The sequence below is a fragment of the Coturnix japonica genome, chromosome 4 (genome assembly GCF_001577835.2).
Source record: "Coturnix japonica isolate 7356 chromosome 4, Coturnix japonica 2.1, whole genome shotgun sequence".
Taxonomy (NCBI): domain Eukaryota; kingdom Metazoa; phylum Chordata; class Aves; order Galliformes; family Phasianidae; genus Coturnix; species Coturnix japonica.
Genome location: NC_029519.1, coordinates 9423632 through 9537079, shown reverse-complemented (window position 1 = coordinate 9537079; position 113448 = coordinate 9423632). Strand labels below are relative to the sequence as shown.

General features: G+C 37.2%; 1 protein-coding gene and 1 long non-coding RNA gene across 8 annotated transcripts; one reads left to right on the top strand and one right to left on the bottom strand.

Moving 5' to 3' along the window:
* Positions 1-300: 300 nt before the first annotated feature.
* Positions 301-9810, bottom strand: SLITRK4 (SLIT and NTRK like family member 4). 7 transcript variants are annotated; one of them, XM_015860689.2, is made up of 2 exons: positions 9591-9810; positions 301-6911 (listed from the first exon to the last, which is right to left on the bottom strand). In XM_015860689.2, the coding sequence occupies exon 2, from the start codon at positions 6859-6861 to the stop codon at positions 4348-4350; it is 2514 nt and encodes an 837-aa protein (XP_015716175.1). In that variant the 5' UTR covers positions 6862-6911; positions 9591-9810; the 3' UTR covers positions 301-4347. The 7 variants fall into 7 exon arrangements, with proteins under 7 accessions (XP_015716175.1, XP_015716173.1, XP_015716174.1 ...); XM_015860687.2 differs by lacking the exon at positions 9591-9810 and adding an exon at positions 9500-9589; XM_015860688.2 differs by lacking the exon at positions 9591-9810 and adding an exon at positions 9114-9472.
* A 45-nt stretch (positions 9811-9855) lies between these two features.
* On the top strand, positions 9856-89925 carry LOC116653361. Its single transcript, XR_004307003.1, has 5 exons — positions 9856-10297; positions 15524-15610; positions 16515-16576; positions 63736-63819; positions 85627-89925. It is a non-coding gene; the product is annotated as an uncharacterized LOC116653361 (long non-coding RNA).
* Positions 89926-113448: the final 23523 nt, after the last annotated feature.

Sequence of the window (113448 nt, the reverse complement as noted above, 5' to 3'; positions counted from 1 at the left end):
TGTGCTCCAGGAAGGGGTGGAGCTCGACTCCACCTCCTCTGACACCTCATTTAAGGGCTGACCCTCACTGAGGCAGCATCTCTTGGACATCGCTCTGCAGTGAAGACCGCCCCAGCTTCCTCAGCGAAGGCATCACCACTGGTGAGTTTCTCTCTCGCTTAGAACCTCTGTACATTTATTACCATCTTTGTTAACATCTGTTTATTTACCACTTATGCACATGTTGGACTAGACTTAGTAAGTTTTATATTATCAGCTAATCAAGGATAATAATGATTGAAGCAGGATAAAACCAATATATTTTGTTTTCTTTATTTTATTTAAAAATAGAGTGATTATAAATACATTCTTTTGATATTTCCTACCCAACTCTTTGGATGCAACCAGTAAAGAAATCAACCCACAAAACAAGCAAACAAAAATACTCAACAACAATGAAAACAAAAACAAAAAAAAAACCAAAACCCTCACTGTGTTCATTTCATACAATATCAATATACAAATCATGCAAAAGATATAATAGACATTATACTACCATCAAGTTCTGGATGGGTTTTGTTGATTCTGACACATCTGTTAACATTTTTTTTTTCATGAGGCCATGCCTTTTATCATTTATAATGTCATTATGGCTTTTTTCAAATAAAAATCACTTTTAAAGAGATGTTACTATGCTAGATTTCTATATCGCTGTCGATCTTGAACACTAAATGCAAAATGTAACTCACAAAATGGCCTCACATTCTTGTACCATAGCAGATGCTTCCTGATAAAATTGCACCTTTTTTTTCAAGGAAATGATTACACTTTATTGATTTTTGTTTAAAAATGTAAACTTCTTTATAATACAATGAACACAACAGGTTATGTTAACACCACCACTGATTGAGTTTATGTATATGGGTCTTAACAGCCATTTTACAATCATGGCCACTCAAACCGATAAAACAAACATCTGTTCAGCCACTTCCGAAGAGCCACTTTCTCAGAACAACTCACTGTAGATTTGAATGGATGTTACACTAAAACTGCTGTACAGATGCATACACTGTTTTGAAACATGGAGGAAATAAAACTGATATTAAGGTTCAAAGTAACAGTGCCACGGAAATATAGTGCTTTGCCAACTTCTGCATTCTTTACTCACAGTATTATGCCTACGTATTGCACCACAAATGTAAAACATCCAGAGACAGTTTCTACAGGAAGGTCCAGATTGTGCAATCTTTATGCTGGTGAATCCACATTCAGCTGCATAATCCCAGAATGGTCAACGAACAACTTGAGGACACAGAGCAACCACCAGCTTGTAGTTAGAGAGGATCTATGCATTATACGCAACACTGCTGTGCCTGCTCTCTTGGAAGTCAACAACACAATACCACCTAAGACCCACTTAAGGGCAGGAACTATGTTATTATCTCAAGAATAACAACTCCATACACAATTTCAGTTTAAAGGCTTTATGAGACTGGGACCTCAAAGGGTAGGAAAATCTGACCCAATGTAATGGTACAGCATAATGGCTCAGTTCTTCCTGTCTTAGGGAACAGAAGATCATAGGTAGGGAGGAAAAAAAAAAAGAAAAAGAGATTAAGTTTAGGAATTTAAGTGTTCTAACTCAGGGCCATGCTCATTGTAAGTGTATCGGGTTTACATCATTTTGTAGTAGTAGCAAATTTGCTTCTACATTCATACATGACTTCAACAGACTGGTATGGGACACCACTGCCTCTGACAATACACTGAAGCATGTCAGAAGCCTCATGCTTTGGAAAATCCCTTGGCAAATCCCTGTGAACACTGACACATCCTTCGAGGCATGCAGTGCTGCGCAGGGCAGCCCCAGGATCCATTATCCTCAGCCAGACGGTGGAGCCATTAATGGTCTCTCATGGCAATGTGTCCTTACCAACTCCTTAATCCACACACTCTCAACGCAACGAGCTCAAATGTTCTCATTTGAGTGTTGGCCATGTATTGTGTTACTGGGCAACTAAGAGCTTTTTATGCCAGAAATGCATACGTCCATCTCCTGAAAATCCCTGTGACAGCTTGAAGGAAGTAAATTATTGTGCATGGACAGCAGCAGCTTTTTGAAAGAAATCCAGCCATTCATTAATCTGTTATCATTTTATTATCTGCAGTCGTTTATATACTTCATACCATGGATAAAAGAATAAAATAACCCTCTTTCTAAGTTACAAGAGCAGAAACGAATGCCTGCAAGTAGAAGAATGTCTTTTTGTTTTGCCTTCCCTGGAATAAAGAAGCAGTGTGAGTATTCTTTTTTTTTCCTTTTTTTTTTTTTTTTTTTTTTTTTTGGAATCTTTGTCAAAATATACTGCAGGCTGTTTGCCAAGTATCATTCCGGAATAAAAATTTTACAGCAGTGCCATAAAGCCCTGAAATTAGTGGTTTCTAAAGGAAAGAGCTGACATAGCCTTTTCCACAGTGGTACTGTTGGGTCTTGCTGTAACAGTTGCTCGTTTCACATTCATGACAAATGTTAGTATTTACATTCTCGTAATCTTGATTGATTTATGTGTTGATTATAAAATGTGGATGAGGATTTAGAAAAGAAAAAAACCAAAAACAACACAGTTCTGGAAGCAAAGGAGATAGAGGGTCTAATCCAAAGCTCTTTGAAATGAATGGAAAAATTCCTGTTCATGTCAAGGAACTTTTGTTAATCTCACAGTGCAGATTTTCTGTATGATGCTTCAGCAATATATCTCAACCCTTATCTCAAGGTACCATCTACTAAGTGAGATAAGTGGGGATTTTCCATTCTCCTGAATACTGTTTCTTCCTAGCTATTCACATTCAGCTTTCACAAATGCAAGTTTCACTCTCTAGATACGAGATACACAATACTCTGAGCTGAGACCACTATATTTATTTTACACCGTGTTTTTAAATAGAAGTGACTTGCTATATTGTTTACTCTTCTGATCTTTTTCTTAATTTTTTTTTTTCTGACTGACGGAAGCCAGACAGGTAAGAACAGAAACTGTATGCATATACAATGAAAATATTACCTTTATCGTGAATTCCTGTAAATACACATAGTGAAAACTACTCAGATTAAGCTGTAAAACCCTGAAAAGCAAGACGACTGGTGGCAAAATAATTGCCTGAGACACAATACTAAAAAACTAATGAATCTATTTCAAAATGCACCATTGGTACCAAATCTGAAATAAGATAGTATGCTAATTTCACAAGAATAGTACAGAACAATTTTATTATTATGATACCTGATCACTTAACTCCGGATTACTCTATACATTACATCCCCCGGTTTCAGTTTGGTATATTGTTCTGCTTTTATTTATATCGAATGATTAATGCATTGCGATCAGGAAAACAAGTCAGGCATATTAAATACATATTAAGGAGTACATATTTTCCTATTTAGTATACAAAGTATTTCATAAATATGAATTATATTACAAAAATAATTTCTGCTACGCTCACACGGTAAGCACTTCGACAATTTTGGACAACCTGTTAGGTTGCAAGTTTTTTTCACATAACTGAGAAGGAACTTTAGGTTTAATTGGAGATGAGTCTTACAACGGTTTCTGCATAAACAGCAAATATTTTCTTCAGATGCCACAAATACCGCAGAAGTCAAGTTGATCTGTTTTCTTTTCCTTTTTTTTTTTCCTTTTTTTTTTGTTAATGTTATGTATAGACATGTATGCTTCAAGTGGTCGAATTTATTTCGCAGGTATGTAATTCATGGTATATTTTTAAACAAATATTTGCACAATTTAACATTATAATTCCAGTGGTTTCAAGATGCAGGCCATAAATGTAACCAATTTACACATACTATCGAATGTTCTCTCTTTGCATGCTTGTTACTTTTCAGATAATCTTTAAACAGTGCCATTACAACACCACAAAAGGATTACTCCAGTTCCACCAACTTAAATCCACGTGCAGGATGAAGGACCCAGCTGAGGTATGAACACCAGTACCAAGTTTCTTGTGTTTGCTTTAACAAATCACAAGGAGACGATGGTTTTGCATTTAAGGTACAAAACATATATGCCTCTTGAGGTTAAATTCAGTGTAACGTGTATAAAGCATCCCTTTGGCAATAGAGTTTGCAGTATCCCTACAGGATTCCACGGGGCATGAGCTTTATGTAGTAAAATCTACTAAGGAAATTCTCCTCTAATTGACAAATCATATGCAGCTACAGTTAATCAGACACCCTCGAATACACCTGCCTCTATGCCTACCAATATAATATAGTATTTGGAAGTTAGAAGTCAACAAAAGGCACTTTCATCATTAAATAAATGTCCACTGTAGGCAATTAGATTGCATGACCTATATTTTATTCAAAGCTGTTTGTTCTTCAAGGACTTGTAGGTAGTCAGGTGAACCTTGAAGTTTAGCTTTTAGTTCAAAATATTCACTTTTCCTTTGTTCTACTACAATTTTACTATGATTACCACCTATTAGAGATTTCTTGTTTTTTTTGTCTTGCTGTTTCTCTGGGTAACGTATTTCAAAGCCACTCACCCCTATGCTGTTGTACTCTTTTTTACTTTCGAGAAAATTTTGAATAAATACATTGGAATCCCTCCCAGGGAATAGCTCATCCAGTTCATCGATTGTGCTAAGTCTTTTTCTGGAATCCACATGCAATAAATCCTTTTCCTTGTCATTCATATTTCTCAGAATGACTTTTTGCCCTGGTGGATCAGCAAACGTGAAGCCCGTTTCAGACTCCTTTAAGCCACACGTATGACTTTTGCTCATCTGCTCAATGGTTTGAGGAATGAAGGCCTCTGCGCCTAATCCGTCTTTTTTGTTTGATTTGTGATCGTGCTTTCTTAGCTGCAGTTGCATAGTACTGCATTCTTGATTTCCAATCCCTTCATGCTTTACAGTTGGTTTCTTGTTGCGCCGAAGCACAAAAACAAGAAGACAAAAAGCAACAAACACTGTTAAAATAAGCACAACTAATATGCTTAAAATTAGGATGGACAGTGGAACTGGGCCACCAGGATGACTCCTAACCGGTCCCAGTGGTGTCGTAAAAGAGACAGCGGGGACAGGACTAGTGAACAGAGCAGATGGCTTGTTTAAAAGTTTAGGACAGAGTATCTCATTTTTCAGAGACTTAAGTTCAATGTTAGCAAACTGTACAGGCGTTTCACACTTTAATTCCTTCACCACAATACCTTCATTTAATTTTTCAAGCCACAGTTTCAAAGCAACTAAATCACAAGTGCAGTCCCATGGATTACCTTCCAAATCAATTTGTGTAAGGGATTTTAGCTGATCAAGAACGCCACTTACAGGTAAATACATGAAATGATTGTTCCTCAGATTCAGCCTGGCAAGTGGTGCCCCGGCAAAAATGTATGCTGGCAAGCTTCGCAGAAGGTTGTTGTTCAGGTACAGCAACTGCAAGTTCGGCATCAAGTCAAAGGTGCCTGCTAAGATTTCTTTAATGACATTGTATTCCAAATACAGATATTGCAGGTTGTGGAGGCCAGCAAACATTTCTGGGCTCAGACGCTCTATCTGATTGCCATTGAGATACAATCTCCGTAAATTTGTAAGGTTGCGGAAAACTTCTCCTCTGATCGCCGAAATCCGATTGCTGCCTAAATGGAGTAAATCCAGCCCCTCAAATTCAACAAAATCCATAGTGTCCACATCCTTAATATAATTGCCATTTACATGCAATTTCTTGGCATTTAACGGTTTTGGTAGGAGTTCAGCCATTGACTCTATATTTCTTTCTTGGCAATTTACACTCAATCCCAAGTCAGAAGGATGTGTTTTGCAAACGCAGGGAACCGGGCAAGGAGTTAAAGGAGGCACCCTGGTCTGATAGGATACAATTTGACTGAGGTTGCGATTAGACAGTGCTTTGCCTGCTACTATCCCCGAGATCTTCGAAGGATTTGTAGTCTTCGGCGGCTTTGTGACTAATCTGTGCACTGACGTTTGAGTGGTGTGACCATTTGGAGTGCTGTAACCGGGCTCCAGCTGTGAGGGAGGGAGAATGCGTACGTCAAAATCACTCCCCGTCCCCATGGAGCACAGCTCTTGCTTATTGGTTTCTTTCAGCAGCCTTCCGTACAAGTCACTGGGTGTTTCACAGATAGCTTCTCCAATATAGATATTATAGGGCATGTTCTCCAGCCATGCTTTCAAAGGCAACAAATCACAAGTACAATTCCAGGGGTTGTCTTCCAGCTGCAATTCGACAATTCGTCCAATGTGTTCCAGAACTCCAATGTATGGAAGCTTCTGTATTCGATTCCCTCGTATATCCAGATGGGTTAGAGAAGCAAATCGAAAAATATTATCAGGAAGGAATGAAATCAGATTGTCATTAAGGATCAAGACTTTCAGCTTGTGAAGCTTATTGAAGGCTCCCCGTTCAATAAACTTGATTAAATTGTAGTCAGCTTGGAGATACTCCAAGTTCTCTATGCCCAGGAAAGTGTCAGCTCGGAGAATCTTTAATTCATTGTTGTTCAAGTGCAACTGTTTTAACGCACTAAGACCCAAAAAGGCCCCTCCCTCAATGTTCTGCAGCTTATTATTACCCAATTGCAGGGACACCGCGTGTGTAAAGTTAAGAAAGGTATTTGGATATAGAATAATTAGCAGGTTGTTTTGAAAGTTGAGGTGGTAAAAATTAGACCACGGCGGCTTAAGCTGATTAGGTCTGTAGACTGCAACCTTCTCACAGTTGACATAGAGTACATTCTCAACCGAAACACAGGAGCAAACATTGCAAATTTCCACAGATATATCAGCATCTGCAGTTGTAGAAGAAACTGGAGATGACAGAACCAGAAAGAGCCACAGAAACATCTTCTTGTGATCAGCAAGCAACCTTAGGCTCCTGAACAAAGACAAAGTATCTAAGGAAGAAAGAAGGAAAGAAAAGAGAAAACGTTTTTCAGTTGTCATTGTTCCAAAAAGTCGTTTGGGCTAAAAATTGTATTCCACCAAGCTACTGTATCTGCCAAGGATTATAGATAAACTACAAGCATTGAATTTAGAACAACGTGAAAGATTTTAACATCAAATACACAAGAGCTAGAATTTCAAACACAGAATGTAAATTGATGTAGATAAATACAAATAACTGTAAGGTCTGTCAAATATTCCTATCTGCTGTACATGACACACATGCATAACTAACAAAGTGAAATAACCAAAGGAGATTCCAATTTTATGCATGTATACTTTCCCCGATACTGCACTGCTCATACACTGCCATGCATTTCAGGGATATTAAACACAAATGCTAATGTTACGCGCGCCCAAATATCTGAGTTGGGAAAGCACAACATAGAAAAGATGAAGATGCCGTCACAGAAAGCAATGCCAGTACTCAGTGTAGGTATCTATAGCATCAAACCATACAGACTATCATCACTACAATAGTGAAATTCACTCAAGGGATGCATAGGCATGCACACACCCTGCTTCTGTTGCTCAGCATACCTCGTTTGAATAGATAAGAAGCAAATTGATCACAGAAATACAATGAACTGTCCAGAAAATGAGAAGATCAGCCGTGGGGGACCAATGGAAGCACACAGGTATGGAAGAAGCATGCACAGGCGTTCAGCCCCATCCCCCAGAATAACAATACCCTGATTCGCAGGGTGTAAGTCGCAGTTCATCAGTCTGACACTACTGAAACCTGAGAAGAACTTTTTCCTTTTTTTCTTTTCTTGCAAAATGTTATGTAATTTGCTCTCATCCTGCACTGATACAGAGGTGGCTTTCAAGAAGCCTTCATGTACAGCCCATCCAGCTGAGCTGCCATTTTTCACACAGAACTGGAGCCAGAGCATTTCAGAAGCTAGTTCTCCCACTCCCTTTAGCAAATCAGTCAATAATCGATGCATTGCTCCCCCCACCTTCCCCACTGCCCCAGTGCCCAACTTGTTGTCCCTCTCACTTCCCGCCGTGGGAAGCCACCGAGTTGAAAGGAGGAAGCTGGGATGGAAGTGGAGAAAGCAGGAGTCAGCAGGAGGAAGGGGAATCGGAGCCACAGGGAGCGAAGGATGCGCTGGGGAACCTGGAGGGGAGGGCAGAGGAGGGACAAGAGAGCAAGGAAGGGAAGACAGAAGGACAAGAGGGAGGGGGAAAACAGAGGCAGCAAGAAAGGGAGAGAGAAAGGGATAGCTGAAGGGGTCAAGGAGGCCCCGGAGAGGGACCACAGAGAGCAGAGAGAGCGGAGCAGCTGCTGTTAACTCCCGCAGGCTCCCGGCCAGGGGGCAGCCCCATGCCCGGAGGCAGCCCCACGTCCGCACCACTCCGCTCCATCCTCCCCTCCGTATCCCTGCCTCGCCCACGCTCGGGTCCCCTCCTCTTCCTCTGCCCCGGGGCCCGGCCGGTGCCGAGCGGGGGCACTGCGCGGCGCTGCCGGCGGGTCGCAAGCCCGGCCAGGAGTGCAGACATACCGCAATGTTTTGCCGCAACACGATGGCCGGAGCCGGCTCGACTGCTGCCGGCTCCCCTCTATCGCGGGCGCCCCGTCGCCCTCTGCCTCCCGGCGGGGGAACACAGGAGGGACGCAGGCGCTCACACACCGCGCACACTCCGGCTTGGATCAGGCACAACGCGGCGATGCAGCCCCTCGTCCCTTCCAGCCCTTCGCAACAAGGTACAGCCGCACTTCCCCCACCCTCTTCCCGCACCTTTGCAAAGTCCATCACGCAGAGAATTCACACTGCACAGATCCCGTCCCCCAGCCCATCCACACCTCCAGCGGTTATCCCGGCCGCAGCCACTCCGCCGGAAGGGAAGGGAAGCGAGCAGGCAGCGCTGTGCGGAGCCGCTAGCCCGGGGCTCCAGGAAGATGCGAACGGAGAAGGTCCGGCAGGAAGCACTGCCACCTCGGCTTTGCCCTCCCCCCCTCTCCCCCCTTAAAATAACAGCAGTAATAAGAAGACCTTCGGAATAATCAGGAGCTATTAAAACGCCGACACAAACGCAGCCCCTCCGCGGCCCCGTCCCCGCCCGCACTCACACGCCCAGCGGGGCTCCCGCCCGCCCCCGGCGATGCTCCCAGCGGCGCTCCGCGGCGAGCTCGGCGCCTTCCCTACCTCGGCAGTCGGGCTCCCCACGGCCCCGCTCTGCTCCGCCGCTCTCCCCACGAGGGACCTCCTCTCCGGCAGCTCCGCGCACGCACCGAGCGCCGGGTGCAGCCGGGAGCCCGCCCGGGTGTGCCCCGTTGGCCGCGTCGGGTGCCGAAGCACGGAACGATGCGAAGCCCGGCGCTGCGGTACCCCGGCGGGCTCCTCCGCATGCAGCAACCGCCCCGCCGAGCCCTGCCCCGACACCGCTGTCCCCCGCACGCACACGGGGAGAGGATCCCACTGCACACGGGCGCCCGCTCCCATCGCACTGCTCTCGCCCACCCCTTGCACGCAGAGTGAGCCCCCTCCCCTTCGCCGCGCACACACACACACACACACACACACGCACGCACCGAGCGCTGCTCGGAGGGGAAGGAGACGCCGCTCCGGGGAAGCGATCCCGCAGCCGCTCCCGCACGCTGGGAGGAGCTGCGCCGCCGTTACCTTTCCCGGAGAGAACCCCGCGGAGATCACGCAGCAGCGGAGCGGCGGGAGGTGCCCTCCGGGGCGGTGTGAGCCGCGGGGCCCCGCTGCCGGGCCGGGCACCGCGGGGCTGCCATGGGGCGGCCGCAGCTACAAGTGCGGTCCCGGGCACAGCCGCGACGGGGCCATCCCGCCCCCGTCCGCACAGAGCCGGGTTGCGCGCCGCGGATGGGAAAAGGAGGGGAAAGAAAGGAAACCCCCTGCCCCCTTCCCCCCGCCCCTCCCCGGCTTTTCTGGAGGCTGCCCCCCCCCTCCTCCCCCGCCTTGAAACAAAAGTAGAGGTGGAAACTGAGTGGGCAGGATGGTTAACATTTACTGCATTTAATGTGAATCGCAATTATGGAACAAAACCGCTGTGAGGAGATGCGAGCGACCCGGTCTTGAGACAACGCAGCTATTCGTGTGCCTCGTTCTTTGTGGCTAGGTGGAATTCCGCTTCTGCTTAGGTAACAGCTGCAGTCTGATGTAAAATTCCTCTAATGCTATGGCACTTGTGCAAAGCAGATTCTGCTGATTAAGAACTCCTATTTATGTTTTCTAATGTGATTTTTAAAACCCCCAAAGAAGGTGACATCTCCTTCCCAGACAGAAGGACCAGTTAACCAAATGACGTCTTGCAAGAGGAGTTCAACTGTTTGTCCTTTACTGTGAATGCGAACGTACTTCAGGTAGATAACTAACTGCTTATGCATTGTCCCCATACTGCTTGTGAGTGGTAGTTCTGGGCAGTAAACATGAGGGGTGGAAAACAGCAACTGCTCTCTTCATTGGCAGGAATGAAATACATAGCTTGCTCTGAAGGCTGGCTGCATCTAATTGAAATAATTGCAGAATGTTACTTTGCATGATGTGGATAGACTGATACCTGAAAACAAATACATCTGAGACATCAATAATTTGCATATCACAACAGAACTGAAAGTGATCTGTGATTAATATTCAGCCAATTAAAAACTGAAGTGTTTAAAATGTAAACTCCCTTAATTATTGAGCTATTAACAAAGTAGTGTTCACATAAAAGGGAATGCGTGCATTACTTACAAGGATTTGCATATAAGTGTTAAGCTAAATTTCTCCAACTCTTTATTTGAATGAACTTACAAAACAGAGAGCAAAGGTTTATCATAAAACTCCCTTTGGAAAACATATGGTCTATAGGTATATTTTCACAGGCATAGAAATGCACGTATAAAGATGAAGGTCCGCTTTCCTTTAACCAGTTATATTAAGCTGGATGTTAAACCACTGTCTTGCTCATTTAGTAGATAGAACTGCATACAAGCAATCTCAGAGGCACATCACTACTCCTACTGCCATTCTAAGTGTAGAAGCTGAATCAAAAACCAAACATAGAGCATAACAGTATGTGGATCACTCCAAAAGTAATGCCTCCTAGTTATTTCCATGGAAACAACAACTTATACAAAGAGCACAATAACTATTTCATAGAGCAAATTCTCAGCTACAAAACACTTTTTTTCAACACAGTCACCACTACCAGCTTTGCATTTTCACCTGCAATGAACAAGAGCCTGCATACCACGCTCATAACAATCTGCACCAGCAGGGATGACCCGCTGTCATTGATGCCACTGCAGAAATACAGCATCCACAGCCTCACTGTGCTCACATCCACTGTTGGTATCCATAAACTTTCATCAAGTGTCATTGAATATCAGTGGGCACCATTTTTTCCACATGGAGGAATTCAGTTCTACCCCTTTGCTTCATACACACTTCCATGTCAGACACCATTTTTCAGATTACCCCTCCGCTGCCATCTGTCACACAGCAACAAAATGTCATGGGATGTTGGTGGGAAGGTTCAAACTCTACTGCCATACCACCAATGTCCACCTCTGACATCATGATCCGATATTACTAAAATAAGAGACATTACTTTTGGAGCAGCCCAAAAGATCCCAATAGATCATATTTCAGCCTAGTAAACCAGGAAATGAGTAAGCATCAAAGAGAACTGAAACTGTGCTACAGCGAAATAGATTTTGATGTCTCTATTATAAGAGGTCATTGGCAATGACATATGTTTATGATGTTGTAGAACTTATCTGAAAATAAAACTTAGTTACACAACTGAATTTAATTGTTCGGATTTTAGTATGTCATATTTTAATATTTACTTCTAATTTGTAGTCTTGAAAAATAACTCCTCCTCCAAATCTTATTTAAGTGACTTTGGCCACTTATCCTAACTTGCATCATGTTAGACTCTCTAAGATTAGGGCTCAAAACAACATCAGGACAACGAACAAAACCAATGTGAGGATAAAGTGTAACATAAGCACAAGTGAAGGCTATGATCCAAGATGATAATGTGCGTAAGGAAAAATTCACTTCAAGGGGTTACACCCTAGAATCACTTGGCTGTATCCCCTTCTTTGAGATCTGGATAAAACTTCAGACACCTGTAAAAGAATAATCGCAATGCAAAGGCCAGTGCAGTTGCTGAATCTAATGCCAAAAGCACAAAACTGGAGAGCATTTTTCTTAAGTTGCTGGACACACATGCATGAAGGACTTCAACTAAAGTCAAGAGAAGTTTTGTGCCATAAATTGCTTTCTTTCATCCATGGTAATTTCCTGAGAAATTAACTGATGGGAAACAGGAGCTAAACATCTTACTTGTTCTTGGGGGGATTTGCCAGTATATTTCAAGATAGATTATGTGAACAGGGGCTGCATGTGTGGGTTGTTTGGTAGAAGGGCTTATGGCCAACCTTTATACTGCCTATGGCTGTAAGGGCATCCTAAATGCTTTTTCTACAGGCACTGAAGGATGTGTCTCTGCTCTCTCTGCTCTCTTTGTCTGTTGTCATCCTGAGAATGAAAACAGAGCTAGACCCCTCCAGTTTGAGCTAACGAGCAATACTGGTTGTCCAAAAACCTGTGGCTCTTGAAATCAGATCATGACAAGAAATTGCAGTCTTCGTGACCAGCCAGGGAGCATGCCTTCCTCATTGGTGTGCTGACTTATGTGCTGGCCAGCTGTGAGCAAGCCTTCTTGGAATAGGAAAATAAAGGTTAATGTGGGATTTGTTTGCTTATGAATTTTCCATAGTTAAACAATCTCTGTTTTACAATCCTACAGCATGGTTCTGCTCTCAGTTAAATCGGTAGCTACCACACTCAGCAAACAACACCCAACACAGTAAAATACAACTCTGACTCTACTAAAGTGTCTTAAAATAGGTATTGAACTGATAAGACATCACCTTTTGAGGAGAGAAAAAAAGAAAGGCAATAACTCTACTCATTGTCCTCTTCTGTGTATTTTGCCAGTCTGTCAGAAGAGGGGGAGGGAGAGCATCCTTCAAAATTGCATGTACTGGAGTGAGTCTCTGCATGTGCATCCTTTTAAAGGTACAGCGTGATAGGAAACAGGGAGAATCTGCAATACACTGAAGACAGAACCACTGTGAAAGAGTACTGTGCTAAATAATGTGGAAGAAATGCTGTCAAATACATGTCTCTGCTTGGCTCCATAATTATTTCCACCTAACTCACTCCAGTTCATCTGGGAGCCCTGTTCAGTGTGCAACAAATAACTGATCACCTGCTCCAGGAAAGCATCACCTGAGAGAACTCTGCCATAAATGCATACTGTCAGCAGGAATTGGTAGGGATTTTCCATTCTCTCTTTTCCCTCTCATTAACAGTGAGTCAGTTCCTTGAAAGTCTGATAAAAGTAGGCACGCTGCTGGTATTGGATCTGCTGTTTTATTCTCTTTGTAAACTCAGCCTGAGGGGATGTCCAGCCCCATAACAACACTCTTGCCAGATTTTGCCATCAGAGCACCGTGCATGGGCATTTATTCACTAAATTGCAAAACGTCAGTGCAATGCCATCAGTACACATTTACTTATTTCCTTTCTCTGTGCTCATTTATGCAGGGATAGTTTAACCTTCAGCTCACTGTTAGAGGCTACCACCAAGCTTGGCCTATCCCTCTGTTCTCTGAGACAATGAAAAGTGTGAAATCAGAAAAAACAAACAAACAAACAAACAAAATCCCCCAATGAATGCAGAACTTATCTGAGATATTGTTCCCTAATAAAAAAACAGAATAATAGATACTAGAAGCAGCTGTGGTCCTGCCCAGCTCAGCTGAAGAAACTGCTCAGTAAACTGATTTCTCAGAAAAAGTACTGTATTTACAATAAGGATTCCATACTAGATAACTCTAATATTATTGAATATACTTAATTGGGAAATAATACTTCATATTCCCCAAATAAACTCAGCAGTACAACTAAGGCTGTGTACTGTTGAGAAATAGCAAGTTATTTGTTTTGGTTTGTTTTGTTTTTTTTAAAAAAAGAAAAATTGACTGTGGTTGGATATGATGTAGGACAGGAAGAAAAAAGGTGCTCTAAGAAGGGAGAAAATGTATTGTGTGACAAGGCTTGTTACTTTGGTTGCTTCTAATAACTCATCTTGTCTACTACAATGGAGCAGGGGCTATCTTTTATGACATGAATGCCATACCTGTTAGGCTTCTGGTCAGGTTTAGATGGGTTAAGGTCACTTGACATTAACAGGATAATTTATTTGGAATACTCTAATTCACACTGCCTCAAGTTTTACTCACATGTGAGAATATCCAGTGTCAACTCCTGGAATTCCACAAGTCTCTCATATGAATGAAGGTGGATCATATAACCCTCATCAATTTACTGCAAGTAGAAAAGTCTCTTACTTTTTGTCTTAGAAAGTTCAAGAACTTTCTCATTCAAGAGCTGTATGACGAATCAGAGTAAAGTAAATTGTCATCTAATCTAGAGTGAAAAAAAACCAACCTTGCTTTTGTTGAAGTTTAAGCTGGTGCTGACACTTGGATGGAGAGCTTCAAGCTGTGACATTATAGAGCAGAGAATGGGTGCAGAGCAACTTGTGTTATAACTGTAGTGTCACTGTTCACTGCAAGGATCACCCCTTCAAGTATTACTGTACCTTTTCTCAGCAGCTAAAAGACAGTAGTGGCAGAATGAATATACATCTACAGAATAAACTAGTGTATCATACTTGTTGCTTGGTTTAGGGAACAAGTTATACTAGGAGAGAAATATCTGAAGCAAATTTAAGATATCGTATGTTTGCTTGTTGCTCTACTTTAATCCCCTTTTGCTTCTGGGGTTTCTTTTGCAGCTGCCCTAATTTCCTCTACTTTAACATTTTGTATTAATTTCCATAATGATCTCCATGAGGCCTGAAGGCTCATAAGCTGACAGACTTTTTATTATTGTTTTTTAAAAAGGGAGGCATATTCTAGCTTTCCTATCACCATCTGATGCAAAGGAAAGTAGATCTGTGGTCTTTCAAGAGAGCAAAAACTGCATCTACTTCATTAACTGTGTGGTGACATTTTCTTAAACCTAATGATTACAGACCAACACTTGCCTGATATAAACAAGCTTCAGGGAACAAATGCTGAACAAGAAACCAGGGATGTTTGCTTTGAACAACATTGTGTTGCCAAATCAAAATGATCAGGGAAGAGACTGTGGTTTATATGGACGTGTCATCTTTGAGAATTCCAGACCATCCTTGACGAGAGAAGTCTCTGCATTAGCTGGCTGCTCCACATACTTGTCTCCAAGGCCTGAGCAACTAATTCAGAATGGCCCAGAATCAAACAAAATGAAACCTCCCTTGTCTTAACAAAGGCTTAAGCACAGAAATATGTAGAGGCAGGTCTGTAGTGCTCTCCACTGCATGGACACAGAAGGAAAAAGAACCTGAACCATTGAAAAGAAGGTGGAAAAACACGAGAATGTCTTTAAAAAATTAAAGGGGCAGTGAAGTCTTTCAAATGATTTTAACTCTCTCTTTTCTCTCTCTCTCTCTCTCTTTTTTGTTTTTTTTTTTCAACAAGTACATCAAAGAAAAGAGAATTCTGATGGTGTGCCACAAAACTTGCAGTCCTGGTGCCGCTGAGGGTGTCGTAGCTTTTAACGACACGGTATGCCTGACATCCACAGATAAAACTAAGATGGGTGCTTAGAAAGCCATGGTGGAAAAACAGGAGTCAGTAAGAAGGGTCAAGCAGTGTTTATGTTTGTACATATGTACTTATGGGGAAGTTTTGTGAAAGAGGGAAGAAATCATGCTCTTGTTCCTCTTCCTCATGTCCCTTCTGGCAGCCAAAGGGACTGGTAATCTTTCTTTGTGCCAGATTTGGCATTTACTAGACCTTCCTTGATCCAGCTCACTAACCTCAAAATAATTGTGTTGGGTTTTTTTTCTTCTCCTGGTTATGTTAGTATTCAGCCAAATAAGGGAACTGAATTGGCTTATACAGAGCTCCAGTATGTGTCATCACTGGTGGGAGTGCCCAGACACATGGTGGGAGACAGATGGGAGGAGGTATGAGGGGAGGATAAACTGGACTGACTACTAGCAACAGCACTTGTGAAATCATTTTGTGTGTCTTTTGTAAAATCAAAGTCATGTAAATCCAGGAGAATTCAATTTTAATAGAAAAGTAAAGGAGAAAAGCAAATTCTAGCATTGCTTCTTTGCTTTGCTAGAAAAAGGTCTGCATTTTCTCACATGTAGGCCCTCCAAGATTTAAAAAGGAATTATATATTTTCTTTCCACACATCCATGAAATCAAATTTTCAGAAGAAATATTTAAGCATATTTACTAAATAGTGAAATAATCAAAGAGAGATCAACATGTAAAGTCTAAATGAATGGCTGAATGTTGAAAATATTGTAGTCTAAGGGAGAATTGTAATCTTATTTAAATCCTCTTATGACAATATGCTTGTAGACATGCTCTCTGTAACCAAAGGAATCAAATGCAGTGTGTCTGCTTAACTACAAGATCTATGACTGGAATGTTATTCTGACATACATTTCAGGTCTTCACTGGGATATGAAGTTATAACCTGTCAGACAAATTGGAAGTCAGCAAGCTCTGAAGGTAAGTGGAAATATATTTAATGAAATAAGTGATAGAATTTGTTAGCATATCAGTACAATAATTTAGAAGCATTGCAATGGGATGAGGGAAAAAAAAATCAACAACCTGACATGCCATAACAGAGAGACCCTAGCAGGGATCACATAAAACAACTGAAGAACAAATGTAAGTGACTGGAGAGATCAGCAGTAGGGAGAGAAGCTTGTACTGAATTTAGGAGTTTGGCTAGGAGTATGAGTAATATTCAGAAAGACCTTTATCCACTAATGGAACTGACAGAAGCTGACAATTACAACAATTGTAATGAACCTATCTTATCTATTTCAAGACACCTTGTATAAAGAATTTTGTGAGATAGAAAAAAAAAAGATTTTTCTTTGGTTGGTTAAAATATCATAACTTCAAGGGATTCCCTTTTTCAGTCTGCATGGAATATACACAAAAGCACCATAATTGCAGAACATTTAAATAGGTCATTTAAAATAGATCCTACAAAGTGAGAGGGAAAAAAAAGTTCACCCTACTTTAAAGTCATTCTTTAACAAAAAAGAAAGAGGATTACTTTTCTATTATCTTCCATGCTTTAGAACACCAAGAAAGCCTGTAGATTTACTTTAGAAAGCCTGTAGATTTACTTTATATGGCTGCTTTGCTTTAAGATTAACCCAAATGTAATGTCTTCTTGGTGTTTACAGATGCCAAGAGATCTAAGACATCTCATTTTCTCCCTTTTCAGTTCGTTCTGAATATATGCGATATTGACTTCATGACTTTTCTTACCCAATACCGTGCTATTTCTTCTATCTCCAAGATCATTGTCCTTAACCGTATTTACTGAAAGAAGCTTTTGTTGAGGTTTCAATGGATATCACTATAACACAGTTTTCCTTATCAGCATTCCCATTTGTAACTGTGGTTTTAATTGAGATCCATAAACAAAGGGCTAAGTCCAAGTGTAACACATCTTCAACTGAAGCCAATGACATCACACACAGTTTTGTTTACAATGAGAATTTCTGATGCTTTTCTATTTTAGCCAAAAGTTCCATAGTGTAATGACTGTTTTGTATATAAATTTCCATTCTCTATGCAAATCAGGATTTGCTCTTACTATAAGTATGTAAAGCAGTAAACTAATAGCATAAAATGCTTTTCAAGTGCTGTTTCCCTCCTAAAGTCATAGCTTGTTAGTTTTGATAGGTACATAATGAAATATAATAGAATCTGAAATGTCTTTATCTGTTTCTTTTTACCCTTTAAAAACTGATGTGCAGTTGGTAAGTCAATATAGATACATTCATGCAATGGTCCAGGTTTCTGCGGAAGTTACTAGTGAGTGGGAGTGAAGCTGTCCTTCAAGGTCCAAGTTGGCATCTAATTTTTGGCGAGTTGCTTACCAGCATTTATAACATTTCTTTACCCACACCAATGTCTATTTGGACATTAAAAAGTGTCATAGAAGTCAACCTACAAAACAAGAAAAGCAAATCAATTCTGAATGCTCAATTCTATTGTTATCCAATTTTTGGAAGTATACTTATCTTTTCTGCATTATTGTTCTGCTTAGCATAGAGCTAACATCTCGCTGACATCTTCTGTTCATGTTTTTGTTCATATATTTGTTTTCTAAATTGTGGAAGAAGACTGTCTCAATTCTAAAGATTTACTGAATAGATGTTAAAATATAGACATTCTTCGAATCTACCAAACCTCGTATAATCATCGTAATTAAGAATCAGTATTCTCAAAATGCATCATAGAGACTAACAGCTGAATTTAGTGGCCTTTGTTCTGTCAACAATCAGCTTTGGATTTCTTTCAGATGATGTGACATCTCTATCAAATGAAAAATCCCTGTGCAACATTTAATCATTTTGTTGTATTTCCCCAGTGGGCTGTTGTTTTGTTTTTTTTTAAATATTTTTAATTAAAAGAGGTATATCTAAAAGAAACATTATTTTCAGCAATACTTAACGCTAAGCAGAGCTGCTATCCCTAAGGTAGAGAAGTCAGATATGAAGTATAAGAGAACAGAGTAGGCAAATCTACTCCAGAACAATTATCCTGCAGCTTTTACACTATGGTGGCATCTCTGGGCAGTTCTTTGATAAATACTGTCACAGATAATGTTCTCAGATCTTTTTCCTAGATGGAAGCAGAACACAGCTAGCATGTATGAATGGAAAACTGAACCTTTTGATGGCTTTGAACATTTTACAAACTTTCTGCATCTGAAAAGAAAGCAAATGAGCAAACATAGATTGGAACAAGCAAGCAAACCAAATCAGAAAACACATGCATATCTTTCACGGAATTCCTCCTGCAATGTTAATATTTGAAATTTATCTAAAACGTGTAGCTGAAATTTAAAATTTCAGTAGCAGAAATTTAAAATTTAGAAAAGATTTTCACTCACTGTGGCTATAAATATTACCAATGGTGCAGTACTCATCTGATAAAGTTAATTATAGCACATTTTATAATTTAAACTCTTGCTGATTTTCAGAAAGAAAAATTGCACAACAGGGCTTGAGCCCATTATTTTTATTAAATGAGGTGCAAGAAACCTCTTGATGTAATGAACTGTGGAACACAGACTGATCTGTGTGTATCTCTAGTCACCTTTTATTCAGGTGTGTAATTTCATTCAAAGTAATGAGAACTAGTTATATTTTTCCTTACCTTAATTTCTTTTTCTTTTGTATCAGTAAACCTTGGGTATGGTTGCATAATCTGATCATGGATTTTAGTTCTCGAATTCCTGACTTTAGTTTAAGCCAGAGTTCCCTTTACAGGGCTGCCTTTATACTGGTCTCTCTGATTAGAAAATCACATCCCTTTTCTTTGAGAACTGCTTTGAAGATTTCAAGTGACAAATAACAGGGACCTTAATCCTCTGTTTTTACGAACAATTTATAAATCAGAACCATACAAACACACTTGCAGTGAGAGAGTGTGGCCTATGGTTTGAAGAACACGATGGTTCACTGCATCTCTCTGAAGTACTTGGAGCTCACATTTCTTAGATTTCAATTCAGCGGCTCTCTGGTGTTCATTCTGGTCTGCTTTTCTGAGGAGCAAGCCAGCAAACAGATGCACAGACCAACACTTGATAAGACCATTTGTTAAGTAACATTCTCATCTCCATTACAATTTTGCAGCTTCCTATCATTATGTCTAGGTTAATCAAAGACAATTATAGAGTCCCAGTGAAGCTGCCAGACGTCTATTAGGATGCACAGAGGAAGCCTGTATTAATATACACAAAGGCTAGTGTTGCATCCTTTGAAATCATTATTTTCACTGCAATGAGGAACAGCAAAATCAAGTATTAAGAAAGAGCAAGCAATGATTTCTTTAGTGAGTTAATGTTTGCATAATGACTCCTTAGATTTTTCACAATGCAGAAAATAGCCTGTCCCTGTATCTATGATATAGCATACCAGCATTCTGGAAAACACCTTGAAGGGCTGCACTTGGGTCCGAAGCACGGTGGGTATCTGCATATCACCACACTGGTGTTGCCCCAAGTCTCTCCCCATGACCTAAATTAGGCAGTGAGCCAACAGAAAATTGATTTGTATGCAGCTGGCATGTGCAAATATGCAGTCCAAGTGCAAAGCACTCAGGTGGGTAGGAGGTGATGGGGAAGAGAAGAACGTTTTGCTCCTCGTATAGACAGAGCTGTTCCAGTTTTGCATCTGCTACCTCATCTCTTAACCTGACAGTTGAACACCATGAAAGAAGAACCAAACCTGCACTCTTAGTTCTGAGAAAACAAAAGCCCTTTCTGTGCTTCCTGATAGCTGGGGTTGCTCCCCTGGGGCATGTAGGCCCAGCCAACACAGATTCATGGCTCCAGTTTGTACCTTACTATGCCTTAAGTTCCTCTTGATGTCAAGAAGTAATTAACGCTGGCAACTCATTTCCCATTCCTCTTCTAGCTCCACTTTAAATCATTATCACCTTCCTGTTTTTTGTTTGTTTCTTTACTTTTAAAGAGTAGAAGAGACAAACTCTATGCACAAGAATAAGTTTGAAATAAAAAAGCTCGCTGATGATATTGGAGTCTGTAATATTGCTGAACACAAGTTCAGCTAATGCAAAGCTGTGCTATTTGTAAACACCTTCCTATCTATGAGAAATGAACCAGAACATTCCAGGCTGCTGAGCACCAAGTGAAGGAGCGTTATTTGCAGGTGCTTTATCCTGTCACCTCTGAGAAATGGAGGAGTTATACTGAAATGAATGCAAATCTTTGTTCTTTCCAGCTGAAGGGCCTCAGAAATGCTCTAAATTTGGTAGCTATTAGGCCAGTGCCACCGTTTCCTGCCTTCCAGAGATACTGGAGCTTGTGGTCTAGAAAATCTCTGGTGGTGAAACTGTGCATGTGGATCACTTAAAAAAATTGGAGTCAATAAGTGAGCATGCTGGTGTCACATTTTGTGTGGTGGAATCTGCCCTCTCCAACCATTCCCATTTGTTTTCTAGGCTTCCGACTCCTCACAACAGCACATACTGCACACTTCCTGCCGGGCCATTCCGCTGACATTGAGGCAGTGCTCAAAGGCAATTGGACTCAAACTCTGAACGAGTCAGAGATCACAGACTGATCATAAAGCCTTGTTAAGAGTCTTAGAACGCACTAAGCTGCCTGTGTAGTTACACAAAGACTAAAGGCATTAACAACCTCTTTGACTCCTCAAAGTATCTCTTTTGAAAATATGCATTCACTACTTTGGAAAATATTACCATTTAATTTGTGCATTAATTCATGTGAATAAATATGCACTGTCTACACTGCAGTCTTTGCTCCTGCTCTCTCATGTAATAGCAATTGGACCGAATCCATAATTTGTTTCCTCAAGGAAAGGGAATCAATTAATTTGGCAAAAAGTGTTTTCTTCTGTTTCACTTGGCTATTTATTTTCATTGTTTCTTCTACCTAACTGAGGAATACTTAAAACATCAATATTTTCTAAAGATGTTTTTTATGTACTGTGTATTACATTTCATCAATTCTGAATCTGGAAGAAGGTAACTGCATTTCAATGTATCCGTCACCTGAGTTACCAAAACAAAAGACTTATCTGCTAGGATAGCTAACATTACCTCTAAGCTCTTCCACAGGGTAAAAAAATCATGAGCTTTTCAAATATAGTTAATTAGGTAGAAACCTGTAGAAGGCAGCAATGAAATTAAAATAAGAGCTTGGCTTAATATATTTGAAAGTCCAAACATTAATATATAATTGGGTGGAGCTTTGAATTATACTGAAAATATGTTCCAGAACTAGCTTCTTATTATTCAGCAAGCAATCAATTTGCAATATTTAACAAATCAGGCGTTTGATGAATAATTGTTGATGGATCTTGTCAGATCTTGTCTGTTTCAGTGCTTTTCATGGAAATGTATCAGAGAAGCAAGACACAGCATATGTCTGGAGGTTCCACAAACTTTCAAATGGTTCAGATCCATGAGAGTTTTGAAATCCACCATGGAACTATTAATATTGTCTGTTATACAGAATTAGTTCATAACAAGTCTGGAGAAACCAGAAATCTGCACAATAACTCCTTGGTGCTGCTGGATGGAACCATTATAAGGGCTATGTGTTTGATTTAAGGGTAGATGTTGGCCCTAATTCTTTCAGTTAATATGTAAATATGCAACTCAAACAATACAACCCACATGATGTAGATGAAATTAGAATCTCCCCCTATTAATAAGAGAGAAAAGCTACTATTTGCAATTCAGTCTATCTGTAATGTTTCATTCATGAACACAATTACTCACAGTGTATTTTTCAAGTGTACAGCCCTCAGATAATATTTACGGCTTGGTAACTTCTTGTGATCCATCTGATAAGAATCTTCTTATCTTCCATTTGCTCAGATCTTGCAGATCATCCTAGTCAAGATTTAGACTCTAGAGAATAACCTGGCCATGTCACTGATTGATGGCTCTGCATCTTATCTTCTTTGAACTGCAGGGACCTTCTGCAAATAAATAGTCCAGGTAGAGCTGGAAACTGTGGAATTAAGGCAGCATGGCTGAGACTCCATGTTGGAAGGTGAGCAGGAAAAGGGAGGAGTACGAAGCCTGTTACAAACAGCTGTGCTGTGGTCTAGCCACGAACAGCTGGGGAAAACAGATTTCAGTGAAGTCGTTTTTAAGCAGTAGTCAGCTGTTTCTAGATACCTAAACCAAGCTTCCTTCAGCCTTGCAGATCTTGCTGTGAGTTATAAACTCATCTGTGAAAGAGCTCTGAAACCTGACATGGGGACTTCGGTTTCTATGGGTTTCTTGAACCCAAACCCTTGTATTTACTATGGAAGAGAAGAACATAAAAATCATTCCACCCTTCCAGTAAGAATATAGAACTCTCAGAGACTAGTGTGGCAAGGCTATTCTTGCCACCAGCTGAGTCAAGAGCTGGCTTGAGTGTGGATGAACACAGATTTTCTTTCTTCAGTAAATTAGCCGAATGTTTTGCCACAAAAAGTCATGTAAAAGGCATAAAACAAAAAGCTGCATGGCACTTCTCCAGCTGTCACTTATCATCTCTTTAAATTAGGAATAATGCATGTGGATCATGTTAGTAAGTCAAACTGCTCTACTGGGTTCACACTGCATTCTGTTTTGCAACCAGATGAATTTGTTGAAAGTTTTATTAAGAAACTGAAAAATTCAGTGAGATAAACTGCAGTGCCCTTATTTCTCACAAGACAGTTTGTTATCCCTCACACAACAACAGTTTAAGTCAAAAGAAGACCAGATGACTTTCTTGTACCTACTTGGCGCATCTCAGAGTGCAGTTAGACAGCAATATTGGGCCTGTAGGCATGTGTGCACAAACACAAAGGTGTGCACATGCATACACACACACTCACAGACAGGCATGCACAGGGCAATTAAAGCTTTTAGCATGGATCCATCACTCTGGTTTACCATATAGGAACACACTGTTGTATTAGCACAACTGGCAGAGGTGCAAAACAACAGAAGTGAGTTATGATAAACTGCAATGCTTAAATGAGTTCCAAGACAATGTGTTTCTGAAATGGAAAAATTAAGATGCTTCTTGGGCCATGGTCTGACAGAGCAGCCTCCCAGCTACAAAAAACAGATCAAAGAAACTGCAGCCACAAGATACAAAGTGCTATTCCCACTCTGCATAGCATTCCCACTTTGCTGGTTCAAGTTGCAATGTAGTTCAATGACGTTTCTGTTAGACTAGACTTCATGCTGACTGCTCAGGCACTTACCTCTTTAGCTTTATGCTCTATCAGATGTTGCCACAGCCAGTAGGAACTCAGAATAAAAATTCAGAGCCATCATAACCCCTTTATCATATGCTGTAATTTATCAAGACTACATAGAACTCTACGTGTACAACTGATTTGCAGTGATTTTGTACTTTGTGGTATAACCACAAAAAAATCTAAGCAGAAGATCAAATTTCAGAAATTCATTGAAAATAGCCTAGAGTTAGAGTGAATGGAGAAATGTGTGTGTGATCTACAGACAGTGTACTGAATGGTATGGTATGGTATGGTATGGTATGGTATGGTATGGTATGGCATGACATGGCATAGCACTGTACAGTATGCTATGGTAAGTCACTTTTTTTCTTTTATTTTTCTAATTTAGGAACAGATTGCAGAGAAACGTGCCTTAAATTTGTTAGTGGCTATTAATAGCCAGACGTTACAATTTTGTCTATTCCAAAATTGGAATAAAACATAAGCTACAGGAATGTTCTTAAACATTTGGACTTTCTAAATATAAGTTGTGACTGATCTTTACTGGCATCCAAAATATTAACCCCATGTTATAAAAATGGTACATTTTCCACTATGGAAAACTATTCTCTATTAAGAAACCATCCAAATTTGTATCTATCACATATTATTCCCAGTAAAGTTTGAAATAATATGCTCCAGCAAAATGCATGCTATGGTTCTCAGGTTAGAGTACCTGCCCTCTGGAACACTTCCAGTATGGTTGCTGCTGTGGATAAGAGTGGAGAAGTATCAAAGTACATTCATCTTGCTATTCTGGGTGAATTTGTATGCTGGTAGTGATTTCACCCAAACCAGTGGAGAAGAGCCAAGTCAGTTTTATTTTAAGCACAGGTTGTCTGTATCCACAAGATGGCACTCTCTTTGCCACTTCTGTGCTAGACAGGACAGGCTACAGACTGGCTACAGATGAAATACAACAGGAAAAAAATGAATCCAGCCATAGAATACTGGGGAAAAAAAGAAAAGAAAAAAAAAGAAAAAGGAAAAAAAAAAGTTTATCTTCATTCTTAATTTATTCAGAGGAAAAGTACCTGCTCATCATTTTTATAGCTGTATATTTAGTCTGTGTCAAGATCACCTTATAAAACACTAAAATGGATTTTTCCCTTCAATGTCAATGTAGATAAATCTACATATCCATGTTTTGCACATAGCTGAGGGCATTGTTCATTGGGAACAATTGCCATATAAAGCCACAAATGTTATGGGCTTCCTTAGAAATCACTGAAATTTCACAAATGTTTCAGCCTAGCTGGCAACTTGCACAGCTTACTAACAATCAGGCAGCTGCATGTCATACTATTTCGGGCAATGATAAAAGCATTTTAGGAGTTGTTCTTTATTTAATATAAGGTATTCAGAAAGCCTTCAAAGGAAGCTCAACAAAAGAAATATCATAAAATGACTAAAAGACCCTTGTGGCATCATGCCCTGGTTGAACTAAACACTGCAAAATTAAAACTTACAAGCACCTCTACAGTATTCATCTCTAAAGCAATAAAACAGTCTCTGATGGATCACGTTAACTGATCATCTATGTATAAACTTAATGTTTGCAACAAGAAAAAAGGACCTAATTAAAAAGTAGAGTTTAGTGACCCTCTATGATTAGTGAACAGGTGCAGTGCAGAAAACAACATCAGAGAGCAACAGTGGTGCCAGACACAGCAGGGGTAGCTCTGCATGCAACATGGAGAGGAGAGGGGTTATGCAACAGATGTTCCCAAGTGATTATACATGGCGAAAGATAATTGTTGCCGGCCAGGGTGAAGTGTCTCATAATGACCTTTGTTGAGGAAGGAATCTGATGTAGAGTCTCTCATGATATAGCCTGCAATCTCTAGGGTAGGAAAAAAGACCAGAGCCCCACCAGCATGACCATAGCAATGCAGGTCAGTCTGATGAGCTCAGCTGGATGTTGTTAGCTTTGTGATGAATGCTTGATGGCTGCTGACACAACACAGGCAGCAGCTGATGGACTGGAAGTGGGAGTTCCAGGGCAGCAGCTTTCAGAGGGACTGTAATGGGGAGACCCAAAAACAACAACTACATTCCTGCATGCCCAAACCCTTCTGTTGCTGACAGTAACATCTACCAAGGCATCTCTCCAGTCTTTGACACTGGAAAGAAGTCTAAGCAAAACATGATATATTTTGCCCTGCCTGTCACTGCTCACAGTTCAAAAAGGGTCTTTCTTTAAACAGAGCCATGGTAGGGTAATATCAATATCTGCAATATGACATGGAGGAGGCAAATGCATTGCAATGCTAAATATCCATGGAAGTTTTCCCAAATTTTCTTTTACTTTAATGTATTTTTGGTGTCTGTTTTTGGAGGTGACACAGGATACATAATGGAAAGGGAAGTAGATGTTAGATGCAGGTACAAAGAAAATGGAGACAAGTATTTTCTGGGAATCAAGATATACATTTCTCCTCAGTAGTTCCTAGACCTCTTTAAGTGAAGATGATTACAGCTAAAGAAGATTATGGGAGCAAGCAGAATAGTAATGTGGAAGGATTGACACAAGCGTGGGATACTGAAGCAAGAGCTGCCAAGCCTCTCATCAGATCACTGCACACAGACATGAGACAGGGACACTAGTGCAATAGTTTTAGGGGTAAGAGTTGTTTTTTGTGTTCTTTTCTTTTTTTTCTGTCATTGGTCTCCTATCAAGAGGTGTCAGAGCCCTGAGCAACTCTTGCTAGATAGTGCTAACATGGCACGATAGATAAGCAGGATGGTTTCTCACAGAGGGATTAAACAGTGGAAACTGGGGAGAAAATCACCGTTTAAGTGCTGCTGGTGTTATCTGAGTTACAGATGAGTTTGAATACACAACAAGCTCTGACAAAGAACCAGCAGTTTTCTCCCCATAGTGGGAGGGAGGCCTGGTCTGCTCACAGTGGTCCCTCTGTGGCAGGAGCAGCTGTGCTCAAGGAAGGCCCTGTGCAACAAATTAATCCAGTAAGTGAAAGCAGCAACATAAACATAAACTAGGTTATACAGCTTGCATACTTTTAATACACATCAACTTTCAGAACTGTTGTGCTGTAGTCTCTTTTTCTTATGATCGCTGCGTAGGAAGGAAGCCCACACATCTAACATCTTCAGTGGTACCTCAACCTTCCTTTGCATTGCTCCCCTCATATACTGAGGAAAAAACCTGACCTGACTAGCTCTGCCAAGGAACAACTATTCTCATGTACAGATTGAGAGCTGGGATCTAAAAGCATTTCAGCTTACATGTCCAGTTAGAAATATTGGAGTCAAAAGCCAAGGTTTCTTTCCAATAATTGTTCTGCTGTATGGTTTAAACTCCTACCAATCAAACATTGCAGTGACTGAAATTAGACACAAATAGCAGTTGTCTTCTATGGAAATTCTAGCCCCTCAAGACCTTTTTTTTCTCCCCGATTCTTGAATTATGACTTCTGGAGTACAGTCTCAAACTGAGCTCTGGTTTTGCTTGTTCCGAATGATATTTTTATCATTTCAGTCTTCTTTTTGTTTTCTCCTTGCTCTACAGAATTACTGCTGCAATTCTAGTGGACTGTCATAGGCATATACGTTGTTTGATATTTTAATTCTAATGAGGGTCTCAAAATTAGAACAAGCCCTTTATAGTGACAGTGAATGATGACTCACTGTATAAAAGAGTCTCCTAGACAGACAATTATTTAGGCATGTATTTCAGGGGATCATCCATTAGGTGTCTCAGAGGAAGAGATTATTTTTTTATCAACAGGGAAGACATGACAGTGAGTTAAATTACCTTGAAGGCAATTCTGACTCACGAGGGGTAATGGGAAGTGACTTGTGAGATACAAATATGCCATGGCTAAAAATGGCTTTTCTTGTTTAGTATGTGGCATTTGAAGCTTACTAATTGTCACGATTTTCTTTGGCATATAGCTATCTGAGAAAACCCACTAGGCTTAGCTTAGGGTTTGCTTCTTAAGCAATGAATTGTCTAAGCAGTGACTGTGTTCTGACACTGTCACCCCAGACCCAGCCTTGCAAAGAATTATGGTTGCAAACTCAGGAGAACTACATAGAACAACATGGTCCAGGCTGCAGACAGTGATGATTTCTATGGTGACTACAAACTCCGCTAGCAAAGCAGCCAAGGTAGCCCCTGGGTTTGTGTATACTCTTTCATTCATCCTGAAAGAAATCATCACAGGCTAGAGGAAATTCATGACACTTTTTAGGTGCTTGAAGATGGACTTCAAACTGTTGGCTTGAAAATTGTCGTCTGAGTGATACGACCATCGTGGTGACCTTATTACATTTAGATGATCTCATTATAATACTACCTGGGGGCTTTTCTCTTTATATGGAGTCAAACTTTATCTTCTATAGTAGCTCTTGTCACCACCCGCTGCAGTGGCACTCAGAGGGGCTTAGCCTGCAGGAATGCAGAAGGCTGCTTAGGGCTGACTATTTCTGGTATCTTGAGCTGGCTGGGTATACGAGACTGGGAAGAGGTACAAATGGACACAGCACAATGATTTCTGATACGAGCCAAACATTATACATCTTTCAAATGCCTTATGAAAGTTTCCTCTTCCCCTATGACAAAGGTGAAGTATTTTTCCAATGAACTTTTCTGAGTACTCCATCCAGCACTTCCCCAGTGACCAGTATTGTGCAATGACTCCTTTAGAAAAACTATAGGTTGCAGCATAAAAAGAAAGGTGTAATTGAGTGTAAAAAAATTGTGAACTTTTTTACTGCTACCCTGTAAAACAAATGTGATCTTTGTGACATGAAAGCAGTGCATGGCCTTCAGGTTATGGTTGTCTGTAACACTCGGGGCAAATTAGAGCTTTATGGTTGAAAAATTGTATATCCTCAAACTACCTCACCTCTGAAACTTAGAAATACTACCTTATTTCAATCTTCATATTAACAAAGTTAAAAACACTCTTCATAGGGAACTAAAAACATAAGATAGGGCTCTTCAATTTGGATAAATGAACGCATCCTTTTAAGAAAAAAGGAAAATAAAGCAGAACTCATTACAAATATGAAAATTAATAGCATTCCCTTATGTAATCATTGATAGAGATTCCGTCTGAGTTAATCGGACTTAATTTTAAGCGCTTGCATGAGCCCATATTTTCATTTTATCTACTGTTCACAGATTTTCTACTCTTTTTTAAAGCCAGGAATCTTGGTTATGTTAAAATAGCTCCATAAAATAGCTCATATTTGAAAATAAAAATGCATTTTGTTCAAAAACAATGCCAATAATTGAAGCAATTATGTAGCAGACAATGTTAGCATGTGAAGGCAGCTATCACAGATCAAATCCAGGAGCTTCACTGCAGAATAATCACTTGCAGTGTGAGAGAGCAGCAAACAATACTAGTGTTAGAAATGGATATGAAGGAGAGAAATGAAGAAAGCCATATGTACTAAATACAGTCACTAAATTAGTACACGTCCAATCTGTGATATTGTGTAGCGTATACACAAAATGCAATCTATATATTAGATCCAAGTTATAGTTAGTATTAAACTGATGAATAAAACATTCTATTAAAATCCAAAACCACTTCTACTGGAGCTCAAGGAGAACTATCCAAGGTCGTCTGAATACAACTCGCATCACTACCTCAACACATTTATTTCATCATCATTGTTGCAATAACCTACAATGAAGTGCTGCTAAAATAATTACCAATAACAAAGATAGCCATTGCCAGACGTGCTGAGCAAATAACTGTTTTCCTGCCTGCTAGCACTTTCTAAGTCATAATGTTCTGTTTCCCTCACAAGAATGGAAAGTTACCTAGCTGCGCACATGCTTCATTAAAACACAACACAGCACAATACAACACAGAACCACAGTGTTCCTCCAGAAATCATTGTCTACAAGTATTTTAAAAGAATAGGTTAGTTTTCTGTTGCTATTTTTATAGTGAAATTTCAATATGCATTTGTATCAGTCCCTTTAATTTGGCTCTGGATATAATTTCTGTAGAAGTAGTTTCCATTTTCTTTCACTTACGCAATCAGTAGTTTTAGTCAATATGTACAACCATGGAACTTCAGTAGCAGTGATTAAAACCAGCTAAGGACATTACCATTTGTCTATCGTTGTATTGGGAAAATAAATGTAAAAAGCCTTTCTCTCCAGGTAGTTAAGCAATCAAAAAAGTCACACAGAATCTCTATTAAGCATGTATCCTGAGTAGAAGTGCCAGCAATAAACAGAACTTTCCCAATGTAATGATTTCCCTGACCCTTTTGCAATACAGGAAAGATATTAAAAACATCTATCTAGCTATCTACCTAATTGCATATAACCACACACACAGACACACACACACACAGCAATAAATAGTTAAAGATATGACTTAAACATAAAAACTTTCTGCTGTATGAAAGTGATGGACTACTAAATGATTTTTAAGATCCCTTCCAACTCAAGTCATTCTATGGATTGGCATTATTTGCTTTGGTTTATGCATAGTAGATTATTTTATGATCTGGAAATAAATTATAAGACACATCACACAAACAAGAAAAACTTGAAAACTGTTAGGTTTTAGAATTAGTGAGCATATTATTGGCTGTGATAAATAATAATTAAACCAAAGGAAGATCACAACTATTTTAAGTTGGCAACAGACTGGATCAAACAGATCCTTTGTACTTGGCAAGAGAATTAAGTGTAATTGATTCTTCCAACTCAGTATTATACCTTCTTTGTGTTGCATATTTACAATGTAGGTTACCATACAGGAAATGTAAAACTGCTGAGAAGTTAGAAAAAGAAGATGAAAATAATTCAGCGTTGTACCAGAGAAAACTCTCAAGTTGTCTGCAGCCTTTTAATTCAGCTGTTTTATAATATTCCAGACAACATTTGCATCTTAATGCTTAACAGAATGACCGCAAAGGCAAACCTGAACAATTCATTAACTTGTATTTTTTTTCATTTAACTTCATTGAAAGTTCACTTATCCTTGCAAAAACATTCGCTTAAACTCTGACAGAAATGGAATAGGAAAATGCTAAAGTAATCAGCCACCAGAAAGGTATTTGAGCACAGTGAGAAAATGTCCTTGAGCTTGAACAGAACATATAAGCACATAAGGAAGTGAATACTGTACTACTTGCCTTTTTAAGATATCTACCCAGAGGGAAAAAGAAAAAGAAAAAAAAATAGTACCAAGAAAGACATATTACACATTCCAAGAAATGTTGACCATTATTTGTGATATATATTATGCCACCAGGTACAACGGAGGCATCTTTTCCAAAATACAAGTGATGAAAATGCCTTGGGAAGCCCATATGTTCTATTAAAATCACAAAATATTTCATAGAAATTCAAAGAAGTGGGAGCAAGGGAAGTTTAAATCTCCCAGTAGTTCTTAAGCATGTAAACTAGTGATCTGTGAGATTCAGTCATCTATTCAAACACACTAAGGCCTTGCTCCTACAACCTGGGGAATCAAAGACATTCAAATCAAGTCCAGGGAAAACAACATGGAGAGCCATCACAAGTACATGGAATTAGATATTGAATTTGATAAACAGCTCCTTGGTGGAAACATCATATGTATATGGTTCTCATGTGTTTACATAGCCTTTAACTTGACATGACATTGGTGAATTATTTTGTAACAGACTGATGATAACTTTAATAGATGGTAATTTGTAAGTTCATAAATGAAAAACAAGTCTTCAGCAATCCCATAAAACTCATAAAAATTCCACTCTAATTTGTTTTGTTGAAAGCCCAGTATATTAACACTTGTTAAAAGGAAATGCACAGATATGGCTCCTAGAAAATAAAAATAAGAGCCACAATAAATTGACACAATGATTATCCTATTTTATCCATGTTCCACGTCTACAGTGATAAAATTCCACATAACAATGCTGATTTTAATAGAGAACTTATTTGTAAAAGGCTGTATCCTAAAATGTGGTGCAGATTTTCTGTAAATTCCCTGATGAGCCCTTATATATACATATGGTAAAACTTGTTTAATAAAATAAAAAATCCTTGCTATCTGGGAAGAATGGATCTTTAGTAATTGATTTAAAAAAAAAATAGCAGGGGAATAATTAGTTGATAACAGCAGCTGAGATACATGAAGAACTAATTATGTCAAACCAATCTTTCACTTCTTGACAGTGTAACCAATATACTAGATAAGAAGGAATAAGTAGATATGATAAATGCATCTTTTCTATCACTAATCTTAATTGAAAAATGATTTCCTGACCCCCCCCACCAAAAAAACCAAAAACCAAACCAAACCAAAACAAACAAAAAAAAACCAACAAAACAACCAAAACCCACCATCCTTCAAGTGTATTAATAATAAAAATAATAATCTTCTTAGAGTAGCAGGTTCATTGTTGAATTGGGAATTCAGGTAGAGGTCCCTAAAGAAGCCTGTCCTTGACTGTACACTGCAAAACTTCATTAATGACTTTGATGATAGAATAAGGAGATATAGTATCTAGAGACTGTAAAGTAATTAATAATTTCTCATCGTTTTCAGCAAAAATGGGTTCTATTTTGTATATACATAAAAACCCTATCCATCAGATGATTAGAAAAGCAGTGAAAGAGGTTACTAAACTGCTTGATCAAATCAATTAAACAACAACCTTTAAAATACATCCTAGACAAATGGCACTTAAGCCCAAGCAGATGGACATGATGACATCTGACAAGATGGCATATGTCAGTACTTCAGTTCTGTGGTCCTGGGAGAGTTCCATACATAAAAAAAAAAAATACAGAACATGGTGTGTTTCTAAAATACAGCTTAATATTTTATATACTAGGGAGATGATGCAATAAAGTTGGAGCACCTCTCCTATGAAGAAAAGCTGAGGGAGCTGAGCTTGTTTAGCTTGGAGGAGAAAAGGCTTGGGATGAGAAAAGGCTTGTGGCCTTCCAGTCTCTAAAGGGAGATTATAAACAGAAGGGAGATGGTCTTTTTACATGTTCAGATAGTGATAGGACAAAGGGGAATGACTTTGAAGTAAAAGAGGGGAGATTTAGGTTAGACATTAGGAATATATTCTTTACTCAGAGGGAAGTGAGGCCCTGGCACTGCTGCCCAGAGAGCTGTGGGTGCCCCATCTCTGGAGGTGCTCAAGGCCAGGTGGGATGGGGCCCTGTGCAGCCTGAGCTGGTGGTGGGCAGCCAGTCCATGGCAGGAGTTGGGGCTGGAAGGTCTCTTTCCAATCCAAGTCATTCAGAGATTACACAAAAATTAATAGGATGATTTTAAAGTACAATGCATATACAAAACTGTGGGACATATTTTAAAATCTACAATCTAGCACAATTTATGGAGTTGGCAGGCCATCAGTTTTTAAAATGGGTCTTCATTTTGAGATTTGAGCTAAATTTACAATAAAAAGAACAATTTACATTAATTTCACTGTTACTTTGCACTCCATAACTACCTTTATCTAGGCAAGATTTGTTTCTTAAGTCAGTTGTTCTAAAACAGGCGAAATAAAACAGATCTCATAATAACATCATAAGGGCATCTCATAAGGACAGATTTTCTTTGTAGAACCTAATGAAAACTGCTAGATCCTGAAGAATTATTTCAACAAACACAAGCAAAAACACCTAATAAAATCCACTGTTTTGACTTGAAATTAATAAATGTTTCTAATCCAGTGCTGAGATTTTCTTTGTATTCTTGAGTCTCAACCTTTAAGTATACACAGGGGATGTAAAATCTTTTCATATAAAACTAAATGAGTTTCAACCCTTTTCAGACAAATATTGCCAAAATACGAGCAGCTGCTTGCATTTGTTTCTCATTCAAGCTCTTTGGGGAGGTATGTTCTCTAGAATGACAAACCATAGTGTGGTTTAACCTAGCAGGTGGCTCAGCACCACATGGTCATTTGCTCACACTTCCCTTCCTGGTGGGATAGGGGAGAGAAATTTTAAAAAAAAGTTAAATTTGTGGGTTGAGATAAAACTATATACTAAGATAGAGAAAACAACAGTAATTATGATGAACATATATATGTATATATGTAACAACTGATGCACAAGCACTTGCTCAGCACCACCAGACTGATGCTCAGCTGGGCCCTGAGCAGTGAAGAGACTGAGATGAACTCCCACCCCTTTCAATACAATTTCTGCTTGCTGTCAGCTGATAGAGAACGTCCCTTTGGCCACTATCAGTCAGCTGTCCTCACTCTGTTCCCTCCCAGCTGCTCAGTCCCTCTGCTGAGAATGGCCTTCTCTCTGTACAACATTGCCCAGCAGTAACTATGAACATCGGTGCATTATCAACATTGTTTTTCTCTTAGAACCAAAACATAGCATCATACCAGATGCTTCAAGAAAAACAACTCCATCCCAGATGAAATTAATATACACAATAACTTTACATCCACATATTGGGAGACAGAATTCTTCTATAGACCATAAAATGTTAGTATGGACTCTATGAATCTAATTCATAGATGTGTTGTTATAAAAATTTTGTTCTTTTATAATGTTTTAATTATTTTCAATAGTTAATTTAGTATTGCAAATATATCCTGTTAGATAGAAATATTAATGATGTACAACTTAATGCAAACTGACACTGATACTTTTGTGGAGATGAATCTTTGTTCCCATTAGCTTCAGCTATTCCTTGCTTTATCCCATTGTATCTTAATTAGTGGCATACAACTACTGAATAACTAATTCATAGATTCATGGAACGGAGACTAGAAGATATTTAAATAAAGATTCCAATAGTAAAATCAAACAATTGACGTGAGCTCAGCAGGCCATTCAGAAGTTCACTGAATTGATAATATGTTTGGACATATTGCACAGAACATAATGATATTGAGCATTGCCACAGTAACAAAACATAGACTGTTTTGTTAAACTCTGTGTTTTCTCAGTGTGTGACAGAGGTCAAGGAGCAAATATGGACTTGTAGTTATTGACCTACATTTAACAAAATATATGCAATGTGTCTTTTTCAGCCTTCCGAATTGGAAAATGATCATAATATCACAAGGAATTTCTCAACTCAAATTATGGAGACTTTCTATGTGTCTAGTAAGGTTGTCAACTGCCACCTGCATTAAAGATGGAAAGTATTTCAGATGGGTATCAATCTTCAAAGTTACAGAAATTGTAGTGATCAATTGAGGTTATCTGAACAAAACTTCTTGGTGTTGGAGAACAACTGTGTAAGCCTCACTAGAAAGATTCCTTTCCCTGTGACTTTCCTGCTATTGCAGGAAAATGTTCAAGACTAAACCAGACTTCTGGGGGAATCAGAGGCTTGTTTTTAAGGATAGTCAAAGCTGCCAAAGCTTGGGGACATCTTAATAAGTATTTCCTAAGAAATTAAGGTTCGCACTGGTAAGATGTTCATTTGCACATCAGTCTGTCAGTCACACACACCCAAACAACTTCCATATCTGTTGTTCAGTTTCATCTATGTTTGACAGAGATACAGAGGGCTCACTGCTTAAGTTTCTACATGAAATTCTATGTCTAACTGGAAAAGCATGACCCACGTTCACTCCCAGTTCAAGTAAAGGAGCTACTTCTGCTTGCTCTTCTCCCCAGGAAGCCTGCAGTTAGCAGGATGCCTTTCAGCACCAGCCTGATGTGATCAGTACATCTCCTTCACAAGGGATGGTGGCAGAGGGGTTTGAGAGGATGTTTGTCAAGGGAAATAATTGGAAAAAAGAAAAGTGGTTACAAGGAACTTGCAAGAGAGCAGTGTTGGCATGATAAAAGAAAGTAGAAGACTGTAGTATATGAGTCTGTAAGAAAATAGATTTAATTAATTCACTGAGTGCTTGCCTACAAACAGATTTACTCTATGAAGTTCACCATATGTGAGTGACATATATGTACCTCACAGGAAAATGCACTGAAATTTTCACACCTTCAATCAGAAGAAATGCATGAATCAGACCCTATCTCTCTCATGCTTCAGGATTTGCTCTGTTTTTTTATTTAGGCCTTTTTTATCCCTCATTTGAGTGTATGACCACTACTGTCACATACTTTGCAGACCAAAGTTGTGACATCTTATCTATGCATGCAAAGAGTGGTGCCACAGGCTGTGAGAGACAATGGAATCTGTCTGCTCTCTGTTTCTCGTGTTATGAAACGGGCAGTTCATCAGCATTTAGGGATTCCATTGTTTTTGAAACTGGGAAGATATTATTTCCTCAAATAAATGGATTTGGAACATTTCGTTATCCTATTAGCTATCCAAATCACCTATGGAAAACCACGGTATTTCAAACAAATTCTCATCTGGTGCACCATGGATTATGACAGTGTTGAAATGCTGCTGTACCTAATTCCTTCAGCACTGTGCTGAAGAATTTGCTTGCATTGATAACGTAATCATTAGCCTATGGGGATATCTGGGTTTCTTGTTGTGTGTTTTTTTTTAAACTCATCCACAGCGAAAAATCCTTGATATTATTGTACAAACATAAAATAAGACCTCAAATTTGCATTTCACTCCTATGATCTCTTATCTTTAAAGGAGGATTAAAAGCTAAGCCTCCTTACCTTAATCACCAAACATATTAATTATACACACCAAATAAATAACTTAATTGCACAGAGAGAATTGAATTTTCAAAAGTTTCATAAATACTTATTTTTATATCATGTAAATTATTGTCAAATTAGAGGAATACTTTTCATGGCGAAAATCTATTCTGCTTAAGTTAAACTATGATAATATACAACAAAAATTGTCAGTGTTCCTAATGTACAGTAACAGGAAAGCCCATTAAAGACCTAGAAAACCAAAGAGGTTATGATCTCTATGTACCTTTTGTTAATAAGTAAGGTCAGATTGTCAACTCTTTTAGTCTGTCTCACCCTCTTAAAGGCACTGAAGCCTTTCCCATATAACGGCACTGACATTCTCTTCAAGAGTTGACTGAATCACCATAAAACCTCTCACAAGAAAAATCTGCCATAGTGGCTTTCCCCCTGTAAGTCTTGATGTGCGCCCATGTAGAACTTAGAACGACTACCAGCATATCCACATTCTCTGGATAGTTGTGTTGAACATATCAGAGTGAGTAGGAGATGGAGAAGACACTATGACTTTAATTGTTTAATTATTGTAAAGTATTAATATTTCTAATGTAACCACAACCCTTCATATCCCCTTAAATAACTCAGAGATACTCATAAGCCATTTTGCAGAAATAGGACATTTGCCAAAGTAAGAATTACTCAGAATTACTTTTCTCAAAATGTGCGTTTTCCATACATAATTAAAACTTCATTGTCTTTTTAGTGTCTTTTGTCTGACCAGCTTCCTTGTAATCTGTCATAATATCACCTGTATGTCTTGAGATTTGAGTATGCCTATTTTCTGTATTTTTATTTTTGCAGCTTAGAATCACTTGAATTTAAGGCAGAGGTTTCCCAGAAATGTATAGTGGTCAAAGAGTGGAAACACAGACATATTTATAAAACCACAATTGGAAATTCTATCATACAGTGTCTTCAGCAGTTAGACAATGTACTCTGTCTACTTAGCCTTGAAAAAAAAGTCAGCACTGACTTATGATAGCTTTATGGTAGATCATCTTATTTACCTGTCTTAGCAGAGATTTACAAGCCTGATGGTAAACTTCCAGGTTTTTTGTCCCCATCTGTGTTAGAGGGCTTTTGTTGGCAGTCCAAGTGTCACAGACATTGTTAATTCAAGGAGGCAGAAGGAAAGAGACAGCTGACAGTTAAAGATTTTGAGACATATCTTTCTCATGATTATGTCCATTTTACAGTAGCATATTGACCTCAGTGCAATTCATTGTACCTTTTGACTTCAGTACTATTGACTTCAGTAGTCCTAATTCAGAGTGGGTGTGAGGTTAAAATGAGGGCAAATATGTTAGTCTATGATGAAAAAAATCCTGCCCCTGGATCCTACTGCTTGGTCGGTCACTTACAAAGCAGTTGTTATAGATACATATATGTGTGTGAGAGAGTGATAGTATGAGCTTTGTCTATCATCTATAAACTCCTTTCATGTTTTCTAAAATCCATTAGACTTTCCATTATAACACACCATCATTTAGATAATTAGTACCCAAATTATGTTTAGACATAAACATTTGAAAATGAATATTCCTTGAAAATAATAGGAACAGAGAATACTTTATCAAAGTTCTTTTACTCACGTGCTGTTTCTTATTACTGCAAAAGCACTGAAGACACCAAAAGGCATATTATCCTATGCTGTTCACATTGATAGTAGCAGGCAACCTGCAGAGAAATGGAGGGGAAACATATTGGTGCATATTCATGTAAGTAAATTAATACAACAGCTGTTTTCGTGTTTTCTCTAGAAGTGTCTTGCTCTTCTCATGTGCAGATATTCAACCTTCTCCTGTGACTGTCTCACTAACTAGAAAGAGCTATGGCAGAATGAATATTGGCCACAAACTAGCATTGTAGTCGTGTATGACTGTGATGTAAGGATACAGTTCCACTCTCCTGATACTGAATTTGCTGAATTTTTAACATGAACAGAAGTTGCAGTTCTGCTTTCTATCCTCAATCTCAGATATTCATATTTTGATTAGCTAAATGTGTTTGTCAAATCCAGTCAAAACATTTATTTCCAGTCCGAATAGCGTTTCTGTGTAGCAGTGAGCAGCTGTTGAGCTTCACAAAAAATGGATGATAGCTGTATCTAAACATGCCTCTTGCTTTCATTGGTTGCTGAAAGAATAAAGGAAGTGGGATGTAAATAAGAGGTATATTGACAATAAACATTTTACAATTTTTAGTATCACATTCTTTCCTGTGTCCTTGTCAAGAATGTGGAAACCAGTTAGCCTTTCCTTTGGATAAAAAAAAATATATATATAAAAAAAAGATGTTTCCCTAGGAGCAAGGCTGCTAAAAAATCATTTGAACATTTTCATGTGATCATGAGAAATATAAGGTGTTCAAAATACAACAAAGGTAATAAACCTTTCCTTTTACAAGACATTTGTAATGGATGTATTTGTATTGTAATTTTTACAAGTGTAACTCTCAGGCTATTCAAGGTTCTCCGTTGATCACACAATTATTCACCTTCATGTCATTCTGAATGATTTCCTATCTGGGTTGTTGTTAAAACCTTACCAAAAGTGTGAAGTATGTACTTATGATTTCTATCTATAAAAATGTAATGGATCTCTTCTATAGTAACAATTCTTTCCAGTAAATGGCTTAGCATAGCTCCTTTTTTTACTAGATCATATTCTTAAAGCCAAGCATACCTGATTTTGAATTCTGATGCTTTGCTAGGTATAGGAATGAATAAATACAAACTTGATTATCATACAATAAAATCAGACAGGATCTAATCCCAATCAATGCATCCAGATACTTCAGAAGGAATGTGATCAAGTTTTTCTCTTACTCCTTCAGACACTTTATGCAGTTTTCATATTAGATACCTATGAGTTAAAATGCTATTTCTTTCGTAGTAGGAAGAGTAACTATCATATCAAACAACCCAATGTAATTCTAAACAGCTTTGTGAATAGCATTTATTTTTTCTCACTCATCCCTTGCAACAATGATATAATTCTAGGTTTTGTATCACTGCGATTTTTTTAAGGATTATGATGATTTGAAAATTACGTTGCCCATTTACTGGTGAATCATTTTATTAACATTAGTGTCACGTGCCTATAGCACTTCAGAGCGTAAATAAAAAGCCAGGGCTGTGATCTCTATGGATTTTATGATTTGGCTTTTCCAATACTTTATACAACAGAATGAAGAAAGGTAAGAAGTGTTGTGGAGGGTAAGATCTGTTTTCTATCTCATTCTGGTATCTTGCCACTGAGTGAGATCGTTTTCCAGGATACAATGACTTCAGTTTGAGCACTCTTCTTCCACACTTTCAGAGTTGGAAGGATATGGCTATCTATCTGAGTGCTCCAACTAGAATAGACCTCATAACACTCCTATGAGGGAACTGGACCTGGGTCACCTGTTATGACAGAGCTAAGTATCATTCTTCCTACACAAGTAAAACAGATTCTATTCATGTTCATCATAACTTGGTTACCCAGATCATCAGGAACACTTAAAGGTAGGAAAATAAGTTTTATGGCAAGCTCAGAGCTGCTACCCACACAAAAACCTTATTCATTTGAATAGTCCTGTTGACTTCAGTGCCCAAATAGTATTTCCAGAACTTCTCCCTTGAAGAATTGATGGACTTAACATTTTAAGCATTCATCTCACTGCACTGCACTAACAGATTATTTATTTTTTTAAGAGAGTATTTTTTCCATATTATTTATTGGACTCTCCCTATCATAGCCAAGCAAAATCGATGGGCCTTTTGATTGGAAGTGAAAAAATGGAAAGGAGGAATGTGATAAAAGGCCAAATTTTAACAATATGCCTGGAAGCTACATAAATCACCACTTTTAGATGAGATACAATCCCCATGTCACAGTTCTGCATTCACTTTTAATGCTAGGGTAGAAATCATAAGTTTGGTCACTCCTGACAAAACATACTTGTTAGTTTCATTATGTCATTTTTTGCTCTTCTGTATAAGAGAGAAGACACCTTCAAATACACTTGTGTGGCAATTATTTTAGTAAACTGAACCCAGTGCAGATCTCAATGCATTTTTAAAACACAGACAATTTATAGTCAGAATTTTTAGTGTTGTTTCTGCTTCATAAATCTCATTCCTACCCATGCTCAGTTGTGGGCACAAGATATTGTTAGCTACAATTCAGTGAAATTTTCCAGGATACATTAACACTGAACTGTCTCTTTCAATAACTGCATCCAGTTTATTCTCGGAGAATGAAAATGTCCTTTATGATTCATTACAACTTTCCTTTGTTCTTTATATGGTATCCAACCATTAAATAGAAATTACCTGAAACTACTGCCACCCCACAACTTGGTGATCACTGAGAAAAAGCAAGATCCAATGCATAATCTGTATGTTAGGTACCTGTTCCCCTGTGAAAAATGGCAGCATAAGGCATTAAAATGTGAAATAATTAATGTTTACGATGTGGCTTAAATTTAGGGGTGTGAGACATGAACACAAATGTTACTTCTCCCTGATTAAAGTGGGTTTTAGATCAGGACCCTAGTAGACACAGTGGTGAAGGAGTGACTGCATTAAATATAAGAACTGCAGGAACAGAGCAAGTCCTTATAGACCTGCTAAATCATGGCAGTCACACCTCTTGTCAGATGCTGATAAAACTGATGCTTTTCTACCCAAGCATTATTTCTTAGTGGAGAGTGCACTTCCTGAAAAGGTTTGTTTTGTTTTTTTTCAGAAGATGATAAAATATTCTACATACCATCTCCATTCCAAATTCTTTGAGAAACAATACTTGGGAGGTTTAGGGTGACTCAACCTAAAATCTGAATCTCTTCAACCTTAAACTGTGTCTCCTTATGGTGCCACAGTGTCTCACATTTGTTGTAATCTGAGTTCATGCCTTTATTTCTCTTAAGAGTCAGGACTCTGTTAGCTAAATGACTTTGCTGTTTACTATTCCACAGGAGTCACATGTACAGAGCTGTATCTGCTATCTTAGTTGAGATCAAGAGCCCTTGGGATCACATATATTAGTTCTCAGGGGACATCTCTTTAATGTCAGTGATTTTGAGGTGCAAAGTAGTTTAATGTGCTTTGTAGCAAAACAAATAATTGAAAGCTTCTTGAGACAAAGGACAGATGTGAATAGACACAAAGAATTTGTGGATAAATAGTCTTATCAAGACAGTATAAGTCAAATTCCCTTTGGAGCAAGTATCAAATTACCATTGGACAGCTTGAATTGTGCAGAGTTGAAAGTGTTTCAAAAGCCGTTAAACATGAATAGGATTTCTCTGCTGTACTTTGGGGTGTATTTTACATTGCTTTTAAAACATGAATTTTTAATGAACCTGAACTTCTAATAATGAGAAACTCAGAAGGGAATTAGACTTTGAATGAGCTGACTAAATATGAAGTTGTTCCCATTCTAGCAAGAAACAAAGAAAACTGTTCTGTGGAGGCACAGGATGAAATCAGTAACAGAAATCCTTTTGATTTCAATGGAGTCAGAATTTCATCCTGTGTTTTTATGGCCTTTTTTCTAAGCACAGTCTGGAAGACTATGGTAAACAATTGTCTTAACTTCCTGGAAGAGAAACTAGAGTGAGCAATGAACATAAGAGCACATATATCCTCCAAAATGGTCTTTGTGCATAAAAATGTTTAATAACATCCCTTGGAAGTGTTCAACAGTGAAAATGAATCCTGATTCATTTTTCATAAATAATGAGCATCAAGGAAGAAGAGAACTCAAGCTTTAAGTTTAAACCAAGACAAAAGGCATTATGAAACGGGGTAAAATCTCTCGGTAGCTCTGTCCAAGCATTTCTTAGGAACCTGATCTTTCATTCCTTATGCATAAAAAACTCTCACCAATCTCAGCGGGAACTTGGCAGCTGCATATGCAAGGAATGCAGGATTGAGCTCTAGAATGATAAGCCTAAAATAACCATGGCTTCATTGTTCAAACTTAGCCATAACTCAGGTCTCAACAGCATCTGCTATCATAAATACCCATTTTGCCATTTTTGCAATCCAGAAATTTTCTTGGTATATCAGCTGTTTATGGCTACTTCCCAAATTAACACTTTACAACTATATATACATTTAGTCTGAGAGACCTGGCACTGTTTAGCCTGGAGAATACTTATCAACAGTTATAAATAAAACAATAAAGGACAGATTTAATGAAGATGGAGCCAGGATCTGTTCAGTGGTGCCCAGTGACAGGGTAAGGGGTGGAAACTCTACCTGAATGTGACAGAGAACTTCTTTTCCCAAAGAAAACTGCTATAGCAGTGAGGTTAGATTTGATGATCTCTAAAGAACCCTTCTGGTCCCTACAATTCTGTATTTTCCCCGGTAATAAAGACTTCAAAGTCATTCTTCATACCTGGCTGAGGTACTCACTTTGGAGCACTTCGGTCTTGCTCTTGGCACATTTTTTTTGGTTTAGGAACAATTATATCTTGGGCCAATCCTTTACATAATCTGGAAGGTATAGGTAAGGGATATATATTGTCTGGAGTCAGCAAATGTTTAGTATTTCTCCTTGAGTGTAATCTCACATAGTGACGGATTCTTAAGTATATAAAATAATTATAATACCCACAAATTTCACAAATAAATTACGGAGGCATGTATATTCTGCTAAAGATAGACAGAATGATACTCAGAAAAACAACCACTTTTCTGAAAACAAGGTATAAATACAAAAACACAAATGCAGACATGTCAAATGACTGTGTGATGGCTTTCAGTACAACGTGCATGTGAATAAGATCCTAGTTACTGGTTTTAGACATGAGTATATCTAACCCATTAAAACTGCATGTGCCTAATGTAAAACAATACAGGTTACAAAGCTGAGAAATTTAAATGAGAGATTTATTTTGGTTTGTTTGACATTTTCTTTTGGGAATAGGGAATGAGCTGCAGATGTGAGACTACTTGATGTATCAGACATGAGACTGTGCCATATATCTTACATATGTACATAAAGTAAATCTTGCATAACATCAACAGGCGACCTTAATTCAATTAAGCTAGGACATTCAACTAACATTCAGAATTTAAAATATATGATGCATTCTGATACAACTGGTAGCCATTATTCAACCATTATGATCACAGAGAAGTAATATATCATTGTTCTTGTTATAGAATGGAGTAAAAAAAACAACAAAACACCTCCAAGCTACCCTAAACCTTGCAAAATAAATGTAATTGATTTTCAAGTAATAAAGCATTTCCTCCCAAAGAATCTTAGAACTGTATATCCCCTATCTACCTTCTGGGTAGTAGATGCCTAGTAATACCAACTCACTGGTTTTCCTGAGAGCTTGACTGATCAATGTATTTCATGACAGAATGATTTGTCTTCTATATCTGAAAGATTTCAATGCTGCCTTAAGCCATATAGGGAAAGCCTCTTTCAGAAACCTTTGCAGCTGTTTTTTGGGTCTGTATTTTTATAAGCTGAGTAATATTACCTCTCAAATTCTTCTACAGAAATTAATATGTTTTTGTTTTTCTGGAGTAAGATACTAAACCCCATAAGTAGATTTTCATGAAGATATTCAACAGAATTTAAAGAGGAGTAGCATATTACGTTGAGTATATAGTAGAATTTATTCAAATTGCTTTCTGCTGTGTCACTCCACCACGTCTGTTTTCTATGCTGTAAGGTATTCCCAAGATGAAACTGTTTAATACTCTCCATCAAAGCTATGTTTTTACCAATTTATTCCGTAAAACATCCTTTTGGTGGAAATGATTCTTCCATATTTAAAAACATAATAATAAATTAACCAACTAGGCTACAAAAGCTTTAGGCTTTCATTATAATATTCTAATATTATAGTAATAGGAAACCATGCCAAAATGGATCAAAAATCATCAGTGATGGACAGTGAAATGTCTGCACTCAGAACACAGTATTCATCTTCTACTCCCAGAAGAAAGGAGACAAAAGCTGTTACAGATATTTGCAATATCAGATAAATAAGCAAAATGCAGCTTACTCTTTATAAAGAAATAAGTATAGATGGCATAACAAGTTGTATTGAGTAACCTCTTTTGAAAACAGCACAACCCGAGATCATATTCTGTGCAGCACTGCATTGCAGTTGGGAATGCAAGGAGTAGGATAAAGAACATTTTATCACAATGTGACCATTTCAGATCAAGTCCAACTTGGCAGACCATTGCTAAACAACAACAACAATCATAAAAACATAAAAAACCCCAGTATGTTATGAGTGTTTTATATGAGATCTTATAGACCTAATATATATGCACATATAAAATTTCTGTTCTGACACCAACTCAATTACAATAGAGTAATGCTGCAGCACAGACTGAAGCATGTGAGAAGTTGTTCCTGATGATACCTCACTGTGGAAGTATAAGATACTGCACTCACAGGTTTTCTGATGGCCTGGAAGGCTAAAGTAACACAGATCATCAGACATCATTCAAAAGGAAGAACTTCCACAAATCTGAGGGAGAAAAATTAAAAACTATGTCTTCAAGATATTTTTAATAATCAAACTTTTGTGAATCTTTATAGGAACACACCATAAGAAATGATGAGCCTTGGGCTTCTATGCTGTGATTTTGCTTGCAGTGTCTTTTATATTCATATCATTCCACATATCATTCATGGTACAAGAACCAGCCACATACCATTTTTTATTGTGACTTGCTGTCACCATGAAATACACAAAATCTGAATTAAAGGCATTACTGACCATATTTTAGTGTCATGAATATATGCATTTGACAAAATATTACAGCCTGAGAGATTTAAAAAGCTACTTCTAGCAAAAAGGAGATTTAATTAAAAGAAAGAGGCTGAAAGTGATGTGCACGGATAACGGTTTCAAGGGGCATTTACGAATAACTTAACTCCAACCCAGATAAAGACCATGTTTCTTCACCTTAAGGATCCCTTATCTTCAAGAGTATATTGTCTGCAAGGTTGCCTGTGAGGCAGAAGGTCAACATCATTTCCATGATACGCTGCTCTTGCTTTCCCAGGAAAGCACAATGAGGGGTTTAGCACCACAGCAATTACCAGACTTTTTGCACTGTTGGGGCAGTCAAGCTCATCTAAGCCCCTTAGGAAACCTTCAAATTGGGCTTCCTACCTGCAAGGCTGTAACTCCAGAGTATAACTTGCTATCAAAGTCAATGAACGTGGACTTCTAGCTACAAAGCATCCATCTTTTCAGGCCTTATGGGGCTCTAAGTAGCTACTTTGGAACCAAATCAAAAGATTTGAGACTCACTTTAAAGACAATCAACCAAAAAAAAAAAAAAAAAAAAAAGAAAGAAAAAAAGAGAGAGGAAAATTGCATTTAGGTATATCCAAGAATTAAACACCCGGGTTATTGTCCAAGGAGTTCAGTTTTTTTTCAGTCAGACATGCAACTTTTGCAATGGCATATGTATAGCAACAATTACAATACTTATGAATATTCATTAATGGCCTCTGATTAATTCCTGCCCCATCCTACAGCTCTGGATTGGGAAGAAGCTCTGTGGAACTGTACAGCAGACATACGCACCATTTATTAGAAAGGAGTATATCACTAATTCATCCTTAAAATCTTTCTAGTGGAGAAAAGATTATGAGGATTATAAGCGTTCTTTTACAAAGAACACACTTTGTTTTTTTCATATGTGATGCAAGTAAAAAAAAAGAAGTTTGAAAGCATTAGACAAATGTATTACTTAGAACTGAAAAGTATTTCTGTCTGGAGAAGAAAAGGCATTGTAAGATAATGAAATCAAGCAATTGCAGGTGGACTTGATCACTTGTGCAGATAATTATACAGGCAGTAGCGTCATACTACAGGAAAGGCCACTTAGTGAAGAAGTGAGTAATTTAGACAGAATGAGCGGTGATTGTCTGGGTAGTGTCACCGTGTTTCTTATGAGACTAGATATACATGCAGTAAAAACATAGTATTTAGATATATGTTTATACGCAGTTTACATTAAACTGCATTGACCAGTTTCCGCTGGTGTTTCTACCTTCCTTTCTTTGATCTTTTTTCAAATCACTGCAGATTTTATTTTAATTTTGCCAATTCATAGCTATGTTTTTCACCCTCTGGGGACAACAGTCAGTGAAAATAAACCCAGATGTGAATTGGGAATCATCGTTCTTTCCCTTTCCAAATTAAAATACTCAAATCTGTGCTAATCAGGTGGTTGTCAAGCCTGTTTATCCCAGCCCAGTCCATAACAGTGGACAGTTGCCCAGATTTCCTGCCAGCCCAGGGACAACTGAACCCCAGACAAGACACAGGGCAGGATGGGAGAGAGAGTATCACATCCTCTAAACCATAGAAGACTTGAAACACAAGGCATAGGAAACATTTTGATTTGACTGTTGTTGGTTGACAAAAAAAGCAAACTGTATTTGGATATACCTGAACAGCATTGCTAGAATACATCCAAGTTAATGTTATAAGAGCTATAGGTGATGACAGCTGCACAGTCATGACAAAAGAGAAAAGAGGAAGGTTAATTTACCTTGATCTCAGAAAGGCCTCCCACTATCCAAGACAGCTCATTTAAAACAGAAGTGCAGCTACAGTACACTGCAGTTTGCAACGCAGACACTTTTCTGATGTTACTTTGATGATGGATAAAAAGTAGGGTGACTACTGAACTTAAAAGATGTAGTTAATTGTGTCGTAGCCAATTCTCTATCATGCTTAAGTTGCAGTTCAGATTTAGACAAGACTGTGCCTTATATATTTATCCATAACATTATTTTTAAAAAAAATAATTCATATCTGTCTTAGGATACCTGTTTTAATCAGCAATTTTCAGAAACCACCATTCCATATTACATTTTTTTTCTTCCCCATCTTAACTGTAGTGCCATCAGAAAGCACTGATTTGCCCTCTCAAACCAAGAACATGTTACTAGAGTTAAAACAAATGAAGAATCACTTTTCAGTTGATGGTGCCTGTTCTGAAAATCAGGGCAATTGTAAGAATGAGAGCCCAAATACATGAAAAGGTCTGAGTATCTGGCTTCAATAGCACTCCTCGCAAATTCTGCTGAACTTATAGCAATCTGTGTATCTAAAGTTTTCTCCTATTTAATTTCCCAGTGAGGTTTGGTCCTCCAGTCAGGCTCTGTCTGAGGGGTACTTATGAGCAATTCACATTGAGAAATATTGGAAAAATATAGTATGTGTGTGTACATGCATACATACATATATCTATACATACATACACACGTATCAGTCAAATGGCTACAGAGTTCTCCAAGAAGATAGAGAAATGATCTGTTACCTTACTTTATATAGCCACTAAATTAAAGGAAAACAAAGTAAAATGAAAATCCCAACAATGCAATAACTACAAAGTAATTTTGGTGTGGAATTCATGTCCCATCTCCTAGTACGCTCTAGAATATCATCTTCTCCTGTTTCCACTTTTCCTATACAATAATTCATAGTATTTTTGCTATGGAGAAGATCTTCAGAGTAGGGCATAAAACCCTGCTCCTATCTCTTTGTGGGTATCTATGCTAACCACAAAGGCACTGTACAAAGGCAGCCACCTCATTGTGGTGCCAGCTGTGATATTAAAAAAGCAGTGAGCTTAGCTAAGCCTTTGAAAGAGCTGATGTGAGTGTTCAAATTCAAAAAAAGGGTCTTAGATGCTAAATGTACCTTCAAACATATGCATTGAAGTGGATCTTTAAGTGAGTCACTTAGTGCTGTAGATCTTATTCCAGAAACGATGCAAGTAAAAGGCATTGCAATACCCTGTTCATTGGTGCTTGCCTCCCTTAGTGGACCAGATATTTATTTTTTCTGAGAGAGAGAGAAGAAATGAGGCAAGCTGTAAATGAGGGAGTACTATTAATTTCAGGTCTTTTTGAGTAATGATACTTATTGGCTCTGCATATCACCATGCAGAAACTGCAATCATAGAAATCCCAACCACATAAATATTCACTTAGACTAATTAATTAGGCACCACAATTGCATGGTGTTGGTATCAAATACTTTCTGTCATCAAATTTCAAAAGAACTTTTATCTTGTTTCTCTACAGGAATAAGGAAATGAAAAGAGCATAAATATTTTAAACTGCTTATAATTAAAACTTCATGCGTTTGGCACGAAACTACTCTAGCAAAGAAGGCCAACTGTGTATTGGTTATCCTGACAGTGGGTCCTCTTTTATGTTAACAGTTGGGCTGTAAACATTTTGTGGCACTGCTTTGCCACAAAAGGAGTATTCTTAGCATACTTTTGTTAGTAATGAAATCCAGACATTCATATTGCAAAGTTAATATTAAAATCAGAGAGACAAGTGTTCACTGAGGTCCTCTCTCACACACTTATTTTCCCTCTGCATTTGGGAAAAACCAAACTCTGCAGAGGAAGTGGTAAAATCCCTACCTGACTGTTGCTACCAGAGTGATACATTTCATGAGCAAGGACTAAAGGGCTGAAATCACAGAGCTAATTAAATGATATTTTAATGAAGATGCACTATAATATAAAAGAATCAGCCTGATGGAGCTCTCATTTCATCTGAACAGAACAGGACAACTTCAGCTCTCAGTTACAGCAATCAATTACTAATTAAATTAGTAGAACAAAACAGATTTTGACTATTTATCCCTTCTGGAATAGCAATTGGAGAGGGAATTTCACACCAAAAACAACTATGAAACATTATTTTTGTTGAATAATGGGCTTAAAATTAAATCTCTAGTGACATCGGAAGACTTTCTAGCACCTAAATGACAGTTCTTGCAGTAGTCCTTCTGGGTCTTGGAGCTGCTAGTTTATCAGTTCTGAATAAGAATGAATGCATATCCTTCTGCCTAAAAGACCATCAAATAACTATACCTATAACCTAAGCCACAACAGCATCAATTGCAAATATGTTATTTACCAGAAATGGAGAATGGAAGACATTCATTAACCTCAGCAAGGACATCATTCCAGTCTCCTTTTTTTCACTGTGCCTGGGCCAAATTTCTAGTAGTCACACATGCAGTAAGCCCCACTAGCTCAGTTTTCATTCACAGAATCACAGAATGGTTTGTGTTGGAAGAGACTTTAAAGATAACCTAGCTCCAACCCCCATGCCATGGGCAATGTTGCAAACCACTAAATCAGGCACTAAATCATGCTGCCCAGGGTCCCATCCAACCTGGCCACAAGCCCCTCAAGGGATGGAGCATCTACAACTTATCTGGGCAGCCTGTGCCAGGGCCTCGCCATCCTAGTTAAGGATTCCTCAGTTACTAATCTCCATTGGATTGCAACAGTCTTCATTCTAGACCACTTTTCATCGCTACCTTGCAACCCTTTTCTTCTGTTCCAGCCCCTGAAACCAATGTCAATGTTTATAACAACTAGCTGCTAATATGATTGCATCCATCCACTCATGTTTAAAGGCAGCCAGTGAACTAATTTTTTTCCTGTCCCTGTTTACTGTTGATTAACAAAATTCCATTTCTGTGTGCTAAATCATTCATAATTGCATGGAGTCAATGTCCATTCAATTTGCAGAGCTGCATGCAGTCATTTTATTATTTTTACTAGCACAATTATTTTCTTTCATCTACACAGTGAACCAAGGTTAAGGTCAATGATATACAATTTGCTTCTACTCCAGTTTAATAAGGTCAAATGCATAATGATTTTGTGGTATATTATCATAAATTCATTTTGAACCATAAAGTTAAACTGATTGAGATAATGCAGCCTACCACTTTTGCACACTTGGTTTGTACCTAAAATCAGTCTTTGTTGTCAGGTTGTAAGTTTCAGCTGCACCGTAGTGCTCATATCCACCACATACTCTCAAAGAGCAGATCTAAGTTTCAGCTATCTATTGCAAAGCATTTAAAGAGCACAAATAGAGCTCAAATGAAAAATAGTTATCATACAAAATCAATAAAATTAAGCAAATCATAGTAAAACCACTATCTCAACTCAGCATAATATCTTTGTAATTAAAAGAATCATGATGCTTCTTTGTGTACTCTAGCTTTCTAAAGAATGTATAGTTTTCCTGTAACATTCATAATTGAGTATAACATAGAAATTTGTTAGAAACCACTTATTTCTAGGAAACTGAAACATAGCTGTTTCAGCAATTAAAATCAGTGCCAGTTCTCTACAGTTAGGAAAGCAGTATTCAACACTATCTTCTTTCAGTCTGAAGACAATATTCTAGACATGTGATTTGGAAATATATTATATTACTAACTTGAATACATACAATACATTACACTGTAATGACAGTTGTCATGGAATGCATTCATATGAACAAATATTAGACACCTAAGGCCATTCACTGCCATTATCCATGATGAAGTACCCACTGATGCTAAACTAATTGAATCATTACATTGGCTGAATATTATTAACCATTTCATTTTACAAACAGAAGACTGTCTTATGTTTTGATCCTTTGATCGTTTTAGTTTGTCATTTCAACTCTTTCTTCGTATACTCCTCTGAGAAGAGCTAAATGACTTGTTAAGTATGTTATTAGTTGCCTTATTTTATATTCATTGTTTTATGGTAAGTATATACAAGGTCCCTAATTTAACTCCTTTAATATTTTGCAGTGAATGGTTTATCTGGGATAATGTTAGAGAACTGCTAGAAATCAGTCCTGTGAGCTAGAATTTTTCCAGAAATGGCTTATAACAAAGAAGTATAATCATACGTGCAGCTGTAAGACACTCTACTATGTTTGAATACACATAAAAATGAATTACATCAAATTTTTTAAAAACTTGAGATTTCAGAAATTATTTTTCTCTCTGTGTGCATGCGTACAGTGCCATCCTCATATCCTTTGGAAAAGCATGAATATTATTCGTCAAATTTACTCATAGAATCTTGAACTTGGTCATGATTTCTAAAGCAAACTCTGTTGTTCCTTCTGTTCAGTGGCCCTTATAACAGCCTTATATCGGTACTAAATCCACAGATGGTAAAACATCCATAGAGAAAAGACAGGTTTGTACAGATTGATTTCATGTTGAAAACAAAATTAATCTCCAACTGATGCACAGCTTTTTTTTCCTTCATCTTTGAAATTCATCTTTTAAAATATAGAATCATATGACAGAATACATCCCACCCCAATTTAGAGTCAATCTCCAGGCTTCCAGTATTTCTAGCAGATTTTCACAGAAGAAAAAGGCTAAAAAGTTTTCTGCTTGACTAGCCATGCAAGGGAAACAGAGCAAGGTTGAAGTCTATTTTTATGAGCTTATGGTAATTCCTCAAAAATCTACATTCTTTCAGAGCAGATTTTCATCCTTCTTTTTGGTTAAATTCCACCAGAAATTCTTATATAAGAAACAAAGAACCGGAATTGCTGATACAGCTAAAGAATACCCTATTTATTTAGATTCTGACTAACTTGCTCTTTCATGCTTCCTTAGTCAGAATGTTCATTCGACTAAGAAAGAGGTAATGAATATTTTTGTGCTGGCTCTAAAAAATAAAGCAGAAAGTCTGAAAGAAAATAATTCTTATGATGTGTGGAAAATAAATACAAACTAAACTGGCTAACCTGTCTCTATTTTACATATTTTGAGAGAAAAGCTTGGACTTGGAAGAGGCTAAATGCTTAGAAGGGTCTCTTCTTTCCAAACTAAAGTATAATTTGCCAGAATACTTTCACATTGGTTCACCAGCCTACAGCAACACTGCACTGTTTTACATGACACTCCATAGTTTAGATAAGAAATGTGTAAATATGGAATCATCACAACAATCTGAATCAGCAGAACATGTATAAGGTTATCTGAGCTACAGAAAAAGCCCATGAGTTTTAAGCCAGCCTTGCTGTGGATAGGTCTTGGAGCTTCTAGCACAGAGCAGTAACAAGCAAGTTTGGCCTAGATTGCAACCTACAGAAATCTAGACAAAATGCAGTATGATGATTCTATTAAAGTTTGTACAATTATTTATTGTCCAAATTCACTTTCAGAAAAAGCAAAATCTACTATCAAGGTTTCCCGATAACAAACAAGTAGATCTGATGGGACCAACCTCACTTGCTGCTATTGGCTATTTCTGTCACATCTTCAACAGATTCCAATGTTCTACTTAAGTATACATAACTAGCCATAATTCTGAAGATCTCCAGCTGCATGATAAATTATAACACACTCCTCAAATGGAAATGCACAAGCAGACGGCACCATAATAGATAAAAATATGACAGGGACACAGTGTAATTTTCTGAAGACATCACACCATCTTAAATCAGATCTATTCTCCTTTCCCAGAAGACTCTTAAACAATTTGGAAATTATTTTTTTTTCCCAGAAGCATATGGTAATACTGATGGTAATACTGATGGCTAATACAGCTTTGGTCACATTTGTGGGAAATTAACATACTAATTATAATAATTTTCTTAGAGAAACATACTTTTTTTTTTTTTTTAATAGTCACTGTTGTGTTTCTTATGCTTTTATTGAAATGGTGAACAAATGGTTAATAAAGGGCATTTAAAACATGGCATTGAATGCAAAATATGTTAAAGGAAACCACGGAGAAATTAGAGACAGTTAAGAGCAGAAGTGCATAAAGAAGTGTTACCAACATACATAATATTGCAAGGTTTCATGCTGGTGCTGGAAGGTACATAAGTGAGAATCAATCGTTTTTCTGATTTTTATAGTGAAGTCAAAAAGGAGAAAGGCAATGAAATCTCCCTGCAAGGCATTCTAAGGCAGGTAGCATGTAGGAGGGTATTCATGCAAGGCAAGGTGGCAAACAGCCTGCTGGAAGGTGGCTGTGCTCTGTGCAGGGACGCTGCCTGCAGGTGCAACTCACACCAGGGAGGTTTGCAGCCACTGGTGTGCAGTAGAGCAGAGCAAACTGCAGTTCACAGCATTCAGAAGCCCTGTTGAGCTTTTCATCTGCACACGACAATGTTCCATAGCAAGGGTATTCATTTCTACAGATAGGCCTTCTTTCCCTGAGAAACTCTGTGGCCAGCAAAAGAGCTCTTTCAACAGAGCTACTCCAAAGCTGTGACAGTATTACAAAGCGCTGTCGTGTTTTCCTTCATTTCCTCCCTTTCTTTGATTATTGCCATCGGGGCTATTTAGTTTTTTCTTGGCACCGATGACATTTGAGAAAGCACACCATGCCTCCAGCTAGTAGATGTGTAGGATTTCAGAGGGACTCTTCCATATGATAAATTACTGTAGAATGACGCAGAGAAGAGTTCCCCCCTGAGCTGAGGATGCCATGCAGAGCGCTGCGCTTTGCTGGCAGTGTGCATGATGGAAGAATGCTTATGTAGGAGTGCCTTCCAAGTGCTATTCAAAGCAAGGACAGGAGGCTACAGTTCAGTTTATTTCAGCATACCTTAAGCATATAAATATACGAAAATCTTTACACATGTTACCCTTACAGGAAAGACATTTTTCTTCAATATGAAATTCAAAGATTTTTCTCAGATTCTATTCTAGTTCTCCTTAAAGGTAGTTCTCTTTAAGTCTATTCCCTCTGAGCAAACATGACTCAGGGCAAACCCTGCTGGCCTTACACAAAAAGTCACTGACGTCACTGGCATTAAAGCTATGAGTAAAGCATGTAGGATTGAGACTACTGTCAACTGGAGTTAAGTGGCATCCACTAAAGGGATTTATATTTTTGTACCAATTTTTAGTGCAAGATGATGAGTACTCTAATTAAAAGATCTCTTTTTTTTACAGTTGGTTTTATCTACACTGTCATAAAACTTGGCAGACACAAGTGGAGGAAAGCACAGCCAATAATATATTTTACAAAAGATCACTCTGTTCTTTACCACTGTAATAAGGAATTGACCTTTTTTTTTTTTTTTTTTTTTTTAATAGATTAAAAAAAAAAAAAAAAAGCCTCTCATATTAATTTTTTACCTTTTCTAGAACAGGATAAATCAATGCTAAATTTCATATGGACTGAATGTCCTAATCTTATTGTCTCATAGGTTCCCACTTCCAATTACCTTTGTGCATGTTGTGGGAAAATCAACTGATGTTTATACATTTCAGCTGATTGAATTTAATCATAGATATCTTACTTGTCTTTACACTAATTACTAATTGCCAACATATGATACATCTAAAATAAAGAAAAAAATTAGAAAGGAAAACAAATGAGAACATTTTGGGTTGGAAGAAACCTTAAAGATCATCCAATTTCAAATCCTCTGCCATGGGCAGGGACACATCCCTCTAGACCAGGTTCTGCAAAGCACCATCTAACCTGGTCTTAAATGCTATCAGGAGTGGACATCCACAATGGGCAACCTATTGCCATGCCTCACCATCATCACAATTAAGAATTTCTGTCTTATATCTAGTCTAAATCTACACCCTTTTCACTCCTACACACCCTTATAGAAAGTCCCTCTCCAGCTCTTCTGTAGGCTTTCTTTGGGTACTGGAAGAGCACTATAGGGTCTATACAAAGCCATTTCGAGAGAAACAACCCCAATTCTATCAGCCTATCCTCATCAGGAAGGTGCTCCAGTACTCTGATAATTTTCATAGCCCACCTCTGGACTCACTCCAAGGTCCATATCTGTCTTTTGCTGGGAGATTCATTGCTGAATACAATATCTCATATGGGTTTCACAGGAGCCTAGGCCATTCTGCCCAGCTAGGCATCTACATTCAATTTGTAGGCCACTTACTTTCAGCTCACATATTGCTGCATAACATGTACATTCACACTTTCTATACTCTGTGGTTCAATGCAATACAATTTCATGGCACTTAGCTGTTGTTCATAACTACACCATGAGCTCAGTACACTCCATCGGGAATTAAGCACATATATATGATTGAGAAATGATGCTTTTCCTACGTGTATGAAAGACTCATGCTTAATTTCAAATAATCTAATGAATTAAAATGGTTATGGAAATAACATGGGATCCGTTGAAATTGCAGTGAAACTGCAAATGAAATTGAAAATGAAGATAATATATAGATTCCAACAAGCACAGTCTCTTTAAGTAGTTCTTCCATAAATGACACTGCTCACAGAGTCAGTTCACAGAGCAAATGAAGTGAGAAGATAAAATAAAACCTGGGTCTCATGTCATCTTCTAAAAGTCATTCAGGGTATTTTAAAGATCAGCAGTAAGAACACTCTCCATTTAAAACTTTTCTAGAAGAAATAAAATTTAAAAATTTTGATAAACTTTTATAGCTATGCTATTTGCTATAGAACTTTTGATTAGAGCTGAGTAAATCCACCGGGTGAAGGAACTTCCTTCTCTAAATAGCATCAACTATATCTTAAATACCTATGGAGAGCCTAGCCAACTTTAAATAAAGCAACAGGAACTCATCACTTAACAAAAGGGAGCAGCATCTGTGCACACACAGCTGTTCCTCACAGCCAAACAAGTGTTTCCACTTTTATTTGCTGGTTGATATTTGCTTCTCTTCTCCCTTACCAAACATTACCCCATGTAGTACACATTTGGTAGGCCACAGGGGGACTGCCCAGCAAAGAATAGGTTTATGGTTTGCTGGAGGGGAAAATGTGGGTCAGCATGTATACCACAGGCAGCAGCAGGACAGACTGAAGCATCCCAGCTTATACTTACAAGTTTATGCTTCAGGTGAAGATAGTGAGGCAGACTAAGAGTATAGTGATGGAGCAGCCCCATGGGTCTGCTAGAACATTACTTTTGTCAGAGACCAACCTCTCTCCTCCCCGTCCTTCTAGGGAGTCTCCTTGTTTTGTCCTGCCCAGTCTCATTGCTAATGTACTTGCCTGGAACAGCAGACTGCTCTTAACATCATATTAATATGTGGGGACTAGGATAAGGGTGCAGCCAATTGCACAAATCTGTTCAAGTATGTAAAGGTGCAGCTAAATATCAAGTGATGAGAAAAATGCCAACAGACTTATGAACCTGAAACTTAAAATCAAGGAAACCGAGTACCTTCCTTTCTTTGACATACTGGAACTGCCATGGATTGTTACCTGGACCAAGCACACATTGGCATACAGAGGAAAAATGCTTACAAATCTTTTTAGTTTACAGACCCATTTCATCAATAAGATATGATTTTTATAATTTCTCTGCATAAAACCTGGCACAATAGCAATGATACATCATATACAACTACTGGTTCAGAGAAAACCATTGACTAAAAGCATGAGCCATCAGCAGAGACTATGCTCTTTCACATCTCCAATACATACTCTGGACATAAATACTGATAACTGATACTCCTATTTAATGCACTAGGATGATATTAAGTTTGTTATTCAGAAACACAACATCTGTACTGCATTCACGCTCTGAATAATTATTGCTAGACAGATATGTGCTGCAATTTCAAACATCTCACCATCATTTATCTTAATATCATTGCTTTGCTTTCTGCCCTATGGCTCTGTGCACAGCAGGCAGCCAAACGTGTTTTTAACTTGAGATCCATTATCTTCTCTCATACAGCTTGAGGTTTTGGCAACACCTCATATCACTCTGATTACTCAGGGCCTAATCTGAAGAAGCCAGCTAATGTGGAGCCTTAGTGCTTGCCTTGTTCTTAATCTATGTGTAAGAATACAATGCACAAACATCTCATGGACATCTTCTCCAAAGACAGTCTCAAAAGCTCACTGCAGCATGTTTTGCTTTTTTCAGAGCGCTTGTGTACTGCCTTTAGTTAGTCTCTCCTTTTCCAAATGCCGTTCTATTATTTCCACACAGTATTTCACAGTCTGAGAAGCATTGTGCATGAGTTTTTAGCTAGGTTTAAAAATTAGTGGGTGTAATATTTTATACTCAAGAAGGTCAATAACAAAAAATTGCTTTATGCCCTGTTCTGCAGCCAATGGTTCAAAAAAAACAATCTGCTGCTAATGAAGTGTGCTGTGTTTCAGGAGCTCAGGGTTTACTTGCAATGAGAACTATTGCTAGGCAATTCCCAGCTCCTCCCCTCTCCTCCTAGAGCTGCTTTGATATGAGGAGGAACCCACATTTTTAGAAAAGATGTTTGTAAAATATTTAGTTACTCTGCTGTCACCATGTTTTCTACATAGCAAGTGATATGCCCCAGCCTGAATAAACTGACTGAGATGTTAGATAAAGCAGTACAGTGCCCAACATTGCTGCAGGAGAGAAGGTATGAACTAAGCAGCATTACAGCTAGGAGTTATTCCCTATTCTGTAGCAAAGTGAAAAGAGCTTCATAAAGGTATGTTAGTTCATGGTGTGTGCCCATGTTGTCTCATTTTCATAAGCTTTTCTGTGTAAGTTGTATAGAAACAGACTTGATAAGTTCTGGACTTTTCCCCAGTCTGTACATTAAGTACAACATGTGCTTTCATTCTAAAATTAGAGAAAAGTCTGCAGAAAACTAACTCTGAAAAAAAATACTCTTTGTTAATTTCCAGACAGGGAGCATGACATCCCATTGTATCCTATAAACCAGGCTTCTTAGTGAGACCGTATCTCTTATGATAAACCTAGAGCAATCCATCATTTCTGTCTAAGACACCAGATACAGGGTCCTCACTTATAACCCCATAACGCATAAACTAACAAAATCCAGCTTACATTTGTTTCGAATCAATTAGAAAGTGGTTTATGTCATTTTGCTATAATGAATCACTCCAATTTAGCCTGAATCACTGCAGAACATCTTGCTAACTCTGACATTTTCCAGGAAAAAGCTTTTTCTTTTAACTACAGATAGTTACCTAACAAGCACAACCCAATAATATATTCTTGTGCAGGTAAAGAACAGAGCCATCTGCATTCACACACATAATAAAATCAATACCTCAGCTTTTAAATAGAAGTAAATTTACATTATGACCTTTCAATTCACAGGTTGTGGTTACTGCCTTTATTAAAATATGAAATGAAAGAAAACAGAAAATGAAGAGAAGAGAAATATAAGCTTGCAGTTAATCATAAATGTCCTTTTAATCAAATGATTCCTTTGTTAACACAACAACATGATTTCAATAGAATTACTCTATATGTCACAGAGTTATATAGATCAATTTATGCCTGTGATGGGGGGCAGTAGGATATATATAAATATAAATATAAATTCAATTCTTACAAAGAAAGGCAAAGATTCTAAATTAGATCACTGCTGAAATGGGAAGACAGCATGCAATGCAAGTTCTCAATTTCTTATGGTATAGCTGCAGAAAATGGGCAAGCTGAATGGTATTGAAGTATGCTTTAAATGAAATGGTCAGTTGGTGAAAATTAGTGTTACGCCTTCAGCAGGGAATAAATAAGACCTTTTTAAAAACAGAGTGCTAGGTACTTTCAATTCTCACAGGCTCCAGTCAAATCTGAGAAACTTTAGTATCTTGGGGTTCTAAGATTATTGTTAGAATTCCTTACACATATAGACTTACTTTACTGTACTTCTAGGCACCTGACTTATATTTCCTCTTCAATTTTGGTATGTTCTGACACTTCTACTATGGACCTTTTTGAGTTCAATAGCACAAGATGTTTTTGCCTGCCAGCTTAAAGGTCGCAACCACTCTAATGTGACTAGTAAACAGAGGCAGTCACCTTCTACTGACATAACTCAGAAATATGCAGTGTCAGCTTCTATTCTTGCACAATGAGTAAGATGACTCCTTTGACTCCAGTGCATGAACAACCATGACATATGTTAGTACAATATGTATGGCAGAAAATGAATTGTATGCAATGTAGTGGTAATTACTAGTAGCTCACAAGCAGCACTTCTGAAGCCAAGGCAAGGAATACTTTAATATTGCCAACAGGAAGTATGAATTTCTCATTTAATTCCATATCATACTGATTTATTTATTTATCTATTACGAGGGAAATCACTTTCTAAATATTAAGAGTACTGCTTGGGAAAACCATTAAGCAAACAAAGACCTACGATATTTTCTAGCAATAGTGACATCTGAAAAAGTGAAGCTGAAAGAGACCTTGAAATGTTCTCTGACTGAGGCCTCTGTTCCTGATGCAGAATGAAACTGTTATTTCCAGGAAATACTGTTTGTACTGTATATTAAAAGAACACAGGTGAAAATTCCAGTCTCTTATTCCAGCCCTAATAATCAGAAACTTTGTGGGTTTTTTTACTAAAACAAAACCTCTTATTGCAGCTGATATTCAGCTCTGCTTTTCCTACTCCAGTAGACATGAAAAGCAGTTTTATCCTGAAGCTCTTTTAGACTGCTGCAGAAACATCTCCTGTCTTCATTACATTTCTTCTTTATTAAATCAAACCAAAGTTTCCACAACAGTCCAGACCACAAACTTCAAGATTCTGGAATATCTGGATATATCTTCCTTGAATTGGATAGGGTTTGACAGTGCAGAAATTTTACCTTAGCAAAAATGATACTGGTGTTGGAAAACCTGTGAATATTTCTGTCATATCTAAAAGTATATTTATTGATATTAGGTTGTGTGTTTTTGGTTTTTCTTTTCAAAGAAACCATAACTTAACTGAAACTTAGTAGTGTCCTTTAGAGTTTGATTTGATAGTTAAATACCAATCACTATTACGAAAATGATTTCCAGGACTTGCCTTGTAAAACTCTCTACCTCTATCATGTCTTTTACACCTTTAACATTCTAACATCCATTCACTAACATGCTCAAGATATCTAGTTAATGCAAGTGCACGAGATCAGGTATGGAGATCAGGTAAGGAATAGTATAGGGAAAACACAATTTCCTGTGTAATTTTGAACATCTCATTCTACTTTGAAAAGATAGGCTACAAAGACATACAGTAGAAAATCAAATAAGGACTGCAAATACAGGGATGAAAGATAACACAGACAGTATACACAAAAATCTGGAGAATGAGAAGAAAGCATTGAATCTGAAACAAGCTGCCCAGAGACGCTGTGGAGTCTCCTTCTCTGGAGATACTGAAATCCCAACCAGACACTTCCCAGTACAGCTTACTCTAGGGAAGCTGCTTTAGTAGGGAGCTGGATTCAATGATCTCCGGAGCTCCCTTCCAATCTCTAAAATTCTGTGGTTTTGTTACTTTGTGAATAAAAACAACCCCATGCACATAGAACCACAAAGGTTATGAATTTTACTTCTGGTGATTCTGTCTCCAATTTGCTACATCTGAAAAAGTTCAAAAGATGGCTCAAAGTGCACAAACTTATTTTAAAGCTCTCAAGATACTGAATCTCAAATGCATGATCTTTAGGGCTTGAAACCAACATAAACATAGATGAATTGACCTTCAGGTCACCAGTATTGTAAATCCAAGAGCTACTTAGAAGATTCTCTGAAGTTGTCAACTGCTATGTTAAGACTGTTAACTGAATTAACAGCAATCACTCGATTAGCACAAGAAGGAAGAAAATTCCAGAGACTGGGGAAATTCCAGATCCAGTATCCTGCATCCTATTCTGAAGAGCCAACTAACAAACCAGGAGCTCTCCAGTTAGAGCTTTAAGACTCATTCCTTTCTCTAAAATCCTTCCTTAGTATCTGCAACATAATTATCATGGCAACTAGAAGTATTTTTACCACATAACTCCAGCAGTGCAAACAAGCCCTTCACATTTTGTTCTCATTTGAACAATGTCACCAGTAACCTTCAATAAAGAAATGACATTATACTGTATGGTACATGTTATTCTCTGTTTGTTCAGTCATAAACCTTTTGGTTGTATCTTGTCCTTGGAAAGCAAACAAAATAAAATCTCAGAGCCTGGTGTTTAGTTGGAGCTACAGTAACGCTATTTAAAAGGTTCATCTACCAAGATTAATCACCAAAAACTGAATAATAAAGATTTTGTTGACTGACTCTTTAAGTGATTGCTGCAATATAAGTTAACAACACCAATATAGTCCAGTATTTATACAGAGTGGCACTGGATGTAACCAAAGCTCTGTCTGGATACTGGAGCACTTTTTACTTTAAAATTATATTGTACATAAATTGCTTGCACAAAGATCAGAAAAAAATAAGACAAATTATAAGATCATTATAAATACTATCACTGTGAAAGAAGCAACAAGTACTTCCCACCCAAAACACAAATTCAGACATTGTAATATTTTGGCCATTGGAATATGTGTTAGCTTGACTCTGAAACAAGTGCATGATAACTTTTTTGTCTTGACTTCCTTTAATATTTGCATTTTGGTGCCAATCAAGACACATAGTTTCCAATGATCAAATTATTAGGAAATTTTAGAAGAAATGTTGACTAGTCAGATTTTATTTATAAAGATAGAACTGCAAAAATAAGGCATTTGTACATATTTGCCCTGACAAACACTTCTGAAAAGTAACTGTTTTTCCAATTGTTTTCACTCTCGAACAGTAGCAGAAAAGGTATTGAATTTTATGAAGAAGCAACAGACAAACAAGACAAACAAAATAAAAACTCATCAACCAAATCCATTGTTGATTTGAATGAATAGTTCCAGTCTAGATGGAAAATTTCTGCCTGTGTAAGCAGCAGCAACTGTGCTCACAAAACAGAGATTTGACTGCTCTGCTCCAGGTTTATACTTGTTCTTTCTCTTGGTTCTATCTACATGTTGCAAGCTGCTGTGCTATTTTTAAAGCATGCAACAAATAACCTGACTAAATGCACAAAAATAGCTATTCTGCACAGATCTTGTTCTAACAAGAGCATGCCTAACTCAGAAGCCAACACACAAGTTAAAATTTACTCGAAACATCCAGCAACGCAATTGAAGTAAATCAGATTATTTCTGCGTTTTTGTCTTGAACTCCACAGAATGCTTCATTTAGTATAAAGTACTGATGCTTTCAACCCTACATAGTCTGCAAGTGGATGACTGCCAGTATCTAGCAGAATGCTCATGTTTTCTGGTACTTCTTACCATGAGATGCACTAAGTACTCACTGGGACTCATAATAAGATTCACTACTATGAAGAGTAATGGAAGTTCTTGCCATCACCATCCAAGCTGCTGTTATCAAGAACAAAATAATCCCACTCACTACGCATCCAGAGAGTTTTGGATGAAGCCAAATATCACATACAGAAATCTGCATAAAGAAGGAAGCAGGAGAACTAACATTTGTATCTCTCATCACTCAAGGACAGTACAGGTGCTGGCATATCACTGAGCAGTTGATCCAAGGAACAGAGGAGGACAGTGCTAGAATTGTAGAATAATCCTCAGAACATTCCAGAACAACTTTTACGAATAAAACGCTAGGAATCTGAAGGAAATCACACATTATTCCCCTAACTATATTGAAAAAAATGCCTGGATGCATATCTTGATAGCAGGTTGCTAACAAAGGCCTGCTGTCTGAGAGCTCTGCTTCCATATTTCATAGACTTTAATGAGAATTTTGAGACTACAGGATATGAAAGTGAGGCCTTTAACTGGAGAATTAATTAATAGGCATGCCCTTTTGGATCAGGATGCTGAGGTCTGTATATTGTCTAACCATATATGAAGATATCAAATAACTGCTGCATATTCCCCATTTCAGTCTAAGAAAATTTGAATAGCATACGCTGTGTGACCTAGCTCAGAGAAGACAAGGGTAGATATGCAGCTCTTTGTGAATTGACATCTTGCATGTAACTATGCAGACAGCAACTTGGTGACGTTGGGCAAATAGGTTGTGAGCCAAACTAACTAAAGGACATCAAAATTCATATGATCTGGATACTTTAATGCTTTCTCCAGGGTTCTTACTTCTGACTGTGGCATGTAAATCCTGTTTTGTCAAATTTAAAGTGGAGTTTTGACAGGACAGACTGCAATAAGTGTGTTGGTTAATGCATTTTTCTTAACAAGTGTAAAGATTAACAATAACACTTGATAACTTGCAAAAACTGTTTATGCTTTCAAACTGGTTTGATTTCTGCATACGCACATATTAAATGATTATAAGGGAACTTAAGCACATTGCTACTATTACATTTCTAGGAGTAACATATGACAGACTCTGCTTTGTGATGTGCTTATAGCTGGAAGGTTTATGTGAAGTAGTTATATTTTGGCAGGAAGTAAAAATACTGTGCTACCATCTCAGAGTGAAGTTTCTCACACTTCTGGTTAATAGAAAGATTAAAGGCTTTTTAATTTTACTATTTTCTTTTTTTGGTTGGAAATTCTCCCTAATACACTGTTGCATGTCTAAATTAATAAATGAACAGAACAAAACTAATATTAATATTTGAATTAAATATCTATTGATACTTTTTACTTTGACAGAAAACCAACATGGCTGGGTAAACAGATGAAGTCAAATCTACTAGGGGAACTTTCAGGTTTCTGACTCCAAATCAATATCTGTTGGTGAGTTCTTTCTCATTTGCTGATGCAATAGAAAATCAGGAAAATTAAACAATTCTGCTTTCAAAATTAATACAGGACTAGATTTTAGTATAAGTAACTTCAACTATAAGTATTCAGCATTTCTACCAGGAACTTAATGAACTAGGAAGAGCTACAAACATGTTACAAACATAATGCAAATGTTCACAGCAAGAAGTACAGCTAAACCATTTTCTTTTCATTACAAAGGATTAACACCATCCCTGTCATCAGATACTATTTCTGAGCTAAAGGACAGGATATTATTAAAATGTTCTAACATAAAAGATTGTCTGATCGTATTCCAAATTTTATCTGCATCCATCTGTATGCTTTTTGCATCTCTTTCATCCTACAACCCTCTGTAGATTCTGTATTTGGATGAATGTGCTCTATATGGATGGTACTGCTATATAAGTTCACTCAGTCTCCACTGATTTATATGAAGCTTTCTCTAGAGAGAATAGATTATTATATACATTCCCAAACTACACAGCATGATAATGTTTTATTTGGGTATTTTGTATCCTGCAGAATTAGACTAGCGGGATGATGACAATAAAAGTGCTACCTGTGTGACTGAATTTTATGCAATTATTCATTAAATCAATTTAAATTTAAATTGTTTTCTTGAAATCGTTAATGAAAGCCCGCAGTAGAAATATATAAATCCACGGGGCAAATAAAAAGGGAATGGGAAATCTTTTTTCTTTTAAGAATGCTCAAGAACAACTTTTTAAGGAAAATTCTATGAGAAAGAACATTCAATAAGGATTATAAAGTTGCTGAAATATTGTGATATTCAAAACTCTTTTGTCTGACCAAGTGTAAAGATAAGTCTGAATTACATTCCCTGGAGTAAAAGCTTCCCAAAAAAACTAGATCAAGACCATGTTCTTCTCCATTCTTGATAAAAAAAATTATGCTTCCTTTAAAACGAAGTGAAAGGTTATGCAATATCACTGCTCTCTTTCTAGCTTCTAGCTCTTGCCTTTGTTTTATTCTCTTTTAAAGTATTGAATAAGGTTTATTTTCCTACCTGTTGAGAAATAGAAGAGATTAAATATACAAACTGGATAATCCCAAACCTGTGAAGTAGTCACAGGCAGCATTTACTGCCTCACCCTGAAAGATGCTAAATCTGTGCAAATGCCGCACCCTGAAATGCTGTCTTCCTATGTCAGATACTCAAATGTTCTCCTACAGTGAATAGTATTGTATCCCTCCAAGGTGAAATGCTCCCACATTTCTCTACTGAACCTCAATGTCTTCTCCCTATTTATTACCCCCCGACCCATCCCCCCAGTAATTCTTTGTTTTCTAAGCATTCTATTTCAGTCTCTGCTGCTCAAGGAAGTAATTCAGTTTTCCCACTGATTTCTCCTGCAAAATTCTTTCCATTTACCCCTTCTTAATTTACAGTTGTGAACTATTTCTTCACCTAGATGTCATTCTTTGAGTTTCTGAGGATAAACACAACATCTGAATACCTGAATGCCAGAAGGATTTTAATATACTCTGTTCTGATTCAGTAGATATTGGTTTTGTTTGCCCTTCAGCTTGCTTTCCTCAGTACAATAGAACAGATTCCTCATTTACAGCACATTTTTTTCCTTAATTACTTCTTTCAAATATGAATTCCCTTCCTTTCCTCTGCTCAAATTTTCCAATTACTATGGAATAATCAAGAGTCTGATTTCTGATGATTTTTATTCAAGAATTTAGTCGAAAGTCTCAAAACTGGAGGAAAAAGAGAAGGGAACATAATTCATGTACTGAATCTTCTCTCCAGATTTCTTGGGATTTACCATGTTTGGCCACACTTCACAGACTTTGCGAGTGTTTCCTATAGCTAAACTAACAGATTTCTAAATTTCTATTATGTTTATTGTTTCTCAAATATTAGAATCACTGTAGCCTCTATCAAGTCCTTCGGGCATTTCTTTGCTGTATTAACAGTTCTCATAAAACTGCTCTTTGCCATTTTTATTTCACCAGTTCCTATATATACCCATGTATAGATTATTTTACACCATTCTAAGGGAATAATATATTTTCCTATAGTAAAAGCATGCCTAATTCTTTCAGGATTTTTTTTCCCTTCTTGTTCAATGTGTGTGGAAAGAAATAAGCTAATTGCTACTAAAGAAAACTTTTTATTCAATTAGCCACTGACTGCATTTTCATGCTGTCCAGAACCATTTCTTTCCACAGTGTCAGTGGTGCCATTCTTAGCACACAGTTTGCATCAATGGTGAACACATTATAGGATGCAATAAATGACCCCACTTTTTTTTAATTATCATGAAAATTCAGCCAAGTGATTTGATGAACTCAATAATTATTTACTAGAAGAGACCGTCAGTACTATGAACATTATTCTTTTTACGTAAGAGAGAAATGTGAGAACAAATCCTAAGGAAAAAAACCTGAAATTAGCATTTGATTCTTTCCCAAAGTTTTACATACTCTAATGTGTTATGTGAATTCACCAACCATAGCTGGAATCATTTGCTCTTGACCTGCTCAGCTCCATCTGGAAGGCTGGGCACAGACTCCAGCTGTAGGTTTTAGCTATCAATATGTGAATTTGGTTTTGTTACTCCAGATTCAAGGTGATCATGAACCAGTAAGGTTTCAATCAAGAAGTTAGAATACCATAAAAGCATGAATGCATTGCCTACATCTGTCGACTATTCAAACCCTAGACAAAAATCCCAGGAAAAAGAGAGAAGGCATATGAGGTTATGCCCCCTGCCACACCTATTGTTTACAGAAAGCTGCTGCTATCTCTGCCCTTCTCACACAGCCCTTAAATCTTGTTCCATATCACTGCTTAATAATTTCTTGTAGGGAATATTAAGGGAGGAAGAGACCCCCAAAAAGTAGGTGTGAATCTCAGAGAGCCTTTTTACAGCTAGCTACATCTGTTTCTAAAAGAGACTCTTTCATTATGAGCGTGCTATTCCAATATCTCCTATAGGCTTCCTCAGCATTTTGAAATCAGCAACATGGCAGCTAAAGAATTACAGCTTTCTTCTGTGTATGCAAATCCACACTTCTTGATAGGCTGCCATTTTACTGAAAGGAGGAAAGAGGAAAAAAATAATAGACAAGGATATTTGAGATACAGTAGTGGTCAAGTAAAAAACATAATTCTCCAATCTATATTTATATTAAACATAACAAGGTCTAAATGTTTTCTTATGTATTTAGGTAAATTTGTTTCTAATTTTGCAAATCAATGAATTATATATCTTTAAATAAATAAATCACATTGTTTTCTTTAGGCATGATAAATACTGTGAGTCATCTCAGACAATAGAGAACATAAATCCCACTGATTTTCCAGAAGAAAAAGTTCAAAGAGAGTGTTATTTTTAGGTCAGACAAATGTGAAGGAACAGAGTTTGTCTTCCACTAGACTGTGGTGGGTCAGATGAAGGTTGGTGTCACTCAGCAGCAAGAAAAAGAGAGCATTTCTCTGAGTGAAGGGCCAGAGCATACTGAACTCCTAGAGCAGAAGCTATCCCCTTTAGCAGATTTGTTTTACTGGAAGGTGGCAGCAATGTATAAAAGTAAAAATCTTGTCATTAAACTCAGCTTTCCTATACGTGCTCTGCTTCAGGTATGGCTGATAGCTGCTGAACAGAAAGACAAAAACAGCTTTTACTACTATCTCCAAAAGAGCATGATGCTAGCTTTGTGTATCATAACCACAGTGATGAGGGGAAAAAAAAACCAACCAAACAGTAGGTCCAGCTGAAACAGCTGTATAAATGTTATCTTGTATTCTTGGAAAGTTAGATTTTACTTCTCCAAAAAGAAGTGAAGAAATCATAACAGAAGGAGTAAAAAGCCTTTGGTCGGAGACCAAAACACATTTCTAGCCCAGGTACATATGAACATATGAACAACTTATCCCAACACTTCTTTTGGCACTGTTTGGTCAAGTGGCTCAGATAGCAACTGCTAGACTTAAAAATTAATACTTTCACAGGCATAACACCTTTGTCTGCATAAGAACTAGCAATTTTTATTTTTTTTTCCTCCAAAACGTAAATAAATAGGAAAGTTACAAGTTTCAGGATTTTCCTACAAAGCAATATTCTTTTCAGAGAGTAGAGTGTGGTGCTGAGATGTATAAAAGAGTGTGACTGGGGTCCAGTAGTCTTTTTATTTTCTTGATGAAGGTGTATGGAGACCAAGCAGTGGATGTAGCACAGTACAGTGCAGTGGGTGCTGTGTTTCAGCAGTGGTGACAGTGCGTCACCTCTGCTGGTGCAGATTTTTATGGGCACAGCATGCAGGCTCTTGTTCATCACTGGTGAAAATGCATAGCTGATGGTGGTGACTGTGTTGAAAAACAGAGTTTTTTAGCTGAGAAATCTGCTTTATCAATGTTATTGTTCACATTGTATATATTGTAGTTTCCAAGGAGTTAAATAGGAAACATTACTTTTGGAGCAACCTACGTATATTCAGGAACATTTAACATCAATGGTTTTCTGTTTTAATTTAGAAAAGAATGGAATTGTTTATCTGCAGTAAAACCACACTACAGCTCACTTAGGATAGGAATATTTCTGTAGCTGCAAATGAGGTACAGTACATGATCTGATTGACTGGCAAGGTCCGTCAGCATTCATATAAGTGCTCCTTAAGCTGTAGAAAGTTAGGCCTGCAATTTTTTTACACAGACATGAAAAATAAATACAAATAACTTATTTCCTTCCACCTTCCTTTCTATAGGAGAAATAGTCTACAATTTGTATGTTTTCAGAAGTTCATCTTAACATAAAAAGACTACTGAGGGGAAAATAAGAACTGAGACTGTCACTCAGCTACAGCAGTGTGAAATCAAGAGGATTAATTTAAGCAGTTTTCTTTAAAGTCAAAGGTAAAGTTTAACTTTTACACCGTAACAGGCAGAGCTCCTACAGTCGACTGCTCAGAATTCAATGGAGGGCAGTAACAAATCACTGGGAAGACACTCCTTAAAAATACCACAACCATTTCTTCCACTACTGGCAGAACAGAACCTCCACTGAATTTCACCCGTCAACTGAGCAGTCACCCATTGCACTGCTTCACTTATCTCCGGTAAAAGAGATTTTTCTTATCTTTCCAGATGAAGAAACAAGGCAAGGACTAAATTTCCAGCATTTAGATTCCAGACATAGATCCATTTTACTCCCCTTGAAGAAAGCCCAAGCTATCAGAGTATCACCGGAAGAGAAAAAAGTGAAATGAAAGTGACTGAAAAAAAAAACCAGTATTTTTACCAAAAAACTGATACTTCTGTTTTGAATGAGAGCTTACTAGCATTATCATCAAGCATAAAGCTGAAAAATACACAGTTTAAGGTTGTTTTGCTGAAGCAAAAAACTAAACACACCCAACTCACCAACGTTTCCAAACTGCTTTCTGAGCAGCTATTCAAACTCATCTGACTTACTTGAGGAATAAAAATGTCTCCTCGCTGTGCTGCCCAAGCAGAATAATAACCATTTCATTTAAGCTCTACAGAAAGAATAGTTTTAAAAGATTTAATAAAGAAATGCAGTATGGTAAGTACTGCAAATACTTCCCTGTCTGCCATAGGTAAATTATGTGGAATTATACCTTTTCATCAGTCTGTTTTCCACAGCACTACTGTTGCATTTTACCATTTTTCAGCTGCCAGAAGCAAAGAATCAAGCTGTAACAGCCTGTCTTTCTGCCTGGGCTGCCAAAAAGGGACACTAGATGCCTGTTGGCAGTTGCCACTGTCCCTGTTTCTATGGGATAAGGAATAACATCAGTACTACTTCCCAACTACAATAAACCTTTCCCACTGCTTATTCTCTTTCTTTCGTACTATTATTGTTAACATCATCAAAGTTGACTTATGAGACTTTGTTTAGAATAATAAATTAAATGCACTTAATATCAGGTTAACCAAATAAGGACTAATCTAGTGAAGCATCAAGAGCCTGCAAGGATCATAGAAGTGAAGACAAGAAGAAGAATCCAGATAATCTAACCTATAATAAAAGGGCTGCATTATCACTGTCAGAGTAGAATGGCTGTCCCCAGTGAGAAAACTGTCAAGGTGACTCAATTTATTGAGACAGAGTATAAATCAAGTGGAATAATCTCAGGATTTTTCACACATATCTCGAAGGATTTTAGAATGAGTGGGAGAAAAATATTTGAATATTACTTGTTTTTCTAGAAAGTGTGAAATCTGAGAAACACCTACATGAAGATCAAGAGAATTTCTTAGTGGATTTTGGATATTATTAGTTTTGCAAGGGTCAAGGAGTAGCTTGTTTTTGGATGGAGATTGCATTTGAAGAGAAAACTGCAGTGGCAGCTAATCCAGCAATTACCTTCCTGATTACTTGTGAGACTATCTAAATGATGTGCCTATCTCCACGATTGCACAAAAGGGTAGAGAGAGTTTGTTTCAAGGTGAGCGAATTTGATCCTTTCCCGATAAGAGGTAACGGAGAGAGAGAAAGATTTCACAGAGTATGAAATTGGTTAGGGAAATGTGCCTTAAGCACCTGAAGATAGCCACAAGGGAACTAGAATGAACTCCTTTGAATAAATCACCATCAGTAATAGACCTGCTTCCTTTAGCAAAAATGACTTTCAGACTGTGTAGTAAAATAAAAAGAGAGAATGATATTGGGGTGTAACTTACCCTAACTCTCATTTAAGTAAAGTCAATAACTTGAACATCACCTTATACAAGCACTGCTAGAAGTTTTTAATCACTTCCTTGCTTGATGGGGAAAAAAAAGCAGAATGATGATCTCTGTACAGAGAGCTACTGTCAGAAATAGTAGCTAGAAGGCTGCATTAATAGAAATCACTGTTCATTGATGATCATCTATTCTTCACTCCCCTCAGGATTTTGGAGAAGGTACTTTAGATTCATAGACGTGGCAGCTAAAAGGAGCAATTACCTTCATCTAGTCCAACTTGATGCCTCCCACAGGCCAAAGAACACCATCCAGGTGTTCCTACTTTCTGTTCATAATTGTCAAACTATAATGCCTTTTACAACACTATCTACTTTTGATTTAAAGAGTTCAGATTATAGTGAGCTACCCAAAGAAACTAGATTGAAATTTGGACTTTATAATAGCTATTAATATGTATTTTTTATTCTATCCATTTGTGGGCAAGAGTCCTATTAGCTTGAAGTTCAAGAGTGGCCAGTTGTATTACTGAAAGAGGATTTATTTTTAAAGAAGCTACTCAAAGCATTTGAAAAATGCATAAGAAGTCAGAGTAAGGGAAGCCCTGTAGTTTTACATGAGCACATCTATTTAAATCAGAAAACAGCTTTTTAAATGGAACTCTGAATGTTCTTTTTGAGAAAAATGAAGAACTTTTAAAAGATTTTGTTTATATGTTTTAACTGTGGAGATGAACTATAATGATATTTCTCTATTCTTATTAGAAAACATAAGAAGCCCTGAAAATTTTTCATCTGGCTTTTAAGAACTCTGACTCTAATTTCTTCAAAATATATATCACTAATACGTGTATCAGTTTTGTTGTCTTTTGAATAGCTATCACAAGATTTACCATACAGAGATAAGAAGGTATCCTTTCCCAGTGATTACTAAATAATCAGCTATTTTAATTAAAGACATAATAAGAGTGTAGCAACATAATAAGAATGCTGCACACTTTCAGTATGGAAACTTAATTTCCATTTATTTTCATTAATATATTCTTTACTAAAAAAAAATAATGCTCATTACAAAGGTTAACTGTCATTAGATAAAAACACATAATACTGTTAAATGAAAGCATAACTGTCTAAACTTTGAAAAAATCTAGGCATGACTTCCTATTGAAACACTGCAAAACACAGAAGGATTTCTTCAACTAGAAAGCAATGATTCTGTCATTTTGACAAAAATAATTGATAAAGCACGTCTTTTTGAAAAAGCACCTCAACTGGTAACAATTAACACACACACACACAGCTCAAATATTGATTCAAATGACCAGAAAGTAATTTTCTAATGTTTCAAATAATAAGAATAGATTGTAATGTAAGGAACAGACATTCTATGAATACTTTTTATTAAAACAAAGCCAGTTTTCACTTCTTTTCAGTATATACCACTGTAGTCACCTGTATTTTATCATAGAATCAAGAATCATACAATTGCTCATGTTAGAGAAGATCAACAAGTCCAACCACAACCTAACCACGCTACCGTAACTAACAACCCTCCACTAAATCATGTCCCCCACCACATCCAAACTGTTTTTGAACACATCCATGGATGGTGACTCAACCACCTCCCTGGGCAGCCTATTTCAGTGCTTAACATCCCCTTCTGTAAAGTTTTTCCTGTTATACAACCTAGGCTTACCCTGGTGCAACTTGAGGACATTTACCCTCTACCTATCACCAGTGAGAAGAGACCAACCCCACTCTCACTGTAAGTGCCTTCCAGATATTGGAAGAGAGCAATAAGTTCTCCCCTCAGCCTCCTTTTACCCAGATTAAACATTTTTGAACTTTATTTTGTCTCCCTTTTTTGTCAATAATCTCAAGTGTCAACATATTTCTAATTCTGGTACTGAGAAAATTCAAAATCAGCCTCAAAAGTGCTGCTTTAGGTCTATTAGTATAGGCACAAATGCATGCTTAAACACTTGCTATACAAGTGTAAGCTACATCAGACTTTTCTCATACAATTCTACCAGTTCAGTAAGCTGTCAAATAAAAATGAATAAACATTATAGCAAGTATAGTGGGTTCAAGCTACAGGACTTAAAGACTCACATATATTTAAAATTAAACACAAGCAAAAGTGTTTGCTTCAAAAGGCTCTCTAAGGGAAAACTTAAAAAAAAATAAAAAAATTAAGTACTAATACTAATATCTTTTGGTCCTGATCTGAAGTCCATTTCTGTTAATGAAAAAACTCATGCTGACTTTCAAAGGAATTGGAGTAGGCCCACATTTTTTATCTTGATTTCTCCAAGTAATATATTCAAGTAGATCTGTGAGGCTGCAGATTTTCAGAGTGACAATCCAAAGAATAAAAATAGTGATGTTTTCAGAAGTGACAGACTGAAACATTCTGGATGCTCCTGAGAGACTTCTTAGTTTTTACTCGCAGTAAACCTCTCATCTGGTTTCACACGTAGCACCAATATTCTGATTCTTGTCAAAGAAAATTCATAGGCTAAAGACCCATGAGATCTTGGCCTCACAAGTCATGGGGAATTGTAGAATAGAAGCCTGTATTTTTTCTCTTCCATAAATTTCTCAGTCACTGCTATTTCAAGGGTCAACTTGAATACTCCCTGGCCGAAGTTCAGCAATATCTGTGTTACATGTTGTAGGTGGCCCTAGCTAGTAGTGTTACCTCCCACATTCTCATGGCAGCTCAGGTAATAAAAAATGTCCCAAGCTTCCAGGCATTATGCATGTGTATCATCTACTGCAGGTCACCCACTATAACCTCGAATGTGAAAGATGTACCTCAAATGTTAGAATATCGATTCCCTTCCCTCCTTCTGAGATACACTCTCAGTTCACTGATATTCATAAATAATGAAAGAATCTCAGATAGTACAGTTAAAAGTGAATGCCTTACAGATGGATGTGTAAAGATAAAACATTAAGGAAAAATAAAAAAGATAATTTAAGTATTTATGTTATGCTTTATTTTGTAGTTATAAGGAAAAAAAAGTGACTTGTGTTTATAGCTATCCTTAGGACCTCTCCTGCAGGACTAGGCAATGTGAGTGCATTCTGACAGACACAAGCTTAGATAAGATGATTTCAGATAAAATAATAATAATAACATCATTCAGACACTGTTACCAAGTAGAGATTCAATAATTGGTTTGCATCTTTTAAACCAAGGAATCAATTTACTGAAAAACTCTATGAAATGAAACAACTCTGTACAAATTTGATTGTACCAATTCAGTATAAATCCCATTTATACTGAAGCAATTTTTTTTCAGAGGGAACACTAATCAGCCTTTTTTAGACTATGCAGTTTTTATAGTCTTTTCTTGAGTAAGACAAGACGAAATACACGCAACAACATAAGAACTGCATGATTTCCAAAATCATTAATTGTTTTACTACTGGGGAAACTCAGGAATCAGAGCATCAGGGTAAGTGAATACAGTCACTTCCTTTTCCAGACTCTCAAATGACTTAGAATTTGCCTATAGAATCAATGAGTCCAATGCCAGAGTCCAATCCCAGCTTCACACAGGCTATTTTTTTTCCTTCAGTCATTCTCTTCCTTTGTATGCTATTAATGTTCTATGAATTACAAGCACATTTATTTGTACATAGTATTAATTTTGCAGCAAACAACTGAGGTATGCTATGCATCAAGTATAATGCAAAGTTCTGCCCCCTTTTTGGAACAAATTTCACTTCAGAGAAACTAAATAAACAGGAACACACAATTTAGACTTTGACTTAGATGATCTCATTTCACATAACAGACTGAAAGGCCTTACTGCTGTGCTAGCATATGTTCACTGCAATCAAGAGTCATATTCTAACCAGTAAATTAATAGAGTAAATCTCAAAAGCCAGTTTGATTTTGTCAGTCTCAATTCTTCCATTCCCTAATCTAAACATATTTTTCTTTCAGTTACAGGGAAATAAGTAAGGCATAATTTAAGCAAAATTTGAGCAAAGTTCTTACTTCAAGAAGTTTGTGTACCAGCTCAGTTCCATTCTGTACAACAGTGATTATCCTAATTTTCCCCACTGTGAAAGCTAGAATCAGACCCTTTGTTTAAAAGCTTCACTTTGTAATTAAGCAGTCACACACATGTAGCTAAAAGCAAGATCATAATACTCTATGCTGAAACATATAATTGAAGCTGGGACTGGGTCATGTATTCAAAAGCCACCTATTATCTTTTATACAAGTATTTTTAGATTTTTTTAGTATGCAAATATACAGATGTGCCTACATCACTGCACTCTGCTGAATGAGTTACGTCAGTTTTAACAAGAACTACTTTGTTGTTAATTACAATACTTCAAAGAAAATTGTAAAGCATGTTGCCATACAGTTGATATGTAGGTTTAAAGCTCATATTTGTACTAATAGAAGGAACTGGCTAAGCTACCAAGACCCATGTTTTTCTGTGAGGCAACAAGACTGCTGCAAATCCTGAACTGACCTTATATGTTGCCAGTGTATGTGAGAGCAATAGAACAACATAAGTCAAATGATTTATTCCAGACACCCAGGTTCCTCCTTCCATGCAAGGATGAAAAACTAAAGTACCAGGAACACTTTGTTGGGAAGAGCTCACTCTTATCATGACAGTCCAAGTATTTGCGTAATAACATATGCATTGAGATTTCTAATCAACATTATAGAAAAGCTTCCAGAAAATCATTTTGAACTGGCAGAAAGTAGAAGATAAATGAATATATGTCAATGAAAGGCTTATTTAAATGAGCTTACATTTGGTTTTTGTATATATTCCCTTTCTAGTATCAATAAAATTTTAGATGTTTGGTTTCCTTTTTCTTAATAAATAAATGAGTAGATTACTGCAGACTCAGTTTCATTAGTGTAAATTCAAACTAGTTCTACTTGCTTCATACAAACTTCAGATCAATTTATTATATTTTGCAAATATAGAATTCTATGAGTTTCAGTAGAATTTATTTGTGAGAAGAAGTGAGAATCAGATCAGAATTTGTCTTCAGCCCATTTATAGATGTTTCATAAGAGCAGTTCTTTAAAGAGAAATTCTCAGAAAAATACAGATCTCCTTTAAATTTTAACCTTTTATTTTTTCAAACATTCTCTACAGTGTTTCTCTTACTCCCATCACTGCTAATCTCTGTCTGTATCCTCCATTTTATTCCACGTTTTCAGCACCATTTTGTCAGCATTGCCATACAAGATCTCTTACTGCTGGTAGCTCATTCCTTCTTACCCTGTTGTGCTATGCGAAAGTGGCCTCCCTCTTTCTTTCCACCTCATTGACACTGTAACTCATTTCTGAACATGTCCTTTCCTTCTTTTTTTGCCTACAGCTCTTAATTTCTCTTTTCCCCTCTAATGTTCTCTTTTTAACTTGCCCAATATATTATTTACAACCACTCTAGATAGCACTCCAGGATGCAGCAACACAAAAATAAATAATATAATAAATATAGGTATGACTTTCACTGCTTGAAGGTGGAATATTTTGAATTTAGCCGGAGTTGTCCCCAAATGGCAGTTTCAAGTCCAAATGGAAAAAATCCTCAGTCTCAATGGGAGATGGTTATTATCTATTGTACTGATGATTCCCTTTCTGTGAGTGCTCTGCCACATTTAGAATCCATCGCTAGAAATGAATATGTACAGAGCATTAACTAATTTTAGTAAATTACTTTTCTTATTGACTATCATATCAGCCTGCAGTTTCTTTAATCTGAATTTTTGAATCCAGCTCTTCAATTTTTAATTAAAATTAGATATTTGGACATAATATTCTTTCTGGGAAATATGCTGCTGTATTAAAGTTTGATGACTTTAGGCTGGGAAAGAGTGGAATGTGTTGACTGGAGTTTCAGTGAGCACTGGAATGTGATCGCTAGCAAGAAAACCCCATGACGTTTTCTAGATGTCATCATAAAGTATGCTGTTTTCCCTTTGTTTGGGATAACACACAAGCGTGCAAGTTGACAAAATGTATCAGAATTAGAATTGTTCTGGAGCAACAGGAATCAGAGGGAAAGATTATGAAACTGCATGAACTTTGTTCTCCATTCTAGCATAATTCCTTGAAGTCAAAGACATTAAGAGTTTATGTAGGTGTATTGGGCTTCAAAAGATCTCTTTATGTCACTGGAAAGATTGCCAACTGTTCTGTTATGCTGAGAAAGGAGACACAGTGGCACCTCTTCAAAATAAACTGTGCTTAGATTGATCTGGGCCACTGAACATGTTCTGATCTTCAATGGGTGCGAGACTTAACATTGATACATACACACAGTAGAAGAGCTGCTAGTTTATGGAAGCTGCTATCTGTTCAGTATTCTGCTGCAAATATTAAATAGTTTTGGTTTAGACTGCCTTCACTCAAATCATGTATCAGCCTGATTGACTAGTATATACACCTTACATACCTAAAACAAAAGAAACAGAAGAGATGACAAAGCAACTACTGAAGAAACTTTTCAGAGACATAGAAGTTACACATTTACACTTACTAGCAACTCCTTTTCTTAGAGGAAAAGGTTTAGGGATTGAGAAAAGTCTTATAAAACTAGTGAAAACTAAGTGTCTAAATAAATATCTAAATAACTAAATCCCATCTCTCTATGAGGGCTGCTCTGAAATCAATACCTCCTATTTTATTATGCTGTCCCACAGTGTCATAGGTGGATGTTGATGTTATGGCAGCAGAAGTTGAACCTTCCCACCAATATCCCATTACATGTTGTTGCTGTATGACAGATGGCAGTTCAGGGGCAGCCAAACAGAATGGCGTCTGACATGGAAGGGCATATGAAGCAAAGAGGTGGAATTTAATTCCTCTGTGTGGAAAAAAATAGCACCCATTGACCTTCATTGAATGTTGAACGTTTATGGAGGTCAAAGATATTACACAAGTGAGGCAATGGGTGATGTGTTTCAGCAGTGTTGTCAGTGACAGTGGTCACCTCTGCTGGTGTCGATACAAGCTCTTGTTCATCTGAAAATGCATAGGTAATAATGATCATGATGATGTCGAAAAATAATGCCTTGTATCTGAGTGTTTGCTCTATCAAATAGTGTTGCTGTACCCTTTGTATAAGTTGTAGTTTTCATAGAAACAAATAGAAGGCATTTTAGAACCACCTAGGGGTTAGGGGATCAGAGCAGCAGACTGTAAATGGCACTAAATGTTATCTTCAGGTAGTTGAACATTAATGAAATAGATGCTGAGGAAGGAAGATTTCTATTTAGATGAAAAACATCTAGTTTCTTTTTGCTAAATCAATCGGTACTATTAATAACACAGCTAAGGGACATTACATAAGAGTACTTTTAAAAAATTACTTGTCATGGGAACTTACATCAAACACAGATTCGCTTTGTTTTCACTGAACAAGGTTGTTTTGTCAGCTAAGAAACATCTGCTTATAGCAGCGATAAAAACTGCCATCCCATTCTGCCCACCAAGAGACAAAAAAGAAAAGCCAAAAATCAACTTCACAAAGGATAATAAAAGAGGAGCTAACTTACGTATTTCACCAAGGAAAGAGGAGCAAGAAAGGAGATATAGCTGAATCATAATTTATTTTCTCTAATGCTGTGGAGACAGTTCAGCTATTAGCATATTGTAATGCAATGCTATAATGTCTGTCTGCAGTCAGCAAGCATGCTGCCTGCTCCCCATGAGGTACTACTGCCTGTCAGTGCAGTTTAAATAAAAGGCAGTATTGTTGAAACATTATAATAAGCTTGTTGGGTTAATTGGCATAAATTGAGTTTCCTTTAGTGCTTTTTAAGAGTTGGTCAATTAAATTGTAAGTTGAAGTTTCATTTAAGTAAGGGGTAGAAAACAATGGTTGGATCAAGTACACTGCAGAATCTACTAGTACATCAAGGCATCACGATGCTCTCTTTTCTGCTCTTACCATACATATAAAATGTTATAATTTATAAGAAAAGCCTTATTATGGTTTGAAAGTCCAGGACAGAATTCAGCTTACAAGAAATTAAGCAGTTTCTTTCTCTGAAGTCTGTAATTTTGGGGTGAACAAAAGCTTCTTAGAAAGACTAAGAGTAACAATAAAGATATCCCAAAGAAGCTCCTAGGGAGACTAACCATCCCTTCTTTCTCTCTTTGCAAGCTTTAAATGTCAACAGTAGTCTTTACTTTGATGGGAATTACAGTCACGTAATTCAAGGCAAATTTCAAAGTATTACAAGCATTTTAGTGACCGAGATCCACTCATTAATTTTAGAGATTGAGTATCCTAAAACAACAATAAGAATGAAATAAGATGCAGGAAGGGCTGACATACAGCTTTATCTACACAGGAACAACCTACAGTTTCTTTTCAAATTCACAGCTGATGTCCAAGCTTCTCAGGAGGCAACTCACGCTTATACAATGTCCACAATGCCCACAGAAATTCTTTTCCTCATATTTTTAAATCTACAACACTCACTAAAGTATTTTTCTAACATCTTCCAGTTGACACTATTTAAAACCAAATCACTGTTGCGAATACTGTGGGAGCAATATAATACACGAAGATGTGGATATTTTCTCAGACAGTGCCACTTCTGCCAATTAATTTTCTTATATAACCCAGCCCATTAAGCTATTCAAACCGTAGGGGAAGTGGCATTTTCAAAACAGCTTATAAGGTACTGAGCTCCTTTAAATCCCATAAACTGAAGATCTTAAAGAAGATGCACATAGGAAAGATTGCATTTTATCAGCACAACTGAGCTCTAAGTCTCAGATGGAATTCTTTTCCTCCTTTATTTTGTCTTCTCTTTGTAAGGAAGTTTCTAAATCTCAATTCTTCCTATTTTTCCTTCAAAGTCCTCATTCAGGAATAGATGATACTTAGAAATACTTGTTGTTGCTGTTCAGATTTGGAACGGTGCTTTTTGACCAGCAAGAAAATTCAATTCAAGTGGAATTCAAGCCAATTTTAATAGCTGCTTTCTTTCTGTCTGCTTACAGTACATTCATCTGTTACAGAGACATGAGCTACAAATATGTTGAGCGTGTAGTAAAATAGTTAGATGAAGAACACACTGGAGGAATAGGAGAATGAGTGTGTATAGTCTCTTCTTAATCCTTTCTATTGCACCCAGGAGATCTACATGTGCTGCTATTCCGTATACAGGCACAGGATTGGGTATGCAGACAAGCCTTCCTTCAAAGAGACTTAGAAGCTGTCAGAAGGGAAGGCAGACAGGCAAAAGAGAGAATGTGGTAATTATGTTTACTGTCTGAAATTCAGAAGAAGCATCTATTAGCAACATAATACATGGAGCAGTCAAGAAAGGAGAAAAAGATGTCAGCATTTCTGTGTTCCTGCTAAAAATGTGTCTGAGACTTTTCATTCAGCAACAGTTACAGAATAAGATCAATACCTGTAATGCTAAGGATCCATATGGAGTAGCAGTCAATAGCAGATGACCAAATGCATCTGACATAAACCTGTTTGTAGGTGCTACACAGCAATTTCTGAACATCCCAGAACTGGGTGACCCAGACACATCCTCAAGTGCTTAGCTGAATTAACAGCACAAGGATCTGTTCTAAAGAAGGACTCTCCCAAATTGGTACTTCTTTCCTTGTACATCTATTTTTATTGCAGTGCTTCATACTATGCAGCAGAGCAGCATTATGTCACAAGAGTGCAGTGACATCACCCACAGAGGCACAAATGCAAACAGGACTAGAGAATGCTACATAGCTGTGGGGGACAGAGTTGTGATCCCTTGTGATTCTTAATGATCCAGGTATTTTTTAAAAAAACAACCCTCTGTTTTGACACCAGGTAACTGAACAGTGCTACAAAGAGCTGTGAAGTTGGCATGTTCCTGACAATGCCTCTGAAGAATAGTAATGATGTTATCTTGGATCCAGTTCAATTCCTGTAAGAAAAGTGATGACTTGGAGTTGCCATATAAAACAATGTCACCATTTATAGCATCGCTGAGATACGGGAGGATAAACACGATATCAGAAAAGAGCTAGTAAAATCAGAAGCATTTTAAAATGCTATGCTCTACAGCAGAATGGGCATTTTATAGCTTAGCTGTGATCTTAAAAGGTGGTAGATTATGTCCATAGCACAATAGTTTTACTGTGAAAGAATGTAAAAGAGGCCTAGAAAGACCAACTGAAATTCAGTCAAATCATTATAAGGTTCCACAATCCGCCATTGCAAAATCAGTAACTGTGCAAGAAAGAACTGTAAAATAACCAGACTGCACCTTCGTAAAACTCATAGCAGTTTGTGTCAGTATTCGTTTAGGAAACCTTTAATTTATATGTGTAGAAACACTATGAAACACTAATATTTCTTATTAAAATTATCTGCTACTGCTGGTCCTTTTCCTTCAGCTAATTTGCTTGCTTTTAAATACTAGAAGAGATCACAAACTCCACTTAGAAAGTGAAGTGCCTTTTATATCAGAACACTGCAGTGAGCATCAGACATTGACTACTGTATTTTAGGCCACTCTTTGTTTTGAAGAAGGACAAACTTAACACTGTTGAAGAGTCATTAAATGCAATAAAAGTATCAGGAAGCAGCATTTGGGCACTGCAGATAAATTTAACTCAGTATCTGTATATTCATAAGTTACACTGATCAAAGTAGTATTATTAAAATACCCACTTGGGACACAGATATTTCATTTATAAAAAACGTAGTAAGTTCTAGAAATGAAAGTCTTACTAAAGGGCTGAGGTCTTAGCTTCTTTTATCAGGGCACAGAATTAAGTGCTCAAGTGGTATTTCCAGAATTATAAATGAAAAATTATTTCACCTGAATATTTCTGAATCCACCATCAGCTGATGGTTGAAAGACCATCAGTGGATAAACGATTCAGTACTGAATGATTGCAGCTCAGAGAGAATCTGAGATCAGTGGGCATATCTGAACATTCCTTAGGTCTCCAGCAGTAGCTTGAAAGATACTAGATAAGTGCCAGCTGACCTGCATTGGTTGTTTGGACTCTGGTATTTCTGAGAGTGGTAAGTATTTTCCATTTTGAAACAGAAAAATTCCACAAGACTTCCCATTAATTTCTGCTCAACATTAGTAATAGAGGTGTATTTTTCATTTACATATTAATTTCCATCATACGTATTCATATGCTTGCATTTAGCAGGATAAGGGAGACCATACTTGAACTCTTAATTACAAACAATATTTTTTTGCACAAGTTCAGTCAGCGTAGTCTAACTGCAGAACAAAACATAGCTCTACTAATGCAGTGAAGGTGAGCAGGGTATCGGAGCCTCTGCCTTATCAGTCTGCTTTCTTAAAAAATAATATTCTTGATAATACAGAATGGCAGTTACAATGTGGTACCACTTATTCATTGATTCAGGTGTGCCAGGGATTAATCATGTATTCGAACAAGCTAGAGGCCACACAGTCAGAGCCTCAGGCTCCCAAAATGAAAAAAAAAAAAAAAAATGCTGCAAGTTCTAAAACAGGCATTTGCAGTGAAAATGGAGAGATAAAGAGGCCTGCTGTTATAGGATGTTCTAACCCTAACATTAATTTCATTTTTTGGAATTATATAAGAATGTTCTCACTGTGCCTGTGTCACCGAGTAGGTTTTGGTTAAAGTGTCTTTGTATAGCCAGGCAGTCAAGTAGGAGCCAATTTCTGGAGATATTATTTACCAATAGCTCCTTCTTCAGATACTTTAGACTCTTATTTCCTTTGGCCCCAAACAATTTGCTTTTGGCTTGCAAGTTAAAAGTCATTCTGCTAAAAACAAATGATTTCTATGTATATTTCCAAATGATCTTCAAAACATCAAGCACTGTCATGGATGCCTGAAGACAGAATGTTATCTTCATAAAAATGCAAATTATTCCAATTATAATAGCAATCAGAGTCACAGAGAGCTGGGGATTTCTCAATTATAGCTCTTGTGTGGCACTTAACACTCCCACAGAGGCACAGCAGAGAAAAACACAACAATTTAAATAATATGGATGTTCATTCCCTTTATAATTCTTAATGGCATGAATATTATTTAAAGACACTGAAACGAGTATCCTTCATACTAAAGGAGCATAAGTTGTAAGTGAAGCTTTTGACTGGAGCTCATTTACATACATTGCCATATATTTTTCAGGAAACTGTTACAAGGCAGACACAGATGTTGAAAATTTTCAATGTGACAGCAAGGTCCCAACCTCAATTACTCATTCAACAGCGGAAAAAATCACCATTTTTTTCAAGACAAAAACATACCACTCAATTTCTATTTTTTGAACAAACAATCGAGAGTTGCTAATTAAAGCCAGTATCGCTTAGTAATGATGTTCTAGCTGAAAAACGATTCTAAAGATTTCTGGATGCTGTTTACAAAGACCCTATTGCTCAGCACTAAATTTGGTTCTGGTTTTTTTTAGTTCTCTTATAGATTTTTTGCAAAATTTTTAATAGTGGAGTAAAATGAAGTAATGTTTATGTTAACATGGTCTCCTCTGTCTCCAACTTTGAGGTGCACAAAAAGCAGTCATTCTGGTCAACAGGTTGCCTGAGGTTACCTATCAACAACAAAAGTTCAGCTATGACTACAGGCAGTGGACTTTTCAAAAGCACTGCACGTCTGAGAGAGATTTCTCTCTGTGTTTTGAAGATAAGTGCTTACATCCAAATACAGCCATGCTGGTTTGGCCATGTTGCAGAATTAATAATAGTGCAGCAGCAGCAGGAAGTACTGACTACATATTTAAAAGATTAAAAATAGCAGTGATGGATGCATACATTTCTACTACACCATTCAGAGATTTTCTTTCATAGCTAATGGATTGTAGCCTCACCCAGGGATACTTCACTGTGGCCTCTGTAGTTAAAGACTAACTACGCCATAAAGCCCCATGAGTTGCCATGAAGCAAGGCGCTGCACATGGTGTCAGAGCAGACACATGTCAATCCTGAGCAGAGTAAGCATTTTCTGGAAAACAACCAACAAAATACTGAAGCAACACATTTCCCTCTCCTCCCTATTTATGTTACTCTCCTTTTTTAAGTGCCTGTAAGCTGCTATGAAATTGCAAGACATAGCATCCTGACAGAGGCTTAGGTTGCCATTAGGTCAGATCAGTACTGATAGATCAGGAAATTGGTGTTACAGTCACCTTGTTACAAGAAGTAGGTGATCTCGTGTTGAGTACTGCCCTCTCAGTTCAGTGACAAGTCTGGTGGGTTGCCTGCTTTGTACAGGAGGGCCACACTGCCTACATTTAGGTTTCGTGTGTTATAAAAAAAGCAATATTTCATGTGTTTAAGGAAACAAAGAAGTTGATCTACTAGAAGGAAAACAGCATTCCAACAAAGTATACTTATAGTTCAGCCTTCTGGACTAACAGCTGATTGTTTTTCAAGTTGTGGTAAACTGTCAGATAATGATTTCAATGAAGCTTGCACCCAATTTAAGTGAATTTCTATATGGTTTTATAATTAAATTATGAAGACCATTCTTCTCACAGTATACCTGCACCTCACATTTACAGGGCAGCAAGAAGAGCAAAAATCATACCAGCAAAGGAAAAAGAGAAAGAGAGTACAGTCTGTCCTATTATTAGAGCAAGGTTTATCTCTGCCTTTCAGACACAACCTTTATATTTAAAAAAATTTTGAATCTATTTTGGAAGACATATTCAGAGACAGGAAAAAGGAAGGAATCTTGCAAACCTCACAGAATATTTATTCCTTTTTATTATTTCTGTAGTGCATTTCAGAGTCTTGGCAGAAAGTAAAGGCATTTGCATCATAATTAACAATGTTTTGTGGCTGCATCTTTGTCATACTTATTTGTCCCCTTGCTTTCAATTCTAGTATGCTTTTCTGCAGTTCTCTGCAATAAATATTTCTTTTGGTCCTCTTATCAGAATTGTTCCAATCCTTTAGAACTGCAGTCTTTCCTATTTAGAAAGATGTTTAAGAATGAGAGACTGAAAAAAACAAGCCACACAGGTTTCTTTATATCCCCAGTAAGAAGGGGGATATAAATCCCAAAGGACTTGTCCACTGCTTCTTTCTTCTACAAGGTGTTATGCATTATGTTGATCACTACAAATTATTCAACTCTTTGAGACAGGACAGTTAGCATTGGTAATATTTGTTTTCCTTGTTTTGTATTATTTTCTTCCCATTTTATTCTAACTTGATCATTAAATAACTAATATGTATGGAAAGTATTGAAAAAATTATAGGTGAGAAAATATTGAAGTGGAAAAGGTAAGGTAAGGACATCTCTTGAAACTGAAAGAACATGTAGGAAAATCAGCTGATGCTTTCAAATTTTTTGTTTTCAACTATTTTCTAACAAACAGAATGGTATGGGAATTTATTTTCAATGAATATTTCCCAAATTATACAATAACTTTCCTTCTAAAAACAAAACTCCACTCTTGTGGAGTGATGATTGAGGAGGAAGAACATAAAGATCTTGTGTGTGATAAAATGGAAAAGAATAACTTGCACCTACAACTAGATTCAACATTCACAGATATCTTGTACCTGGAAGTGAATTACACAAATCATAACATTTGTTTGCTTTATAAGCATAAATATGAATATATTGTGTGTGTGTGTATATATATTTTGAAAATATAACTAAATAAAAACATTTTTCCTTTTCCTCCAGGAGAAATTTCAGTATAGTACATCCCATTATATCTGAATGAGCTTTATCTTTCTTTTCATTTGCACTGTACAGCTTTAAAAACAAGTAAAGATACTGCATATTTTCTGGCAGAATTTGTCATACACAATTCTCAGATCAGCTCTCATACAGTTGGAAACATAAGCTCATTTCCAGAAGCCTGAACTATCATTTTTTCTACAACATTTTCTTTTGCCAGCATGGCCGTAAGCCTGATCTCTGTTCATCATTCCTTAGCCTGAAATCTTCATTAGAACAAACAAACAAAAAAGGCATACTGAAGGAACATGGCAGTCTTTGAAAAGGTATAATAAGCTGAGTTCAAAAAATGTTGTAAGATCCTCAATCCTCTGGCTGCAGTTTGAGACTCATATCCACTTTCCCCTCCCACAGGTATGTGCATCTTACCCCCTGGGAGCTGCATGCATGGAATGAGATTCACAATCTGCTTCCAAGAAATGCAGTCTGTTCAATACCACATACAGAAGGCACTAAAATCCTATCCAGATTTCCTCCCTATCTAATGCTTATACTCCCTCTTTCTGATGACATACCTTTTCCTCCCTAATATCCATTTTACTTGACTAGCTATGAAATTTCTTTTATGAAGGCTGAATATAGCATCTCAGGCTGTGTGTACAAGATGCATGGACAGGCCATGAAACCTAGGTGCATGTGTTAGAACATATATCAGACATTTCTGTACATGTGCTGAGCCTGTTCCATCTATAACAAAAGAAAAAATCCCTAGGGCTAAGGACGGAAGAAATGTGAGGCATCAAACAAGATTCAGAAACAAAAATGGAGAAGAACATGATAAAGAAGATCCCGACAGTGATCCTTTGGGAAAAAGATACGGTCTCTCAGGATATAAGAATAGGCATGTAAGTGATGGATATTTATTTTATGGAAGTACTTTAAACCTAGGCTAGAAAGAAAAAAAAGAAGTTGTATCCATGATCAGATGAATTTCTTACACTTGCAGTGGAGAAAAATTGAGTAAGACTCCTGAAACCAACATATCTAATCCATTTGAGTATTGCTAATTACAATGAAACAATATTTTAGTGGTAAGAGACTCTAATGAGGTATGACATGTCCTTTTCTGAGCACTATATCAATAAAGATCCTCTTCAAGGTTTGCACCAGATTTCCTTTACAGATCATGGTTTCTAATGGCAGGCAAGTCCATTAAAGAATATACTAGGGTCAACATTATAGACCCTGATAGCTCAACATCTATCTGGTGATACAGAGGAAACCTACATTGCAAGAAAGAGTGCTGCTGATATGACTGCTGCCTCTGTAAATCAAGATCCCCAAGCACCACTGAAATCATCCATTTAAAGGTTTTTGATGTAACTGTAGTTTATGGATCCAATTACGTTAGTTCAAAGCCTCTCAAATCATTTGGGAAATGATTATCAGCAAGCTGTAAATGGCCAAAATTTCCAGTTCAGGAAAAAAACACCACAAAGATCCATCTTAACCATAACACTTCCTATATAGGGACGTCATTAATCAGTCACAAAATTAGGAGTGCCACAGCTATAAAATCCTGGTCATTCCCTTCATAGGTTGTTATGCTTTAAACTCTACTAACATTTACAGAAAGAGACTTATCATTATTAGGAAAAAAAGTAGCCCTGAGAAGCAGTTGCAATATTAAGTTTCAAGTACATTTTATAACGTTAAGTAACTTGCATATTTTCAGCCACACACTACTGTGGTTTTGTCCTCGGGGTTGTTAACCTCAAATAATGGAACGTTTCTTGCCTTAAAACCTGGTAAGTCCTACATGACAAAAGTTTTACCCAGATGAAGTGAACATTTCAGTACCAAATTTCTGCAACGTGCTTCCAAGCAGCTTAGAGGTTGGTTGAAACTTTTTAAAAATCAATGCATTAAAAAAGATTACTGTACAAAATAAGCAAAGTAAGCATGCCAAGTATTCAATATCAGTGGTTCTTTTTTTTCATTTTTTTTTTTTTTTAATTTTAAGGAAAACTGCATGAGGTCTACTTGCCTTTGCACTATGCTTGAGGGAGGTTCAATTATCATATGTATTCACTGTTTGATTACCTGTCTATCAGTGCAATGTGCCATCACAATAGCTTGCTGTATAACATCATAGTTATAGTTCCAAGAATGCCAAAGCATTTTCTTTCATGTTAAATTGCAGTCATTTTGCTTTTTGAGTGATCCAACCAGCTGGAATCTTCATATTATCCTCTTTACTTAAAATGAAGATAATAGGTCATATATATTCAAAAAGCATCAGCATTTCATATGGTACCTGTTCATTTCAACAGTGCATTTTAAGAGGTGCTTTGGATGGGGAGCAGGAGGGAAGTTGAAAACAAACAGAAAAGAAAATTATACTGGATCTGATGAAACTTAAACACTGTAAACTCAGAGATTAGAGTATACAAAATTGCTGGTTTCACAGCTACGAGGAATTCTACAGGATTGTCCTAGTTCTCTGGAGGGAAGAAACCATGGCATATTCAAAGCATAAGGCAGCTATCCAAGTCAATTTGGATGGACAAAGTCAAGAAGCTCAAAGCCTCCAGAAATGTCCTAGGATTCTGCTGAGTCTGGTAAAGCTGATAATCCCTATTTACAACAGTCTTTTACTAGCAGATGATCTTCCTTTGTTAAGGAAAAGCTAATAAAATGTTATGATTGCATCCTAAGGTAAGTATGGAGGAAAGAACTGTTCAGGCACAAGGACTGAGATACATAGTGGTAAGTTGCAGAAGAGCAACTTAGTTGCAATATATTGAAAATTTCAGGCTATTAGTGATGAATATTACACTCTTGAAGGGTGAAAAATTAGTTGACTCAAAGTGTTTATGAATAATCTGTGATAGAGTAGCTACATCCTTCACTGCACTCCTTTAATCTTAAAAACTACATTTCATTCAGTGCTGTGTTTATGCAGTTATCTTTTATAATAACGTTTAAAGACTAGGATGACACATTAGATCATCCTGCCCTTCTTCCCGTATCCAAGTGTTCTGATGCAGCAGGTTTTGAGTATTTCATTGCCATACTCCATACTAACACATTAAAATGCATTTGATGGTATACAATTCTAATACAGACTTTTTTTTTTGACATAATATATTTTAACTTCCTGATATCAGAATTCATTTAGATGTAACAGCTACCTCAAAATTCTTTAAAACAGATAAGACCCATAGGTATGAGTATTTCTCTCACAATGGAGAGAAATAGGATTCTCAATGGAGAGAAATAGATACATTTAAAGCATCTTACATATGCCTAAACAAGGGCATTAAGTGAAATATAAACCTTTGTTTGTTAGAAACTCCACCTATATTCATCAACTACTGTGGGTATCACCCCAGACAAGTTGAATCATTTAACCACCAGCAGGTATACACTGTCTGGCCATTACTAATAGGCGTGAGGTCATCCTATCCATAGGGATCTAACTGATATTCCTCAAATCTTATGGAAATAATTGCCTTTAAGATTTTACTCCATCACAAATACTCTTTAATCTAATCAATAAATGTAAAAGTAACTGTTGGAAAAGGAGGAAATGGAAAATGGAAACTAAGATTTCTGTCTCACCTCTCTGCACCACACAGTCTGGAATGATAGATGGATTAAATAGACAAATATACTTCTAACAGAATACAGAGTTGTGTATAAAACCTGTATTCCAATAGGCTTTGAATCAGACTCTTATATATGATGTAATATGCATTATTCCAGAGCCACTTAGGCAAAGATATACCCAGTTTTAAAGAACACTCATTCCATAAAAAAAAAACAAACACTTCACCTGCATTTTACCACTGTTAGAGAAAAAATGCAAACTGGGAAGCCAGACAACTCTATATCTATTAATAATGTTACAGGACTATTTATATCTAACCAAAGTGCTGCATTTCCATAGCAAGCTGCTTGAATTCATCTTACTGTGCTTAACATATTTTTCTGATTTTTTACTGGACACATAAAGATATAGATACAAATAGCTGCTTTGGAGTATCAAATGATACACACAACATAAAATTAAATATGTTCTTTAGCTCAGTAGGAACCACTAGGAGAGGTACCCTGTAAAAGATTGCACAGGAGATAGGTCTAATCATCATTATTTTCAAAATATATTTCATTAAATTTTCCTTGACAGAGCAGGCAGTTTGCTACAGATCACGTTATGATCATTTATGTGTCTGTGGTCCAACAAAACTCAGAAATTAAACACTTCATTAAGTCACAGGGCAAGATTCAGGATCAAATACTGTGGGTACATTACTTTGAATCCATTTAGGTCAATTAGGTATCCACGTCCTTGGCACCTAACTTCAAATTAAGGACTTAAAATGCCACTATTCAAAACACCTTCAGATACTAAGCTAATTCCAAGTATTCCAGCAAATCTTGAAAACCTTGAGTGTCACTACTGAACGTCTTTAAAATTAGCAATAAATCAGAATTCATAAAAACAAATTTCACAGTTCTGAATTTTTTCACCTAAAAGCAACCTCATCATTTCTTTTCTTTAAGATATACCTGTCTACCTTGCTCTCAGATCCTGCTGGAGTCTAGATTTACTTTTCAGAAGAAGTCATGACCCTCAACTCTTTGACCAACTTGGTAGCCTTCTATGATGTTGTCACTGGCTGGGTGGATGGGAGGAGAGCTGTGGATGTAGTCTACCTTGATTTCAGCAAGGCATTTGATACTGTCTCCCACGACATCCTTATAACAAAGCAGAGGAAGTGTGGGATAGATGAGTAGACAGTGAGGTGGGCTGAGAACTGGCTGACTGTCAGAATGTAGAAGGTTGTCACTGGTGGTGCAGAGTCTGGTTGGAGACCTGTAACTAGTAGTGTTCCTCAGGTGGAGAAGGATCTGGTCTGGTTCAACATCTTCATCAGTGACCTTGAGAAGGGTATAGTGGCCACCCTCAGCAAGTTTGCTGATGATACAAAGTTGGGAGGATTGGCTGACACGCCTGAAACTGTGCTGCCATTCCGCAAGACCTGGACAGGCTGGAGAGCTGGGCTATAAGCTTTTGAGAGTATCCTTTTTCCATCTCTAGTATGCTTTTACCCAAGGTCTGGTGAAAAAATGGATATTTATAAAAAGAAAACTAGCAGTCAAAAATTGCTGCCAACTCCAGCTGAGAGAACTCTCTGGGATACACAGACATTTGTTCTGAGAAAATCATGTAAAACATCACAAGGGCTGCATAATTTGTGATGTGTGATAAGACCCTTTACAACTTATTTTGCAAGTTGAAGCAATTTCTTTTTGTTATTAGATAATATAAATGTCTGTGATGCTGACTGAATTGTTTGTCATGAGAAAGAAGTGAAACAAACTCTGCACAACTTGTAGCCAAGCCGGCACTCTGAACATGCGTGGTAGTTGTCAAAGCTCTGCAAAGCTCCACACCTTCATGATGAAGATTTTGACCCTTCATGACATGGGCTTCTTGAGTGTCTCCCTAATGACAGAGCTGTCAAAAAAAGGACTTCCTGAAAGATTCTGTTTTTCACCCCTTCTGTATTTCATGACTGCTAATCCCAACTCTGACCTCATATATATCTCCAAAGCTATCCACAGCAGGTACTGAACTGAAGGCTACTGAACCAATGCCACAGTTGCAGCTGGTACTTGGCATGCATTAAATGACAGATGGCCTTGATTACAAGCAACTACACAGAGCACTTTGAAAGAGAGACATATGCCAGTTTACTGTGCTTTGAATCTTGTTAAACACAAAAGACTCTGGGGTTCAGGCATCCTACCCAGAACATGCATTTAAATCAAACCCTTTACAAGTCAGAATTATGAAAACTCAAAAGACCCTATAGGTCAAAAATAAGATTGCATCCCAGATCAAAGCAATGCAGCAAGCCAAACATCTGAGATTATAAAATGAAAAGGATTAGATGAGGTACATTTTTTCTTTCTTTCTTTTTTTCCCCATACAGCAGAAGACTTTGAAAGAAAATGAAATAGCAGATGGTAGAAGACAAATGAGTCTTATTTAATTTAATTAATTTTTAACATACCACCAAAGTACATCAGCCATTTCATTTATTGACCAACTATATTCCCCAATGCTACTTTTCCCAGAAAATCCTCAAGTATCCTTTCCACGTTTAAATAAACTCTTGAGAAACATCATTACTTCTAAACAGAGAATCCTCTAACTTTTTTTCATCAAAAATCACACAAGCATAATATATGCTTATGCCCTTTACAGTGTCGTGATTCTAGAAAAGTACTCAAATATCAGAAGATGATGAAGTAAGCAGGTTAGTTACTCATTACAGTGTGATAACTGATTCCCAAACAGTGAGCTTTCAATCATTTGCATAAGTAACTTAACTTTTAAGAACAGTCACAAGGAAAACAGTGAAACCACTGTGCATACTCCTACCCACGAGGTATGCAAGCATTTCCAGGCCCAAAACTATGCTTATTATAGTGCTAAAGTGAAATATAGGTCACAAGAAGAGGAAGCATTTCTGTCAGCAGTGGCATTTTGGGGACTCCCCTCGCAATGAATGATTATATTACATACAGGATATGGTCTCATCTCCCAGGAAAATGCCAGACTCAACACCACTGAAAATGAAGAATCTAGAAAATATTTTTAACAGCTCAGAGAAGATCCTTTTCCTTTCTTTTTAATTATTCAAGCTGAAGGAATGCTAAAACCTTTCTCTATCTCCCTCTAATCCTTCCCAAGAGGGAGACAGATAGGAAATGTCACTCTATCTTTTTTGACAATGAATACCTGAAGTCCCTTTATTTCCCTGCAGTATTTTTTTTTCTCTGTTTCTCTTAGTTATAAGCTGGTTGTTAAGTTCACCAAAATGATTAGTGCAAAGCACTTTCCTTCCTATCCATATGGTGCTTAACCCAATGATTCAAGCTGAAAATGAAGTATTTAGTATACCATTGTCAGCAGCCTTGCTGTGGTGCAATACTGCTAGCAGGCAGTATTTCTACACTCTACAACAATTACTTATGGTTTAAGTATGTTGTTACAGGCCAGAGTGGGACAAATTTTACAGAGGAAAATCTTAATGCACAACAAGAAGAGATATCCTTGGACAACTCACTTCCAACAATCATCTTTCTTTAGTTTGTCCACATTTGGCAAAAATGTCTGCTCTACAATTACTTCCTAAACTTTCTCCTTTTCTACCCGCTGACACTTCCTGGAGAATATCTTCAGGTGTCCCTAATTAGCAGACTGCAATTTGTTGCTATAAAAACATGTCCTGTATTAGCACTCTGCTCTTTCCCAAAAGATTTTATCTCAGCTGGAACTGGCATAACTGTGATGCTCTGTTTGTACATGCAGCTGTGAAAATCTAGCCTACTGTAATTTATTTTATTGCACAGTTTATGGTCTTCTTAGAAGCAATGCTCTACTTGCTCTACTATGTCAGCATGACTTAGACTGTCAGAGTACAAAATTCTGGGGACACAGCCCTACTCCTTTCCTTTTCAGAGGTCAGATTACAGTCCTTATAGAGTTGACAGCTTTACTTAATGCTCTAGATACTCATGCCTTTAAATGCACAGGTCTCAGGCTCAACAAACTCTTTGAAGGTTTTCAGAGTTACTCTAGTCCAAAGCTTCCCTTGCAGATGCCCCACTTGGAAAAATTGTTCTGCAAAGTTTACTTGCACATTCTCCCACTAGCACTGCATTCCAGAGTCTCCTTCTGACATAGAGAAATGCCACCAGAAGGCTTCACAGACATTATAGAATGAAATCACTCTGTTCACAGATTCTACTAGTATCTTGTCTCACTGTTTTCAGTGTGATCACTCTGCCCTGGAAGGTACAGATAGCATCCCCATGGTCAGCAGATCTGCCTTTGATGATACAGGAGCCTCCGTTGGTTATATTTCAACACACAAAATGGTGCCCCTCCAGGGAAACATAAGAGATTTAATCTAGTCTTGTTTCTTTAGCATGAAATCATGATTTTCTTTTCAGGAAGACTAAGCAGGATGGCATCTGTTGAAAATCTTTTATGCATGATGCTTGACAACCTAATGTGTTGTACTTATAGCTTACTTGATATGGCAATTTCAATGCAGCCTTTGCTACAAATTGACATGATCAGGATCACACTGGGAAAAACTATAAGACAACTGTGATAGGGTACTTTTTTCCGCTAGACTTCACTTGAATTTACCTTTACACTTTCAGACTAATGGTTAATCAGTGAAAACGAAAGGCTCATGAATCATCTTGGAAACATTTTCATGAAAAATAAAGTACAAAATAATCAGAATTGCACCAGGTAGTGAGCTAAGTTGCCAAAGCAACAAACCCAAGTGGGCAAAAGAAATGATCACTTTCACTAAAACCAGTAAATGGCAAGTTCTTTTCTCACTTCAGTATTTTAGTTGATAAAGGCTGTTGTTTGACATGCTTAAATGTGAATGTTTCATTTTCCGCACATTAATTTGTAAATTTATAATTAAATCTGTGCTACACTATGCTAAACAATTTCTTTTTATTTGTCTCATCTGAAAGTCTTTAAAACTATGTACTAAAACAATCAGAACTGAAAACTTAAATGTCAGCATGAATAGCCATAGCTAAAGGTGCTTAAATACTACCTTACCAAGCAGGTAGAATAACACAGATCAGTTCAGCTACTAACACTGGTGGACTACTGAATCTGTGGATATGAGGTTGCTTTGTAGAATACGAAGGGAAACATCACTCAGTTGAGAAAAGAGTAAATGCCTAAGAACCATAGTAAATGTACTGAACAAATTTTGATTGTTCTCACTACTTTACAGACTTTTGCCATTATTTTGCTGTGAAATAGGGCCGCCAGGTGTGATCGAGATGCTGGGAAATTATCATGGTGCTTTCTGCCAGCTCATAATAAGCCACCAAACTAAATATGAAATTTAAATGAAAAGGTCACAACTCCCAACTTCCTTTCATAAATGAAATAAAAACAAGCTATCTAATGAATGTAACCTCTAACATGACATCAGACAAAAGGAGGAGAGTCAAATGGAGAGTGATTTAATTTTAGGGCTTAGTAAGGGATCTATCATCAGTGACAACCTTCAAGAGATAAGAGAAGCAGCTACTCGTGTATTAATTTCAGCCCTAGCTCATTTATTTTACCAGTGCTACTTTGCCACTTCAATTCTTTAAACCTCTTTATGCCCTTCCTTTTGTTTTCCCGTATGACCCAAGAAAATTCAGAATGCCCTCTTCCAAGAGAAAATACAACATGACTTCAAGATAATCACAGTAACTGGCAAGAAATTAGATATATTTCTTTTTAGAGGAATAAACAGGTGGAGGGCTGCAAAGATGATTAAAGGTCTGAAGCAACTCCCCTATGAGGAAAGACTGAGAGATCCAGGGCTGTTCATGCAGAAGAAAAGACTGAGAAGTATTGGGCCTAGCCCTCCACTGGTAGATCAAATTTAATACTCCAAAACAGATTTCTCAATCACAAAATGTTCATGGACCTACCACATCCAGAAATGTTTTCCTGGCTGACACTCTCCATCTACCCTGTATTGATTCAAGACCTGTCACGTGTAATGTTTGTGCTGAATTCTGTGTTAGGTGTAGGGCTCAAGCTCCTGTTCTTTCACTCACAGCTCACACATGGCTAGAAATCCATCCTTATATTAAAAAAAAAAAAAATCCCAGTGGAAATTCCTACAAGAAGTTTCTGGTTTTGAGAAGTTGGTCTCTTCATTGAAAAAGACTTCAGAAGCTCGTTTGATATTTTTATTTGGTTGATTTCTCTCTCTCTCTTTTTTTTTTTTTTTTCTTTCTTTCCAATCTCTGCCAAATATTATGTCTCAGTTTAAGGAAATGTTATTTTTCCATCTTGATAAACTATCGTCAAGTGAGATTTGAGTCCAGCTTGATTTCTTGCTCAAAAAGCAATATGGGTCCCTCGATAGACTAATACCCACATACATAAATATTGTAATATAATTGATAGCCTGTTTGTGAATATTTTCAGATGTGGATATAATTTATAATTAACAAAGCATATGAGGAGGCTTCTTGCTTTTTAAGATCAAAGTCCCATGAATACAAGAAGGAAAAGTAAAATTAAAAGAGGAAAAAATACAGGGAAAAAAAAAAAAAAAAGCAAAGATGAGAAACATTTTGGGATGCAATTAATATGCAGTATTTCCCAACCTTCAGTTTACTAGAGGAATTCAGAAAGTGAGGTGACTTTCTAGGAAGACAGATCAAATACCCTGGAGGTACACAGGTCAAGAGGAAAGGTTATAGCCTACTTCTTTATAAATAACTTACTCAGCAAATGACCGAGAATAGGGTTGCAGTAGATAAATTAGGACATTATTTAACTTGCTTGTATAAGACATATGTTGATAAGAACATAGCTCAACACAGCTTGTCTTTTAAGGCAATTTGTGAGCCACTGAGGTCTTATATATTCAAAAAAATTCTGCATAAACTGTCCAGGAGCTGTGCATGCAGAATGTAGCTCCTGACTCTCTAACAACAGTAACAGCAAGAACAAGGCACCATAGAGGACATGGAGAATCAGGTTGTCAACTGACCAAATCATAACACTCCACTCATCAAAAATGTTATGATAGGCAAACAAATAAACAAGCAAAACAAAATACTTCTCAAATCATCCTGGGCCTTTAAACAGCTTAGTGTGCGTAGTAGCTGTCCTTCTTTTGCCTTTACTTTCTTCTTATTTATTTATCTGAGGAAAGCTTGCCATAAAGATTAAGTACAGAGGAAGCAACATGCATTTTTAAACTGATCAATGTCAATGTTATTTCTCTCAGACACAATACAGCAGGATATTAATCACAGAGATTAGGGTAAACCTACTTTATGGAGGGAATATGGATATGAATTAAAAATATCTCCTTCCATTTGTCTCTACTAAACTTCTGCAAAGCTTTGGATATTTCTGGGATTTGAATTATTGACGGAAATGATCATGGATATACATATGCATATACATACACGCACACACACACACTGATGCAATTGATTTAGTTTTTCTTTACCTCAGTTGCATTTAAAATGCAACTACTGCATTTCACGTAAGTTAATAACATTACACCAAAACAGCTAATATAGAATAAATGGATTTAATTCTAGAACTAATAACTATTTCTACAATTCAATAAATTACATTATCCCTTGATCCTGGAATTTTCATCTGGCTTTCTCACCAAATCAGCTATAAATTCAGTATCTCAAATCGTACAAAGCTGCTAGGTACTGCTATGTCCTTTCCAATTACTGATGCTGGGTAAATCAGGCTCACTAAAAATCCATGAAGCAAGTAAGCAGCTTGAATGTGAATTCCCAGAATAGCCAAGCAGTGTTTTCTTGTAACTAACAGATGAGTATCTGTTATTTTACAAACACTACAGAGAATGTATGCAGCAAATTCAAGGAAGCAATAGATAGGAATGTGTCCTTTTCCAAAATGATTGTTTTAATAGATAGGCTGATATGCAGAAAAATTAGTCTGATCATACAGCAGATGGGAACATTTACTGGTCAGAACAGACAGGCAAAGGAGAGCATACCCTCTCTGATAAATGAGAAGGGAGAACTGACTTCAACAGACATGGAGAAGGCTGAGGTACTCAATGAATTCTTTGTCTCATTCTTCACTGGCAATCAAGCTGCCCATGCCTCTCATGTTCCTCGACATCTAGATGGGAGTTAGGGCAGCAAAATCTGAGCAAAGCAAAGAGATCACCTAAGAGAATGAATGTGTAAAAGCCAAGGGACTGGACAACAAGCATCCCGGGGTTCTGAAAGAGCAGGCTGATGTGGTTGCCAAGTCAGACTCCATCATATTTGAAAAGCTGAAACTAGTATTTTAACAAATCCAAGAGCAAGGTGTTGCACCTGGGTCAGGGAAATCCCAGATATATATAGACTGTTAGAAGAGCTCCTTGAGAGCAACCCTACCAAGAAAGACCTGGGTGTCCTGGTAGATGAAAAAAACAACATGAGCCAGCAATGCATGCTTGCAGCCTAGAAGGCCAACAGTATCCTGGGCTGCATCAGAGGGGTGACAGCAAGGCAAGCGGAGTGACTGTCCATCTTTACTCAGCCTCATGAGAACCTACTCTGCTCAGGCTTGGTGCCCCCAACATAAGAACAAGGTGGAGCTGTTTCAGCATGTTCAGAGAAGGGCCTTGGTTCCCTGCAAGCACTCAAGAACAGGTTGGATGGAGCCCTGAGAAGTCTGACCTTGCCAGTGGCAGGGGGCCAGAACTAAATGATCTTCAAAGTTCCCAACCCAAGACATTCTATTATATTATTTTCTTAATATATTTCTGAATGTTTATGAGATAAATATATTGTTCCACTCAGTTTTGTAGAACTCACTCAGTAATTATAATTCTAATACTATAAATGAGTATGACCTCATATAAATATGTTTGTAGTATCTTGCATAGATTGATACTAATTGAATTGAATTGTTAGTACTTAAGTACCCTTTCTACTAAGATTAAGAGAGAGGCTGATCATTTACTTATCAGATTTTCTTCTCTTGGTTGAATCTCAATTTTACTCTCCAACCCACCCTATCTTTAATTCTTTTTCAAGAGAAATTCAGGATTTTGCTTCACAATGAAAATCTAAAAGGCAGAAAGCTGAAGGAGGGTGCTTGAAGGATCGTTTAATTGCAAAGTGTTTCATTTAGTGTCTACTCAAGTTTCCAGCTGTGAGACTGCAAGACCCTTATATGCCAACACTCACAGCAGTGTTTTATTTAGAATTGTTAACTTCTGAAAAATTGCTAACTGTTCAAAAATTTGACAGGCCAGCACTCACAAAATGAGAAGATTTATTTTAATTGGACTTTCTATTAGTCTTATTTTTAAACCTTTTGATGTAGTCTGTGCATGCTTAGAATTTCTCTTTGCCATTAAAATCTATAGAGTTTTAGTTTATTTTAATGAAAATTTAGACTCTTTCAAGTAAGAAGACCCTGGAAACAGAGTTTTAGAAAAGCCATCCAACATGATGCACAGTCATGAGGAAGATATATGAATATAGCAACAATTGAACAGATATGTTTTTCCTGTACTGTATGATTAAGAGGGCAGGTGAAAAACACTAGAAACAATTTATAAAAAGTCATACTATTTCACATCCCTTTTATGTTTACTATGAACATAAGCAATTCCAACAGTTTTCTTAACACTGAGCTTAATATGACTGTGTGGATAAAATACTCACATTTAGCAGAATGATCTGACAGATCTATAATTTTAAATGCATAGTTGAAGTCAAACAATTTCATAAGTAGAACTAGCACATTTCAATCTTAAATATGAGTACCTGTCATCCCAATGCATGTTATCACCTTTTGGAATCGCTGTAGTTTGCTTTTATGACATCATTGTAAATATGTTATATCTATTTATTTCTTATAGCCTTTCTGTTTGCAGTCTATGCAATGACAAACTCTTTGGCCTCCAAAGAGATGACTGGAGGGGATATGAGGTCTCAAATCCATACCAAGCATGAAGAAGGTTGAGTGGGACTTTTGAGTGGGACTTATTATTCACTCCTTTCTGCAGAGTTATGGGGTGTCAAGCAAACCCAGCAATACAGTTGTTGCCCTTCCTTATTGGCTGTCAGATAATGAATAAACAGAAACAATACTAGGTTCAAGCAGTTCTTAATTACAGAATAGCTGGAAATATGAAAGTAATAGAAGGGAATAAATTCTAGACTGGTTCTGATGCTTCTTCATCCATCAGACAGGACACTGAGAGACAAGGGTCTTTATTCTGACACCTTCTGAGCTCAAAACAAGGTCTCAAAGAACAAACTACATATTTTCTCATTCTTCATCCAACCTCCGGACAGTTCAGTAAAACAAGAAGCTTGCTCAAGTTGAGCTTTGTGCTCAGACATGGCGCATGGGAGTACTTATGCCATATAGCTCTAAGCACCAGAAATACATATTGATAGAACAGAAGGGTTGGTTCTTTGGGCACTGAATCAGCTCTACCTGGAGGCCAACTCTGGCCTGCAATTTCTGGGAAGAGCTGAGCTTGGTCCTTATTCCACATTTCAAAGTGACAGTATATGTCAGCCACTAAAGTAAACAGATTTAGCATTCTAACTGTAACAACAAAGCAACCTGGGCTGGCAGACAGGGAAGCAGGAGGCTTTTTCTCCTTGTCTTACTCAAGGTACTGTTTGCAACATGTTCCAGTGGAAATTATTACCTGTATTATGGACTGGTTGTTCTGTTCTTGGTGTAAACAATGAAAGTTGCAAGACAACACAATCAGAGCATCATCATTTCTAAACTAGACAGATTTCTATATTCTATATTGAAACAGTTAATGAAATTGTCTTCTTGTTTGTGTGCAGTGGGATCCCATTCCAATGAATACCTTCCTTCTGTGGCTGTAATATCAAAGAATTACGGAATTCGATACTGTGATACTTTAAATAAAGCTAACAAGAATATGTTGTGTTGTTGTTTTTTTTTTTTTATTTAAACAGCTGGTAGAAAGGAAATAAATTACAACTGGTGGCTATGTAATTACTACTTAAGATATGTCATTTGCCCAGACAAGTACTATAACATTATGAACTTTCTCTTGGATTAGTTTCCATGCTTTTACTTATGTACAGAGAGTGTAACTGACTACCTAAGCGGGTTTAGTGCAAGAAGATCTCCATTTAAAAAAAATTTTAAAAAAAGAGATATGCAATTTATTTCATTTTCTGTTAATGAGGCTTGCACAATATTTGCAGTTGCAAAAAGAATATTTGCAATCCCTTTTCCTGAATACGGAACTAAAAAAACAAACCCATCCACAGTTTTCCCAGATAGTAAATTTTCTTTTCAGCAAAGACTATTACTAGTCATAACTATTCATAACAAGATGTTATGTACTAAGAGAATAAGGCTGTAGATTAAACATAAATCACTTCCTTCTAGAAGTCAAAGAACACATTCCAAGAAATCTGAGGGAAAAAACCTATTATGAAAAGCATTGCTGGAGCACAACACTAAAGTATAACTGTCTTTTCCATCTCATCTCCTCTCCAAATGGGAATGGCCACACAGTTGTGGTGAGTGTAGATGCAAATGATTTACTGAATCCAAGGGTTATAGGAACAGCTATCAGTACGAAATAACCAGGTGGGAGAACAGAAGTTTTCATTATATGAGATTTAAAAAAAAAAAAAAAAAGTAGCATCCACTTATTACAAAAAGAAATAAACGAACTATTTTATTACATCTATTATGAAACAATTTGAGAGTGAGAGTAGGTCTTTGGCATGCTGTGTTTTCAGTCTAAGTTTGTTCATTTGAGCTGAAGCTGAAGAGTTACTACTTAAAATGAATGTTAAAAGGTGTTTCTAAATACACGTGAATTCTGTAGAACTTTCGGACTGAAGCTGTAGAGTAAACTATCAATTTCTGGAATATAAATCAGAAAATTTCAAGAGAGACCTTCGGGATCTCAGCTTTTAACAACTAGAAGCAAGTGCCTACATTCCTGCAAAGCAAACCATCTAAAATACTCTACCTCTTTCCTTTGCCTTCCTTACAGACATTTTTAGCCCTGTTTTGGATCTCACAATACCATTCTTACATTTTGCACACTCTGCACCATTTATTTTTAATCCCTTGATTTTATATCTCTCTTCTTGAACTTGAGATCCTTAACACATTGCATGGACTGACTTGGATTCTGAAAAACATCTTTAAAATCTCCTAATATCAAGGCTTTCAGAACTCTAAACCCAGCTAATCTTGGCAGCAATAAAACAGGATAAGGCCTGGATTACAACCTCAGCTATGGTAGATTCCATTTATGTACAGATTGTCTTTTATTTTATAATACTACAGAACAATATCTGAGCCCCATTCTGCTTGGATAATGGATGGTTTTCCTCATTTATACTGAGCCCAACCAAAACCTCACCTGACTAAAGTTAACATTAAAAAACTTTTGCTTTGGTCAATTTTGAATCAATTTAAACATTTGTGAAGCACAGTGGAAGAGGACAGTACTGTAGGAATATTTAGTATTTCATACTGAAAACTGGGGGCCTAGTTAAGATGGCAGATTTTCAAAATAATGTTTAACAAACAAAATTCAGCAATTTGCTATAGCAGTTTTTAATTATGTTTTCATGGAAATATGTCTCTTCACTCATTTAATGCTTGAAAGTCTTCTAAGTCTCTTTCCCAAACATAGCTTGATCACATTCACATGGGCAAACTGCACTGGAAAGGCTCATACAAGATGTGGATTTTTAGCACGGCCTGTATTTCTGCCCACTGTGCTTTGTGAAACTGCAAGCCCTCATTTTTCACTTTGGCATTGAACTGACTGGACAACATGTGCTAACTCCTTTATGCAGTAAGTTTGTGCGTATTCTGAAGAACAGCCATAAAATACCCAGACAGAGTCTGTCAAGTCTTAACCTTAATGCAGACTGCAGGACTACTACCTTCTTCATTGTTATTAATCACTAGCACCAGAGCTATACAAGACATTCAAGCTCATTACAAACATGCTGCCTTTCAGTATTATTCACTCACTGAACATGTTTACTCTTGCATCATCTACTCTGACCTGGGCTGTTTAAGAAAATATGATCAGAGGTCAGAATATCCCCTGTTGGAAAGGACCCATAAGGATCATCAGTCTGACTGCAATGTTCATTCAGACTAGCAATGAAGATGAAGGCCATGGCACACCACCACTGAACTGAAAACTTTTGCACAGTCCTCAGACTGATAACATTTAAATACTAAAAACAGGTGGAGAATGGGATATTTCATAACTGAACAGGTTTCTATGAAGGCAGCATTTTTTCCACCTGTTTTCTCTGTACCTTGAGGCACGAGTTACATATTTAAAAGTTTTCTAATACTTCAAAGATAATTAATACTTTCAAATATACATCCTGTGATAATTACAAGCATAAAGAGAACAACAACACACTAGTCTCTTCAGGCTGAACATTAACTGTTTTATTTTTGTAAAAATAGAATTAAAAAGGCATCCCTGAATCAAGCACTCTATCTCAGAGAAGAGATCAAAGTATAACATGATAACATATTTAAGATGTGCAAATACCTCCCCTGAAATGGTATAAATATGTATTGAGCAGAGATAAGCAAGCATTCACAAATCCATCCTTAAAAGTTCAGAACCCAGAATTTCAAGTTTCAGATTTCTAACTAATACTTGTCATCTTAATGGGAAGGGAAAGACAAGTCCCTGAGAAGTACTTCGGATAAGATGTGGCTGCCTCAGTTTCCTTTATTCTACTCCAGAGATCCCACCATCCAATCCCATAGCTGAGGATCTATCAAAAAAACTGTTTTGATGCCATGTCACCTGCATCCTCCTCAGCCACCCCTGTATCTGCCAATGAAAGATGCATCTGACCTTCCTCAAAGGCAGAAGGTCATTGCCTGCAGTTGCTTCCTGGGCACATGGTGAGAGTTACCCCAGATCACCATCTGCTGCCCTCCAGTTCTGAGCAATAAAGTTTCCTTACTGGTCTCAAATGACTGTGCTTTCTATAGAAGGCATTCTAGCGTCTGTGACATACAGCTGTGCTAGCATGAAGAAAAAGGAAGGAGCAAAGGTCATCTCCCAAATCTCTGCTAGCAACATCACTTATACAATAAAATAGTAAAATATGAAGCTTAAGGAAAAAATGCTGAATTGTTTAATCAGTTGTTTCCTGCTACTCCAGGCAGAGCAGCCCCAGAGGTCAGTACAGTCCTGTTCCAGACTGCTTAAGAATCCAAATGGCATACTGAAATCAGACAGGTTACCCTTTCTTGATTACTTTTCCTAGCAAGGATCTCTGGTGCGAACAAAGATCATAAAAAGGAAATCTCACCAGAAAGTGCCTGAACTTTTAAACACACTTTACATATTCATGTTGGAAACCTGACTTTTCATAAAAGGTATATAAATCACAGCCAGATCAGGCCAGCCATAACTTACACTATAATAATTTCTGTATTTTATGCTTAAACATTAGAGATTTTTTTCACTGAAGAAAATACTGACATATGTCCAGGAAAATACAAGGACCCATTTACAAACAACATATTGGGGTTCATCTCCTGCATGATTGCTGGCAATTGGCCCTATGACTCCATTTAACATTAGTAAGAAAGTCAGATTTCCTCGTATTCTATGGGAAACTATCCACATAGCTCTCATTCAGACTAATGAGCATTACAATGATAAATCTTCTGGCACACATAAAAAAAAACACATATACCATTAGCTAAAATCTTTAAGAGTCAAGGAAAGGCAAGTTAAATTTTAAATACTATAGTTAATCTCCTTAATTGTGAGTAAAGTTGTTTGTTACCTCCATATAACTAATTAAAGAAAGAATTAGAAAATAGACCAATAAATATTTCAGAGCTATTGTGATTTTCGTTTCCTACCAGAATTTATGAGCTAATTTCAACACTGCAATAAATCACAATACTCATAACTTCTGTTGTCCAAAATGCTATCTTGGCCTGTCTCTCGAGTGCCTGATGCCCTGGCAAAAGATGAAGCTCTTCATGCAATCGCTTCCTGTAGCAGTGGCTGAAATTCAAACTCAAATGCTCAGATTGGAAAAGTGCAGTTTTCTGGAAGGGAAATATTCATGGAAAAGTTGTTCTGTTTGTTTTCACTTTCAGTGCCTTTGAAAAAAATCAGTCTACTTACAGCTGCTACTGAAATGCTTGGTCTCTTGGCTTATTATTTCTAAGACTAAAACCTTAACATTTAAGAGCAGCTCCAAAGCAATTACAGGTCCCCCAATCACCTTACACCCCTTCTGATTTCTCTGTACTACCCATTTACTTCTATTCCTCTATTGCTCGCTACCATAAATGTTAAGTTGATAGTTCTCTGTATCAGTCTCTGTACTGTCTGCAAAGCATCAAGTCCTTTAACAGTGGCTGGGAGCAGACACTATAGTAGATTAAGGCAGAAAATAAAAGGATCTGTCTCCATGTTCTACTTATTTACTTTGCTAGTTGCAGTTATATCAAATTAACAAGATTTCACAGTCCATACCATGAATTTATAAGCAAAAGCGTGAACGAACTGATGCGATGCATCAGTTCCCAGCTGCACATCATAACCACTATTTCAAAGTCTAAAAATGATATTTATTCTTCTGATGAACTGAGGGGAAAAAAAAAAAACAACAGCAATAAAACACAATGTCAACCTAGGAGCTGCTGAATAGCAGGGCTGTGCTTTCAGACTGAATACAATATTCTTCCACAGTAGTACCGAGAACTCTTCAATGCAGGTTCCTAAAAGAAATGTCAGTAATTCAAACAGGATATTCTAAGGACGAATGGATGTGTTCAGGGACACCTAGGCATACAGTGTTACTCTGAGCAGGAACAGACTGGTCGCTTCCAGTTGAGATGCTCTGCACACATGGTATTTGATGGCAGGCTAAGCACTGTGTGGGTGATTACCCAGCTTAACTAATTACACCCCACAGAGCACTTCACTACCATGGCTACACTGGTGTTCTTCCAACAGAGCTTCCTGTGGTATCTCTTCACAGGACAACACTGAGCATCCCCAGGGAGTTTGCACTGAAACTGATAATTCCTGTGGGTGCCCTTCCTCTTCGTAATTAATGATCTGGATGCTATCTGTAAGACTTTTGTCTACAAGACACAGCATTCTTAGGAATTTAGCATTAATTTGTCACCATCGTACAGTGACTATCTTTCTCTTAGTTGGAATTCGCTAATAAAAATATGAGTTAGGCATTTCAAAGTCTAGAACTGACATCAAGCTATGATGCTATTATTCTCATGAAATACTGAAATAAAAGATGCATTATAAGTGTATGATTATTTTACCTTTAAGACAAGCTTTGTAGAGACTTTTTATTACAAAATATTTCATCTTAAAGACATACGTCTCTGAAGGAGAGGAACAAGATGCCTGTCCATGCATCAGCAAGCTCAGAATGCCTACTGTAGCAGTTTTAAGACAGTGTAAACATGCATTTGTGGAATAAGTCTGACAGGTTTTGGACACCTTTCATTCCAGAATCCATTAAAGATTTCTTTCCATGTTTTAAATGCTCTGTATGTGATCTGAATTTTCTGTTCTCATCCTTGTATTTCAAATAATTCCCTTCTTTTATTCAACTTATTCTCTGACTTGCTGCTTGCTCTAATACTACCCCTCCTAAAATTATTTCTCACTGCCTGCATTTTTTTTCCCATTCCCTTTCCACAGTCTGATCTTGCAAATACTTTTGCATGGAACTCAGTATGGCCACTAAAGGTGGTAACTCATTTTAGATTCAGCTCCATCTGAATGGGAATGTTGTGCAACTGGTAATGCATTCCAATATTATTGTAGAAGGATATTTATCATACAAAGTAGCAATCCCAGCAGCAAGGTCAACATTAACTTTAGTATCTAAAATGACCTGCAGGTTTAAACAATTTACAGCAGTTTAATTTCTTTAACAGGAGAATGGGCACTTTTATCTGACATCAATTTTTAGGCCATGCAAAAAAAAAAAAATAAACTGATATCTGTGACTCAGTTTCCCTTGCTATAAAAAGGAGATAATTTTTCTAATATTATGGAACTGTTGTGATAAGTATAAATAGAACAGTATGTAAGTTTGTTCTCATAAAGTGACACAAATCTCTAATGTAAGGATAGTAGGGTCAGTTTCTGTAGTAAGCAGCTATTCAGGAAAGTTGTGGTTTTAGTTGAGATACATTAAAGACATCCTTCTTCTGTTGCATCTTTCTTCAGAAAGAAGGCTGACATCCACCTGGCTTTCAGTGAAAGAACACATTCTCTAAGCAGGTTCAAAGGCAGAAGACAACAGGAAGCCCAAGAACCACTGGAGCCCTACAGCAGATGGACAAAGACATAAAATCGTGTCCTTCTGCAGAGTACAGGAGACAGAGAAAAAGTATTTAGTATTCTTCTCCAGAGGATTTTTTATTATTACTATTTTTCTAATCCCAGTGTCAGAGTTAAGAAATAAATATCAGCTAAATAGCAGTAAGCTCAAATCTGCATTACTGCAGTGGAAACATCGTTCAGATTTCAACCGCACGGTGCCACAGCTTCTGGGGTCTCTTTCATACCATTTATCCAAATCTAGTTGTCAAATGCTAAAACACTAACCTGATGTATTCTAGAATAATCCATCTTATGCCTTAAAAAGCAAAAAACAAAGGGGATAATATACAACTGTCATTTCAAAATATTAAATGAAACAGTGCTACTAGCTACAAAAGAAGAAAAGGAATGCTTCATTGCACTACTTCTCAATTAACGGTAAGAAAGGCTTGTAACACTATAATGGCTGCAGACGTAATACATTCATGCGGTTTATTCTTGTTGCTTGCAGAGAAGTTTGGCCTTATTTTCTAAACAAAGATTAGTGACTGCAAACTTTTTGAAAGGTTACAACACTGTGAACATTTTCATCTATTTCCTAAACACTGCAATGTAAATCTTCATTATAACTTTTTAATCCAGTGAGGTGGCTCTCTACAGAGATTCCCATTTCCTTTCATAAAAGAGTATATTTAGAGACTCTTGCAATATATTCCTCCCCAAAACTTGGAGCAAACTCTCCTGCAAAATCAAGTACTCTTTAAATTAGATACATTCCAGACACCAATTTTCTCCCATCTTTACATAAGCCTACCAACTAATCCTTTACTGCAGGAGGCGTAAAGCTGTAGTTAAAAGGCAAATTTGGTATTAAATAAGTTCAGTCCAGATCCTCTATTGTTAATGTGTCCTGTATTGTTATGCAAATTCCTAACTTTTTTCGTAGCTCACGCATATGTGTTTTTTTAAAGGACCACAAATACATTAAAACATCCTCACACTGTATTTTGCTAATGTTCTCGAGCTTGTTTCAAACGCCCCCACATGCACATCTTATAACTCTCATTTTAAATAACTTTAGAAACAGACCAGCACACCACTGAATTCCTTTGTAAATACTGTGTGACTTGATGTTATCCTGAATCAAATGGCATTCTATTTACACAGTGGAATCCTGCTCATGATAGCTTTTTCACTTGAAATAATATGTGGGCTTTTTTTCAGTGACTGTCCTTCCCAGACTTCCATTTTTTCCTTTAGCTTTGTGACATCTTTTCTTTATTTTCCCTGAGCAAATCTGTTTGACACTGTGCATTAGATTTTTATTTTTTTACCCTCTTACTTTGAAGCACTCCCAAGACCTCATTTCCCTTCTTATCCATTTTTGTACTAACATTCATGTTGTTCAATGAAATAAGGCAACAACTCAGCCTAATGCTGGTTCCCAAGACATACAAGTCTAATAACAATTGTAGAGTCTAAATACTGAATTATGCTCTCAGTTCTTCATAGAATTGTTTGAGTTAGAAGGGACCCTTTAAGGACAACACTCCAACTCCCCTGTAATATCAGGGACACTTAAAGCTCTATCGGGTGCTCAAAGCTACATCCAGGCTGACTTTCAATGTTTCCAAGGACAAGGCACCACCTCTCTGGGCAGCCTGTGCAAGTGACTCACCACACTGATTGTAAGAAATTCCTTCACGTCCAATCTAAATCTCCCCTCTTTTAGATTGAAACCATTTCCTTTCGTCCTGTCACAACAGATCCTGCTGAAGAGTCTTTCTACTTCTTTCTTATAGCCCCCATTTAGATACTGGAAGGGAACTTCTCTAAGTGACATCCAGTAGAAGACTCGTTTATACTGAAATCAATTAATTTATACTGGAATTCAGAGGCTGGCCAGGAATGTCAGGCTAAGGGCCAGACCTATTCTAATTTGGATTTGGTTCCTCAATTAATAAGCAACTTTTCAGAACCTAATCCTGGCATGAAGCTCAGACTCCTCAGTAAGGGTCTGCACTGATTTTAGACTGATCAGGCCAAGATGTGATTTAAAAGCTTTGGTGCTCTGAAGTAGTAAAAGCATGAGTGAATGAACTCTGTGGAACCAGGACTGGGATCTTAGCACCTCAGTACTATTCCTAGAACCAGTTCCCTGGGCCCCACCATGTCTTGCTCATCTGGTGCTTACCAGAGGTAAAAGGCCATTAGTCATGAGGACTCATGACTCCTTCAGGTGCCTTCTAACTCCTGGTTTATGACAGCAAATTTAGTCAGACTGTGTGCTCAAGCAAAGGTCTCCAAATATAAGATGGACAATCGACATTATCTTCAAGGGTCAGCAGCTCTTCTACAGCTTAGCTCAAATACAAGCAATGTCAGATCTGTGTTTGCTCTGTGCAAAGCTGCTTAGGAAAAGGAGTGCAATATAAGGTATGCAGAGTTCCATTCTCACATGTCAAATCGTGTATTATCTCTGTTATGTCTAGTTGGGTTTGCTTGTTTGTTTTTTAAGCTCAGTTTTCCCAAGTAATCAGAGTTGACTTGTGAATTGCAGAAGAAAATTGCATGCATAAACAAAACTGATCTCCCAAAGAGTGTGGGCTCTACGTGTTTTTTAATTTCTTTTAAATAAAGATTCCTCAAGGTTTCTTTCTTTAAGCACTGTCAGTACCTCTCCCTTTAAGTATTAGTCATTCAGCTCAGAAATAGGCCAATATGTTTGGTGTATAGCACAGTCCCAGTTATGCAAGTGTACTCTTTGAAATAGCTTGAATGTACTCAGTGCTGTGAACCACCACTGGAAACCCAATTAGCTCAGGAGGCTACCTGACAGAAAATGCATATTTAGAAAGAGAATATCGCTTTTTCTATTAGAAACGGTTAGCATTTTCAGCAAAGATTTTCTGCCACACATAGAAAAGCATTTTGCTTTCAACCACCAGAATAAGAATTTTTCCAGAGAGTTTAGAAAACACAGAAAGTTTATTTACTAGAACTCATAGTAGGTTAAACTTTACATAATTCCTCTATTTGTTACAAAAACTTTTGGTGCCATGACATCTCTGCTTTAAACATTAAAAAAACTGTCAAAAACAGAAAATAGCTTCACTGATGTGATATTTGTATAGATAAAACCATTGTTGCTGAGATCTAGGCATGGGATCTACAGCTGAGTAGTGATTAACACCGCAGACAGTAACTCGGGAGTCAGCCAATATCAAGGTTTAGAACAGCTTTTCAAAGTGTCGTCAAGCATTAAGGCCAGAGTAGGCTACTATGAATTACTCATGCACAGTATGATGAAATTTAATACAACCAGACTGGACTTCAGGGATTTTTATCCATATATTCTTCTATTTGAGCTAGCAGGGAAAAACTCTGAGAAGTGTCTCAGTGGTTAATAACAGGGTTTTTTTCTTCCTCCTAACTAATGACAGCTTCAACATTTATGATTAACAGGTTAAAAAGATGTACTTTTAAAATACTGTTTCATATGGGGATCTCAGGCTGGGTGCAGAATGTCTAAAACTAAATTTCTGCTCCTACGGAATAGTAGGGAAAAAAAACAGTGATTTAGAAACAGATAAGGAACCTACATCCACAGATTCACACTGTCTCTGTTGTTTATAAGCTCCCATCACCTCTAACATAGAGTACATGCCTAAGCAAATGAAACCAAATTCTGGATAAACAAAGCCTAAGAAAAGCAAGAATCATCAGGATTAACTTTATGTCATTGATATATGGTCAATCCTAATAAGAAAATCACTCTATAATTAGGTAGGACTTTGGGCACTTCCCAAGAACATGTGCCTCATCAACAGGAAAAAAAAAAAAGACAAATCCGGAGAAATTAATTCATTACAAGCAAGCTCCTACTGAGGCCAGTGAAAACTGAATGCCCACATGCCTCTAAGAAACTAGAACAGAAGCTTCAGCTTCTGAATCATTTCACATTAGTGATTATTTCTTCATCATCTCTAACCTGTAGGCCATTTAAATATTTTTTAGTAGTCATAAGCACATCACTCTTAACTAATTAACTCCAACTTCTCCAGATCCTGCACTAATGAGCACTAGCTTCCTCAAGTACCGATTAAAATATAATATTTTGATAAAAATAAGCATAGCTACGTTTTTGTTTCATTCTTTCTAAATAACCCACATATGAATAAACTAAAAATTAAATAACTTACAGTTTGCAGTTTTGAGATATTTCTAAATAATGATTCTAATCAAGAACGCTGTTTGAGTGAACAAATAACATGACATATTTCATTTTAGCACATGAACAAGACTTCTAACATCCTTACAGTATCCGAGTGGCACACAGAAGTTAACTTAATTGCAACATTTGAAATACAGGCTTTCCATGAAATAAGCTTTGTAGCTTTGAACAATGCCAGTTATTATCACTGCCAAAAAAAAAAAAGTGGCCCAATATTTATAGGCATCCAATTTTCCTTATTCTGTTCTATTCATTTTCAACACATTCACACTCTTTGCATCAGAGTTACGTCCAGAAGCTAGATGTACTGACATGCACTGATGTTCTCAGGCACTAGGATTGTGGGGCTTTTGCCTTTCCTGCATGGGTACACCTTCTATCTACGGCAATTTCCTGATCATCATGTAACAGTGAATACACTTTTAAGTAACGCAGATCAAGAAAATCAATTATCATAAGGTATCATCTGCAAGAATGTGGGTCTGTACCTATTCTACGCGCTACATTCTTCGAATGTAAATTACATGTAAATTATTCCTTAAGTGTAAATTACATAATGTATAACCTTACATTCTACTTAACTAACAAATAAAATCTCTCAAATTCAGAATTATAGCACCAAAGTCCAAGACTTAAGTAACTGTAGCAACACAGGGCCTGGACTTAAGTCCCACACACCAAATTCCTTAGGATGCCTAATTATGGACCTGCCATAAGAACACCAACCACGCAAGTCGCAGTTGATTCTTCAACAAATGGCAGTTAACACATTACTGTTTGTAACTTAAATAAAAAAGGAAAAATTCTCAAAAATCAGGTTAACAACCTGCTAAGCCTAACTTAACAGGATCAGAAATGGATAGTAGCGCCTTCTGTTTTAATTCCACTTCCACACTCAGAAAGACATTAATCTTTCACTTTTTACTTCATCTTTCTAGAGAATAGGGTTAAGATTAAAGTCTCTCAGCTATGTTTGCATGATTCCCATATGCCAGTTAACAAGTCACAAGAAACTTAAAATTTCTATGTCCCAAAATGTCTGAGTTCTTGATTAGGTTATGGGAACCAGTTGGAAAAGCTGTGTGTATGTTGTTTTCTTGAAGTATCTCATAAATTTCTCTTGACTCATGTAGAAAGTTTATAATACAAAATCTGCTACTGGCACTCCTGTTAAGCAGACCTCAATCAAGAAAATCAGCCTTCAGTGTTTTTGTGCCCTGTGGGTTACATAGGAGTCTTGTTGATTGAGACTCGTAGGGATTTCAATAGAGACAGGATGGGTTGTTTTAGTAATTTGTGTGTGAGGAATAAGGAGACAGTTTGGAATAGCAGCTAGCGAGGAGAGTTAATGTAACAAAAATCTTAATGATGTATTCCTGCTGAGAAGAGATGTTCTTACATTCTTATTAACATGAAGAGATTCTTTACACTTTATATAGCACCAAAAGGATATAAGGTTAACATCCACTTAAGTTATGATTAGAAGTAGACTTATGAGGACATGCAAGCACTGACATTGTATCAACTTTCAGCTTCTTTCCTTAATATAGAGTGTATAGCTTGGTTTTATTTTAAAAAGGTGGTGTTTTGTTTGGTTTTTTCCCCCTGTTAATTTCTTAAATTAACAATTAAAATTACATTTCATATTTCAGGGCTACCACTGAATTCTCTATGTGGACAAGAACTGATCTGATGAATCAAAGCTGTTGGTAATCCCAGAAAAAAGTAAAAGCTTTTCTATCTGCAGCTCATCCCCCTTCAAAATGTTCTTTGTGAAGGTGCACTGCACTTCTTACATCTAAAACTTTCAGACACCAAATGTTAGGATGAGATTCATATCACCTAACTTTAGACTTCTGTGATGTAACCTTCCATGTCTGATCTAATTTTAGTCTCCTTTTATAGGTAATGGAAAGAAAAAGCACTTCTAAAACACGTTTTTACTGAGCTATTTTGGTAATATACCTTTAGATGAGACAAAGCATTTCTGGAAGTGTCCACTTTTACTCTATTTTCTATGACAAGCACTGTGATGCTTGCCTTAGATGTAGATATACAAAATATATATCATAGGCATCTAAAATTTAGAATAAATTCTTTCATCAAGTAAATATCTGTAAATTTTAGGCTACATCACAACAGTAGCTAGTTACATATTAAACACCAGCAGCTGTAACACGGTGATAGATTTGTATAATGAAAATACTGTATGTATTTTTCACAGAAATATATATTGTACTCTTCAAATTTGAAGAAAAAAGTTCAGAAAAGCTTATGGAACAAAAATGAATAAGCATTTTTAATTTCAGGATCACAGTTCATTAAATTACACTTAAAACAACTGTGATGTGAAAGAAAAAAACCTTGGAAAGAGGAGGGCTATTAGGGACTCTCTTCAGCACATGAGGAAGACGGTGAGTTCTTTTTTTGCATTATTTTGCTTGGAATTAATTTTAGAAAACATTAAAATATCAGCATAGGTACATCACTCAATTCTTTTTGTAGGTTGAGCCTAAACAAACTATTCACAAATTTTTCAATTAATTCATTTCCAGCAGTGCATCTCAGTACACTGTGTTCTCCAGTGGAGAACCTACTGCCACATTTGACAAGCACTAGGCAAGAAGACAAAGGGTATTTAGAGCTAAGGAAGCCTATCATACAAGTAAAGTATCTTCTTTTCAATTTATCAGTGAACAGAAAACAGAAAATTAAACCTAGATAAAGCAAACACTGCTATTTGAGGGCATTTCATTCAGTAGGATTTCACAGAGAACCATCAACATAAATAAACCAGAACTGATGTTTTCCTTCCTCTGTTTTACAGTCTCTACAAATATGAATTAAAAGAACGGGAGGATAGTTTAATAAAGGGCTTCTGTTTAATCTCCAAATATGAGCAACAAGAATATTCAGCTTTTTATTTTGAAAGGACAGATGAAAACGTGAGGAATAAGCAAGTTTCTTAAGGAGAAGTTCTAAATATTCAGAGTGTAATTTGTTTAGAAAACTCAGGCTGAAAAATCTGTC

Coding starts and splice junctions, on each gene's coding strand:
- SLITRK4 (XM_015860685.2), bottom strand. CDS start 7,910: ATGCATCGATTATTGACTGATTTGCTAAAGGGAGTGGGAGAACTAGCT. Junction 6,912..7,651: donor CTTACACCCTGCGAATCAGG/GTATTGTTATTC, acceptor TTTCTTCCTTAG/ATACTTTGTCTTTGTTCAGG.